General features: G+C 35.2%; 1 protein-coding gene and 1 long non-coding RNA gene across 7 annotated transcripts; one reads left to right on the forward strand and one right to left on the reverse strand.

Annotated features, from left to right (window-relative positions):
- The first annotated feature begins 13,163 nt into the window (after nt 1-13,163).
- On the forward strand, nt 13,164-117,111 carry CDH10 (cadherin 10). Of its 3 annotated transcripts, XM_053945535.1 has the most exons (14): nt 13,164-13,220; nt 51,754-52,132; nt 73,724-74,018; nt 83,794-83,913; nt 84,523-84,690; nt 89,709-89,896; nt 92,739-92,992; nt 94,576-94,712; nt 96,904-97,025; nt 103,393-103,501; nt 105,401-105,652; nt 106,526-106,909; nt 108,351-108,443; nt 116,114-117,111. In XM_053945535.1, exons 2-13 carry the CDS (start codon nt 51,902-51,904, stop codon nt 108,380-108,382), a joined length of 2,292 nt encoding a protein of 763 aa, XP_053801510.1. In that variant the 5' UTR covers nt 13,164-13,220; nt 51,754-51,901; the 3' UTR covers nt 108,383-108,443; nt 116,114-117,111. The 3 variants fall into 3 exon arrangements, with proteins under 3 accessions (XP_053801510.1, XP_053801499.1, XP_053801521.1); XM_053945524.1 differs by lacking the exons at nt 108,351-108,443; nt 116,114-117,111 and having other exon boundaries at nt 106,526-107,603; XM_053945546.1 differs by lacking the exons at nt 13,164-13,220; nt 51,754-52,132; nt 73,724-74,018; ... (7 more) ...; nt 108,351-108,443; nt 116,114-117,111 and adding an exon at nt 99,426-99,448 and having other exon boundaries at nt 106,526-107,603.
- LOC128789494 (uncharacterized) lies at nt 83,825-105,544 on the reverse strand. Of its 4 annotated transcripts, none has more exons than XR_008431425.1 (8): nt 105,463-105,544; nt 95,678-95,770; nt 92,904-93,007; nt 90,652-90,758; nt 89,667-89,786; nt 89,394-89,587; nt 87,628-87,711; nt 83,825-83,895 (listed from the first exon to the last, which is right to left on the reverse strand). It is a non-coding gene; the product is annotated as an uncharacterized LOC128789494 (long non-coding RNA). The 4 variants fall into 4 exon arrangements; XR_008431424.1 differs by lacking the exon at nt 83,825-83,895 and adding an exon at nt 85,244-85,915 and having other exon boundaries at nt 89,713-89,786; XR_008431422.1 differs by lacking the exon at nt 83,825-83,895 and adding an exon at nt 85,244-85,915.
- Nucleotides 117,112-144,179: the final 27,068 nt, after the last annotated feature.

Genomic DNA, 144,179 nt, shown 5'->3' on the forward strand with positions numbered 1-144,179 from the left:
AAATTGAAGGTGAAATATATTCATTCTGTAATTAATATCTCCATTGTAGTGATGAATACAGATAAGTGATTGGCCAAAATTCACAGAAAGAATTTATGACAGATATGGAATAGACATTATTATCTCTAGAACTTGACATGTGTCATTACAGTTAGACTAGACAGCATTTATAGTTTATAAGTTATTTTATAATACTTATAGATGGGATTTTCTACAGTTACCATCTTCTTCCTAGTACCCATTAATAGTGAGTTATGTTCCATGCATCATCTTACAGCTTTCATAGTTTAGTTTTTTATAATAGTTAAATTTTATATTTTTTGATTCATGTAAGTTATGTCAATTTTTCAAAAATTCAGGAATGTTCTTTTCTTCATTATGAAACTTAGAAGGCTGTCATGGTGTTCTCTCTGAGTGCACTGTGCATTGTGTTTTCCATATAATTTAACTGTCCTAAGACCTAAGAGACCAGTTACCTTTTAAAGATTTTTTTTTTATTAACTATTTTTACTTAAAATCAAAAACTAAACAAGGGCAATATTAAGTGAAAAATGTTAAACAATGATAGTCTGATTTTCAGGGTTCTGTTCTTTCGGCTGCATCTCTTAATTACTAATTCTGCATATGGCATTTATGACAAAATAAATATTAAAAATTATTTGCTAGGTCCCAAAAAACTGTGCTAATAGTCTCCCGTAGGCCTTCATTATACCGTATAACTTCAAGTTATACTGCACAGAAGCATAATTAAAAAATGCCAGAAGTCAAAACTCTTGAATACTTGCTTTTTTGGGATCAGAATGTAGCACAATAAATGGCCTAACAAGAGAGCATACCCAGGCTTCTCATCTGATGTTCAGTTTGAAGATGAGCTATAAAAGGGTGTTGGCTACTTTGTGTCCTCTTTTACTTTCTTTTTTTGTTGGTTTGTTTGGTTTGGGTTTGTTTGATTTTTTTTTTTTTTTTTTTTTTGTTGTTTTTGTTATGCTATTGTCCTGAGGCTAAAATATTATAGTCTTTTATAAAGCTGTATGGGAAATTAATTTTGTGCTGTGTTGTGGTATTTTTGAAAAAGAGAAAGTATTAAATGACTGAATGGTGAATCATTGTTTAGAGGTTTATTTTATTATTATGTTACTATGTTATTAAAGGCCATATTTTGCTAAAATGATGAAGAGTCAGAGTTTGAATGTAAATTACTTTCTGGTAACTTTTTTAGGTCACTTCCTGACTCCTGCATAAAAATATCTTGTCACAAAGAAATATTTTTCGAGAATGGTATCTATTTAACTTTATCCAGTATATTCCCATTATGTATCAGTGTATTTTTCAGAAGAGAAGAAACAGTTGGTAAATAATAAGTGTATACATCTTCAGAGCAGTTTTACCTTTACATTTGGAGTCATATAAATGTAACAATTTCTAAATTGCAAGTAGTGAAAAAGATAATATCTGTTGCTATTAAAATATCTAAAAAAAACCACAGAAATAACACTCTTATGCCAGGAAGTGCGCAATATTACAGAAAAAAAGCAGAAAGTTATACACAAGAGTAATATACAAAGTCTTGTATGTGTTGGTTTAACTGTGTTTTGTTATACTATTTGCAAGATTTTTTTTCCTTGCCTTATTTTGACTAAGCCATGAAAACCAACAGCAAAGCAACCAGCTCTATGTATTAGCGTCACTTGATTTTGATTCAATCAAATGTGAGTGATTGATTGATTCATTAATTCATTTTAAAATCATCTGACTTCATAGGCAGTTTTCTTTACTTGTGCTTTCTGTGTTTGTTCATCCAGTTTTATTTTTGGCATCAGATGTTATGCTGTCACCTAAGCAAATCTCTTTTCCATTTTTGTTGAGTCTGCCAACAAGGTTGCTACTCTAATGAGTAATGATGGCGATTTTTATGTGTGCATATTTATGATGTAGGTCCTTATTCCTTGGGCAGTTGTCCAAGCAATAAAGTGATTTTATTTAAACCACTAACTGGACATTAAATAATGACATCTTCTTATATTAACTACAGACTAAATTTTCATATAAGGTATGCGCATAGTCATGTCCTTAGTTATGTATATATTTGCCTACTCTGGAAGCACCCATTTCTAAAAAGAGACTTGCCTGTAGCTATCAGATGATTTTGCATTTTGCAATTTAGTATGTTTCTATTTGGCTAAAATTTTCCTTTTTACAATTAACATGTCTCTTTTTCAGAAATCTTAACGATGATAGCTCTGCACACAAGTGCAAGTGCTGATATCCGTAAAGGACGGACTAACTTGAAAATGAGACATTCTTTCAGTGACACTTCAGCAGGATTCTTTTCTCAATACAGAAAGATCAGATTAATGTTCAAGGAGGAAAAACTGTGTCATGTAAACGTGGATAGGAGCATTTGTTGACTTCATGTAGCTTGACCCTCATGTTAGAGTTGAGTACTCTGCACTCTGAAGTCTTTCCTGTCAGATGAGGACAGTTCTTTTTCTGCAGTCTATGAGTTCTCTGTCTGTTTGGCACCCCACTGAAATATAAAGAGCATGAATTCTAATCAAGGGTGCTACTTAAGACCTAAATCCCTACAAATCTCCTGACTAGTAAGTCTCTGGTATTGTATTTGGAATAGGGAAGCTGATGATTTCACTAAATTTTCCAGAAAAAAAAAAAAAAGTAACACATGAATACAGAGGTTAGAAAACAAACAGTTCTGCTTGCAGATATTAATTATGGTTTTGCAAACTACAAGGAGTTGTTTGACCTTGTATTTTTACTCCTTGTAAATTTTTTACTCCTTGTATTTCTACTCCTTGTATTTTTACCCCTTACTCAGAGAAATATGCTGCTTTTCCTGTAGCAGTCAGGGAAGTTTAAGGCAAGAAAGTTAGGAATACTGGGAGGGGTTAAAAAAAGAAAACTATGCCATGTGCAACATTATGCAACAGCTACATTGTTGAAGCACAGATGCAGATCAGTCAATTATCAGTTTTTTGTTTGTTTGTTTGTTTGTTTGTTTCAAAATGTAATACTTCTATTTTATGGGAGCCTGTTTTGGGCCTTTTCTCCCTTAATTCAATGGAAAACATAAAGATAATAGATTCAACTTTGTGATTGGGAGTTCAGGGTAAACTCTGATGTTAATAAAAGGTGCTAATATTTGTTATTTCAATGTCTTGTTCCTTTGTTACAAGAATAATAAGACTGCTGCGGTGTTCTGCTGTTTCTCCCAGGTCTGGAGCAGCCTCCGCGCCCAGCGGGGCACCGCGGCTCCTTCAGTCCTGGTCCTGCTACTGTTCCTGGGCTACGGGAACGTGGGTCGACCACTTCTACCGCCGTGCTCGAGGGACCTCGATAAAGGGCGTGAAGGAAGGACCAAATTCCCCACAGCATGAGCTGAGAGCATTTTGTTGATGTGCTCCCAATTCCTGCATAGGACAATATGGCCACCTGGCCTCAGCTGCATGGGGGGTTTTATAGGGAGTGGAGCGGGGGGTGTCACATGGTCTGGACAGGGACGCAGTAGGGGACGGCACCGGGGCCCAGGGCAGTCCTGGGGTGTGGCGTGGCCCAGGGGAGCCAATATGGGCACGGCAGGGTTCATGCAGTCCCGGGGCTGCGGGAGTGTGGTGTGGAAGGCAGGAGCCGATGGGGAGGCGGCAGGGGCGGCGCTGGGGGTCTGGGGTGGCTCGGGCCATGGGGGAGGGGTAACAGCAGGGAAGGACCCACAGGAAGAGACGGGGGGATGGGAGCCAGGTCACATGGTAACCGGGTACTGCAGTGGGGGGAAACTGGGGGATACATGGGGGTACACATAATTTGCTAAGACACACTAGAACCCCGACCTAAACCCGAAGTCCGGGATGCAACAGACTGCCTTCTGCTGCTTGGAACACATCTTTTAACATCTACCTGTACAAGTTTAAATTATTTTGTTTTACAAAGGCACCTTAATTTTTCCTCACTGTTTTCCTTTACCTCTAGTAAAAAATATGTCAGTAACACTGAAGCTCTCTCCTAGATCTGGATATCTGATTACGTCTTGGTTAGTTTATGCAAAGTATGTTATATGTATAGATAAGTTGCTAGCTTGTATTTGATGCCCCTAAAAAATCTTGCATGAAACAACTATAACCAGAATCTGGCAGTATTTGATTTGCGTGTTTTTAATCTGATTTGCTTTTCTGTAAAAATCTTCGGTTCTGTCTTATCACTTATTTAGTATTTAAATACATGCATTTTAAGCATATGAAATCCTGATTTTCTATCTGAGTTTTGGTACTAAGAAATTATAGAGCAATTATAATCCAGTCTACCTATTCACAAGGGTAGACTGGATTATTGTTCGGACTATCTGGAATAGAAATAAATATTGTCTGAGCTATTTGGAAGACACCAGGTTGATATTTAATAGGGGACTTATCATTACCATTAGTTTTGGTAGAATGTGAAACATTCAATGCCACATCACTTTTCTGCTGTTAGACAACTTCCATCTCTCTAACCAATTAGTATATCCTTGTCTGTGGATTTCTCTCGGGGTTCCTAAAGTCAGGGTGACCCCAAGAGAGATAGTAAAGAGTCTTTGCTTCCCTTAGCCTGAATGCAGCCAAAGAAGGAGCCTGGAATGCTTCTGATTGTGCTTTCAAGGTTGTTTATTTCTTCTTATCTATATGTTCTTTCTCTGACCTGCCGTGGTCCGCCTAGTACAGAAGCCATAGCAGTCTGGCCTTGAGCCCCGAGTGTCTCCCACATTATATACTCAAAACTACACGTACCATGTTTACAGTTCCCATACCAATACCTAAAATCTATGTTGGACAGTGTGTCGCTACCTTAAACCAATAGAAAAGTGTCACTATCACAGCAAGACATGGAGGACAAGAAGAACAAGAAGAAGGTCAGGACATGTGCAAATCCCTCCATCTTGTCCCCTGAACCCCTTATCTTAAAAACCTCCTAGGGAGGTGTTTCAAAGTAAAGCTGGAGTACAAGCACATGGTTAATTCCTATAGGAGAAACTATAAGTAAAAATTTAGGACTAGGAAAGACTACTAATGGGACTTCCAGACCTGCTAATTGCAGCTTGACTTAAAAATCACCTAAGACCTGCTAAGAAAGAATTGGGGGGGATTTTTTGTTGTTGTTGTAGGTTTTTAAAATGTTTTTTCTTTGTCTGACTTGTGCCCTCTATATGTCATTCTCCATGAGATAGATTCTGTGGAAAACATTTCCTCAGGTATACTGCTTTGTACATTGGCAACTTGACCCATAACAGGCACAGCATAAGAAATAACAAGTCCCTTCTTTATTTCACTTCTTATTTCACTTTTTATATGCTGGACTAACTTGAAGGTGTACCTCTTGACAGGTTGATGATAGCACAAGAACAGCACTTTTCATAATCTGTTAAAGCTGAGAAGAGTCAACGTGGATCTTGCTAATTGCATATGAGCCATTCAATGACTAAGGAGCTTAAAATGTCCCTAAGTCTCTGAATTCAAATGTAATATAGCAACAACATTATACACATGTTAAAATGTAGCATTTTTTTTTTTAATATTTTTGTCTTTTGTACTGAGCAGGGTTATGATTTACTGTCTGCTTTTGTCTATAAATATAATTCCTGGTATTATTTACACTGAAAATGTATGCTGAATTTGATTTTGTTCTCTGAGGGAATATAGTTTCTTTAAATTGTGAGCAATTGATCTAAAGATGGCTAGCAGTTTAGCTGTTCTTAATGTATCACCATCACTCTTGCCAAATGAAAAATTGATACATTTAATCTGTGTTCTTCCAGATATGTTATCAAGGGAGGAAGGATTTCATGTGTATGTGTTAATTTATTTTCAATTGCATTTACATGCACATTCTTATTTAAATGGAATGACACTAAACCTCCTTATAAACCTGCAGAGACAGATTTATGCGTAACAGCATTGGTATACGATATTGAATCAAAACCATGCATCTAAAGCAAACATGTCAATAAGCCTGAAGTATAAAAAATATAATTTTCTAAGGAATGCAGAGAGACATATTAATGCTAAGTGGGAATCAAAGAACAAGTTTTTGTAATTGTTTGTAACATTTCTGGTGCTGTTATCACTGAATGAAAACTAAGAAATGGAAAGATCAAGGAAAAGAGAGATCTGGCAACCTTCACATAACTATTACTGAGAACACTTTGCAGTGCAGCAGGTTTTTTACATCATATATTGTCTTATATCTGCAAATTAACTTTAACAAGACTTGAACCAGTACTAAAAAAAACAACGAACAACTGGCTGACTTGAAAAAGGGAAATCCACAGAGCAATTTTAGTGAAGTCAAGTAAAGATTTTTTTAAAATGTTTATTTTCATACTATTATGCAGAAATAAGTTTTTTCCAAATCAGAGGATTGCTGTTCTATCAAAAGATTTCTGCTTGCTTGTATTAATAAAGCATTATTTTATAAAAGCATTGTCTATTCTAACTGCTAAAGAAATTATGGGCTATTTGAAGACTGCTACCAATAATCCATAATGGTGTGTCCCTCTGGTTGTTATAAATTTTTTTTCATAATTATTAAGTAAACCAAATACAAGTTTTTTACACAATATAGATTTTTTGACATCTTTCTTAGTTATTTATTCTGTGTGTAGACATCTGTATGAATTATGTTTCATTTATAAATGGCACCTAATTCCATGTTTGTAGATGCTTTCCAAGTTTAACCATTTTTAGTTTATTGTATTAAAATTCACTTGTAGCATCAGAATATCTGCACTCTAAGATAGAGGAGTAGGAGTGCAGATGATTTATAAAAGCAGAAGAGTTTTAGCAGATACCAGGATGTGCACATTCTGCAATGAATGAAAGACTGGATGTTGGACTGATTTTTTGGTGCCAGCTACTTGACTTTAGCTTTCAAAAATTGCCAAAAAAAAACCCCCATTGTTTTGGTTAAAATGAGATGCCAGAAACCCAAAGAAGTCAAACAATTTTTTTTTTTTATTCTATAACAATAGATCAAGGGGAATTTATAACAGAAATCTGGGCATTGTAAGACATTGGTGAGACTGCATGGAGAGTTAAAGGAAACTGGTGGTATTGTCAGAGCAGCAGCTGGTACGAACACTACTGGATGGAATGGAGAGGCCATGCTACTTTAAGAAGAGTAATAGGGTACTGCTGTGTTGGATTTTTTTTCTTAATGCTTGTACTGTGAAATATTTTGCTCCTCCTTCCTTTTGTTCCTAGTACTACCAGTATGTTCCTCCACAGTACTTAGACTGTTTGGCATTGGATCCTCTGCTCCTTTATTACTGTCACCTCTCTACTATTTATTGTTATACTTTTATGGTTCTAAGAGACCTCTGGAGGTTGTCTTGTTCAACCCAGCCCTTCTCACAAAAGGCTATCTAGATCTGGTTACACAGGACCATGCCTAGACAGCTTTTGAATAACTCCAAGGATGGAGACTCCACAACCATCTGGACAACCTGTGCCAGTGCTCAGTCACCCTGACAGGACAAAATTATTTCCTGATGTTCAGAGGAACCTCTTGCTTTTTGGTTTGTGCCCATTGCCTCTGGTCCTATCACAGGCCAACTCAAAAAAGAGCCTGGCTCTGTTCTCTTTGCAACCTCCCCTCAGGTGTTCATGTACATTGATAAGAGCCTTCTCTCTTCTGGTGCAGAGTTGCAGCTCTCAGCCCTTCCTCATATATGAGATGCTCTTTGCTAGATTCTGTCCAGCGTGTCCATGTCTCTCTTGTACTGGGATGCCTAGAACTGGACAAAGGACACCAGGCATGGCCTTCCCAGTGTTGAGCACCTTTGACCTGCTGGCAGTATTTTGCCTAATGCAGCCATCACCCTGCTTTGCAGAAAGGGCTGGGTCTTGTTCAGCCCGGTGTCAAGCAGAATCAGGTCCTTTTCTGCCAAGGTGCTTTCCAATTTGTCTGTTTCTGTAATATACTGGTGTGTGGAGTTGTTCTTCCCCAGATGCAGGACTTTGCACTTCATCTTGTTGAACTTCATGAGGCTCCCATCAGCTCCAGCCTGTTGAGGCACCTCTGGATGGCAGCATGGCCCATCAGCCACTCCTCCCAGTTTGGTGTCAGCAGCAAACTGTCTGAGGGTATACATTTGGGATATACCCATCCTTGGGATATACTGCTAACAAGTGGCCTCCAACTAGACTCCATACCTAACTACCTAGCACATTCATGGGCATTTCATGAATAAATAATCAACATTACAGATGTCCATGTAGTCATTGTAGAAGTAAAAAGCTAAGACTCTAGACTCAAACTTACAGTAATTCAGGAAATTATTAAAATTATTTGCTTATCCTGCAGCTATGATGTGGTGCATCATGATCATTATATTTTCCTAGATTATTGTCTTAAAGGCACATATTCTCTTTTTAAAAAATTCTGCTTCATTGTGATTATTCAATGTAGTGTATGACTTTGTTTGGGACACTTTTCAAATCCTGCTTTTTTACATAATTCTTAAGGACTTCTGTAGTTCCTAGCATTAATGTTTTCCAATCATTAGCTTGTCTTCTTACTAAGTGTCTGACTTGGGGCCATGATATTTAACCGTTTACAAAAAAAAGAATTTAAGACATAGAGAGAGACCATTATCGGAAGTACTGGCTGACTTAGTGAAAATACACAGAGAATCAAACTTCACTTTTACAATTTTTGCTGTTACTTCAGCACATGAAACTGAGAGTTCAGTACTTCTTTATATCAGACCTAGCACTTCAATCAGAAGCTTGGAAATAATCAGACATAACAGGAAAGCAACCATTAAAGATATCTAGTTCCAATAACATGTTCAACATTAAGCAGGTGTAAGTGGCAGAGGATTAGATATGGTCTTGTTCAAAGAATGTTTTCATTGTGAAAACTTCTATTTTCCCCTCCATTCAGATCCATTCCCTAAAAATTTTCTGGCCACCATAAAAGACAATTTTTTCTAGATAACTGTTGCCAGACTGTGACTTAGCCATAAACCAGTCCATCTTGTGCAGCAGGGAAGGGTACCTTCTGGATTGTGTGAAGAGAGATGGAAAATAATTAGGATATATGTGTAATAAATTGATTTCTTTTAATATATGCACTACAATATTTTAGTTTAGTTTTCTTTATTTATAACAAACAATTCTGGCTTTTGTTAATTTTGGAGCACTTTTATTGTTATGTTTCTGTACACAATTTTACAGAGATAAAAAATGTATCAAATGTGGAATAAAACCATGGAGAAATAGGATCATTAGGTTCCATACAGGCCACTGCTAGGTTTGGAGTCTTTACAAGCTGATCAATATTTCAAGGGCTCACGAGACTACTAATGCACTGTCATGTTCCATATGGGCCAACACTGAGTGGAGAGAATTCCAGTAGGTAGGACAGATATTTGCCAGTAGCAATGCTTAGGAGAGTGGGGTCTAATTCCAGATATTTCCTTCTCATCTTTCTTATACCTTTTCATCTTCTTAAAAATGCAACTGTTGTCTTATGGTATCTCTGCCACTATTGTAATCAGAAATGAAAATAAAGGAAAGCATCTTCACAGAAGTGTGGTAGTAGATTTATCATTTCAGATGATAAAACTGCTTACCTTGAAGACAGAGATGGTAAAAAGCAACACCATAGTCTCTGGTAAGATCTTTATCTGTCTGGCTTTTCATCTTGCATGGCTTTTCTTTTCTTTTCCCACCTCAGATTTCCTTGTTCAGTTTCTGTGAATTTATTTCTTTGCCCTTATTCTGCCACTACTTCTTCCTTCTTCCTTCTTTATCAGAAATATATTATTGTTTTTCTTTTCCTTTGCTATCCAAGAAGAATGAGTCCTCCAGCCTTCACTCCTGCTTCTACCACCCCTTATTTTCATGATCCTTAACCTAATCTGTCCCCATTGGTAAGCTTCTATGACTCAAAAGCCAGCTGTACCCTGCGGAGTTTCACATTCTGCCTTCAAAACATGAAGGTTGTTTCACTCCTGTGAGAAAATTTCAGCTGTATAATTTTTTTCCAATTCTCTGAAATTTCAGTATCAGTTTGGCTGAAATGTTTTTAAATTATTTCTGCCCAAGGCAGACCATCAGCATAGAAAATTTAATCCTAAATAAATTGTGAAATTTACAAGTAAATAAAAATGGACTGTTCTAATGGGAAGTATTAGGCCGTGTTAAAAATAGGTTATGATGCCACCTTGTTTTAAAGTTACTGTCATGTGTATGAATAAGTATATGGTTGAGTAAATGTTTTTCCTTAGATGACCATATGCTATCAGCATTCATAGACACTGAATTTTAAGCAGCTGACCATACCAACAGAAACAGTAGTTTGTGACAAAGTATGGCTTTTCTAGAGTTAAACCTCAATTCCCAAAGTCAGTCCAGTTTAAGGGTACAAGTATGACTTGCAGTAGCTATGCCTGAATAAATTAATATCTCACTAGGATAAGATAGGTTCACTTCAGCTGAATAAAACCCTAGAAGAAATGTACCAAAATACTTCTCAGAAAAGGGACTAAGCACACAATCAGGGTCTCTGACCTCCTTTTTCCTGAATTATTCAATTTATTTCATTGATTTCAAAATGTGGCGTAGTTCTCTGTGTGTATGTGTGTGTGCATGTGTAGAATAGATTTTTGTGCATTTACACAAATTGTCATTTATTACCAACTTCACGGTTACAAATGAGAAAAATGCTAAAAAGAGATGAGGTTTTTACCTTAATATTCAACACTTAATATTCTGTCCATCATCCAAAAAGCAGTCCAGCTTTAAAAAGCTATTTCGCATCCATATATATACATTTGCACATATTTGTGTCTCCCTTCATCATAATTTAATTTGTTAGTATTACAAAATTGAAAGTGCAACTTTTATTCTAACACAATCCTTAGCATTCTGCTATGGGATCAAAGCCTAAATCTAATATGTTAGGAGACAGAAGCACAATTGGTACAGTCCAAAAAGGTTCCATGAACTTTACCTTCAGATTGATATGAGAGGATTTGCTTAAAATAAAAGAATCTTATGCTTCCAGTTTAGCAGAAATAAACATGTAAACTTGGAAGATAGCACAGGTGCCTCAATATTATTACCAGTTCCACATGGATTAATGGGAACTGTGAATGTATCTTTACACAGTGTAGTGTCAAATGGTGGTGAAGACTAGGAAGCTTGTGTTAATCCTTTGACAGGACAGGAGAAAACAAGGATCTGAGAATGAAAGTCTTTGGAAACCAGGAGCAGAGGGGCATGTGGCAGTTCTGATTTTTATATTGATAAATGCGAAGGGGAGAAGGAAAGATTTTTTTTTTTTTTTCTACAGAGGTTTTATACATGGCACTGTGTATTTATGAGCCCAAGTACAACGAAAGCCAATTAAATTAATTGCTTTCCTTAAAAAATTAAAAATCTGTCAGGGTAGATGAATTTTTCAAAACAAAATAATTTCATATATGGCAGTAAAAAGTGATTCCCTCTGCCCCCACAACTTGGCATTTTGCTGCTTTACTTGTTTCTATCTCCAGATGATATCTTCACATGCTAGTATAGTATGTTACTGAAATGCTGACTTGCTCATCTGCCAAAAGGTTGTGCTTAGGTGATAGGTCATTTCTGTTCCTACTGATGATTACAAATAAGGGGAAGCAACAGCAGGTGGTTACATTAGGAAATGATGGTAAATTGTGGTAAGGATCTTGCCTTTTTTTTTTTTTTTTAATTATCTTTTCTCCTGAAAGCGGCTAAAAACAAGCAGAATGGTGAAAACTGAGTAGCCTAACAAGACCCAGTGAGCTACATATTTCTGTATTAGATTTCCTAATAGTGAAATAGTTTTCATTGTTACTTTTGTCCTCACTCCCAAATACATTTTTCAACTCCCATTTAAGAGAATTTGGCTTTCCTTTTTTTTTTATAAGACTTTTTTTTTGCAACCAGAGAAAGCCTCTTATGACACTTCTTAAATAGAGCAATACTGACATCCATTGGTTTAATCTTATGTGACTATTTGTTAAATCTCTTCTAACTAATGTACACATAACTCTCTACAGTATCACAATGAAAGGATTGAATTTGATATGATCCAAGGAGGATTGTGCTAAGTCCAATTTGCTGTATTAGAAACATGAAACCTACACAGATTACTCGATGCAAAGAAACCCATTGCAAAATGTGAAGTCCAAATACAATGACTAAAATAAAAGCAGGCATCACAAATGCCAACTGGGGAAAGAATATTAATGGGGGATTAGTAGTGATGCTGAATTTTTTTTAGAACCTCTGGAAATGTGAAAATACCTAATTTTATGAACTTGTCTTGTTTTGTATTAATCATTAGGCAAAATAGTGAAGTCTGAGGAAAAATGTTACTAATCTAATAGAAAAAGCAGTTCAGTGAAGAAAATAATTACTCTCTGGTTTCATCTCAGCCCTCAAAGGTTTTCCTTTAACTTGGCAGCATGCTATTTTTTAAAATAGATATATCTTTTATAAACACTGCTGTAAGACCACTGGTGATACAATGAAGTGGTTACATTTAATGAAGAAAAACACACCACAAAAAGTGGAGGTGTTTTCAATATTCATTATTACGACAAGCTAAACAGATGAAGCTTAAGCTTCAAAACCAGAGAACCATTCTGGCAGCGAAGGGAGGGCGACAGGCTTTCACAAAAAAAAAAGCTTTCCGTTTGCTGTACCCTCCCACCGCATTCACTTGCAAATCACTGTGTGCTCGGGAAGCCTGCACTTCCCCGGGCTCCAACCTTCCCAGGGTAAGTGCTGCGGCTCCAGCAGCAGCGCCTCTCTCCCGCTCCTCTCCGAGGAGGGAGAGTAAGAGGTGTGTGTGTCTGTGTGTCTGTGCACGCTGCGCGTGTGTGTCTCTGGTGGTGCGTCTTGGGTTTTCGTGGAGGGATTTTTTTTGTCTTTTGTCTTTTTTTTTTTTTTTTTTTTTTTTTTTTTTTTTTTTTTTTTTTTTTTTCCTCGTAAATCAGAAGCTCTGAATGAAAGCCAGTCGGAGGGAGAGCTCCCCCTTAGCTTTGGTTCCGGACTGTCCAGAGTTAAGTGATGCTGGGAGAAAAAGCCTGAGTTAGATCCAAGTAGGATCAGTCTTAAAAAATAACAGGAGAAAGCTGACCAAGAAAAGGACTCTAATAGCTCGTTTTTCAGTTTGGTTGGGGTGGACACTCAGCAGAATAAAAGGTAGGAACCTTTCTCATTTTCTTTCTGTTGATATTATTACAGTTATTATATTAGAACAGTATGTTGTTTAATGAGATTCGTATATTTGTTCTACTGTATACAACTTTCTGCATTTTATAAATGTGCGTCAGGAGTAATGAGACAAGGGATAGGAAATAACTGCTGTGCATTCTCTCCTCAAAGTAAACCAATATCATCATATACATTCAGGATTGAAACACTAAGCATTTTATATTTTTTCTTCTCCTAGTATGCAGGCTATCTTTTGAGCAACAGTTTCCATCTATAGTCAGTTCTTGAAAATTTAGTATGGGGGAACAAGTCTAACTGAATTGAAAAAAGCACAATGTTTCATAGTGTAACAGTTATGAACATAGCATGAAACATACACATATGTGCCCTCACTTTCTGTATACCTGTGCAAGTCTATTGCAGCTTTCACTGTTAATCTTTCTGCCCTGGATTGAATTTCAGAATAATTACCTACACTCACAGAAAATGCTTCTTATGAAGGAAATCCCTGTGGAGAGGGATAGCAAAGTGGATACAAGCAATATTTCAAATATCTGTATAGAGCTATATGCACACAGACAGGGATAAAATTGCCTGGTTTGACATTTCAGTAAAGGGAGAGTGGAGGGAGAAGGAAAAAACAGGGGGTAGAAGGGAAAAGGTGGAGGAAGGAAAAATTCAGTCTGCACCTGTGTGAGCATTTATTGCCAATGCTGCAATAAAATCCATATTTGATGTGGTGTTAAATTAATTCAGCGCAATACAAATCTAAATCCATGCTCCCAACTACTAACTATTGATGGCATTGTCAGCTGCATAAGAAATTTTCAATAGGCTCATACTGTACATGATACTAGTTGCAGCTGTAAAAATCTAACAGCCCTTCAGCTTAGGAGAATGCATCTACACGTGCATTCAGTGACAAATAGCAACCAGCATTTTGAAATGGACCTATCATCTCTGTTGCTTCCACACAAATGGAGCTGTTGCCTATAATCTTCATCTTTCATCTCAGTAAAAGCCTCTGTGTTATCCCAACAGCACTCCCATTGCTTTGAAGGTATTTTTTAATTATACAACTTGTTGTGCATGTATGTGTGGATGCGTATGTGAGTGTGTATGTGCACAGTGTGAGGAAGCAGGTCTGTAAAAAATAGTATGGGTTTTTTTCTTTTTTTTTTTTTTCTTCTTCTTTTAAACGTAGTAGGCTTTAAATTTACATGGTGATATTACTGGAGGGGGAAGACAGAGAGTGGGTGACTGGAACACACTTCTGAATCTCTAAATCCTTTTCACATATGCCCTTTACTAGAAATATTATGAGTCTGGTACTAGGATTTATTAAGATTTTTACAGCTACACAAACTTTTATACTAATTGCTTACCTTCTGAATGTAAAGCACTTTATGCTCTTTTAGAGGAGGAAATGAAAGAAGGAACTTAGGGAACTAATGAAAACAAGAAGGAAACAGGTTATCTTTCTCAAGAGTTGAAAACCAGCTATTTAGAGTCAATATGGGTTTATGTCAGGAGAAGAATACTCCTTAGATTACCAACTGTTAATTCCAGTTTGGGCCTGAGGGCTCATATTTTTATATACTTTGTTACATGAAAGTTTGAATGAATAGGTAATAATTTCTGCAGCAGTTTCTATTATTTTTAATTTAGATTTCTGTCTGTGGGTTTTTATGTGTGGTGTCAAGACAGTGATGTACATTTAAATAGGAACACTGAAATGTCTGAAGAGTGTTGATTATAATGCATATATTTAAGATGAAAACTGATCCTGATTATTTGATTTTTTTGTTACTTTGAGTAGCATTGGAAAATATGTCTTGGCTATTTGCTTTGCCAACCATTTATAACACATTAAACAGTTTGTGGAAAAGAAAATAGCAAAATACATCTTAAAAAGACTGCATGTAGAATCTTATATATTCCTAAATCGTCTTTTTGGCTTTGCATTAGAATAAATGAGTATAGATACACTAAAACTTCACACTTGCATGTTCTCAATAGACAAAGGATCTGTGAAGAATGATGAAATACTGAAATGTGCTCACAGTAGACACTGTGTCTACTGTTCTTTTCTGTGCTTAGCAGAAGTTAAAAAATGCAGAAAATGTTATATGTGAAGGAAAATGAGCATAGAATTAATTAAATGCAGAGAGAGATTAAAAAAATACACATCTAGACATACAAAGCAGTATACAAATTTCAGCTAAGTGATGTAAGTTTTTTCCCTTGTTAAATAATTAAATGTAAAAGTCAGAAAAGGTTAATTTGAAGATAATACCTGCCTCTGATTCTGAGAGAGTAATTTCCTGATCTCAATGTGATTTCCCAAGGAAAGAAATGAATGAAATATAGCTTGTCTCATCTGGATAATTCTGTGCAAGTGATTATTTTTTTTTAGGTCTGCTAACCATACTTACAGGCTGATTGAAAAGGAGTATAATTTTGTACCACTAGGTTGCAGCACTGGTACAGGGGGTCAGAGTACGATTTAACTATTGTTGAATAGTAGTAATGGGGTGAATATGAGGTTATGACAATATTATTTTTAATTAATTCATTATTATCACCTGAAATCATGTTTGTGAATACCAAGGTGTTTTAACTGGACTTCACAAAATGTCCTTCATAGATTTGAAAAAAACCTGCTCTATGGACAATTCTTTGGCATTATTATTAATTATGTGACTGATAGAAGAAACTCATTGATTATTTGGGCAGAATATAAGGGTGTAAGAAACATTCTGTGAGTGACTAAAATGAACAACATCAATATTTGTTCTGCATTGCCACTGAATTTGCTATGGGCTTTTTACTAACATACTATTGGATACATCGGTTTTTCTAAAGGAGGAAAACAGAAATTATAATAGTAAAAACCATCTTCTCATGAACAATTTAAATATGCCTGAATAAAACATTATGAAGGGTGACTTCACTGCACGTAAGGATGCCACAGCATAGTACACTTTCATTTGCTCTGAATAGTATGTAACTATCAATGAAAGCTCATAGAAACTAAAGGTGCAGTTCACTGAAACATTAGGTGATTAAAAAGCACACATGCTGCACATCCTCAACTTTCAAACCTACTAATGTGAACACTTGCCTTTAAGAAAAACCCATAATTCCTCTATTGTCTAACTTCTGGTAAAACTTAAAAGCAAAAAGAAATAAAAGAAGCAGCAATGGTATTCTGAGCTCTAAATGTTCTCCAAATCTCTCTTTAGGCCACGAGGAACTCCTATATCAAAAGTTGCTTGTGTTTTGTTCCCTGGATTTACATGTCTTCAGCTTTGAATCATTGGCAAGATGGCTTCCCTAACATGCCTATTTCTGTGAGTTAATGACTCTACAAGAGCGCAATAGAAAAAAAATCGTAATCTCTGGGAACTGTGTATATAGTGACCAGACTGCATTACTGCACACAGGAAAAAAACAAAACAAAACAAAACAAAAGGTATCAGCTGAACCTGAACACTTTTTTTCTTTTCATCTGGAGGGAAGCCAGAACACCACGCAACCAAAGGCTATTGAGCTTATATATTCTCTCTATTGGCCTATCAGTCTATTTTTTAATATGTGGGTGATCACATTGGCAAAAATTGCCAATTGAAGTCTCATATACATTTCTTTTTACATGCAGTCTTCCTGATTATTAAATGTCAGAGACAATTACCTCAAATGTGTTTGTGTGTTTACAGTAGAGGTAAAACAGGGGCAACCTTTATCTTAAACAGGGCTTGCATTCTAGAATACTGTAAAGTTTCTTTTTAAATTTAATTCAGCCTTTCATTACTTGACTTTTTCTGCAAGTCCCACTACCGTTTCTTGTCTTTATTAACTTTGATGAAATAGATTATGTTTATCATTTTTTTGTTAAAGGAGTGTGTCCAGCAGAAGGCATAAAGCTCTAGTAGCATCTCAGAGGTGCTCCTAGCTTGTTGCAGGGCATCTGCTCTGGGATACAAACTCAAGTCTGCTATTTGGAAGTGTGTACCATGTACCAACAGGCTGTATCAGGGAAATACAAAGATTTAGGAAGTTAATTGGACATAATGAAAAACAATATGGGAGGTGTCCTTTATAATATTATTCCCACATGTACATCGTTCTTCACATGATGTTTTTATTTGTGACTTATTATGGCATCTCTTAATTGTAACTCAAAGTGAATGTTGAACCATATTTAAAACAGTAGGGAATCATGTAATGAAGAGTTCATGTGTGTGTGTTTATGTAAAGGTAATGATTCAAAAAATTACTTGAAAATAGATGTTTCCAGAATTCTGTTGCTTCAAAGCTACAACTGTATTTTTCTGTTTTCTAAAAAAACAAAAAAAACCCTCTTCAAATATTTTCTCATGAAGAACTGTATATAGTATGATATATACGAATGTATGTACATGTATATTTTACTGTTAATATTTCATCACCTACCACATTACAGATTGCATTTATTGTATCACCCTCGTGCAATGTTTTGCATTACAACATAAAGAACATGATATACCACCACTTATCCAGACCAGAACATGATTCTTAAAGATGACTGCAATCCTCATGAACTCTGCAATGCTATAATATTCAGATTTTCTGAACATGAAGAATGTATGCCAATGTAATTTCCAGCATTTTTAGCAAGACTCAAAATGCAGTGTCCCAGAGGACCATTAATTTTTGTCCCCCAAACTAACATAAAATAAATATATAGAATTGAACTTTTTAGTGCATGCGTCTACCACACTTTCCATCTCTTTAATGCATGCAAAAATTATCTTACTAATTGTCATACTCTCCTAATAGCAAGCACAAATAAAACAGAGATATACCTGTGTCTAGAAAACTTACAAGCTGTGTGTTCTGTCATTAGTTCCTCTAACTATCACAGCCTTAATCAGGAGACTTTCAAACATTTCGTATCTTATACAAAAGACAAAATACATGGAGTAAATCTATGAGATTTTAAATGACAGTGAGAAAAGATACAAAAAACCAAAGTATGTGTAATTATTTGGAGTTAATATTGAGAATAGAGGGAGGGTGATTAGGTTTATTCTGATTCTAAGAATTCCAAGAAAAATTATCATATAAATTCCTTTCTCTTTGAAGTAGTGATTTCCCTGTCATTTCCCTGATGCCTTTTCCATGGTGTATGGAACTGGGAACCATAAATGCACTTCCATTTTATCTCTGTGTCACCAGAAAATTAGTTAAAAGTGGACATTTTAGATCCAAAAGTGGATTAGATATTAGGAAAAAATTCTTTACTTGTAGGGTAGTGGGGCACTGGAACAAGATGCCCAGGGAAACTGTGGAAATCCTATCCACACTAGGTGGCATCGAAGCTCATGGTAGGAGGGGCTTGGAACTACATGATGTTGAAGATCTTTCAGGTCCCTTCCAGCCCCATCCTTCCTATGACTCTATGATAAAATGTCATTAAAATTATAGGTAATACATTTACTAAATGTTTACATGGGCTAATTTGATTGATAATATTTAATTCTTTAGCTAATGTTGGATGTATGGTTGCTTGTTTGTTTTTTAAATGTTGAGATTATCCAGAAGATGATATGGACTTTCAGTTTTTAGAAATAATTGCAAAACAAAACCCAAGAAAAATAGCATAGAAAGAAAAAAAAAAAAAAAACCCAGCTGAATATGTTTAGCACAAAAAATCCCCAAACATGATAAATTGAAGCAAGAGAATGACAATATTTCAGTTCTTACTTCCTTTCCACCTGTAAAAATAAATTTTAATAACAAATTTTAAATGCAAATAATCTTTTACAAAAAGTTTTCATCATACTATAGATCATATTTTCATTAAGAGCACAGATACCTTCTAATTTTTGGTTTCTTTCATTTAGTATGGGACATGGTTTTTACATGTCAGTAAAAACATGTTTACATGTTGCATGCTATATTATTTTTTTCATGCATTGTAAGTTTGATTCTGTGGCATAAGCTATGCTTGCTCTCCTGACTTTCTGCTAAAAAATAAAGGCACTGTTAATCAGAATAATCTTGTATTAAGCAGTAAGTAATAGCGTAGACCTCAATTTATGAATGGGTTAATTAGGGGTACACCTAATTACTTTGCAGCCAAATGAAAAAAACATCCTTGCTTCTGAGTCTGCAGAAGTAAGACATTTCATTATGGTAGGAAATATATTTTAAGATCTACTTAAACATATTACATCCAAGTTCCCTAAATATACTTCTGCTTCCCACTTCCCATCACCAAGTTTTAAATAGTATAGTCTTAAATAAATAGTCTTCTAATTCTGTTTCTCTCAGGGACAGTTTCCACAGTCTTTTGGCAGAAAATTCTAGTGTCAATAAAAGAGTGGGATGTAGAACACTATCGTGAGAACCATTTTAGGGAAATGTGGTTGGACAAAGGTTATTTTCTGACATTAGCATGCTGAGATGTGCTCTTTCCCTTGAGTGAGAGTATGGTCCTCATGGTGAAGATAGCACTGAAACTGGAATTTTGATTAAAATGGGTGAACAGAGCCCCAGGCATGTTAGGTACATTTGGTTCTCTTCATGACTTAGGGGCATTTTATTAAATTTCTGATTAAGAAGTTAAAAGCAATTGTGCTATGTGTTTCTGGAACTACTTTTTTTTCTGGTAGTCACAACTGAATGGAATGTGAACAGATAGAGATAGATGGGTTTTCCTCTCTAATAGTACTCTTATAAAATTGCTTATACTATTACTTCAAATTTCCCTTCTTAAGTGGTTTCAAACCAAATAGTAAGTATCCTGATTCATATAATTAATTCGGGAAAACCTTTCTTAAGGTAGAAATGTATTATTTTGTTGTTTGCTTATTAGTGCATACTATTTAGAGAGTCTTTAATAATTCTGATCACCAGAATAAACTGATCTCTTCTCTAAAATTTAAACACATATGTGGAATATTAGTACAGGATGGAAAATTAAGACAAAATCATACATTTATTCTTTCTATCCTTGATTAACAAAGCATCTGAATCACTCTGAAACATATGTGCTATTTGTGAATATATGCTAACTGTGGTTGGTTTTCTCCAGTTTTTTATTTAAGGCCAGAATAATGAGAATTAGGAAAGGAAAAAGAACTAAGATATAGTGCATTATATTAATAACCCCATTAAAGTTTTGATAAGCATAAATCTAGAGAATTTGAGAATCTGTAATATGACTAAAAAAGGTCACTAGGCTTGAAATAGTCTAAACTGGATGCCTAAAATTTTGTGACAATGAAGTAGAAACCAATTATTTGAGATATGAAATCAGAAGTTTGTTTTTTTTTTTTTTTTTTTTAATGCCAGTATAAATACATTTCATTGCTTTCAGGGATTTAAATGGTACTTACTGTATTGTGCTTGAGAACAGAACTTACAAATGAGCTTTTAAGTTTTTACTTCTAACAACAACCACCTAGCTGGAGTTACAAACCAGTGGTAGAGCTCAAAGTAGTTCAGCCTTCTCAATTACAGAACCAGGCACACTGTGTTAATAGAGCACTGAGTTCTCGTTAAATTTCAGGTTATGTACCTTCAGGATAGAAAATACCTGCCATTTCCTTTCTCCATGGCTACAGCCATCAAGATCCAACCAGAAAGTCCTTGTGCATGTGGGGTCTGAGGTTGTTATGCCACTTGGACAGGCTGTGAAAGTTAGGGCTAATGGGATAAAAGCAGCCAAGGTGAATCAGTCCCAGAGCTGCCCATTACATGGTTCCTGCTGAATCACTGAAAAAGCACCCCGGCACTTTTGCCTTAGAGGTACCCATGACTATTGGGTCATTTTAGTGATTTGACTGGTTCCTTGTTACTCTGGGTATGCTGGTTGGAGTCCATTTCTACTTCTAGTGTATTCAAATCCTTCTTTTCCCAGAAAAAAAAAAAAAAAAAAAGCACCAGAAAAAAATCTTCATGCCCTGACACTAAAAGAATAATTCCTGGACAACTTTAGAAACTACTTAATTATCATTACAGTGTACTAGAATTGGGCTATTAGTTATGAGGAAGATAAAATGAAAAAAATATGATGGCATGATGGCATGATGACAGCAAAAAAAGTATAAAGTATTCAATTCTATCTAAGTAAACAGAATTAATCTCAATGATTCTAATGTATAATCGAGTGCTGACTTCTCAAGGGTAATCCATTAGTGCTTTTTAATATATGAACTAAAATGAAGTGATGTGCAGAAAAAAAATGTTTGAAGGTAGTTTCTTACTTAATATGTTTCTGTACAATCAGAAATGCTGGCGATTAAGTTCAGGACAACGCTGACATAAACACATTTCTTTTATAATCTTAACATTTTTCTTTAAAGGAAAAAGCTATAGTGACTTGAAATTAGCTGTGAAATTTGTAGTTTTATTTTCTGAGATGCTGGCTTTCTTTCGGGTTGGAGGTTATGAACTGCTTTTTATTAGTAATTTTGCTGGAATTTTAATAGACACGTGTTACATGAAATAATTGCCAGTGAAGTGGTTATGGTTTGAATTTTTTTGTCCTAAAACCAAACTATGCAGTTTGAATTTTTTTGTCCTAAAACCAAACTATGCAGTTAGTCCACTCCAAGCTGTTCATCTCAGTTAGTAATGCCCTCCATATGGGATGAGGTTTTGCTGTGGCAATAGAAAAGCATTCATTTCACAATATGGTATCCTACAAGCTAGAAACAATTTCTTCACTTTTCATTATGTACCACACAGCTTTTTAAAGAGCTCAAAAAATTTAAGATGAACTTTTTTTTTTTTTTTAATTGCATTTGGAAGGGAAAATTAAGTGGAGTAAAGGAATAATTAATAATGCATAAACTGTTGAAGTTTCATAAATTTTCTTCAAGGGAAATTATACATTGTTGATAGTTTTGGAGGGATTTTTCGCGTCTGTTCAGTTTTTATTAATATACTAGATATGTTTTTACTTCCCTGTCCTATAGGAGAAATATAGAATTCTAAATGTCCCCAGCTAGTTCTTTGCGATGTGTAGGAAACCTAAACTTTAGTATAATTTTTTTTTTCTCCTTTAACTCTATGGTAAGTCTCTACATTTCAGTAGTTTGGCAAAGTAAGCAGAATGATATTCGTAACTTGCTAACCAAATTGAAAGTCAAATATTGAAGACATTTCTTGTGCAATTCCCTGAAAAGTGTTCCTTTTTCAGATGGGAACCTTAGGAATGTAGATATTTTTAATCTTTTGGTGCCATCTCGTGGCAAGAGGATTATTGTATGAAACAAAGAGGTAGTCTTTTCAGTACGTATTTTCTAAGCTTAGCAAAAATGTACCTTGCTTTGGTGATAGATATGTGTGTATGAATTTTAATAGTGACTGTAAAATAACAAACTAATTCATGCATAGGACAAAACTATCTTTGGTTTTTGATTTTCATCCTTTTTAAGAGTCTATAAGTATCGATTTGAGAAATCTCAGAAAAATTGACTGTCATTAGCACAGAAATAGATTTTTAGTCTGCTGCATTAGATCTCTGTAGCATACTTAACTGGTTCAAGGCAATTGTCAATATATTTTTATTGTAGCAGTGCATTACATCTCTGTAGAATACTTTAATACTTAGCTAGCTCAAGGCAATATTCACTTCAGCATCCTGTAATGTTTAACAGAAAGCCAGGGTCTGTGATAGCATTCTTGTGTTTCATTTTATTTTCTGGTTTTGGCTTGGGAAAATTCATACCAGCCTGCATCCAAAAAAAAAGAGCAAGGACAGCCCAGGAATGCTGTATATTTTTCTGGTATTTTCATTAGGATTCAGAAAAATGAGTAGTTTTGGTTCTGTGCTGCATAAATACTAGCTTAATACTGGGAGGTTTTAAAGATAATGCTTGTAAGTATCTGCAATTAGTACAGATCACATTCTTGCTCAGTTTCTGAAGGAGTTTTTTTATACAATAGTCCATATTTGCTTACTTATCTCTAACTTCCAGTCTGATGAAAATTTCTAGATGTAAATATACTATTCTCTGTAAAGAGCTGGAAAGAGAATCGAGATGTCTGTCCTGCTTTTACTTATGGTGTGGGGTTCTCATTCTTTCAAAAGTAAGGATGTTTTTATTCAAAAAAATTATAGTCTCGTTCAAATATGCTGTAGTTATTGAAAATAGATGTCAGATTATTACTTTGTGAGTTATTATAATATTCTTCCAGCTGAAGAAGGAAATACTATCAATCAAAATTAGTGCCAAATGAGAAAACTGTTTTAAGATCTCACCTGTTCTTTTAATGTCAGACAATTCCATTACTTTCTGTACACATGACCATTACTGTCTGCGTACTATACGCTTTCTATATTTGTACAGAAAATAATATTAGAAGCATAAAAATTTAAGATATATTTTCTAGCAATTATATGATAAATATTAAAATGGTAGTCACTAGAATGTGATTTTTAGTAATCAATCACTAGCTGAGGTACCACTGTAATAAGTTCAGTGTACTATGATAAGTCAGTCAACAGGTGAAGCATTCATTTTCTTTAGTTAGAGATTGTGTGATTTCTCTGATTGGGTTAGCTAAGTATAAAACTCCCCTGCCTATCAGCTAGAATTAAGAGAAGAATCATAACATTAATGTAATAAGATACAGAATTTCAACAGTTTTATACAGGTATGTGATAATGTGATTATTTCCTCCTCATCCCAGTAAAACTCGCTTAACAGTTGAGTACTGAATACTTCTCTCTCTTTCTATATTGCCTCCTGTAATAGACTACAAAATTGGTGGTAAGTGACTTAAGAAAGATTTGCAATTGCTCATTCCAGTGAATTGATGAAATGTGTATCCTCTTACAGGAAAGACACATCTAAATATGTGTCATAGTTTTGATAGAAACACAGACAGAAAAGTGTGAAGCTTAAGGACTCACAAACTAAATTTTAAAAAAAGTTTTCTAGAAAGATATTTACCAATATTTTATCTTCCTAACTTCTTATTCTGGATTAATACACATTTGTTTATTCACGTCAGTGTAAATTCCTTTCTGTTACATTTAATACAAACTACAGAGTACAGAATATTTTAAAGAATATTAAAGAGGAGGAAAGCAGAAATCTTTTATACATTTTGATTTAAGGCATTTTTTAAATGTACTTTCTTCTAAAAGCTTTAGCTAAGGCAGGCAGTCTGCTCCACCTGAAATATGGAATGAGATGGGCAAAAAAGCAAGCACAGGTACAGAAAGATGATGCAGCATGTCATAAGTCACCAAAGAGAAAGTCTCCGATGAGATGAGATTAAGAAAATTTGCAGACAGTGTTATGTGGATAAGAGGGAGGTAAAATCAGTTTAAGGGATAAAAAGAATATGTAGATAGTTAGGAAAATGTATTAGAAAGATGAAATAATTCAATATATAATGTCTTCTTTGAAGTCAGGGAGAGAAGAGGAAACATGGTCAATGTAAGTGATTCTTCCTATTTGTGGAGCTTCTGGAGGTGAAAAGTTAATGATTTTGTGATTATCTTCAGAAAATGGAAATATGTATAGCACAATTTCAGAATACGATATTGAAAAAATTGCTAGAATCTCCTCATTTCTGCTGTAAAATTCCTTGTATTCCCTTTCTTTAAATGGCACCTGTTGAAAAGTAGATTTTGCTCTTTCAATCCCAGTGTGCATAATTTAGTTAGAATTTTAGGTAAGTAAATACATTATTTATGCTGGAAACTGTTGGATCCTGTACATAAAGGGGAGACTGAAAAGTGTCTGTCACTGAACTTGTCTAGATGATCAAAAGGAAAAAAATGCTTTTTAAAACTGTTTCTGGGGTTAGTCTGTCAGATGACGTTGATCGCTGAGCTGTGGAACTTGTGTATTTAGTGTGTTCTCCTGACTGTCAAAATTATTTATATCTAGTGTGACGACCAGTTAGTCTAAGCAACACATACCTAAGCTGTGGCAGTGAAAGAAAAAAAATCATCCTGCTGTACAACTGCAGTAGTAAATAACTGACATGTTTCAGGGCCCACAAGCCTACAGAAATTTTAAACAAGACATAAAGGTCACAAAAGCACAGGTTCCTGACAATCATGGGTACTGTTATTACATGCACAATGTAGCTGTGCCATCTTTTCAGACTCCTGCAGAAACAGTCCAAATGAGTTTGTAGCTATGACTTTGTCCTTTGGAGATTGCAGTTCTTAGGACAAACTAGGAAGGGCTTTTGCAATAGAAAGGAGAACTGCAAAATTAAAAGTAGTGACACTGATATGTAATTTTTGTCATTTGGTTAAACATACCTTTGCCAAAGTAAACTCGGTTGTTTTCTTGTGAAGATAAACAGAGAAGCCTATGTATGTATTATCTGCAAATGATGCACTTTTTCCTTCCCTACCTTTTACTGTGTAGAAATAATTTAAATTAATAATAACAATAATAATAACAATAATAATAATAATTTTGTATGAGGTATGAATATAGAAATAAGATCACAATTAAAATTATCTCTTATTGGACTGATGGGATGAAATCAACATGCTTCAGAAATAAAAATGGGTTTTCCTGCAATGGATTTATATCCATCTGCTCTGATGTAAAGCACTATGACAGACTGTCATGGGGATAGCTGTCACTTTTTAGTAGAGTTAAGGGAATTTAGGAAGCAAAAGGCAAAAGGAATTGTAGTTCCTAAAAAATGGGACAGAAATTTCCAGCCTTAAGAAATTTTAAAACATATTTTTCCCTGATTTAAACATAATTTTTAATAGCCTCACAATGTCTTGTGCAGGATGGAAACTAAACCCTTATGTCCCTAGAAGTGTCTCTCTAATAGCATTCAATTAAGTTTTCCTCAGCCAAAGGAAAAAAGCACATTTATCTCCAGATATTCCACAAGTCTTTATGATAGCTTTTGACCGGGCTACAGCTCTTTTCTAGCTCCTTAGGTGTTTGTGACAGCTGATTTACATGGGAAAGGAATGGTGACAGTGATCAGCTCTCCTGCTTCTCTGTTAGTTCACATTGCTATCCACAAGGACGTCACAGATTTTGCACTTTGAAAAGACCATACTAGTCTGTCTTGCCACTCATTTAAAAAAAAAAAAAATCCTGCAGGAGATTAAGTAAGAATTAATCTGCCTCTTTCTGTGTGTTTTGGTACTTCTCTGAAAGGCATTTTGGGTAACAGCAGCAGTCAGGTGCTCTTGTCAATTAGGCCATGCTTGAAGTACTGGGTGCTTGTTCAGGCGGAAGAGTCATGCGTGTGAAGAACCAGGAGACTCAGGGCTGGACAGCACTGCAGAAGCTCCTCATTGTCAGTGGATTTCTGATATGCTGTTTGTAATAGCAGGGAAGAAGTTTGCCTCCAGAAAGGACTGAAAGCCCTACTTTGTATTTCAAACCTGGAGTTCATATGCAGAAAACCACAGAAGTCTGAGGCCAGTTTATGTTGATGAACTCATGTGCTTCTGTGCAGGGGAGACCCCAGCAGTTCAAAAATTATTTCAGCTTGTGTTTAATTTACAATATTGTTGATCAAATATACCGAGTTGATCAGATTTAATCAGATATAAAAGGTTCAGCGCATTTATTTTTTAAAATTCTGTCCAGATATGTACACACTTGTGCTTTGGGCAACTTCATCCCTAAGCAAAGCTGTGCCTTGTTCTGAGACTAATTTTCTAGCAGAAAATAAGAATAAAGCAACTCTTTATTTTTGGGGTTAACTTTTTCTAACTTCCAGTTAACCATCAACCTTACATATTTGTCTCAGCTAGTGCTTAGTAGTACTATGTTCAGAACTTATAATTTTTCAGACACTTCATTGGTTTCCACCTTAATTTTAATAAAAGGATAATTTTAATTGCTCACATAATTCTTAGAAGGCTGTGACTTTTTCCATAGCCTTTCAATAATGTCCAATCAGTATTTGTCAGGAAGTTGATTTAATTGATTTAAGGACCACAATGAGCAGCCTGCTTTAGTAATGAAATGAAGAGGACAGTTGGAATGATTAAATTTTATAGACAATTCATATGATGAGAGATTGTCCTGGAAGAGAAGTGCAAAATGAGAACTTGCACTGAGCTGAACATTCTTATTGCCTAGGAAGTGCTCAATTGCACTTTTGCTTCAGGGTACATTGGGCAGAAATGTTCACATCCAAAGCAATATACGGAATTATATATTTAACAGAATACTAATAACTTACCTCACCAAAATACTACAGTATTGTAAGTCAAACACTGCCAAGTATTTTAGAATTATTAAATCTTCCACATAAGACTACAATATAAAAATATTACAGAAATCAAATTACAAGCCTTTGTAATGCACATATTTTACTCCTAGAATTTTAATGATTGTTGCATTATCCTTTCTATGTTTCTGTTCATAAAATTTCCAAAATTATAAGCAATGTTTTTGTAATTTTGTAATTTTGTTACTTTTATTCCAATGTGGCTCAGCTTTTATACAGTTCTTGATGACTGGATTTCTTTCTGTGCTGTGTGGGTACTGGTATTTCGAAGTTCCTTTTATGTGCCATGTTCTTTACTTAGGACATACTTCTTATGTTCATTGCTTCTCACTTCACATTTTCTGTCAATCACAGATGTTTATCTTTTATCTGTATGATGTAATATAACAAATTAACAACTGAATGCTTTGAAATTCAATTAACAATTGAGTGCTTTGAAACAATTGGTACTTGTTAACAAAGGGTTTACTGCAACAGGCTAAAAGGAGTCTGAAATCCTGTGTGAGAAACTTTATTATGTAGCTAAAACATAGAACACTTGTTTTTTAGCATCAAAATATGTTAATTTGGGCATACAAAACTGCTGTTGTAGTGGGATGCTAAGTAATGTCATACCCCTTCCAGGTATACCCTTCCTGGGCTGTATCATGAGGATCCACTAAAATTGGTTAAACTTGAACAGACCTAATTGGTGCAGCAATGCCCTGAAACCATGTAAGAGACCATATGGCACAGTAGCAAGGAGAAAAATTAAGAAATTAAGAATTTCTTAATTAATCTTAACTAAAAAATTTAAAAATCAACAATCATGTGATAAGTCCCTTTACATAAGGAAAGACTATCCCTAGGTATCAGCACACACATGCAGATTGTTCTTGGAGACACTATGATACTTTGCATATGCTTAAAAATATGTTTTTCTAGTGTTTCTTCAGCGTTCTTCTAGCTTTTAAACATTGATTTTATGGTGTATTTTAGTGCTTTTAAAATATTCAGTGCTATCAAGGCTGTTCATGATGTACAGCTATAGTTCCTAGATAATTTTCAGTGTATAAAGACTATTATTTATGAAGATTTAATTAATGATAAAGAAAAGTCCGTTTTTATAATGTATCAGTTATTAGCTACTAATAGGTGTGTGAAGTAATGGGGGTTATTGGGCTGCAACAGTGTTTCTGCATAGGCATGGACCTCTTATCTATCTATTTGTGCACTGCTTGGTTGTTTGCAAAACAACAATGGCTTCAGAATTTCTGAAGAGTTTTAGGCTGCTTTTTGTCCATTCAATATATTATAATTAAAAAATACAGCCACCACCACCCCCAGACTATATCCACTCTGCTTAGTCTGTAGTCCCATTACCTCCTAGAAATGTTATATGGATGCTTGGGCAGCACATCAAGATTATTTAATGAAATTTAAATTAAATCATAATTCCATAACTGGTGGGGTTTTTTTATTTTGAACTCAAACAAAACTAACAATTATTTAGTATTATTACAAGTATTTAGCCTAGAGAGGGAGCACTGCAATTACCATTGTATAGCAAATAAAACTTAAAATCAAGTCTTCTTGATCATTTGAGATTATCAAAAATTATGGAATACAATTATGAGTGTACAGGTGTTGGAAACAACATTCTATATCAGTTTCATTTTGGGAATTTTTCCTAATAATTGGGCTGCTTTGCATATAATCTCTGGGGCTCCTTCTTTGTAAACACATCCTGGTGGGATTTGCTCATCCTCTTCAAAAGCCTTCCATTTCCTTGACGTCCTGTGCCATAATGCTTGTGGAAGCATTGAGAAAAAAATATTCATGGGGGAGAGAAGAATCAGGATGTCTCAGCTGTGTATTGGGAGGAGAAACACAACCCAGGGTACATATGATGTACAGTTATCTGAAGATATGCAGCTTTACCCATATTACACTACACAGGAGTGAAAAGCAAACAAAATCTTTCTACAGTGTGTTGATGTTGGGTTTCCAGCATGAAGACAGACCTATGTAAACTGCCAAGTTTAGGTGCTTGGATTTTCTTGTACTTTTAGAAGTCTTTCTACAGAATTCTTTCTTTGGAAATATTGTGGCCTGCTAGTAACTGTCACAAAGATAAGGCATTTGTAAAACTAAGACTGGGGAATAGCTCACAGAGCTAGGAAATAACTTGTTGTAATTCAGGTTCATCCCTGTCCACTGGCCACTGGCTATGTACTGTATTTGTATGCTTAAGTAAAATAACATGGCAATATATAATAAAATAGATCTGGGAACTTTCAAGTCTGATGAAGTAGTTTGCCAATTTAATAAAATGTTGATTTTATTTTTTTTAAAGAAGTTTTCTGTAAACAATATTGATTTGTTTCTCCTGCTTCTTTCCACCACAGTCTCTTTGGAAACATAACATTTTATGTTTGATCCTGAATGTGGTGTCACATTAGAGCTTAGTATGATTTGAAACAGCCGAAATAGCTAAAAGAATCAAATGTTATATTAGAGACAGGTCATTCTTAATAGCAATGTCATTACAGTTTTCATAGGATTTTTCCTCTTTCAGGCAGCATTTCTTCTGCATGCTTAGAATCATTCCATCTTTCTTTCCTTGAAGACACAGTAGGTACATAAGCATTAACCATTTTGTGTTCAGGCCCTTGGGCTGTTTCCTGCTTCCAGTGAGGTTATGAAGTACTTCTGAAATCCAGTAGTCTAAAGGGACAACTGTAAAAAAGCAAACATAAGGTGAGATACAAAATATGAGTAAGCTTTTAGTTTTTCAAATTATCTTTAATCCCTAAACAGCTGTGAAAGCCAGCCTGCAAATATTGCCCATTTTATGTGGAATCTACATTAATGGAATACTTCATTTTTTTGATTTCACAAAATAGGGCCAGCATGATTAAGATTGGCTCAAAAAGCTTGGTTCTCATTTGTTCAGTTATTGTGTGGCTGTGAATCATATTTGAAAGTATACATTATATAATAGCCTTTTACTGCTTTTTTCAGTCTAAATAAAATGAAGTTCAGGGTTGGTCTTCTGGGTATAGCACTAGCACTTACAAGATTAAGGATGGATAGAGGTGGAGAAGGAAATTAATCTCCAAAACAGTCTTAAGAGATTAATTGTACTATGTTAATGTGCACTAGTTCTGTCTGTAGATGTGATTATCATAAAAATTAAAAAAAAAAAAAAAAAAAAAAAAGAATCCACGGAGCTGGGGTTTGTGGTTTGTTTATTTTAGTTCTTCTTCTCAGCTACAAATCATTTTAAACATTACTTCTTGCATATTCAGTAGATAACAGATAACAGATTAACCTCTGTCCAAGTCTTTCATAATTCTAAGTTGTAACTTGTTCTTCCCACTCACAAGCCTTTTTTCCATAGTTTAGCAGCACCAGTTTGTTCCCTGTGCCATGACAGTCATGAGACCTCTCTTAAAATGTGGTGTTCAAAATGAATTTATTATTTTAGCTGAGCCCTTCCCATTGTTGCTTGAGTAGAGAAGATAGACTTTATTTTTCTTATAGGTAATAATCTTCCTTATATATAAGTTTATTTTTTTTTTAATCCAGATGATGCCTGCCGTTAAATCATATTCAGTGATCTTTGCCTCACAAGCATTAAGATGGTTGACATTTAGTAATTTTTCTCTGTCCACCAGGCATGATAATTATTCAATCATAGGAAGAATTAAGAGAGGAACTGGAGTGGAAAATGTATACTTTTAATCAGAGAATGACTAATTATTCTGAAGCTTCTTCAGCCAATTCATGTTCTATACTAGTAGTAAATTCATTAAACCTATGCTTTGAAAACCTGAAAATTGCAGTGAACAGTGTGTGGTCCTTGAAAATGCCTGATTCTCCTGCTGAGCTGGTTTTATTTTATCAACATGTGAATGTGCTGCTGCTGGGTTGCTGGGTTTTCTAAATGTCTTATAACTGAGTCATCCCATAGCTTAGCAGTTGCCTTGCTTACAGCTGGACACCTTGTCCAGTGTTGTTCCATTGCCTTCAGGGGGAATTTACATCACTTCTCACCTAGAAAGTGTTTGTGGGTTTCTTCAGTATATTATGTCTCTTGGTTGTAAAACATATTGTAACTCAGTTAATAGGATTGCAAAAGGTGGCCATTCAGATCTAAATTCTTCAGTTACTCTTTCCTGTTTAATGCAAAGATCATAACATCTTGCTGCCAATATAAATTGTATTAGCTACCTGTCTTACATTTATTTGTAAAAACAATGCTGCTGCACTAAGACAGCATTCTCCAGCTTCCTTCAATTTATCTGTAAAACACTGCTCCTCCAATGAGTTTTGAATCAAAATTTTCAATCTTGCTTCTGTTCCTAATTCCCTTACAGAATTATGTCATCCTAGACGTCTCTGACTTTTCTTTTTTATGCCTTGACTTTGTCTATTTTACCTCCTTCTTCCCTGTTATTCCTTTATATTAATATTTTAAAGCACAATGTATTTTATATTTCTGAGGCGTTTGCTTCACTATGTTTTGAATGAAATTACAGTGTCTTAGCCAAAGTCTATTCTTTACTGCATTTTCTGTTCCACTTTTGCACTACAAAAGCTTTTGTTTGTGCTGTATAGTTTCTTTCAAAAGTTACTCCTCCTTTGGTCTTCTTGTCTTTCCTGCACATAAAATTATCATAATCTTCCAGTCCTTTGGGATATTGCACCAACTCTCTAAGATGCTTATTATATGGTTTTGAACTTTCAAAACAAAAAACGGTGCAATTTTCTAGGTTTGCTCATTGCGCTTTTTGTATTAATGTACAGATGTCAAAGACATCTGATTAGATGCCTAATGCAGTACCTTCTTCACCCTGACTTGCTATCACCTGTTTTTTTTTTTTATCCTTCTTGCCCCTCAACTCTTATTTATTCTGTTCTATATTCTTTTCTCCTATCCATACCTAACTAACATGTTTGTGTTAGTATACCCATGTTTCATCTCTAGAATCATTTTTACTAAGCTAGTACATAATTTTTCCTTCCTTATTCCCTTCTGGGTCCCCTAAGGAAAAAAAAAATTATCTTTATGTAATAACTCAGTGAATAATGTCCCCTAAGTGAGGAAGGCAAAGAAGTTCAGGTGACACAATCAGTCCCAAATTTATTTCCAGAATATTGTTCTCTAGAACTGTAGGTTTTTTCTTATGAGAAGGTTCTCTGTAAGGTAATAAATAAAAAGAGTTTGTTGATGAAAAGAGTAAGGTGTTTTTACAAATGTTGATAATGTGGAAAAAACTTGCAAACCTTGGCATGGATGAACATTTGTAGCAGACCTCAGCAATTTGCATAAATAAAGCTTTTGGAGGGGAAATTAAATTGGAAAAGGTTATGGAACAGGATTTGGAAAAACCCCAAGGCACAGAGACATTGAAGATGCTTCTGTCCAGTTGCAGAGCAGTGGGGACTCACATACAGCATCTGTCAGGACTGAGGATAGAAATGACAGCAGCAGTGCTGCTGCTGATCTGGTTGCTCTGTGACATGACTTCTTGCTGACCTCATTGTCTGTCAATGGTGTTTAACATCTTACCAGTTTCCAGAAAGGCACAAAATTTTCAACAGTGTAAGAGTGACTTTCTATCATATTCAGTGTATGAACATTTTTTAAACACCTTTCTCTCTCAAAAGTGGTGTACTTTTTGTAGGTTTGGTATTTATTTTCTTTGCTGTCATAGAGCTGTCTGTCTTCAAGAGTTCCACTGACTAATGTGAAGGAAGGATTGCAAATTGGAAGGTTTGTTTATAGGCACTGGAAGAAATTACACTTGAGTTCTTCAATCCTCACTCATATAACAGTTATTAGAGACAAGATATCTGTTTTGCTCTAAAATAATGTTTTAAGAAGAGTGAGGAAATCATTGCTTGACATTTTCACTAAGTTTTGCTAATGTGTATGTATATATATTTCATAATATTGTAGTTCTGTGCTTCTCAACACTGAGGGAAAAAAAGCCCCATAGTTTCTTTCAAAATCATAATATACACTTTAATTACATATCACATTTTCCTTTGAGTAGCGTCAGTGAATATCTTTAGCAAGTACACTTCAGTCACTGAAGTAGATGGCTTTTTGTTGCTGAAACTGAGAACAAATCCTTGACATTCTTGTAGTAACATAAGGATAACACTATCACTGGCATTAGATTCTTATGCTAGTCTGCCTTTCTCAAATAGGTGTTTGGAAGAGGAGTAAAAGAAATACCAGAGATAAAAAAGAAGCTGTGGAGAAAAGAAAGGATAGTTGTCAACATGCCAATGAAAATCCATTTTCAAAATATAGACTAGCGCAAGTAACTTGTGAGTGACACTGGATGGAAACTGGAAAAGTGAACACAATGAGTCATAAGAATAAAAACATTCAATGAGATGTATTATCATTTAATTGATGTGACCTTTACAGCCTCCTAAGAATCACTTCTATTTTCTATTTGAAGCCATTGATCCATTGGATCTTAAACTGATGTAAGACCTCAAGTAACCTTCCTCCTATATTTGTCTGAAGTCATAACCTTCTTGTAATTGCTTGCTTTACTGTAAAACAAGATATAAATGAAAATAGGAAATTTAAAATGTTCAGCATTGCTTCTTCCATACTGACAGTAGCATTGGGTCAATGCATTTTTTTCTTGCCATGTGCAACAAATGATGTTTGTAGCAATATGACAGAGATCCAGACTGATATAAACTTCTCAGAAGTGAGAAGCTGGATGCTACCCTGTAAAAACATCAAGGCAGATTGGATAAAATAGTAATTCTTTATCTACTAGTTAAGTCATCATATACATTGGATGGAAATGGATTTGCTTCCCCTGAAGTGATTTTGATAACAGATGGTTAACATTTCCTATATTGACAAATTCTAGAATTTTGTTGTGCAGAAAGTGTCTGAATATATTGTACTCTGTGTACTCTTGTAGCTGTATCTTTATGAATTTATTTCTTAGCCATATTTTAGACATTAGTATTAATAGAACATGGGAAATTCAGATTTTTCTCATGATTTTGTAACCCAAGAATTATAAGGAAAGTCTGTGGCGTTTATTCACTAGAGCCTCAAGCAGCTGGAATGCCTGGCTAGGCGCCGCTTTTGTGAGACGGTAGCTGCCACATGCACGGGTGCTCCAGGGCTATGGCGTTCACCTCCCTGCTAGTGTTGAGCACTCCAGCGTGGGTACACAGCTTTGGTAGCTTCACTCTGAGAGGAAGTGAAGGGACAAGAGAGGCACACTTTGCTTGCAGGCCTGAGAGCTTTTATTTCCACGTGTGGTCCCAGCGATGGTTGGAGCAGACTGCTCCCGGCACGGCAAAGGGCAAAATGGCTAATGGACAAAGAAAGCATTAGGTTAAATAGGGGGTGGGCAGACAGGGGTGGATATCCCCTTCGCCCAAGAGGGACAGACAACAGGGGAGTGACGTGGATCACAGCAACCCATGGGAACATAACAGAGGTGGGTACAGTGTTCCGGGACAAATAGTATTGCAAAGGTGGGGTGATTGATACAGAACTTTCCATGAAGAAGCAGGGAGTGGCTAAGAGCTCCTGTGGCAAACAACTTGGAATGAACCATTGTGAGGGAAAATAGGGGTACAGAGAACCAACCTAACTAACATTTATTAAAATCCCTAACTAAATCAACCCAACCTACAACAAAAGTCTATCACATATAGATGTGTCTATCACATTTTGTGATCTTCTATGATGTTTTCTTCCCTGTAAGTGATTTGAAGAAATCTGCTGATAAAAATACACAGATCATCTGGTTCTTGATATCCAAACAGAGTAATTTTATTGAAGATAACTTTCTGTGAGGGAAGAGAAAAAACAGCATGGCTTAAACCTGGTAGGGAGTAAGCACCACACAGCTGCTCCGTCAGTCCCCCTCCTGTGGGATAAGGGTGAGAAAATGAAGGATAAAAGTGAGAAAACTCATAAAAACAGTTTAATAGGGAAAGCAAAAGCTGCTCACACAAGCAAAGGAAAGGAAGGCAATTAATTCACCATTTCCCATGGACAGCCATTGGCAGGAAAGCAGGGATCCATCACATGTGACAAAGGTGATGCAGGAAGACAAACTATATTGCTCCTGATGTTCCCCACTTCCTTTTTTTCCCCTCTGATTTATTGCTGAGCATGACGTCACATGACATGGGACATCCCTCTGATTAGTCAGAGTGTCCTGGTTGTGTCCCCTCCCATCTTCTTGTGCACCCCCAGTCTACTCACTGCAGGGGTGGGGTAAGGACCAGAAAAAGGCCTCGACACCAGGCTTAACGGTTAAGTGCTGCTTAACAATAAGGAAAACATCTCTGTGGTATCCACACTGTTCCCAAAAAAAAAAAAAAAATCCCAAACACAGCACAATAAAAGATACTGTAAAGAAAATTAACTCTACCATAGGCAAAATCAGTACAATGAGGAAATGAATAGAGGGATTCTAGTATGGTATGCACCTGGTACGATCAAGTGGTGAGATTTCTTTTTGCCGTAGTTGAATAAAATTCTAAAGTATTAATTTTTTACAGAAGTACTTTGTGTTTTTCCAAACTATTACTTTATAGTGACAAGAAACTATATGCAAAATGTCTCAGGTATATGCTGCATATATCTCTATATATTTCACATTTTGAAAGGGTTTGCCTTCACATACACAGGATTATCAAATTTCTGTTTTCCTAAGAAGAACAGCTTTTTTTTCCCAGATAGTTTTCTTAGGCATCTGGGTGGTATATACATCATTATCATTTCAGTTAGGAGGCTGGGATGGAAGTATATTTATAACTGAACAGACACTTTGAGAACATTTTTAATTCTAAGAATTGGAATTGGAGAATTTTTTTTTTTTTTTTTTTTTTTTTTTTTTTTTTTTTGCAATCTTCTTGTGGTTACTCATTTGTGAACTCTACAAGGGAGATTTCACTTGCTGTTCTTGAGACTTGGTAAATTTACAGAAGAATATTATTTAGAGAAAAATGTGTAGATACTGCCTAGGACAGCATCACTCATTCAGAAATAATATAAAAATATTGCATTGAATATACCACAAGGTAGGGATAAGTCTCTGTAACACATTGTAACACTTCATGAAGTCTTTAACCGCAAAGATCAATATATCATTAATCACTTGTAATTTCTTTCCACTTAAAAAAAAGACTGTTGTTTAAAAAACCATAAAATTAAATTATTTGCTGTCCATATTTTAGTGAAACGGTCTCTTGCTCTAAAAAAAAATCTCAAAAATCCAAAACTCAGAGACAAAATGGTAATTATTATTCCTATATAATAAATTCTTGTATTTTTCTTGTACAATTTTTATTCAGTCACATTAAATACAAATAAGTGAGATTTTTTTCACATAGAAATATGTTTTGAATTCTAATTTACTTCCAATTGCAATTAAACTATAAACATTTGTTTTACAATTATAATAGTATTTTATTAATCTTAGATTCAAAATAGAAAAAAAAAAAAAAAAGAGAGAGGTAATTTGAAACTGTTGTAAATAATGCATGCATCAATTACTTATTTAAAACCAGAGAATTCACAGTACATCAGGTATATTGCTGTAAAACACTGAGTTTTACTGGGATAAATGTAATTCCTACAGGAATCTATTAGGAAAAATATTGATTTTCTAGCTAACTATTTGTAGAAATGTATAACTTTAATTAGAATTGTTTGTTGTTTAACAAAGGAAGTAATTGGATAAACCTATAAAGTATGAATCCATCTTCCCTTTGACCATGACAGTTACCTTGCTATTCTACTGCAGTATTCCTAAACTGTCAAACAGCCTCTTGTGAGCTTACTAGCAAAACGTGACAACATATGCACTCTTTGGATTTTGTTTTCTGGATTTTTGTTTTTGTTTTGGGTGCACTTGGAGAATTATTGAACCAAAATATCAAGACTCATTGTCACTTTGGATAGGCCAAGACTCTGCCTAGCAGAGCCTCTTGCAGGTTTATATTTTCAGTTTGGACTAAAAAGAGCTGTTAGGTAAAAAATAATCTTGCTTGATGTTACATGGGACATGGAGGGCTGGTCAGTATTGGTTGAACAGCTAATATTGGTTGCTGTTTTATGAGTGTCCAGTAGCCATGTAAAAGGAATCTGTAGTGATAGAGGAAAAAAAAAAGAAAAGAAGAAAGGAAAAAAACCACAGAAAAAATTATCAGAGGTTATTGGAGGGGACTTATCAGAGAAACAGAAGTAAACAGAAGTTAATTTCCTTGAAACACAATATTGAAAAGAAGGAGCAATAAAATAGAAATTAAAAGCAAAACTAAGTCTTGTTAATTTTTGCTTGTTTTCCCTTCAGAGTATATTTTCTATCTTCATATAATGTTCCTGCTAATATATACTTTGCTGAATAAGCATCCCTATAGCTGCAAAATTTATACATGCACACATACTTACATATACAGAAACAAAACAAATAAGCAACTGTACCCAGATCTAGAAACTTTAAACTTTATCAGCTATCCAACCACCTCTCAGATGGCACTTACAATAAAGCCTTTACTGTCTAAAGAGTTCCAGTATTGCAATCCCAATTCCAATTCCAAAGCCATTCATGGAATTATCTGACAGAATTCAGATAAAGAAAAAAACAGCTAATACTAAAAATCAAAAAGTCTTAATTCTCTCTGTACTCCTGAAACTTTTCTTTAATCTTGATATTTTGTTCCTTCTAGTTCCTGATTATTTTAACAAAGAATTACAGACCATTAATTCCTTGTATGACTATTGACTTCATTTTCATCCAGACTTCAGTTTTATCCAAAAGAATTTCTTCAGAATTTCTCCTGGCTGAAAAGGATGAAAACTCCCCATCAAATGCTCATATTACACCAATAGGCAGTGTAGGTGCTGTATATTACCTGCCAATTGCCAATTCACTCTATTCCAGTGTTCCGGCTTAGAAGACTGGTTGGCCAAAAATTGCTATGTTTCAAAAAAGTAACATGTTGTCAAAGTAAACCTTACGTAAGTTCTCACCTCCAAATCATTGTTTTATGAATACCAAAACCAAAATCAACTGACCAACCAACCAAAAACAAAACCAAATCAAACTAAACCAAAACCAAAACCAAAAAAAACCAAAAAAACCCCAAAAAAACACCAACAAACAAACCAAAATTGCAGAAAGTTACTTTTATTGTTGGTCTGTTTTCTATACTCCTTCAGGCAATCTCTGCACACCACAAGAAAACACCTCAAATGAATGCCAAGGTCTGGGTAGTTTCCTAGGCATTCTCTAGTTTTCTTCCCTTTACAGCTCTTTTAAGAACAAATTCATCTGTGGGATTATTCAAGGCTTTCTTAAGAGAAATCACTGTGTCCATTCATATTCAGTTGTTCTGAAAGATCTGTATTTCCAAATTCAAGCAAATATATATGCACACACACCACTATGGCCTAATAATTCCTTTTAATTTATACTCTGAGTCAGACTTTTTTGCTTGCTACTTAGTCCCTCTCCTTGCAAAAGTCATTATTTTGGAATATCTTTACGCCTTACACCATGTGGGTTGCTACTTCATTACTCACTGCTAAGCAAGATTTGGGTGTAGGAAAGGAGATGCAGCGTGTTGATTCTCTAGTCTTTATTTTACTTCTCACTCTCCACTTTGTCCTGTTTGTAAGTATGAGCTCTGTTAAACTACTGATTCTCTGGATACTGAAACTGTGAAACAAACCTCCAAGTTGCAACCTCTCATGCAGAAGTTAAAAATGTCCTCCTGAGTTTGCCTTATTTCTTGCATGTTTTGAAGAAAAGGGCTGCTTATGCTTACCCACATAACTTCACTTAATACTTCATTGACACACAGGTTTATTTCTTCATTTGGTGAGCAAAGCAGATATTTTCCCTATGGACTAAGGAGATTCTGCCTGTTATTCCATTTTGTAGTTGCTCATTAGTCCACACCCAATTATATCAGTGTTCTGTTGTGGCATTGAAGTCCCTGGGCGAGCAAGGATAGCTTGGATTCAATCTACACAGGGACTCTCAGCCAATATCATCCAGTTCTAAATGCAGATGTATCATTGGCCAGAGAGCTGGATGGGGCTAAGACCTCAACCAATCACATGTGTAATTGGAGCTCCTATAAAAGGAGCTGGAGAAATAAACTCAAGGCTGTTGTCACATGGAGTTTTGGTGTGTGTGTGTGTTGGCCATGTCTCCAACCATTGACCCCACAAAACATATGGATTTTAAACGTAATATTCTATTACTTGAGTTATGCAGCTAAAACAACTTCAGTGTATTTATAGCTCTCCAGAGAATAGCTTTATCCTACAGCTAGGAGCTCACTATTGTTTTCTTGTCTACCACATGTCATCCTTACTGAGAAGGCAAACGATTTCACTTGAATAATAGTAAATCTATTGCTCGTCATATATTAATGACCTCATCAAGCAGGCTTGGAACAGGGTACACGAGTACAGGATACAGAATAAAAGCCTCTCAGAAGAAGTTAAATGAAAGACCACTCAGTATTGTATGCTGAGACTTCAGAAGGTGCAGTTTGCCTTCTTGCCTGTCACATACTTTCTCTGCAATCTCAAGTGATCTAGAATAAAAGAATAATATTTTGTTATTGTGTTCTGTAGAGTCAATAGAAAAGAGGATATTCCTTTTCTGTATCATAGATGAAGTAGTTATGAACACCGTAAAGACTGCTAGTGTTGCTGCAACTAATGATCCAAGATGTTACAGATGAGGTATAACTCCTTTAATAATGTCAAAATATTTTACTAGCCTATATGGATGTATTTGGAAAAAAAGAAAACCATAATCCAAAATACTCTTTCAGGCATAGAAACCCTTTCTATCTGAAATAGAAAAAGTGGAGTTTATACGGAAGTTGAATAAATTTCTCTAATTTTAATTAGATAGCTCTCAATTGCATTAATTCTGTAAAGAAAAAAATGTATATACATATATATTTGCCACCAATGAACTAGACTGCTATGAAAATAGCATTGTAGAGAATAACAAGAGCTATTTAGCTCTCAAAGGAAAGAGAAATTTAGTAAGTTTATAACCTGCAGACATACAGAGGCTAAAAGGGAAGGGGAGAGAATATGATACACAGTAAAAAGATGAACTCACTTGAGTTCATTGTTTTTGTCTCCTGGATGAGTTTTGAAGTTCTGTTCCAGGTGTATCTTTGAAAGGTGTTTTGTTGGTTACCCTTGAAGTCGGAGAGAAAGATCAGAGATGAACTAACTATTTAGAATAAAATCTCTCTAGTGGCAGCTAGATGCAGCCCTTACCAATTACCCATGCAAGGTCATTTCCAGTGCAAGTGATTGCTGATTTCCACTCATGTATTTCTCAGAAAGGCACACAGCAAAGAGTGTGAAATGTGTTACATTATGGGGAGGGGAAAAAAAAAGTAGAATTCAGTGATTTAGTTCTCCAGAGAAGTGTTCTTGTTGGGAAGAGTTTCTCCTCACATTATTGATGTGGGTTCTTAGAAGTGTTTTTCAGCACATTGATTTTTTTCCTGAAATAATTTTCAAGTATTTGTTTTTTCAGGAGGTATTCTATGTAGTGATACCTGGACAGGAAAAAGTAGGTATGTCCTTATTTGACTTTTATCACAAATTTAGTGGCTCTCTTCAGGCTATCTCTGCAATAGTCCAATATTACTGTTTCCTCAGATGCAATGGTCAACATCAAAAAATGACAGCACGTAGAAGGCCAGCAAACTAACATATATATCTCTGTATAACATTCAAAAATGAAAGAGATATCAAAAGAAGCTGTACAATACAAATATATTCTTCAATGTTAACATATTTGTCCAGTGAATATTTCTGAAATCCACAGGTTTAACTGACTTTTCCAGCTCAGCTTAGTAGTCCAACAGAATCTATTGCATTGGCCTGACCTCTTGTACCTTGAAGGCTGAGACACAAACAGAGATTGCATAAAGCATAGAACTGTATCAATACTACAGAAGGCATTCAGAACACACTTGATCCAAGCATGGAACCCAGGGTCAGACTATGCATAATTTAATTTATCTTATCAATGTCTACCTTTCTTTTCTTATACACCAATTTTAGTATATGCACAAATTATGTTTTCTGAGCATGAAAAGCACTCTTGAATGCCATTGTAACTATAGTAGAGTTTTACAGTACACAGAAACATTCTTAAGTGAAAATTTCCTTGCCTCTAAAGTTTCTAATTGACCTGTTTCCATCATCAGTTTATCATGCCCATGCTCATGTGCTACTTAAGAGCAGATATCCTTTCACAATACCAGTCAAGACACATCCTTTTCATTACTGAGATATGCAAAAAAATGTAAATTTTATTATATTATTTGCAGGTTTTTGCAGTTAATCCCTCTGGAAAACTAATTTTGAAAAATGCTGGATGCAGCCTGCTGTGTACTGATTTAAAGCAAGAACCATTTGGGAAGAAAGAGCTCTTCTTGCATACCTCATACAACAGATAGTTTCACATTGCATAGGCAACAGCGAATATTATATTGCCTAAATTGAAAACACTTCATCATGCTGCAAGGTACTGCAGATTGTCTAATGTAAGGCACAAAAGGCTACTGACTGTTATACAGTATACATGTATCTGGTATAGTCTTAAGAGATTTCTAGTCATGATTTGACATTTGTAACAGCTTATGAACAAGCTTATAAAAGATGATCTATAATTCTGACTCACTGAAATTGAAGAAATTTTGATCATTTCATCCAACCACAGCAAACTAGTGTATTAACACTCCCTACATTTTTTTCTATAATATCAGGTCATCATGGTCCAATAAACTGCAGTTACCCCATAAGGAGACTTTTGCTTTGCCAGATAAACTGAGAACAAAACAAAAAGCCATAGCGGTATTTTAGCATGCTAAAATAATTATTAAGTGATTAAGCACAAGATGAAACTTCAAGCACCTTAAGAAACATTTATAGGAAAAAAATTCAAATGCATTGCAAATGTATGTTCTTGTCATTCAAGATTGTTTTTTCCTCCAAATATGAGTTTTATGAAATTCGTCAATAACTGAATGAATTTTGCAATACTTACACTTTTATTCAAATAACCTTGGAAAATAAAATCATAACTTTTACAAAGTTTCTTAAAATTTGATCCTTTTGTTAATTTCAACTGCGATTTTTCATGAGAAATGATTGCTTCTATTTCTTCCTGACTGCTAAGAAAGAATGTAATCCTTCTGCTATCATCTAATTAGCAGGAATGTGACTATCCATGCTGCAGGCACAGGCACTAACACAAGTTTGAGGAGCCACTGTGTAGACATCAATGAACACTTTATTAAATTACACAGTTTTCTAAGCAGGCAAAGTCTCTCAATGCCCCAATTCTTTACGCTTTAGTGAACTGCCTCTGCTCTCTAAAGCTGTAAGGTTTCAGCCTGAGCTGAAGATATAAACTCCTGATGAGATTAGACTGAGTTTTTAGATATTTGGCACGCTTCTGTGCTTATTCTATTTCCCTAATAAGGCTTAGAGTTTGCTGGCAGGTGAAAGCATTGGATAGCAAAGGTTAGGAGATTTAAAATTCCTCCTGCCCTGAAGGAAAAGAATGCCTTTCTCTTAACTGTTCAGCATTATTCATTATAATTCACCCTGCTCAGGCAAACGCTTCAGTACAGGGAGAAGGAATAGTCACCAGGTCTAGATATTCAATGATCTCTCATGTTTCATTCTTGACAAAATTAATATGGATTTTTCTGATATTTTTATTTCCAGAAAACCTATGGTCTGTCAAAGATGAAATGTAAGGAATAAGAAAAAAGGAAAATAGGGGAAGGGAGGGAGGAAGGGAGGAAGGGAGGAAGGGAGGAAGGGAGGAAGGGAGGAAGGGAGGAAGGGAGGAAGGGAGGAAGGGAGGAAGGGAGGAAGGGAGGAAGGGAGGAAGGGAGGAAGGAAGGAAGGAAGGAAGGAAGAAGGAAGGAAGGAAGGAAGGAAGGAAGGAAGGAAGGAAGGAAGGAAGGAAGGAAGGAAGGAAGGAAGGAAGGAAGGAAGGAAGGAAGGAAGGAAGGAAGGAAGGAAGAAGGAAGGAAGGAAGGAAGGAAGGAAGGAAGGAAGGAAGGAAGGAAGGAAGGAAGGAAGGAAGAAGGAAGGAAGGAAGGAAGGAAGGAAGGAAGGAAGGAAGGAAGGAAGGAAGGAAGGAAGGAAGGAAGGAAGGAAGGAAGGAAGGAAGGAAGGAAGGAAGGAAGGAAGGAAGGAAGGAAGGAAGGAAGGAAGGAAGGAAGGAAGGAAGGAAGGAAGGAAGGAAGGAAGGAAGGAAGAAATATTAAAAAGCTATAACTGCTTTAGCATTTCAGTTAGGTTTTATAATACATGAAACAGAGGACTACCCTCTTTGTAAAAAAAAATCTCTAGTAATAGTAAATATGGACCTTTTAGAAGACAGCATGGCTATAGGCTAGACAAAAAGAGGATAATCATTTTGGAAGATATACGTGGGATGAATTCACATTGGAGGAAGAAAGAGCTAAATTCACTATCGGGGAGAGTATAGCAGACAATTTATGGGATAAATACAACTTCAAAATCTTATGGAAGGAAATTCAGAGGACTGGCAAGACCTTCTCTAAACCATGTGTCTAGGACTGTATCATTTGATGTGGAAAAGCATGTTATGCTGGCTGGCAAGCAAGAGAATTTCAGTTGCTTTCAACCCACAAAAGCAAATCTAAAGCCACTTTTGAGATTAAAACAGGTAAATAGAAAAGGATGTAGTTAATCTGGAATGAACAATCCATACTCATACAGGAGAATAGGGTGACCAGTGGTTGCAGTGGTCACTGGTAGCAGTGGCACCAGACATAGAGCGATATAATGAAAAGAAATAATGGCATGGAAGAAGAAGTGATAGAGTTCAATGGGATAGAGTTGAAAACATCTTGAGAAATACTCTGGTCATACCATAGTATGCCTATCATACATTGGCAGGCAGCCAATTTCAGAAAGCAGTTTGCTCAGACTGTTCTTCAAATCCTTCAGTCACATCTTATTTCAGCTGCCAACTATCCCTGCAAATATATAGGAAGTTTTAGTTAACACTTAACCTAAATCACTGTGACTGTGAGTGAAGTAAATTGCTTAGACTATCTGTGGTGTGCATTGAAAATACTTTCTTAATTTCAAGAAGTGGTTCTAAAAACTACAACTGTAGCCCTTTTTTCCTTTTGTTTTCTTTCTGTAGACTGGGTAACTAGGTGTAGTTGTTCTTTCCTCAAAAATATTTTTTTTCCTTAAATGTTTTGTTGTCTGCCTGATGCCTAATAATTTACATGTTGTAAATCATTAGATGTGTGCTCAAACCTGAATGCTGAATTTACAATGAGGCTGAGTGGAGAGGAAGGACTGTTTCATACTTCTTAAAAATAATATTCCTGTCCACATATCTTCTTTCCTGTTTTCTTTTTCTTTTTCTTTTTTTTTTTTAAGATAAATGATAAAAAATCCGCCATATTGAGATTGTTCAGGACTATTATGCTTCTTCTGCATTATTTTCTCCAGAACTGTGCCTAGATAGTTGTTGGGAGGACAGGGTTAAAAGCAGAATAATGGCTGGGGAGGATGGTAGAATCTCTCAGGTGACCTTGCATCTGGGAGTGCCAAGGTCTGGAGAATAACAATATGGGAAACTTTGCATATTACACCGTTCTGCTGATGATGACAATGTTTTGAGCTATTTGGAGGCAGTCTCACAGATGTGCTTGAGCTCCCTGCTTTAGGAGAGAGATCAGAGCAAAGATCATAAAAACCACAGAGGAGATCAGAGCATGGTGGTAAACTACATGTACACAGGACCTTGACAAAAGTGTGCAAACAGCAGGGCTGCTGTCCATCAGGGTGGACTGAGCCTGATGGTGCCTGCATTCCCTCTCTTGGCTGTCTCTGCCCAGTGTTGCTTCAGGAACCTCTGGTTAGTGAGTAACGAAATGATTTTACTCTTTTCGTTTCAGACATAGGTGTGTGGTTGTTCTGGCTGCCTGCCTGTGTCAACTCAACACAGTAGTTGTTATGCTGTGCAACCTATTATGGTCTTTCCACTTTTTTTGCTACATCCTGCAAATTTCAGATAGTGTCTTTATTTTTTTTTTAATATACTTTGATTTTTTTTCTTTAATTCAGCAGAGAGGGCTTATGCACTCTATAAATTTAATAAATTAACTCTATACTTGTTCATCCTTATCATGCAGAAAAGTACTGGGTAGCTACCCTGTAGCTACTTTAACTCAGTATATACAGTCAGATAGGAAAGAGTAATCTAGAAGGGAAAGCAGGGTGCCACATGTAATGAAATGCTCTGGTACCTCACAATTTACAGAAATTATAAAGTTTCAAACAACTTTTGCATGTTTACAAGCCACCCAGCATTTTGTCACTGCTGCATGTATAACTTCTCCCACAAAACATTAGCGACAGCAGTAAATTTGACTATCTATGTAGAAAACTGCTATAATAGCGTGGTACTCTCCATGTCTTACTGTCAGAAAAGGTGTATTCACTGTATGTAGAGAGCTAAGAATTATTGTTAACTATCCAGGTAATCTAATCAACACATTAATAAACACACTCATTAATAACAGTCAAAATTTTTATGCAAGATAACTTACTAATATCTTCTGCCTTTTCTCTGGTCTTCTGCTCACCCTTTGAATGTCCCACTCTGTTTTAAGCCTAAGGGTTTCACTCTTCCTTAAGAAGACAAGGGAGAAGTTTTGGTGAGGCATCCAGAGACTTTTAGAGGGTGGAGGATGATATTCTTCACAGCAGGGGAACTGGGAGGAGTGGATTTTGATACCCTTTTCCTCTTCAGTTTAACATCAGCTTGGAGTTATATTTTCCATGTTTTGGATTTCTGTTTGCTTAACTACAGTTGTGGATATTCAATTACTGAACTACCAGTGGAACACAGATTGCATCCTTAACTTTCCACTTTGAATTTAGTATAATACATGTTTATTTGTTATTTTTTTAAAACTAGTTAGAATTTTTAGTACATAAATATACTTTAAAAAAAGACATAAGGTATGCTTATATATAATCTCCCGTAGCCCAAAAATCAACTTCTTTATCAAAAGTTGTAAAGTTCAGTATTTCCTTTTCCTTTGATTTCTCTGCTTGTTTTTCAGTATCTTTCTCCCTAAAACGTTTCTTTGAATGAAGTAATTTTGATTATTAGGAAATATTATTAATATTAAAAATTATAATACCTAATCCCTGAAATGTTAGTTGATGGGTTTTTTTAATTATGCATTGAACTGTGTATATTCAACTCAAATTCTTAAGCAGATTAATGGTTGCAGGACTTCATAAAGAAGACTGAATTATAAGGTTCAAAGGTGTAACTGACTACTTTGCAAATTCCTGTTATAATTTAATAACTTGAAGTGTGGTCACTGGGGTGTGCAAGGGTTCTGCTACAAGCTATGAAATAAGCAGCTTATTGATAATTTACCAATTATCTTCTTAGTTCAGAATCAAGAAATTAAATTATGGATCACTTCAGTTGATTTCATTGGGATATAATACATAAGGTAATGAACATAAATCTATAATACAAGGAATGATGAGATTAGAATCCATTACAAATTGATCATTTGACAGACCTAATTTGTCTGTTTCAAATACTCTTAAAATTCTTTATAAAAATGTATTGTCTTATTTTCCCTTAAGGGATATCTTATACCAATGGGTTACACATACAAAAAGAAAGATTTGCTATGTTTTGAGTTACAGGCTCTTGCAAAGCTGTCTTTTTAAAGTACTTGCTTCATTACACTATGCTCTAAAGCATTTGAATTTTTGATTTTGATAGAGATGGCAAATAAATTAACACAACTAAATTATCTGAGCTGAAGGCTCTTCTGAGGCTCAGTGAAAATACAGCTTTTTCTGCACTTAGCTGTCCTGCTACTTCTACTTTTACTAGCTTGTTATATACATCCTATTATTTCAAATCCTAGCCAGAGGTTTGAATTTCATTTCTGACACCATAAGCCAGGAACCAGAGTTGTAATGAAATAGAGGCACCTTAGCAAGTTCCTAATTCAAGGAAGAACCAAAAACGTAGGAATTATGGTTCATGGCTGATGGCCATAGGAACTCTAGCAGTAGGCTGAAGGCTGGAGGAACTATGATAGAAGGTCTGCAGACTATGGTGGTAACTCTCTACCAGTGGCTGCAGAGGGTCCAAAAATTTGGACAAGTCAGACAGAACGTAAGAAAAGTTTCTCACTGTGGCTGTATATAAGAATAGCACTATTGGCATCAACTCTGCAGAGCAAGAGCAAAACAAGAACAAAATATGCTCTGCTTGCTTCCACTATAATAAAATTAAATATTATTCTCCTCATGAGATTCCAACACAATTTAATCTAATTTTTCAGAAAGCATCTTCAGTTCCAAAAAATTCTTTCTTTTGTACAAACATAGCAAAAAGGATTGAAAGACAAGATTAGAGCTGTCAATGGCTCCCAACTGAAAGAGAAATGGAGAAAACAGGACCAGCATTGCAGAAATATCTTTCCTTAAACAAGCTTTTTGAAATGTCACACAATTAAAATTCAGTTCAAGTTTGACCAAGGTCAAATACAGAACAAAATTCTTAAATGGTAGCTATCCCAAGTAAATCTTTTGCTGTTCAAATTTGTTCCTCACAAGAGACATTTACTAAATTTTTTTTTTATCAGAAAAAATTAAACAGACACAGTCTTTTGATCTTTACTGAATTTTCTATTTTAAATTTGGTTCTGCTGAATTCCAAAAGCAACTATATATGAATGCCAAAAAACAGACAAAAAGAGGACATAATTTAATGTAGAAATAAAATCCCTAGTGTAAAAGTTCTATATCCTGAACCAGTAAGTGGAACTTTGACACATGCATCAGTTAGAAGCATTCACAGCCCATCTTATACAGGTATTAAATCTTAGGAGTTTCAAATGGCATGAAGTATGTTTTAGTATTGGAGGGAGGGGTTACATGAATGAGAAACAATATATAGAATTTTTCAAATTTTGCTAGAAGTTGAAGATCACATGAATACAATTTGAGTGGCATTAAAATGTTTTCTTCTGAGAGGTATAGAAGTGATCAACCTGTGGAAAGTACTGTCTAGTGGTTTAAAAACTGCTCTCTGAAAGCTAATGGTGATGTAACAGCTTCAGTGATGATTGATTCATCTCTTTCATACTAAAAATTGTTCCAAGAAAACTCATTAAAAATAATACAAATCCACAAATCTTTATAAACAAGAGCGCAGTTAGGCACAATGTTCTAGTAATTTTAATGTAATTTAGAAGGATATTACACAGAAATATGAGCATTACACAGGCGGATATTACACAGAAATTGGACATATCTGATAGATTTTAAAAAGCTTTAATTTTTTCCTATTTGTTTCTATTGTGACAAAAATTCAAAAAGTGATCTTCTGGAAAAAGAGATAGAGATTTGATGAGAATGATTGGTGAAATAATATAATTTAAAATTATTTAAAGCTATTTAAACTCTTCTGAGTTCTCAAACCCTCCTCTAAGATAATTTTTTTGCCAAAAGTTTGACAGTTTTACAGCTAGCTTTATAGGGAATTAAAAAGAAACAAAAAAAAAAAAAACAACAAAACAACGACCAAACAACAAACAAAACCACCAAAAAATCCTAAACACCAAAAAAGCAAACAGATGAAAAATGTTTCTTCCTCCATTCACTCTTCCAGCACAGAATCCAGATATGCAATCTAATACAGAACTCAGATTTCTGTTTACTTTCTGTAGTTATGAATTAAAAGGTTTCCTTCGTCTAATTATGTTCAAACTTAACCTTTATACAATGCTTTTTTATTAGTTTAGTCTGTGTTTTATTTTTTGCTAGCTCATTTTTAAAGGTAAATGTTATTACTTTAGAGTAGACTACTATCAAACTCATCACATTTAAAGCAGGAAACTGAACTCCAACAGGACTCTCAAAGGAGAGAAAAGTCCTTGCTGGTATGTACATCCATTAAGCAGCTGTGCTTGCCAAGTACATTAGCTACTTTTGTGAATTTAACAAATTTCATCTGAGCTTTCATTCTGCTGACCTAATTTAACAAGAAGGAAATTCAATAACAACCCCTAATATTGAAGCATTATTTCCCAAGAGGCATTTAACAACACTTCTACATCAAATAATAATGTGTGGATAATGGAATATATATACTGAGGGCAACAAGAAAGTGAAAAAAGGGAAAAAAAGAAAGCAAACACTCCCCCTCATACACACACACACACACACACACACACACAAAAGAGAGAGCAAGAGAAGAAAATTCTATATACCCTTTTGAAAAAAAAAAAAAACCAATAGTTTTCAAATATTTAGGGAAATTGAGAGAGAGAATTTCAACTTTGAATTTCTTATGGTCTTTGAGAAGACATATTTCTAATTATTTTAGAATAAATTTTTGCCCTCTTCTCTCACTCGGTATACCTTTGTCTTAAAAGAACACAAGTATGAGTTGTGATAAATAATCTCCAAGGTGGAGGACCATATCTCCAGTTTGCACATGCTGATATAATTCAGCATATGTAGTATATTTATCATTAGTAGCTTATATTAGAACAGATTGTTCTGTGTATTAATCAAAGTTCACAAATGAGGTAAATGTCAAAATTTTAGGAGAAAGGGAAAAGGGGTAAATGAAATGATACATAACTTGGTGTTTGTTTAGACCAATGGAAATGGGTGAGTTACTGAGAACAGGGCTGGAGCCAAAATTCTTAATAGCAGTGGCTTTCAGAAGTTGTTTTGACTTCCAAATACTGGGAGAGAGGGGAAAATGTTCTCCTGAGTGAATATAACTTGAAGACAATAACTGGTTCCTGAAAAGTATCTGTGCAGTTATTGACATGCCTGCCCACAGACACACAGTTTTTAAACTATGTCACTATATTTCATAGTGTAACCACTTTAAAAATCTTGACATTTTATTATAAGCTCTTTTAATCAACACAGGCTTACTGGAAATAGCTTGAATAACACCTCAATATCAAATTGAAATACAGGAAAATTTTCTGAAATTTTTTCGTAGCTCTTCTTTGAAAAATAAAAATATTTAAGATGATAGTGAAATATAGTGTAAAGTTATTGAAAGAAGAGCCAATTACTTACCTATTAAAATCAGCAAGGAGGAGAAAGAACAACCCAAGCTTATTACTACTTGAGTTTTTTTGCCACATGTGGACGAATATTCAAGGAAATGCAACAATCATCATTGGTTTTTATGGGTATGCTAGGAAGAATAGCAAAATCACCCTGATTAAAGTTTGCAGAAACTACACCCTATTAAGATGACAAATCAAAGGGTTTTATTATTTACTGGAGGAAACAATTACCAAATGGTTTCACTAACAAAAATTGCTATTCTTTAAATGCTGGTATAGAAGTAAAGTGAAGAGAATTTACTGAATTTCTCTTGCTGAAATAACATCTCATGGTGCTGTTAGATGGAGGAAGAAATAAAATTAAGCAAAGCGAAAAAACAGAAGTAGAGACAAAAAAAAGAGTGAGTTGGGAGAGGCTTGTCCTCTCCCTGCAATATCATTTCCCATAATGAGATTAAATTCAGTAATTAAGGATGCTTGGAAAACAGGCTGTCATATTTTTAAAAATGTTTCCCACATTTTAAGGCTAAGCTCGCATTACTCCATATTGCAAGACCATCTCAAGAACTTTTTCTGTTTAAAAGTTTGCTTCATATCTTGTTGTAGTTCTTCTGATGCATATGATATTCCCTTTTACCATTTAAAATACCCTGGAGAACTGGTGTTTTACCATTTGTAATTTCTAAAACTACTTTGTGTAAGAGTTTCATGTCTCTTGATACTAAGACTAATAAAACACTGAAATTCTTGTAAATGAAATTGGGTGGAAAACATTTGAAGCAAAGGCAGCAGTATTTAATGTGTAAGTTTCAGCAATATTTACCCACCAGTCTAAATAAAGAACACTCTCAGAAGTTTCTAAACTGAAATTTTTTAATGGCACTCTTACTTTTTGTAAGGAAGTATTCTTACAGCAGCTACCTGATATATTCAATGTCCCCCTATATGGACAACCTTTATATTTCTTACCAGATTGCTTTCTGTGTTGTCATGTTTGTATATGAAGGGTACAATAGCAGTGATGTTGGACAGTAAGGAGTGAATGCATTTCACCTTACATTGTCTCTTCTCTGTTTACTTTCAGGGTTTGGTTACTCTAAACAGTTCAGAGATGAGCTGCTGGAAACTGCTTGGCTGCATCAGAAACTAGATACATAAAAAAACAAGCCAAGAAAAACAAAACTTCACGCTCCACTGCCGACTGGCTTGAAGAGCATCAGCAGTGGAGAACTATGACAATACAGCAAGTCCTATTACTTCTGCTGCTGTGGATGTGGCTGCCACATCCCTGCCATACAGAAATGCTCTTCAGAAGGACTCCTGATCTCAGACCCAAAAGCTTTGGAGGACGTGCTTTAGGGAATGATGGGAAAGCAATTCACCGCCAGAAGCGAGGCTGGATGTGGAATCAGTTTTTTCTTTTAGAGGAATATACAGGATCTGATTATCAGTATGTAGGCAAGGTAGGCTTCTCAAAAGGTTTTCTGTATAATTTTCAAGTGTTCTTATCTTTCCACAGTCTTACTTTCTATGTTTTATTCTAATGTGTAAGAAGCAGATTTCCCAGAAACAGATATACTGTTTCTCCTACTAGAATCACTAACTTAATGTTGCTAGTTAGAGCTACTGCGAAATACTTGAAGACAATATTTTTGACAGATTTGTTTGTTTCAGCACATCATGCCTACTAGCAGCCCACTCAGTATATCTTCGTTATCAAAGAATAATATTATTTGAATAATTATGAAATAATTTTACTACTGTCTCAATATTTCATGCTTCATACAAGATATTGCATTCTTTTTCTATGCTCATGTTTGAGGAATGCAACATATTTTGAAGAAAAAATGTTCTTCCTCTTTACCTCTCCCTGAAAACAAATTAACTGCAGGGAGTAAGTTCATTTGAAGACCATGTGATAGAAATCACATGGTTAGGAAGTGAACTGCAATAGAAGACAGCAGACTGGTACATGTGACTGTGTAGCTTACTAGAGGTGTACATAAATGACACTGGAAGTGTCCTTAAAATCATTTTCTGTTGATGTTTAGGTTTTCCCAAATAATTTATTGAAAAATATATAATGTATAATCCCACAATAACATTCAAACAGGCACAAGATGTTAATTCAAAGTGGTAATGTTCTTGAAAATGAAATTTAGTGTCAGCAGTAATGGGTACAACTTAGCACCAATGGTTGGTTCTAAACAAAGAAATTCAGTTTTCTATAAAGCAGATTTTCAGTATTTACCTGGTTTTGAATTTGAAAAATACCACAGTGAAATACTGACTTTCTGGAAATCATTCAATCACAGAGCAGCTAAGATTGTAGGGCATTTTTTGAAATCAACTAGTCCAAAACCCATGCTCAAAGCAGGGTAAGCTTAATTTTCCTCATGACTATGTCCTGTCAGATTTTAAATAGGTTCAAAGGTAGAGACTCCACAATCTCATTGGACAAACTATTCAAGTGTTTGACCACCCACTCAGTAAAAGATTTGTTCCTGTATTTGAAGGGAATTTCTTGTATATCACATTGTGCCTACTGTCTCTTGTCATGTCACTGAGCACCACTGTAAAGAAACTGCTTCTATCTCCCTCACTTCTTCCCAACAAGTATTTATATACATTAATAAGGTCTGTGCTGAGCCTTCTCTTCTCTGGACTGAGCAATGTCAGTTCTCTCAGCATCTCCTGATATGAAAAATGCCCTAATTCCCTACTCAGCTTTCTGGCTATTTCCTGAACTCCCCTCCAGTAATTCTGTACCTCTCTTCATGAGGAGAGCCCAGACCTTGACACAGAAGTACAAATGTATCTCACTGAGGCAGAAGAGAGAGCAACAATCATCTCTCTTGATCTCCAGGTGATTTCTTCCAAATGGAGCCCAGAGTGCTGATGACCTTTGCTGCAAGGGCACTTTTTTGGCTCCTGGTCAGTTTGCTGCTCAAAAGGACCCCAAGTTCACTCTGCAAAACTACTATTCAGCCAGCTGGGTTCCAGCACATATTGGTGTATGAGAGCATTATATTATAAAACATTTATTGGAAGAATTAAGGACACTGGAGGATTTGTGAAAAGAAATGCTTATAAAAACTTATGAAATTTAAACACCAAGTAAAAATTTAAGAGTGCAGGCTTATGAATGAGTAAGTCATTTTTTATTTGTTGCCTTGAGTCTGTAATATTAGCACCAGCATTTAAATAATGAAGCCATTTCCAAAGCATGTTGAGAGCCTTGTAAATAGTCCCTATATTTATTTCATCCAGTTCTCAAGGGCAAAGTCATGACTCCCAAGTGTTCTGAAGCAAGTAGGCCAGTTCCTCAGGCTGGGTCAGGTTCATAGCTTATGAAAATTGACCTTGCTGACAAAATAAGAAGGGTTACTGTATCAAAACACTTTACTACTGTATTGAAAATATATTGCTTACAACAGTCCTAGGAAATAAATAGATTTCCAGGGCACCCAGAACTTCATATTATTTAAGAACCTTCAAAAGCATGCTGATTACTTTTTTCCTATTGTATTATTTTTGAATATTTATGATTTTAAATAATGAAGAGGGAGTGGTGTTATTTAAAATTTTTCTTCCAGTCATAAATAAGCGAAGAAAAACTCTTTAGAGAGGAAAGGGTAAACATTTTTTAGACTAACTCACCTGCATTAGAAAAGCTGTTGATAAACATTGAACTACTTTGGCTGAGAGAAAATAAGTGTTTGCAAAAGTGAAGTGATAAGTAAAGATAAGTAAGATGATGGATTAAGAGTACAGCACTGAGAAGAAACTTGATGAGCAGTTAAGACAGTTCGTCTAGTTTGTTCTGCTTACAAGAGTTGTTAATTTGCGAAAGCAAATTTAAAATTAAACAGTATATAAAATTGCCCAGTAGTAATTTTTTGACAAGTTTGGGAAAAGGGTAGAAAACACATATAAAATTAAGAGTATCATAGCATGGTATTTGTTCAGGAAGAGTTTTATACAAAGGAAGCTAATGGAAAGAGATATAATTATATGTGGAATAAAAAATTGATTGTTAAATTGATAATGCTTTATTCTGACAGTCCAAAATCTCAAATGATTAGGTAAATAAAGAATTACTGATGAAAATTTTTCTGTATAAATTTTATAGTATCTATCTCCTTTCTCTTGTTTTTGCACTTACCTTTCCAACTGCCATCTCAGTTCTATACTCAAAATATTTCTGCATGTTTCCTTTTACCTCATTTTATCCAGAGACAAAATTATTTTGATAGGTGGGTGACAGAAAATTTCCTGTTAATTTCTCTGCAGCATGTTTGGAGATGGTGTTTGAAATTTTGGGCTATAAGAGAACTCAATGATTCATGGTCAAGGAGTAAGAGAGAATTTTTGTGCAATGCCAGTGGAAGAATCAGCAGAACTTCCAAAGATGATTTATCTGGGTTTATGGTTTACGTCTTTTGGTTTCTGATCTCATGGCTGATACAATTTTTCTTGTTTCTTAACCTGCATCTAAATATCTGTCAGGGAAGCTTAATAACCGATGAATATTAAACAAGTGTCTACAATGCACAATGCAATTTATGCACTCATTTATTCACTGTTTGGGTCATCCTGAGAATGTTCAACTACAATAATATTATGGAAATGGTGTTCACTGAATTAATGGAATACATAATCCCATAACAACTGAAGCATTCCTTCTTTAATCTGTGTGAAATGGTGACAGAGTACGTATTGACTGATTATGGCCATTCCCAGGTTTCTTTAGATCAGTATTTATCATTATCACAAGAAAGAGGATGGTCATCCTTTTCTTCATGTAATACACATCATCGTTAGACCAGAAATCAAAATTATGTAAATGATTTTTGTATATACAGAACCTCAAATAATGATTCTAGCTGTATTTCTACTAAAGGTTGAAGTCATAAAGAAGATGGAAAACCAAATCTCTCTCTATATATTTATATATATATTATACAATTTGTCTTTGAGGTATCTTTGCAAAAGATAGAAGAAAATCTGAAGAAATTTAGAATTTCTTACTAGAAGAAAATCTGAGTAAAAGTGGTCCTCCCAGTTTCATCTAAATAATGCAGGAATGTTCTAAAAGAAGTGTAAACCTCATGTTGGAAAACCAACTTTATTAATATTAAGGAAAGTGATTAATAATTTTTATTTCTTTTCTTAGTATACAGTTTCAAGGCCCATTTATTATTTTTCAAATTAAGTGCTGAAATTATAAAATATTATGCATTTTCAAACCTGTTCTGAAAAACTTCAATTTACTTTGAGTATACCCATAAAAAAATTCTTTAAATCTAAACTTTATTTTCTAGTAGTTGTCACCTAAGGGAAGCATTACTATGTACCAACAATATCTTAGTACAGGGTCATTCAAACATAAATTTACAAATAAGTTCTTTATTCATATTAAAGTTCATTTCCCCTCTTATTTTCTCAACAGATCTTGTCAGTTCTTTAGTTTTGCAGATATTTTCCCAGCTTAGCTTTCTGAGATAGATATTGACTTTTTCTAGCAATTTCCATTACAGTAGTTTTATTGCATAAACAATCAACTGACACAAATATTTCTGCACTTTGAGAGACTGAAGTTCTTAATAACACTGCAGTGCCTTTTAGTATCTCTAGGGATAATTTATCATATATTTGCAAATAAATGTATATAACACTTGTGTGTCTCCTATTAGAACTGTTACCAGAAAGGATTATCATGGCAGTATTCACTATCACGTGATTGTAAGTGTAGTCATTTTCTTTGGTGGTGTAAAGAGCAGAACAGGTCAACCTTACTTCCTTTCACTTTGAGAATCCCAACCCAGACATGATTCTGAGGGAAAGTCTTAGCAAGCTGTGTATGCATGACACATTTTCAAGAACAGCAGTTACAGTTTCAGTAACGGTCTACTGACACTGTGGATGATGTACCACATCACAGTAAGAAAGACGCAAGGCAGTGAAGCCTCAGATGTTGCTTGTATTTTTCTTTCTGACGAAGCAGCTACCAAAAGTACTGGTTTGAAGAGGGTAGCACAAAATATCATGTTTTGATTTCAAAGGATTGATCATTAGGTGTGACACTTACAATAAAAGGTCCCAATGAAGTGATGTTATTGTTGTGGTAAGGTGAAGACTTACCAAACCCTTTTAAAAATCTCTGCATTTTGATTTCTGAAGATGGTTTCTACCATAGTTCTTTCTTTTGTGAAGACCTTTGCTGCTATGAGAGACTGAAGAGTAGGGTTTTGAATTGCAAGTGCTAATGTGCAGGCTTAATATTTGGTGTGAAGATCTGACTGAGAGATATAAAAAGCCTTTTCTTTCAGGTGACAGTAATCAGCTCTGTGGCACTGAACTTCTGTAAAGTTTGAATTTTCATCTAGAGCAGATTCTCATGACAGAGATTAATAAAAAGAATGGAAAGGGATGGAAGATATTCTGCAAACTGAATAAATGAATAATGACCTGTCAAGGTGAAAGAGGGCAGCTAGTCGTTTAACAGTTTCCATGTGAGGTGGTTTTGGTATAATTCCACTGGAAACAAAGCCCAAGTTATTCACAGATGTGTACCTTCAAAAACCTTACCTTATTGAAGATAGTGCAGTGTGATGGAATTGCCATTTGAGACAAAAGAACATTTAGAAATTTATTTCTTTCTCAACAAGACTTAAAATATAGAATTTGAAGAGGGTTATTTAAGGCACCAATTCATTTCAAGCATATGAAAGATTGCTTTTGGGTGTGGTCTTCTCAAAATTTAAGAACAGGTCAACAGTGTCACAGTGTAATATTGTTTTTCCATAACATCAGAGACATCAAAAGCTTCCCGTAGGATTGTCCTGAAGGCTGATTGATTTTCAGTGAGCCTGGGAAAGATTCATTCTCAATGTCTATTGAGTCTCAGCTTAGTGGAAGTTTCTGACTATAACTGCTTAGATTCATCACTTACTCTATATTGTTAAGTGTGCAAAGGGTTGATATTTTCTGTTTGCAAAAGGATTATTCCTTTGGAAACCTCGGTGTATGCTGGAGGCTCTGATTTCTTGCTTCAGGAAACAGCAGCAGAAGGTGCTGGTGGCAAAGAGATAACCAGGCTGAATACTAAGGCTTTATTCTCATAAATAATGAATTGTTTGTTAGCTACTGTTCTGGATGTACCCGTACAAGACACTGGGTTTTGCTGGATGACACAGAATGTAATTGGCAACTGTTGAAGAATGCAAAGGTTTTGTAGTGTTCACAAGACTTGTCTACATGTCTTTTAGCCATGACTAAAAGGGCCACAGTTGTTGTGAATTTGAAGCCAGATATATTTGTTCAAAGACTGTGGCTTCACAACCCTGGACAGATGTCTGTGTGTGTAAGTTTCTTTAAAGCGTTGTCTGCTCAGAAGGAAAGAGAGGTTAAGTCACTTGAGTAGGGCAGACTGAGGGCATACTTAACCCAGTTGCTTAAGGGGACGATTCCCAGTGTCCAAATTATCTGATGATATTTTTGCTCACATGTGCCCCACACTTCAAGTGAAAGACCTAAGTGAACACTCCCAGTTGCCTCTTAAGACTTTCCTTTTTTTTGAGCCATTGAGTTTTTAAGTTGGTGGGGTCATGATGTCCCCCTGCCAGAATGACCTTTTACCCAATCAGAGCTGATTCAGCAGAGTTGCTGCTTTGGCTTTCCTCGTAGTCCATACATTCTGTATTCTTTGTGTCCAATATCAGTGATGTGTTCTTCTCCTTCAGTTTTTTTTTAACCTCCCCCTGCATCTGAAGTAACACTGGGAAAATAGTATGACCTTTATCTTATCCCAAGTTCCTGCTGTGGGGCCTTCTCTTACAGTCCAAGTTGTGGGTATCCATGGAAGGATGTTTGGGTGGGCCTTGGTGCTCATAGGTGGTCACAGATGCCATCTGTCCCATAACTTGGTGCTGTCTTTGTTTGACCAATGATATGTGTACAAGCAGTTGCTTCCTTACACAGTTTGCCATAGGAAGAATTTTTGCCTGGATGCATTAACCAGAATGAGCTAACCAGACCTCACCTCTGTGAGGCCTGCGGTTCACGCCATCCTGTTGCTCCATTCTGTTCCTATCTCATGGCAAAGCCTTCTGTGGGCTGAATAGTTCAAGACAGGCACCTCTGCTCTTCAACTCCTTGCAATTCCAAAAAGAGAAGCAAGGCAAAATACATAGAAAAAGAACAGTAAGGCACTAATTGCTTAAGTAGACATATCTATATCTCAGGTAGACACATGTAAATGTGCTTATATTCAATAGCTTGAAATTAAACACTAAGCATAGTAGAGGACCTTTTTCACTTCCATGGGTAGTTTTAGGCACACTTTGCATAGTTTTAAAGGTCATGATAACTGAAGGAGTTACAGTCAAAGAAGTGGGATATCATCTCTAAAATTATATTTGCTCAGCTTTCAAGCAAATACTAATTTAAAATCTGTTCTTATATCTCCTTGGCCTCTATAGGACCTTAAGTATTTTATTTACCAAGTTTAACTCTTTTAATGGTCTCTAATTGGAATCTGCAATTAATCTTAACAAAAATTAGGTGGTTCTATTCCTCCCCCCTAAGGAAAACAAACTAAAATTGAACTTAGAAGGTGCAAAGAAGAGGAAGATATTAATGGAATTTTTAAGTTCTGCTGAACAAAGTTATGAATCAATTGAAAATTAAATGAACTTAATTGTTCTTCCTGAACAAAATTACTCTTTGGAGGCATTTTAAAGCTTTCTGTTTCAAGCACAGCCTTTGCATACTAAAACTGGTATGTTGAACATACTGAACTGGTATGTTTCTTGTTTGCTGTCATATGTCAGGAGGAGTGTTTTGCCGCTCCCTGAGGGGCTCAGCTGTGCCCTGCGCTGGGGCCGATGGCACCGCCTGGGGCCAGGCAGGGCAGCCCCGGCACAGCCCCGGCTCAGCACAGGGAACGCCTGGCAGAGCCTCCAGTGCTGCCGCTGCCACTACCCAGGCATCTGCTCTATATGTGATAACATGCTTAGCTCACGTATATTAAAACAGCTTTTTATTATTTCCTTGTCAATGTGTAATAGTTCTCAGTATTGCAGAATTACATGCTCTGTTCATACTTAATCTGCTATGAGTACTTCACAAATACCACTTTCAAAACAGTATGGGTGTTTCACTTCATGTATTTCCAAGTCCATCCATCTAATTGTTTTCAAGTGCTTTACCCTTATGCAAATACTTTACAAGTCTACTCATAAACTAATGCAAATATGAGTAGGGACAAGTAGCTGAATATTTTTTCGTCCTCTTCTGTCAAGTGAATGGAAGCTACACCTCTAATGGTATTGAGTGCTTCGAGGTAGCATGGTAAATGCAAAACACTGGGAATGTATGAATCATAGAATCACAGAATCTCCTGGGCTGGAAAGGACCCACAAGGATTGAGTTCAACTGGCCCTGCACAGAACCCCAAGAATCACACCATGTGCCTGAGAGTATTGTCCAATGCTTCGTGCATTCTGGCATGCTAGCTTTACCTAAATAATTTAATGAAAGCTATCTAGTTTTGATACAAGAGTGAACAATATAATTTGACTTCTACATTTTTCTTTTGCACATTGATACTTGAGTCCAAGCCATTTATCAATCTGATGAGAGCTGGTAAATGAGACTGAGGAGTCAATACGGTTCTGCTAGTCATGGAAGTAGGTTTCCTGAAACTGCTTTTCACAGTATCTGAGAAAACTATTTTTAAATGGTAGATTTTAATTTTTATTCTAGTAATCCCAGTAGCAGTAGTCTGCCATTTTGAAAATAATTTATAAAATAGATAATTCTCATCTGTGCAAGCACAAAGTGAAATAACAGCTATCAGTTGTCAGGAATATTTAGAAGGAAGATAGTCTAAATTATGGGCATACTTCCAGCAGGTGTAAAATCACCAATAGGATACAGTTTTGCTGCCTTTATGAAGAACACCTATAGCTCTCTTGGGTAGTTTTCATTTAGAGTTTGTATCTGATTATGCATTGTACTTAAAACAACATCATTCTTCAAAATAGTATAAGAAACTGGGAAATAGTTTAATCTGAACTCTCCAGTTCCTTTCAGTTCAATTTATCTTTTGGTTTTAGAATTTTATCTGCTTGTCGCAAAAAGAAAGACCAAAAGGGAAAGAACTGCTAAAACTGAAATGATTTATATTCAAAGCCACAACTCAAGAAAAGTAGAGTCCACTTCATCACAGTACATTCATTCACTCAAGGAATTAAAAAGCATAATATAAAAGAGAGCATTACAAATGTTTGACCTATACCTTATTTGAAATTATAAATGTGTGAATAGCCAATAGTTACAGCAGCAATTCAAAGGCTGATTCTCCTTAGGGGCTTTTTTTTTTCTTCTCTTGATTTTTTTTTTTTTTTTTTTTTTTTTTTTTTTTTTTTTTTTTTTTGTTAAATGAGATGCAGATGACCTTTTAAATATCCTGTATACACAGATAGCAAGGAAGATCTGGGAGTAATACTGTGGAAAAATTGGTGACTTGCAACAAAATACCCATGAGGGAAAGAGTTCTAAGAAGTTAAAAGTTGATGTTTACCCTTTTAAAATGTCTTCCTGATAGAAGGTTTTCCTTATATTTTTGAGTGGTTTTGTCTTTGAAGATAATTAAAATAAGCTGAAGCAAAAAGACCGTAATGGTAAGTTCTTCCAAAGTTTCTAATACCTTTTGTTTTGAGGCAGTAAGTACCTGAAGTCCCTGAAGACAGAGTAGGATTTGATTGCAGGAGTAAACAAACATCATTGTCCAACTCATCAATGTTACTTTCTCAAACAGTTATTTCTGATTCCTGAGTTTCTTCAATAGCCATTTACTTCAGAGCATTAAAGGAGGACAGGACCACTAAGGGAAAAAATTACCCTTTAATTTTACAATATTTTGGTCTGTAGTAATTTGAAATATATAACCCTAGATGAGTTCCTAATCTCTTCAAGCCTGAGAACAGAAGCTGTCTTGTTTTTGTTTCAAAGATTGAATTCACAAACTACCCAAAATCTGAAAGGCAGGTACAAAAGTACCTTACTCATTTGAACACATTTCAGAGCTTAGAAAATTATTAATGAATAGTTAGGAGGCTTGGTAACCTAAAAAGGCATGCATAAACAGATTTATGCAAAGAGTTAGGTGGAAAATATGCGCTGAACAAAGAAAGATAAAGTTCTGGGATATTCATGGTATTGTAGTTTTTAAAATTAAGAAGTTGCAAAGATTGCTGCCTGCACTCAGATGACTGGGCATGCAAAATTTGAGTGGGAAAAGACTGCATATTGGCAAGAACATGTAACAGCTGAAGAAAACCTTGGTGCTCAACAGCAATTCTGATCATCTGTTCTCCTTATCAAGCTTGTAGAAAAGCTTCTTCTTCATATTGGCTGTGCCTTTCATCTGTTTCCTAGATCTGTGGTCTAAAGTCCAGTCATGCTATCTGGATTTATTGTCATACACACAATGCAAACCTACACCAAATTAACTTTTCTGGTGACATTTTTATTTAGGCAGAAGTGTATATGCTCTTCCTGCCTCTGAAATTGTTTTCCTTCACTCCTGCTTTTGCTTTCAACTTGCCTAAGTATGTATCTCAAAGCAGCTGAGGGGGAAGACATAAGCAAATTAAGCTTACTCTTGCTGTAAAGTTAGGAGTAATCATACTGTCCTTCACTACCAATGTTTTGGTATTCTGAGGTTTTTTTGAGGTTCTGGGTGGTTTTTTTGGTAGGTTTTTTTTGGTGGGTTTTTTTTTTTTGGTTGGGTTTTTTTGAGAATGTTTGTACTTTCTTAATAATTCTCAAGCAAATGACATTTATTAACACAACAGGAAACAGAGGTTGGAATGATAATTTGGAATATATATGGGTAAAACTGGTGGCAAAAACAAGCATGAAGACAAACAAACAGAAACCCACAAAAAAACCTACTTTGTAGAAAAGTTTGGAAGACTGCATGATGCATTAGAGATGATAATATGGGATACTTTGTCTCTTCCACACTCAAGAACAGCTGAGAAAAGATACAACTACTCTTTCCGACCATTTGGTTTACAAACTGGTTTATGTTACAAAAGTGCTTTTCTTGGTTTTATTCCTAAAATGTTTTAATAGTTTTCTCAGTAATTATATGTAATTTAGAGGTACATATGTTACAATATAGGAATTAATAGAATAAATTACACTTGATATGCAGACTACATGAAGTAGTAACACAGATTTCTTCTTTCTATATTAAGAACTCCATCTTCTAATGACATTTGCATATCCATTTTGATATATGACATTTGTTGTGAAGTATGAATAAATTCAAATTTCTGAGTATCCATGCTGATGATTATAAATTCCATTTTAAATGGTATCTTTACGAATTAGAAATATTTAAGAAATATTATTTTAGAGTGAATATAATAATTAACAACTATTACTACCTAGACAAGCTGGGATAGAAATTATCTATCTTAATACTAAATTATTAAAATGGCATTGATATTTTAAGTTTTGGCAGTGAGAAGATTGATTAATGCAACTCTGTAAGAGGTGAAGTAAATGGGGGAAGAAAAAGAGAGTTCTATTTTTTAAATTTTGTTTTAACGAGTAGGAATTTAAAGAAATGTCATGAAAATCCATTTTTAGAAGGGAAACAGGGAAGATAGATAGAGTAAGGCAGTGTTCCAAGCCATGTTACTAAAATTTAAGAAAAGTTTTAATAAAGTGAAGGTACTTGTAAAAAGTGAAATTAATGAGGCAAGTAGAATATATGAGCTTCAGGAGAGGCCACTTGGGTAGACCTATACAGCAAATAAATACATCTATGAGGAGACAGGAAAAAACATAACTTTTGTTAATTTATATATTTTTTTAAAATTGAAATCTTTTACAGAACACTCCATTCCTCTTATATATTTAAAATACCTGTCACTTGTAAGAACTACTATGCAGAAATACAGCTACATTTTTGCTACTGAAGATGCCATAGAGGACTTAGAAATACCTGTAGCAATCAGCAGCATGTCTTAGGTAATTCAAAAAGGATAATGAGACTGCTATATAAATAATACAATTGGAATATAAGGAAACTGCTTAATTACCTATTTAGTTAGGTCAGGTTATGTGACAGACCATTCTCTATGTGTCAGGAGTGGCATGTTGTCTACGAAAAGCCGAGTAAAATAAATGGAATAGCTAGAGGACTGCTGATGGCTGTGACACTGGAAAGAGCTGCATAGGATTAATCAAGGCTTGTCATTTAAGAAAAATGGAAGAGATTTCAGTAATACTGATGTATTTCCTAGGAAAGGATAATGACATGCTGTAGAAAACAAAGTCATTAAAAGAATACAGAATACTATTTCAAGTGCCATGTAAAAGTCTGTGTATCATAAAGGAGAATTAAAAAGTTTACTAGGGATAATTTAGAATTCTTTTTACTATCAAAAGAAGAAAGTAGGAGCACATAATACACAAGGCAAGAGCTAAAGCTTCATGGAAATGAAGTAATTCTAGGGAAAAAAAGGAGAATGTAAAGGATTTCTTTTGTTTTATAGACAAAACATAAAACCCCACATGAAGAAAATTAAACACCAGCAGCATAACTAATGTAGTGTACTTTATTTGTAATTAGGAAAACAGAGATTAAGTAAAGTGTGTCTTTGATGTCTTACAAATGTCAGCAAATGTCACAGAAGCTTTATGGAAATACTGGCTAGGCCTATCAGCTGATTACCAGAGTTCACATAAGTTAGAAATAATTTTTTTATCAGTGAGGTAGTACACAAAACACTTTTTTTGAAACCAGCAATTAACATTGCAAGGGAGAATAATTACTATGGAATACAGTTCTTAATTTGTATCACTAAAGATCATGATGGTCTTTTTGTCCCCAGTAAAAGTATTTGAGGAATAGAGTTCACTGGTGCTGATGATGCTGTCTTTTTGTATACACCATAAATGCAATTCTCTGTATGATTTGTGCCAAGATTTACACCCAAATCTGGTTATTTTGCTATGTTGCACTCTGAGAGTGGAATAAAATATGCTACTTTGGTATAAAAAGTTTTAATTGTAATTATAGCTACGTACACAGCTAGTACAGCTAGCTGCGTAAATTTCATTAATTTCATCATTAAATTTCATTATGTGATTGTAATTCCCTACATAATTGAGGTGCCTACAAGGTGTCTACAAGGAACCATTGTGGATAAATCCCCAGATGGTCTCCAGGAACCCAGCATTTTAGGATTTCACTCTTAAATGCCTGTATAGTAAAGCATGAGGTACAGGTAATAAACACAATGAGTTAAAGACTTGCATATAGCTGCAGTACTCTGATTTTGTTGTGAATATGGATATTTGGTGGAATGACTTGCTTGACTGAAGCATTGAAATGGAGGGGTACAGGCGCTTTAGGAAGGATGGGAAGGGAAGACAAAGAGAGGGAGTTGCCCTTTATGTGACAGAGCAGCTAGAGCACATGAAGCTCTGCTTGGGGGTGGGAGAGAAGCCAATGGGGAGTTTATGGATTAGGATTAAAGGGAGGACAAGCAAAGGTGATATTATAATGGGTGCTTGCTATATGCCATTTGACCAAGAACAAGTGGATGAAAATCTCTAGAAACAGATAGATCTCTAGAAATCTCTAGAAACAGATAGAAGTGGACTCACATTCACAGCAGGCCAAGAGAGGAGATCTTTCCTCTCTGCTCAACAATGGGAAGGCCATGCCTGGAGTGCCGTATCCAGTTCTAGGCATCCCAGCACAAGAGATGGTCACATTGGAGAGAGTACAGCAAAGAATGCTTATGGCACTGGAGCATCTCACATATGAGGAAAGGCTGAGAGAGAAGCAGCTCTTTGCACCAGAGAGAAGGCTCGAGGAGATCTTTTCAATGTACACAAACACCTGAGGAGAGGGTACAAAGAGAGCAGAGCCAGGCTCTTTTCTAAGATGCCCAGTGACAAGACCAGAGTCAATGGGCACAAACCAAAAAGCAAGAGGTTCCTCTGAACATCAGGAAATACTTTTGTCCTGTGAGGGTAATAGCACTGGCACAATCCTTCTGCAATGTAATTTTCTGTTAATGATTTAAATTACGACTTCTTTATTTAGTAACTGCTATGTACATAGGATTTTTCTTGATAATAGTGTTCCCTAGAATAACAGATTTCATAATTTACTAAAAGAAGAGACAAACTTGATGGAAAAATAAAAATATGAGTTGCATTTAAGAGTTTATGCATATTCCACCTCTCTTCTACCACTGCTCCTCGTTTTAATGCCTTACCTACCTGTTTAGGGTTATAAGATTTCTTTCCTGGATATATAGTCCTACTGATTTCACTGTGATATAAATGAGGTCAGGATTGATACAGGACATCTTTATCCCTCATTGTTTTAATTGCTATGATTAAATACAATATCAATTCAGACTCATCAGAAGTCTCCTGAAACATATGAAAAAATATATCAGCTCTGCCTTTCTCTCTCTTCCCTTCCTTGGGATTGAATTTAACAATAACACTCTATTATTGTGGACATCACTGTTTTGGAGATTATTAAAATCGTTTTTATTCCTTAATTCTGATATACAGTCTCCACTTAATTTGACATTTTCCACTTCCTGGGTTGACAGACATTATTACTCATTTCTTTGTGATAAATACAGAGTATACATGAAGAGAAAAAACATGTATCACAAAGGTCGAAAACCTTCAAAGATCTTACCAATTGACATGTGACAATGATTTCAGACGGAAACAAAGACAATCTTGTGTAACATGTTTTTAAATGGCCTCCAGCAGTAGGCAAAATAAACCAAGCATCAATATTTTAGATGTGTTCTGCTTTTGTTTTAAAAATGTAGTTTATATGTATAGTGCAAATTATACATTAGGATATATAAAAACTAACTGTTTCAATGGTTATTTTTTTAATAACTAGGCTACTTTAGGAAAACATATATGAGCATATGTATAATAAAATAATTTTTGTTTACAAATAACCCCAAACCTACAATTAGTTTTACAATCACTCTTTTGTGATTAATGTAGAGAGCATAGGAATAAGTGGTGACTTTTCCTTTAAAAAAACCTCAAACTAAACAGACAAACCCCTAAGTTTTAAAATACATGAAGCTATTGTGAATTCAGTGAAAGAAAAGTATGTGCTTTTTTAGCATATTTACCTTCCTAGGCTGTTGGCTGATTCTTGGTGGAATAGAGAGATTGTTCTGGAAACTACTTATTACTTTATACAATATTTAGCAGTGATTTTTATTTTAGTCAAAAACCAGGCAAAAAACACAGCACATAAAAACCATGGATATTAAAAAATCTCCAACCAAGTCTGAGGAAAATCTTACCAGATATTTTTTCATTCTGAGACCACAGGATAGTGTACAGAGACTACTCGTAGAAGTAGGAATGTAGGCTTGTGCCATATCGATTTCAGTAGGAGGAGAGCCAAACAATGTTTCTTTGTTCAGTCCTGCATTTTAATGAATGGGGTCCTGAACAACTGCCATGGTCAGGACTTTTTTCTTCTCTTTAACACAAGAATTCCCTTCTGCTTACTCATACCCAGACATGCATTGGAGGTGCCAGGAAGTAAGGGCACTTCAAGTCTACTGGCACTTCTCTGCTTTCTGTCTTCACCTGATGTACAGATTTTATTTATTACATGAAAATTGGAAGACAATATACATATTGGCTTATGCAAGAACTTTTTGGTGTATGAAATTCAGTTAGTCTCTCATCTTAGCTCAGTGATTGTGTGTCTTTTGGAGTGGAAGCTACAACAACCTAATGAAGCTGAAACTTTCTTGTTCTAACTCTCTGAACAAGCTAAATACCTTGGCTTGAGGAGGGAGATTGGGTAGTGGCATATTGACTTAGTGCATCTATGAAAGACTTTTTGCTGCTGCTCATATGATGTGTTAAAAAAAAAAATCTAGCCTTTCTCACCTAAAGTCCTAAAATATTTTGTCAGTGAAAGGACTATTTACCTTCTTCAGACCTGACTCTTCCCTTAAAAATAATATACAGTAAGAGAAAAAAAATACAAATCTAGTGATGAAAAAACATGATTGTTGTATGGTTATTTTCTAGAAATTGAGAATCTTCATGATTATATCAGTAATGAAAATTGTAGGGAACTATGAAAATTATAATCCTATCTATGTAATAGATAGTATTTCACTCAGGGATGTGGAAAGAAATGCTAAAAAAAGTATATTAATTTTAATTTATGTCTTACATTTAAAAATATTATTAAGAACAAACAAAAATTTTGGACATGAAGGAACTACTGTGAAATTTATCAATAAAAATGGTGGAAAATATTTTTATCTTTCCTTTTGATAATGAATCAAGTTAAGCAAACACAGTCTGAAAACAGTCTGCATTGCAGACTGGAGTTTTTCATTTCCATTTCCTGCAAAAGAATTTCAGAGTACTCCTCATCTTTACATTACTTGTTGTGCTTCCACTTTAGTTTGCTCATCCCTTATCTTTCCTACTCTCACAAAGCATTCTTTTTGAAATCTATTTTTTTCCTTTCTCCCCATCTCCTCTTAAATAATACACAATATCACAGTCCTGGCGAACTGACAATATAACTGAGTCTGAAAATTTAATGTGCGACATGTCTGAATAAAACCTAGTGCAAATTACAGAATCACTGAAAAGAGTTGCCTAAAATGTTACCTTTTGGATAAATTTAAATAAATGAACTTCTTTGGTGAGTTAAATGTGCCTTAAAGCCATGACTGTTACATCTGTCAACTCTGAGAACACCATACAGGACATGAGCTGGTCTAAAAATCTTTAACAGTAAGTGCAGCTAATGTTAAACAACTGCATCATTTAATAGTTCAGTTCATGATATTTAAAATAAATAACTCCATTGTGGGAATTCTGTATCAATTATTTTCTGCTGACTTCATGTCAAATCTGCCCACTGTTGTGATTATGTTTAGAGACACAATCATTATTGTTCAACTAAGTATCCAGACAAGTTGCTAATATTAAATGTGCACTAGAACACTGAATGAAATGGCAAATGCTTCTATGGTGTATTTTGGCTTTACATTGCTAATATAATTACTTAGAAAAAAGCTAATAGGTTACAATTTGCCCTGAAATTTATCCTCAGATTTAGGAGACACTCTGGATTATTTGTATAAAATCTAAAAGATAGAGTAATCCAAGTGTGTACTGGAGTCTTATTGTTCCTATGATACTAAGATTAAATTGAAATATTGACACACTGCCGAAGAAAGTAGCAAAAAAATTGCTGCATTATAAAATTAAAAATGACTACTATAAAGTAAGAGAGTAAGAGTCCATTTAGTAAGTTAATATTAAAATAGTCTGTCATTTTGCAAAGACTACAGAAACTTTAAACTGTATTGGAAAAAGTCCTATACATTATAGTATATTAAATTAAGACTAAAAATAGCTTGAACTGCATTAATGCCTACAGTAAGTTTTCTAACTAGAGAGAAGTTTCTTAATACACCCATATCTGGTGTCTAGTTATTTGAATACCAATCACTGAAAAATCATAGACAGACTTCTGAATCAGAAATTCAAATAGAAATATGTGTGACAAATCTTAAAGTCTTTATCTCTCATTGTCATAAATCATTTCGAATTCCAGAAGTAGCTTGCATGATAAAATAGATCTGACTAGTCCAATCTTCTCTCTGGTTTGCACAGTAGCATCTTGCTACTTTTTGGTGAAAATAAGATTAACACTTTGTATTCTATTAGAAAAAACAAGTCCACCTACTTTATACTCATTTTGGGAGATTTCAGAATTACGTGTATTTCATGGGGGAGTATGGAGAGAAATCTGAAAATCCTGAGTGGACAGGTTTGATTTGAATCATTGGATGCTAATTAACACTGATTTCTTGTGCTGGAACTTTTGAAGTAGATTTATTATGTTGTTCAACTCAAGTCTTCTGAAAGTATTTTTACAATGGTCTTTTACAGATCTAAAAAGTTATTGAGCTGAATTTGATTGGGGCATCTTTTCATGAGCTCATTTTATTTATGGTTGCATTTACTCTAAAGAAGGATATAACATGTGCATTAATTCTGTGTTTTTTCCCACAATTGAAGAAAAAGTAAATCTGTCTCTTAAAACCTGATTTTGTCTCCATCTTGGATTGGTAATTCAGTTTCACTTTTAAATATTCACATAACAATCCATTTTGTGGCCCTCTGTAAATATTATCTTCTGTTTAACAAGATCTTCCTTTTTTATTTATATGAAATCCCTCTGGATTAAAAAAATTGTTCAACCAATTTAGATAGAAGATATGCAAAAATGTCTTTCACGGTAATTGCAATTAGTGTATGATGAAACAGGGCTATATAAAATAATTCCAACTGACATTTTTTTTCCTATAAAGTGAGGAAAAATGTGCATAAAATATGTCTACCAATGCAGCTGAAAAGGGAAGTGTTTCTGTGAAAGAACAGCAAGAAATTCACTGAAACAGGAATTTGCAAAATATCAGTGACAGATATGAAAACAAAACCACATCTTCACAGCTGATCATTTTGTGCGATTAAATTGCTAAATGAAACAGATGCCTTTCCATTTCTCAGCTTGGCTGACATGAATCACAGATGCCCATTAGCTAAAATAACTATAGGAAACACTTTCTGCTAAAAGTAGCAGAAAAATATTTTGCAGAACTTTTTTTAGTACTTGAGTAAAATGAAAAAAACTCTGCAGCACTGATCGACAAACTGCTCACGCATTACAGAGTTGGGTAATGATTCGCCATACAGGGCTGTGAAGCACTTTGGGCAGTCTTTAGTCACCTTGATTTCTCTAGTAACATCTAGATTGAATTAAGAACTGAAAAATAAAATGGGAGGTATTCTCTTTTGTTATTTAACTATACTACACATTTTCAGCCCTTGAATTATGTCTGGAAGACTTGCTCATTTTATCTATAGTTTTGTGTTTCCTGATCACTCAAAAAGACCTGAAAGGTTATTCTGAATTTGAACTTATTCTACCATAACTCTGGACTCTTATGTATATACATATAATTTAAATTGGATTACCAAACCAAAGGCATTATTAATTTTTTTTTTTTTAGAGAACATAGTGTTATAGCTTAAAGTGTTCTTTTAACTATGTAGGTTTGTATTCCTTTTATGTTACTGTGAAGTGCAACTCTCAGCTCCCTAGAAGTCTTTATGTGGATGTCTCAAAGTCCTATATTCAATTCCCTTTCCAGACTTTTGGCCAATATATGTGTGGGGGGAAACAAACAAACAAACAAACAAAAAATCCCCAAACCACACAAACAAAAAGAACCACACAAGTAGGAAGTCTGAATTTGGCAGAGGTAATATATTAATAATTTTGTGGGCATAAAAACCATTTTCCAATTACCTTACTAAGATTCACACATAGCTACAGGAGAGGCAATGGAAAATCATCAACAATAATAGTACCTTACGTATTAGACAAATAACTATGTTAAAAGATCTTTACATGCTAAATTGGATCTAAATATACTTGTCCAAAAGTTTCATATTTTTTAGTGCGGGGCCTTTCTTAGTTTTCTGATTTAGTTTTCTTCACCACACTGTTCAGGCTTCAAGTGCCAGGCAATATTTTAAGGCACCAGAATATAATTTTTTGGACTGCTAAATTAATTTACAAGTTCCTGGCATAGTTTTGCTAAATATCACTTTCAAAAACAATTTCCATGCATCATTTGTATGTTAAATTTGGCCAGACACTCTTGCTGGGAAATGATTGCATGGAGTTACTCTATTCTGGAGATAATGTATTAGAATGGATTTTTGCCAAGATGCTTACTGGTTTCTGAGTCAAAGAACAGGCATTGCAGCATCAATACACTATTCTAAACTTTTGCAAGAATTAACAATACCCCTGGGTTTGGAAGGCATCTGGGAAAACTGCAATGTGCCCATTTAAAGACCCCTCTCAAACAGGACTTTATTTTATATTTCTTTCACAGGTCTGATGAAGAGCAGCCTCTTACCATGCTCTTCATCATTCTGCTATGAAAATATTTCATAGAGTGGTCATGGACCAGCAGTGAGTTCCTAGGGCTAACATTTTTTTGAAGTGAAATTATATTCTAGGAAGACATGGAGAAGAAAACACTCAAGGACTACTTACACTTGATGACATTTTAAAATGGAACACAGCTTGGAAGATACTGTTGAGTCCCTTAAAAAGAAGGGTTAAAGGGTTAATTGGAGGTGTGAAAGGTCCCAGTTTTTGTGGGCCATTGGGGAGAAGCACGAGGGATTAAAGTTCAGTTTAAAAATTCATTCCTCAAAAGAGTTGTGAGAATTGCTTGCATCCTTCAGTTCTTCATCAAGAGAAACAGAAGGAAAAGAAAGAAAAATATTTATTTGCAAAGGATTTTTCATAACATCTACGTTCCTGCTCTTTATGTTTGGTGGAGTTTCCTGGTTTTTATATCTGCTGTAGAATGAAAAGAAACAGTAAGAAAATACTCACTTTGTATTACATGCACGTGTGTAGTGTAAGCAAAGTTTAATAGGTTTAAATACTTTCATGTAGAAAATCAAAGTTCTGAACATGATAGTATTCAAATTTCTACGATGAAGGCTTTGATCCAAGATGCCTGGTGAGTTTTGTCTGTTCCCCATATATCAAGTCTGGGGGAAATATTCAGTGTTTGAAAATTTTTCACAACATAGAAATTTACTGTTTGACTTTGGCTTATCCCACCAGTCCACTCTGTATGTTTGGTTTCACCACAAAAGATAAGGAAAGACACATTCAAAACCATAATAATTAAATATTTTTACTCCTAATACTTAAAACAGATGCTATGGAAGACAATACAAGGGCATCATAGATGAAAAAAAGAAATATTTTCATGGCTGCATAGCAAGGGGGATATTTATACTGTGCTACATATATAACATTTTTCATTATCTGAAATGTAGACTTAAATTAACAAAAGCTCTTCACATGACTGAATCTTACTGCAGATCTAATCAATGTTGTTATTATGTGTGTAAATAACTATTTTTAGAAAGAAAAAAATGCACCAGTTCTTAAAGTGGAATATTCTGATATTTCTTGGGTGTGGTTTAAAAAAATACATTTGCACTTCATTTTTGTAATAAGAGCTTCTACTTTATTTGATTTTTCTGCTGAACTCAAAAGTAAGTTTACTAAAAAATATATATTTCATGGTGAAAATAAATCTGAGTGCCAGATTATTTCAGTTAATTATGGAATCAATGAGATTGGAAGTACCTTTCCACCAAGGTGTTTAGAGAAATTATGCTAAATGAATCCAAAAAATCAAATGAGCCATCATCCACACTGCTTTACTGAACAACAAAGCATAATTGAATAATTTTTCATATAAAGACAGTGAGGGCTGCAAGTTATATATGTGAATTTAAGCTTTATACAACTTAAATAATGGGTGTTAAATCAATACTTAATAAATTTTTGTGGTTTTCCTTTAGTCTATTTACAATAGTTGACGGAGTACAAGTGATAATGACTTAAAATGAAATGTTCCCCAATTTGGGAGAAATATAAATAATATTAAATTAAATTTAAAAAAAAATTATGAAACCAGTGGTTCTGCTTTCCTTAATTTTCTTGTATTTAGCCATGTTCTTTATCTGTTTAATGAATTTACAACTAGCACAGCAGTTGTGAATTTTTAATAGGATCTCTTCAAGGAAAGAAAAGGTCAGTATTAACATAAAAATCTTCTTTAAGAATGTAGTGCAGAGGTTTCTTAGCAGAGAACAGGTGTTGCTGCAAAAGCAAAATCTTCCAGAACAGCCAAGTTGAAAGATTCTTGGAGCTAAGTTAGGAAACTGGCTGTGAATACAATTACTTTCTTAATTTCTTATCAACCACATATGTTTCATATAGAATAAGTTAAAATATAATAATGATGTTTAAAAACAACCATTCTTTTCATTGCTTCTAAACAAAATACTGTCTTCTTCCATTTCAGCTTCATTCTGACCAGGATAAGGGAGATGGATCCCTCAAATACATTTTGTCAGGAGATGGGGCTGGTACTCTTTTTATAATTGATGAGAAAACAGGAGATATTCATGCAACTCGGAGAATTGACAGGGAAGAAAAAGCCTTTTACACCCTGCGTGCACAAGCTATCAATAGAAGAACATTGAGACCAGTGGAACCTGAATCTGAGTTTGTCATCAAAATCCATGACATCAATGACAATGAACCAACATTTCCAGAAGAAGTTTACACTGCTAGTGTTCCTGAAATGTCAGTAGTAGGTGAGTTCTCTGTACTAAGGCACAAATGCCTTTTCTTCATTACTTGACAAATTATTTTCCCATCTTTTCAAAAGTCAGTCATGTGCAGAATTATACCTGATGAATTAAGTATTTTTCATTTTGACATATTTGTTCAAATACTGAAATGGCATTCAGAACCAGATTTTTATGATCTAAGATCTGTTTCTACTTGGAATATCCAAATTATTGGCTTTACAGCTCTTTGGAATATAAATATTACAGACAGTAGGCAATGATGAATCATTCTCCTCCTTAGGAACTGTTAGAATAAGATGACTAAATTACCCTATTGAATGATCAAATTTTTTTTCTTTCATTTTCAATGGAAGTTCCCAGTGGTGATAAGTGGTGAATGGAGAGCTGTCTCCACTCCCTCTGTGGGTGAGGAGAATTATATGTTGACTCATGTACTGTTGATGCACTGTCTGAAGGTAGATACCCTCTTTATTTTCTTTTCTGCAACTTTTTTACTGTACAGACAAATCCTCTTGTGCTTTCACTTCTTCCCTTAACTACATCCACAAATGACACCTTCATGAATATTAAACAGCTGTTTAAGTTACTCTTTCTTCTCTGCAATGTATTTTCAGTTCCTATCTTAACTACAAAGTTGTGGCCTGGATCATGCCAGCTGGTGAATTTTATAACCAATAACATTTTATATGAGCTATTAATGATATTAGTGCATAAATGTCCTTAGGAATAATTTTGAAAAACTTAAAGATAGAAAAAGTTTCTTTTAAAAATTATATTAATTTATTCATTGTATAACTGTAGCTACCATAATATTAAATTCTAAAAATTCAGAAAACAAGCAATACTTTCAATATAATTTTAGGCTATTATTACCATTTTAATCACTTCCACAACCTGAATAGGTCAAACAGGTGTTTTAGATGACTAAATTAGCCTGTTGAGATAATAAGTTTTTTGTTTTATATATACAGGTATTGATGATTTAGTATTTACTTTCCTGGACCTTGGAAAATGCTAAAAGAGGAAAAAAAAAAAAAAGAAAAAGCATAATTATTGAAAGAGAATGGCCTCAGCAAATCTGTGCAGCAATGTATGGAAACATAATACTAATAGTTTTCTATTCTTAATATTTCAATCCACTTTCAGTTTGTGATTGAATCAGTTTTTAAAATTCCAGCATTCAGCAAGTGGTTTTTATTGTAAAGGAATATAAATCTTAAAGAAAGATAAAGAAATCTGACAGATGATTGTGTAGGCCTGTACTGAAATTTCATCAAATCAGCCCACATAAAGAAGAGAAATGAAAAATCTTCCACCTTTACTGTTCCAAAATCTATCAAAATGTAATACAAATTAACTAATGTACTGGTCAGTTTTTTTTTTTAAGATATACAGCTTTAGGCAGAGCATCTTGGAAGTGCATCCTGAAAGAACATTTCTAGAGCATTTTCTTGAAAAGCACATGGCAAGGTTACAGTAGGGTTGAAAAAGTGTATCTCAGAGTTTCCACTTTATTTCTTGTGTTCTTTCTATAAATTCCAAAATGCATTGTTTAAAACATGATTGGAAAGATATAAGAAAATTACTTAGTGTTTTCATTAAATACTATGCTATTATATAATACTAAGTTATAAGTTATTTGTTTCTTCATTTCATTAGTTTCAATCCCATAAATAACATTTTTTTTTCTTTAAGTTTTCTCAAACATTCACAGTATTATTTCAATGCTTCTAAAGTATTCAGATTGCAAGTTTTCAGTGTATCTGTACAGTTGTACATAGATCATAAAATTTTGAAACTGCAAAATGTCAGCATTAAAACAAAAAAAAAGGAGAGATAAGATGATAAGAAAAATATTTAGAAAGCAATAATTTATAGAAAAACAAAGAACAACAAAAAAAACAGATTCGGTGAACTTAGTGTGTTAACCTTGTATTAAATAGCTGTGCTGTAACAAATGGACTTCATTTTGGAATAAAATTATGATAATTAAGAGAATTATAACTCAGTTCAAATCTGTCATGTTCCTGGATTTTATAAATGCAATCATTCAGCTGCTAGAGTGACTGACTGATTACCTGATAGGTAGCATTTTCTTTTAGCTTCATTACTTTTAGCTTTAGATCTGCTCCCTATAGGTATATATTCATCTGTGGTCCATGAATGATGTGATTTTATAAAGTATTCATCAACATTGATTCATTTCTTCATAACGCTAATTTAATTCTCCAACTTAAAAAAATCTACTCAGTAATCTGAAAACTAAAAGCTAAACAAGGAAAGGGAAAAATCTTCTAAAAGCATAAACTGCATAAAACTTTTGAGAAAAATATAATTAATAGAAATTGTGAAGACATTATGCTAAAAATCTTTATCTTTTGGTACCACAACAATATATTATCACATCATTATTACAAAATATTTTTAAATTAGTATTTTTTCTGGCATCATGCAATTCAAGCATTTTTAGTACAGCAACTTCCATGAGAAATTTATGAAAAAAGGAACAATTGCATTTTTTATAACAATTACACTTCCCCATTCAAAGGGAAATACAAAGAAATTCCTACATTTCTCTATTTTTCTCTCTCTGGATTTTTTTTTTTTTTTTTTTAATTTATAGTATTGTGAACAGCCCATTACCTGCCCAATACTGTTGGCCATGGGCTAAGAAATTGTCAGGCTTGATGTAAGGAATGAAGATAGAAATTGCAGTCTTGGATGTAATCGCACATTCCGTTGAATGTCCCCTGTAGCAGTCACTTATGTGAGAATGTAGAAACAGCTAATCTTTCTATAAATGTCTGCAAACATTAAGAGGAGTTTTGATATAAATATTTTCACAGTGGAAGGTACCAGAAAGAGAAACTATGAAGCCAAATTACTATGGCCCTTACCTGAGTACAAATGAATTATATGGTTCTATAAAAAGTGTGGTACTATCAGGACTGTAATATTTTCATTATCTAACACAGGATAGTCAACATGGTGTGGCACTATGTTGTATATTGGGAGTCTGAGAAAGAGAGATACTGCTACTGAAAGGGAGATACTGAGAAAGAGGGAACCACACCCTGCCTTTCTGGGTTAGACCTGCCAAGCAGACAGAACACCATGTGAAGGATTCCCTGTCCTCACTCTGTTCCACTTCACTGAATGCAGTGACTTCAGCGATAGGGGAGAACAGTGACAAGTTCCTACCAAGCCCTGCAGGTGCATCTGCTCCATGACTACCTTGCTGTCACAGGCGCCCTTGAAGGAGAGGTGCTGATCTCCCCTCTCTGCTGATTTGCAAGAGGAAATTGAATGGAACTGTGTCAAGGGAAGCTCCAATCAGAAATTAGGAAAAGGTTCTTCATCAAGAGATTGTCACTGGGACAGGCTCCCCAGGAAAGTGTTGGTGTATCTTGAATGCTTCTCTTAGTCATATGGTTTAGTTTTAGGTAGTCCTGTGAGAAGCAGGAAGTTGGACTTCATGATCCTTATGGGTCCTTTCCAACCCATTACATGATATGATTTCATGATAGCATTATCCACCAAAAATACATCAATATTTTTATACAACGGCTTTCACTCCTGCCACTATTGGTACACCCAAGTTCAATAGTTTACTACCAATTAGGTGTGAAGGCTGGAGCACTAGACAGATACATAAACATGCCCATAAACATACCCAAACATACAAAGAGTATTTTTTAAGATATCAGTTTATTCAAATCAACTGCACAGAGAAAGATCCTTAAATATAAAAGTAGGATTGGTGACTGGCAATAGTAAAATGGGGTGAAAAGCAAAATAAAATACATGCCTCTTTCACAATCAAAGGTGAAGAGGACCTTGTGCACATAGATGGTGCAGATAGAGATCAGATATCATGCCTCTTATTGGAGGACACAACACTGGAACAATTCTCTTCATTCATTGTTTCCAGTTCCTATGGAGGTTGTAATCTTTTATATGTATTTTTACCACACAAGTGATGTTTTATAGATAATAAATATTTGCTCTTTTTTTTCTTTGTTATACTTTAAATCCATATCAGTCTTTAATATGACTACTAACTTACAATTTGTACCTGTGCCTTGTATTTATGTTGTACTGCGATTGTGTTCTCAAAACCTTGGCTGTAACCTGGTGACTGCCTTCTCTGTCCTGGTACTGAATATCAATGTTTCAAATGGGCTTAATCTTATCTCTACTTTAAGAAAACCCCCAGAAGTCAACTACTCTGCAGTTTTGCCACTATGTTGTCTATTTCTACACATCTGCACTGCAGCTACAGTGGTGAGTTGTTAAGTTATTGAAATATCTGCACCCTTGGAGTACCGGGTTTTCTCCATCCTGAAGTTCCCTGTACTAGAAGGAACGACAAGATGATCAGGAATTCAGAAAAACACTATTTAGTCTTCTTCTACTCCATATGTCTCCATCCATAAACCTTAGCAAATCATGATGTAGCCACACACCAGCCTCTTTCAGACCACAACAGCAGTTTTGATTTCTTCCTCCAGCTGTGGTACTAACCAGACACCTGAGAATATGGCTATTTCTATTATCAAACAGAGTGTCTTGACAAAGACCTATAAATTCTTTGTTGTCTTGTTCATCTTTCTTTTGTTGCTCATTAAACATAGAAAAGGCAGACATAAATGGGCCAACTTCAGGATCTCTCAGCTGGGTCGATATCCAAGAAGACAACTTATTTTCCTGAAGTCTTTGTACTGATTACTGGATTTTCATCTTCTTTCACTTTTTCCTTTCCTTACTTTCAGAGTGAGTGACCCAGAATATTCTTACAGTTTTGACGACAGTCTTCTGCTCTGTCCGTATTTTTTACTGATCTCTTTCTGCTCATTTGGAGATTTCTTTTCAGAACTGCAGATAGTCTATTTTCCTCTAGATGGATTTTCCTGTGGATTTTGCCTATTAGTGTATTTTAGAAAAGTTTTCAGAACTTTCTATTTAGACCTCTTTTTATATATTTATATATCTTCACAGCCTATATATTCTATAATCATTCCTTATCCTTATTGCATCTTGTAACTTTTCTGCTTCTAAATTAGGGATATCAATATATGATTCAGAAGATGTAACCTCCTTCTGGGTTTTCATGTGATGCACAGGGTGCCCTGTTGGCCTGTCATCTCTACCTCTTGTTATATGTTTTTCTTTCTCTTTGGACAGCAGTTAGAGCTGCTTAACTTTTTACCTTGGCTTCTTCTATACACCCTCATTAGTGCTATTCACCAATTCCCAATGCTTTGTCCTCTCTGCCATGGAATTCATCTTTCAACACTTCCTTCTGGTTTCCTACTTACAGAGATATTTTAAAATCTTTTTTTCATATAAAGTTCTCTCAACAAATCTTTTTGCAACTTCTGACTTAGGACATTTCAAAAACCCAAATTAGGATTTTTTTGATTTTTTTACAAAGTTTCATTTCACTTTGCACACAAGTCCTGCCATAAGAAGATGAAACAAAAAAGTTTAAAAAAAAGACCCAAAAACAAAGCAAAACCCCACCAAGTTAAAACATTATTTATCCTTACAAAGGACATCTTAAAAGAATTGAAATTATCCACTCCTGTGCTTGTTTGCAACTTATTATTTTCTAAGTTACAGGACTACCTTGTACTCAAAGTTCTTTCTGACATTGAATTCTCTGAATATGCAGCCCTTTTCAGTTCTTTTCTGCATTCTGTAGCTTGAAATAGATATTTCACAGGAAAACATGTGTCATTATTTCCAGAGAAAATAGATGTCATTATTTCCTGTCTTTTACACTAGAAATAGCAGAAAATTTCTATTAATCTGGCTTGTTATTTGTATGGATAATTTACTATGGAGTGTACTTGCTCTAGTTAAATATCACATAACTCAGCTGGGAGTAAAGAAAACAAAACTTAAGTTTAGAATCCAGCTCTGCAGTGGATATTTTGTGTATTCCTTTTCCTAGATAATTATTTCCAGTGATTTTTATCTAATATGTATGCATCATAAATGAATTGTGAGGTCAAAGTCATTAATACTTGTATTGTGTCTGAAGATGCTTGCAGACAACAGCAGCAAGGGCCAAATAATTACTGTTATAGTCCCAGACTCTAGGGAGAGTCAAACACTATAATTAAAGTTATGTTAAAATGTGCCTTCTGAGAACTACAATAATCTGACAAAAGACTGTTTGTTTCTGGGCCAAGTTTACCACTGTTGAATTCTAGTTCATGGTATGTAAAATAGGCAATTATGCAAGCAGAAAATAACATGGATGATGCCTTATTTATAGATTCATAGAATGGTTTGAGTTGGAATGGACCTTAAAGATCTTCTAATTCCAGCCCCCCTGCCATGGCAGGGATATCACCTAACTGACCTCATTGCTCAGAACCCCATCCAACCAGTCTTGAGTGCTGCCAAGGATGGGACAGCTAAAGCTTGGGAAACCTGTTCCAGTACCTCACCACCCTCACAGTAAAGAATTTGTTCTTTATATCTAATCTAAACCTCGTCTCTTTCAGTTTGAAGCTGTTGCCCCTTGTCCTATCACTATATGCCCTTGTAAAATGTCTGTCTCCATCTCTCCTGTATGTAATCACTGTCTCCTTTATGCAATGCTATAGAGTTCAGATTAGGTTTTAAATTCTGAAGGTCAAAGACCAGCTTTATCAGAAGCAACCTAAGACTATGTAAAAGACAGAGCAAGACCTAGACCAAGTGATGATCACTAAGTGATCCCTATACTGTAATTTTAAGCCCTGCCACAACTGATCATCTTCAATGTCTTTTGATTTCTGGTCCAGGTTTCAAACCAGAACAAACAATAGATTTGTTTTATTGAGCACCAGTGGTCTTCAGTGTACTGAAGCAAAGGAAAACCAGCTGGTACTTTGACAGCTGATATGCAGAATGTAATAGATACACTGATAGGACTACTCCTGTTCACTCCTTGACATGGCTTCTGTCAGGTTTTTAAAGGAATTGCTGATCCCCCTGTGGAAGCCTAGAGAGCATATCTCTTTTCCTCTCATAGCAAGGACTGAGATCAAAGGGGAGTTCTGCATCCTGAATGGCACTTGGAAGTGTAGTAGTGCCCTTGCACTTCTCCTGCCAGGTGCCTGACCCATAAAAGCCAAAGAGGTGAGGTAACATTAAAAAGTAAAGTTCATCTTTACTGCATTTGGGTAATGGAGTGCACATTGTCCTGATCATAACCCACAACTGCACTGTGTGATAATGATGAAATTAAGGAGCACAAGGGTCTTTCCACAGACTTTAAAGGCAATAGGTGCAAATCTACAGTTTTCAGAAGTTTCTGACATTTTTTTGGGCCATGTTCATTCCAGCAGGAGAAAAGCAGAGATTATATAATTTGCTCTGTTTCATGTGCACTGAAAGAGTATTAATTAATATATTCATTATGACATCCAAATAAGACAGTAGTAACTGTTAAACACATATTATTACATTTAAAATGGAATTGTTTTAAATATATTTTAAATTTATTAAGCATGTTCTTCAGTTTCCTTCCAAATTATTCTTCAAATAATTGATTTTCCTTATATTTTTAAACTAACATGAAATAAAAGTCTCATACAATTGACCTATTAATAGATATGTCTAGTTTCACAAATGAAGGGAATGTGAAAACTAGAAAAAAATAAATTATTCAGTTACATGTGATACAAAGTATTTATTTTCATGGATTTACAATGTAGAAGTTTCTGATTAACACATCATGCTGTTGTGACAGATGTCTTGATTATGACTGTTCTCTGTTGTTATGGATATGAAATGGAGGAGTTGTAAATTTTACTTGCACAATTCCATGTTGTTCAGTTACTGAGTGGCTTGGGTTTTTTTTGCCTTTTTTTTAACTTGCACACTTCAGTTACTGAACATGATTTGTCTTATCCTTCTTTTACACAACTGCTATTTCAGAGAAGGTGTTCTTTAGGAACAAGTATAAATTCTAGCACTGCAGTTTCTCTGTAGTAGTAGGATGGTCCAAAAGCACATTTCTGAATCAAGACAACACTCTTCAAAACTTAAATATATTAAACAGAAAGGCCTATTCATCTTTTAACAGAATAGTTATATAGCTATATCTCTATACATGGAGTTCAGTTTGGCTGAAAACATGAGACATTAGTGAATCATAGAAAAAAAGCTTTTAGAACAGACCTATCATCGCCACATTCTGATTTTTTAAAAAATGTTCAGATTTTTGGATTCAGCCATATTCTAGATGGTTACCAAAACAATCTTGAATACAATAGAAAGTTATTTTCTCTTCATTTCTTTATACTTGTGTAGCAATTTTTATCTTTTAAAATTTTATTTTGTGTTTGGGTCTTTCCTTTGCTAAATTCATTATTCACTCCATTTTAATAGGAATAATATAACCAGCAATATGCCCATTTTGCATTCTTTATGAGAAGCCAGTACTTTTAGGGACTCATGGAAACAAGTATTTAGATTCTGTAGCAGTTGAAAACTGAACATTTCAGAAAACTCATCTCTGTTTCAACAGTTAGGCAGATGCTTATTCCCTTGATATTGGTGCTATGATTCTGTCAGGTTTTTAAAGGAATTGCTGACCCCAATTTACTTGTAAAAAGTGGATTTGTCATCATGTCATAAAATCACAAATAAATGGAGAAATAGCATTTACTTTTATTTGTTTTTTGTGTATGTTAGAAAACTATGTAGGGTAGACAGTGCAGACAATGTGAGGGAATAAATAGGTGTGCCAAGGGTCTTGGATTTACAGGTGTTTTTTTTTATATTTGGCAGTATTTGGTGGGGAAAAGAATTTTGAAAGAATTGGGATAAAAGGAGAAACAAGTTTTAAAGTCTTCTGATCCTCAGATTTGCCCATGGCTAGCTAGTCATGTGCATATGATGATTGTTTTCCCTTTTTTTTTTTTTTCCCCCAATCATTCCCTATATACTTAAAATAGTATCTGCACTTTATGGATGCACAATAGGGGGATCCTTGTTATTTATACTTTATTTCTGTGATGGAAGAGTTTAACAGGATGTGGAAAATATTTTGATTGTGGAAAAACTGTCAGTGGTAATGGCAAACATTTCATGTTTTAAAGGATTGGTATGTTCTACTAAACTTTAGAGAAGGTCTTTAAGGTTAGGACATTTTCTGTAATCTAAATAATCAGCAGATTTCAAAGTTCTTATGGCAGTGTTTCTTCTGGTAATGTCTATCTATAGTAACAATTAGAAAGCAGGGAGAACTGATGGCTTGTTTTTCACAAGATTCAATGACCTGTTTAATCATCTTTTTCTGTCGTGTTCCTGCATAGTTTCATAGTGTAGTTTCATAACATCCTGATATAACTGAACAAAAGAAAAGAAAAGAAAAGAAAAAGAAAACAAACCATAAAACACCCCAAACCCATTCTAGGCAATGGAATGAAAGTACTTATTGCAATAAAAAAAAGTCTTCTGCAAAGAGGATGTGAATATATAAATTATTGTAGCTAGATAAGCATAAGAATTCAGCTCAGACATAGCTATTGTTTATATTTTCTAAATAAATCTTAATCACACTTGTGGGATTAGGGAAGTTTATTTTCAATTTATGTAGAAGGAGACCCGGAACAAGGAAGAATGTACCTAATGTTGACTAGAAGATCACAAATATATTTGGAAAATACAATCAGTATTAGCTGAAATTTTCTTTGGTGTCTGTTGGAATGGAAATTGATGCTCTGACACCTCCAAATAGTGTCATATGCAACTAAGTCTGCTTTGGATGTTTCAGGTACTTCTGTGGTCCAAGTTACAGCTACTGATGCCGATGATCCTTCATATGGAAACAGTGCCAGAATAATTTACAGCATACTTCAAGGGCAGCCATATTTCTCTGTGGAACCAGAAACAGGTAATGAAAATTTTCATTATTTTCATTTACCATAAACTTTAAACCTTTTCTTTAATTTAAAAGACCTTAGATCACATAAAAAATGTAATTAAAAACTAACTGAAATGAAACAGCATTTCTTGATTTTTCTCATGATTTATAACTTTTATAATACATATAAAAACTCAAGACATCTGAAATTATGAAGTAAAGTAATTTTACAGTGGTACTATTTATTGCTTAAGATTTAAATAACATTTCTGATAAAGGCAAGAATAAAGGGTTTTTTCTTAGAAAATATTGTTCTTTTTTTCCCTAATGATTCTACTTAGATTAATAAAAGGTGTTCTTTCTCTTAAACCTTGAACACAAATATCTTGAAGCATTTTTAGCATGAAATTGGAAAAGGACCTGTGATGTAGAACAAGTATTCAACAAAGACATATCCTCTACTGAAGACTACTATAAGACTACAATAAAACTTATGGACAGAAATTTGTACTTTGAAACATTAAATGAATATTTTAGAGATTTATTTCAGACTAGTATAAAAAAAAGATGCAGCAGATTGCTGCACATAAGCAACAAATATATTATTAGCGATTTTGTTTTCCAATTTATTTCTTTTAGGCATCATCAGGACCGCGTTGCCGAACATGAACAGAGAAAACAGGGAGCAATACCAAGTAGTTATCCAGGCAAAGGACATGGGAGGCCAGATGGGTGGATTATCAGGGACCACCACTGTGAACATCACACTGACTGATGTCAATGACAATCCACCTCGCTTCCCCCAGAGTAAGCTGCATTTAATAGTTGACTTGTGCTGTAAGAGTTAAGCAATCACCATCTGGTTTAATTTAGAGTAAATCTAGATTATGGGGCACACATAAACAAAAGGCTTATGTGCTGATTATTATTATTAAAGCAGTATATTAAATGTTAAAGCATTTTTTTTTGGCTAAGAAACAGCTACATGATCAAATATAACTGCAATAAACCTGGAATTCCTCCCAGAAATATGGGGAGCAATAGTAGGTGGACTCGTAAGAGCATTAGAGCAATGCTTTTGCTTTCCTTACCTATTGCTTAATTCCTGCATGCTCTCCCACTGGAGAATAAAACATGTTGTAATTCTGGATATGCAGAAATGTTTGAATTGAGGTATCTGCTTAAATATTTAATCATGAAGAATGTGGAAAAGGAATTACTCAAAGGGAATCAGACAGATTTGTACTTTTTCAGCTATAGAGCTACAAACCAACATAGAAAATTTCCCAAATTAAAGCAAATTACATTTAACTTTTTTAGGGTTTTTTTACAGCTTTAGTGAAGGTTTTTATAATGCTTTTTGCCTTTTACCACTGTCAAGACTTTGTATCCTCAAACCAAAATGTAAAAATAATCTTGGTCTCTATCTGATATGGAAATATTAAACTATGTAGCATCAAACTTGTAACAGTTAAGCATTTTAAATACATTTGAAGACTTTTGCATAAATTGAAGTTACAATATTTGCATGATGATTTAGATTTACTTAATACGTAAAGGATTTAGAGTATCCTCACCACACAATTTATACACTCTGTATAATTCCACTCAATACAGTAGTTACTGATGCACTCTTCTTGATCAAAATAACAGAATCAGCTTCAAATTATGCTCTTTATGGCAGAACTGGAGTACATAATTATGTTCAATTTAATATTGAAGTTAATATATATGTGTTCAGCTAAGATGTTTATCAGCATGTAATTTCATATACACACTTGAAATAAAAAAAGTCATGCACCATTGAGTAAGTAGAATTTGTGCATTTCTACAAAGGTTGTATTCTGAACAGAATTTATTGTTAATTTATATATTTTTTTTCATTTTCCGCATTTTTTATTTATTATTTTTATTATTTCCATTTGTATATAGAAGATTATGGTATTTCCATTGTTGTGTAGGACAGGAATGCAGTATTACTCTTCTCTGGACACACTGAAGAAGATATTCAAAGAGGTATCATGTTCAAAGCCTTACAGAACAAAAAAAAAATAACAGTTAAACTTAAGACAGCGTAGAAGCTTCAAAAGTGCATATTTTTACTTTTCTTTTTCCAAATTTTCTTATTTCCTCAACAGTGTGTTAAATTAGAAGTTAGAATGATGGAGTCAACTTTCTATATCATTTTAACATGACTTATCTGGGATTCCAACATAATATTTGAGAGAGAGATGTAGCATGTATTTGAGATGTATTTGAGAGAGGATTTGATGTAGCATCTCTGCATTTTTCTTTAATGTCTGTTTAAATCAGATGTGTCATTTGCTTTAAAGAAACCTAATTTTGCTCTCATGGGCTTTTGTTGTTTGATTTTTCTCTCTACTTTCTCTCTGCCAATTTCTTTGTTAGATATAAATGCATGTTCCATTGGAGATGAAAACTAAAACATTTATAAAGATGACATGTTTTACTAGATATATGAAAGTAAAAATAGTTATTGACTTTTAAAAAAATATATATTTAACCTCAACATGGAAATAGACATTATAATGATTCATGATTTTAACAGAGTTCAATGAGACTGCTGGAATTGAAACTGATTAAGTTAAATTATTCTTATTCTATTCCAATAATAAAAAAACCCAGATATATTAGGTTAATGAAACAATAATATTCATATCAGATTTATAAATTATCAGGCTAAGTATTAGAATGCCCATTATGTTTCCACAGGACTCAGCATATTACAGCTATATGTTTCAATAAAATGTTTAATATCAGCTTAAATGTCTCCCACAAGAAACTCATATTAAAATTGTAGAAAATTTGACATAATGTATTATACCATACTTTCTTAAAAAAAAAAAAATAGAAGAACCCCTAATTCCTCTGTTGTTTACATTATGAAGCAAGAATTCTTCAGAATATCTTTCTCTTCTAAAAAATATACTAAAACCCACATAGATAACAGTGATGATGAGATTGAAAACTTTTTCAAGGTGCTACAGAAAGGTCTTCAAAGACCTCAGACATTGGATCTTCGCTTCAACTGTAATATTTCCAAGTGTCCTCAGAAGTAAGGAGATAGTGTTGACCAGTGATAAACGGAAAATGTGATTTATGGACTTAGAAGCCTGAGTCTGAACGAAACTCAGTGCACCTGAATTATGGCAGCCCATGTATCCTGTGAGATTATAGCCTGTAGTACTTTATAATATTTACCCTCACATTATATGCCTATTCAAGAGTGGATGGGAAGAAGAGTAAATGGAAAAATGAGATTGGTTTTTCATTCCTTATGACTGACTGAAGTATTTGCAATCCCTAGTGTGTAGACTTTAATCCTCAAGCTGATTTCTGCTCTCCTTAGTATATGGAAAAGTATTCTTTTCCTTGATCCTCCCATTTCTTTTCCTGACATCTCACTGGAGTAAATGCAAAGAGTAAACTACTTTCCTTGAGAAGAGAGAAATAAGATTGACAGCAGAGTTTTGCAAGGATGATTCTACTTTGGTGTACTTTGTATTCTGATACAGTGTCCAAACCTGCACTTCATCCTATATTAGTCAATGCATTAAATGTCTTCAGTGACAAAAGGAATAAAATGAAGCATCTCATACTATGGTGGAGATTTCTAGAAATGGATAGGCTAGATTAAAAATTATCTTTTAGATTATAAGTTTCTGGTTATTTTCCCTCTCTGTTTCTACTACCTTATTAGCAATTTGTGATATGAGCTCTTACCACTTTGTAGGCTAAATAATGATTTGAGTATTGCACTGGGAGTCAAAGCAGTGTCCACAAGGCATAGGGATATAGTTTTAAGTGCTGAAAATAAAAAAAAATGAGTAGTTGACACTTCATAAAAATAATTATAACATATAAATATTAATTGGGGATAAAAAAAAGCAGCCTTTCAACATCATCGCCCATAGTGCTGCTTAAGTGCTAAACTGGAGATAATTTTTCTTTTGCCTTTTTTTTTACCATTAGTTGATTATGGAGAGATTCTCTACTAGTGAAGTATTACAGGTTTAGATATTAGAGAAAGGTAATGAAAATATTAGAGAAAATGCAGGATAAAATATTCAGTTGAACATCAAAATGTGACTGAGCAAAAATAAACACATATAAATAGAATGTGGGGTGTACATGGCCATAAAGAATTCATTATGCTGCTATATGTCTGTTTCATATTAAAATATGCTTAAGTAAAATTATACAAAGAAATTAAATTTAAATATTTAAATATTTTTCATTCAATGTTTAATTGCAAACTAAATATGAATGCATGTATTTTTCAATTTTTGCATTTTTGCTTTTTTAGGTTTGTCAAATGGGAACATAATAACATAATAGAACAGAAAAAAATAAGTCTGTAGAAGCAGAAACAATCTCTAATGACCCAATAAATAATAGGGTTTTCTGGTAGTAAGTGTCACTCTGTAGCTGGCTTGTAATACACCAATAATCCTCAAATGACTCATGCTTTCCTGAGTTATGATAAAGTCGCGTTGCCAGTGACTTTCCCACAAAGCCATGCCAATCTCTCCCCATGATTCTTCTTGATTGCACAAAACTAATATGCCCTTAATGGACTTTTCTGTACTACTTATTTGGGCAATGTATTTATGTGTTGCTTTTTGTGTAGCCTGTTCAGCTTTTTACTGTTGTGGTTGCTGTGCTTTATCATTTCCATTTTTGTGTTATTTCAAGCATACCTCTAACTCCTTTAACTTAGGTAGTCTCTAAGTAGAACAGAATATCTTGGAAAACTTAACAAAGGCCATAGAAGAAAATGTTTTCCAAGAGAGATTTGATGAATTCACTTTCATCTTTGGAATGACAACTGTAGATGCATTAATTTTAAAATATTTTTTCTGAGAATTCTTCATAGCACATTATGTGCCCCACGTGTTTTTCTAGCATATGTTCCAACAGATGGGATCAAATCTCAACGCTTATTTACAGTTTTCACACTAAGCCTAGGACATAGAATGCTAAAATATATGGTAAGATACTTATTTTAATTTTCTGCAGCATGTCTGAATGATGACAGTTTTATTCCTATATATTTTATCAGCTGTATGACACTACCATAAAGGGATATAATTGAGATAAGAAAAGTAGCACAAACCAAGAATTGCAATATTCATAAGCCTATTTAAGTATGAATTAACTGCTTTAACAAGTATAGGCACAATTTCTGCTTGTAGATTTTTAAAACACCTCCCCCTGCATTAATGTGTTATTCAAATTTATTTAATATGATATCTTGCTATCTACTTTTGAAAGCTGAAATGTCAGCCTCTTGCATAGAATTGGCCAGCAAAATCAAGGAGTCCTATTCATGTTATTGCCTCCATGATAAAATACATGTAAAATCTATCTTGAAGATTGGCCTTACACATTGAGGGGTAAAAAAGAAGAGTGAAGCCTAACAAGAACACAAAACAGTCTTTCCAGATGATATTTCAGGAAGGAAAGAAAAATGAGGACAAGAAACTTACAAGGAAATGAAAGGCATGAAGATTGCAGATATAGTTGATTCTTCTCTGAGACAGAATAAAAGTCTTTCTCAACCCTACTTTCCTATGGATGTTTTTTCTACAGTTCTGTTTTCAGTCTTCTTTATAAAACTTGCCTCTGGATAGTTCTCTGCCTCATATTTTGTCCATTGTCTTAGCGTTAAATGTCAAGTTCTCTAGAATAAAAAAATACACAAAATTATGTTATCAGCTATTGTGTCACATCAGCTATTGTGTTACTTCATGCATGTGTACCGGCTTGTGGGGGTCCTGAATCGCTCTTTGTCTCTTTGACAGGTACCATCCATCTCCGCATTCCTGAGTCCTCCCCAGTTGGGACAGCCATTGGCAGCGTTAAAGCCACAGATGCGGACACTGGAAAAAATGCAGAAGTAGAGTACAGGATTATAGATGGTGATGGGACCGATATGTTTGATATTGTGACACAGAAGGACACACAGGAAGGCATCATCACTGTGCGAAAGGTGTCTATTAACAGCATTCACTAAATTATTTCAATATCAATGTTATGTCACAAGAGTTCATTGCTTTTAGCATGTGATAGCACATGCTAATTGCTTAATATTTGCAAGCATCTCCCATCAGTAGCTGAAAGGTACTATTTCCTTTTAAGATGAACTGGAAATAGAAGGTGGTGACCATATCTAAGATGCAGCATAGGTTTAAAACCTTCTAAGCAAAGAATGAAAAAGTGGACAAGCCCCAATGTGTTAGCACTAATTATCTCTGTGATTTCAAATGCTTCTTAGGTATTTCTATAACCTGTTTTCTTCAGCAAGCAATCAGCAGCTCACTCACTAATGAGACACACAGATTTTCCTTCTCTGTGAGATTCTTATCTACTTGGGTGAGATGAGATCTGTATGCCAGAACACCGACATAAGTTGCAAACTTGTGAGAGGGCTGCCACATGAGCAATGTGTATGTAATGAAGGTGTTCCTGGTCCAGAGCTATCTTTAGTTCTGCCCTCTATCTTGCATTGTCAGAGCACTTTCAAATGCTTGTCTTCTAAGTCTACGATGTCACAAGTAGAAATGCCACTCTCCTACTCCCCAAAAATTTCCCTTCCAGAAGTCCCTTGGTCCTTGTCTTTAGGACATCTCAAATGAAACTTTGAGATGAACTTCAAAGAGTTCAGGCACAATTTTTAAGATAAAGCACTGTTTATATTAGCTCTTAAGCACAGAATAATGAAATAAACAGTGATATAAAAAATACCTTCGCATCTCTTGATAACGGCAACCAATAAAGAGAGAAGTTCTACAAAGAGTGCTCCTTTTTAATTTCTGTGTTCTATTATGTTCATAGTCAGTGTAGTTCTTTATCTAAAAAAAATTTAAAAAAACAAAGTTTGAGGTCTTATATTTTTTATTTTCCTAGTTTAAGAAGGCTTCTCTTGAGATGCTCTTTTCTTGCTTGCATCAGATTTTCACACAATTATATTAAATCTATAGCATCTTGAAAAAAAAGTCTAGTAGCTGAATCAAGCACAAGAAATTTCCTAAATTAAAATACAGCAATTCCAAAAATGTCAATAAATACTAATGAACAAGATCTTCTGATTTTGTCATTAACAGTCTGACAGAATTTGCATTTTTCAGGATGCTGTCTCAGTCATGAATAAGTAGTTCATTCAATACCACAGACAACAGCACTAACAAGCAAGGAAGGAGATGAGAATGCTGAGTTCATTGATTCATTAAAATAGTCTCTTTTTTGTTGTTGTTGTTATTTATCCACTTTGATTGTAATTTCTGTTTTCAGTGGTGAATAACTACAAATAGCTTGTGTTCCTTTACAAAGCCTGCAAGTTATTAAGTCTGAATTTATTATGTGCTGTAAAAGAACTTTTTCTATACAAATTTTTCCTTACAATTTCTCACAGACAAAATAATTGATTTTCCACAATTTCATATATTTGGGCAAGACTTTTGTTCATTACTGTGGATGTGCTGGAATGCCTGTATAATCCAACGGTTTCATATCCATGTTCTGCACTGTAGGTGGACAAGATGTCCAAACTGGATGTGAATGTTGTGGTAGCAAGTTTACATATTCATGGTGCACATTCTGCCAGATTAAACCAATTAGAATAAATCAGGACTAGCATGTCTTCTTTGCTTTTAGGATTGAAGCCAGTGTCCCTTAACAGCTGAATGATACACTTTACAGACACACAATAGCCTCAGATCTAGGTTAAATAGTTGCTTTTCTCATTTGTATTCATAGATACTCTCCAATCTGCTCTGACTATTTTTTTAAAACAGGTCTGGGGCAGTGGAGAAACTCATTCTTTCACTGGACTGCATCTTTCTGCTTTTGAATAGTGTGTTTAAATATCTAACCTGTCACTTTGGCATCTTTAGTGAACATTAATTAGTATTTAAAAGCAGCTAGGCAGAAAAAAATAAGTCATCAACCACCCATTTTAATGAATGAAAACCACCAGTTCTATATCTCTCTGAGAATCTGTGGGAGTTAATAAAGTCTTCTTTGTGTCAGAAAGGTAGATTTTCAGCTTGCTCATTTCCTTAGAATCATTAATTAGCTAACACTTTTCATCTATGACAGCTAGAAAAATGTGAAGAATTAGAATTATTTTCTATCCAAAATGATTTCTAATTATAACCGTGAACTGCTCCTCCTCCCATTTAAAAAGGAACTGCTGACAAAAATGTCAAATATATTAAAAAAAAAAAAAAAACCCTTTGATGTCGGATTCATTAAATTAAATGAAAAAGAATAAGATTAAACCCCACTGTTTCTCTAAATATAGAGAGCTTTGACACACACACACCTTCATCAAAAGACACCTAAAACATTCCTGATATTTAAGACACATTATATAGGTTTGACAATAAGAATACTCTGGTCATTTTTATCCAGGCATTTACAGAATTTCCTATGAAATATCAGTGTTATTGTTCTGGTATGTTTGTATTTCCAGTCAGTATCTCAAGCATTTTAAGTGGTTATATGATTGTTTCAAATCCATATTCTTGTGAAACAGCTGCAAAATTCCCTGAATAATTGGTTCATTTGCACTGAAAATCTTTTTGTCATTCATGCTGAGATAATTTAACTAATATACAGGAAAAAGATACTTCTTCTAGAAACAATATAATTTCTTATTAGACAAAGTGAATCCCATGGGGGGAAAATATTAACTGTGTTGGTGTTCCCACAATGCAGGGGCAGGATCTGATAAGGCTTGAGCCCTCTTCAGTTTGCATTATGTACATAGGTCAACATCTGCCAATATTTAAATCTAATTTAATAAAATTTATCGCAATTTTCATTTTTAGCCACTGGACTATGAGACAAGACGACTTTATACTTTGAAAGTAGAAGCTGAAAATACCCATGTGGATCCCCGTTTCTATTACCTTGGGCCTTTCAAAGACACAATTATTGTGAAAATCTCTGTAGAAGATGTAGATGAACCTCCTGTTTTTAGCAGGTCTTCTTACCTTTTTGAGGTGCATGAAGATATTGAGTTGGGGACAATAATAGGAACAGTAATGGCACGAGATCCTGATTCTGCTTCAAGTCCAATAAGGTAATACTTCAGTGTCTGTAAACACATTATTTGCTAAAGAAATTAATATAAATAGTTATATAACATTAATTTTACATAGAGGTTTTAGGTTTATTCTATTATTTATTAGTGTCCCAGAGATAGACAGAATTGAGAATGGTGCAATCTGTAAACCTACAAATATGTCAGGCAACAGCAATTTACTTGCACACAAGAGACACATAAAATATTTTCCAGTGCCACAATTCATAAAAAACTTGATTTCAAGTAGGCCCATCAGGATTGCTATTTACTTTGCACTGTGAACAGCTTTTAGAATGCTGATGAAAGAAGTTCTAGTCTTCAATAAAACTAACATAATGTATGAAGTAAAAAGAAATACTTATCATATTAAGCCAAATAGTCTTAAATATAATTTCTCTAGAAAATAGCAGGGTTTTGTTTTATTCTAGTTAGAAGTTATTAAAGTAAGCTAGTAGTAAAAAACCAAAAACATTTGAGTAAGTCTTTATTGCACTATCAGAAATTTTCATTGGCTGTTCTAATTTCCTTTTTTTGTTGTTGCTGTTGTTTTTATATTCATTTTGGCATTGACTTGTTTATTGGGGTTTTATTTGTTTGTCTTTCATATTTACTGCAATTGCATGTAGTGGAGTGAGCAAACAACAGCCACCAAGACTGTAGAGATGCTATTTTCATATAACAGCATTTTTTTCATTTGGCTCAGTTTAGTTAAGTACTGTAAATGAAACCAGATGCACTTGATGAACAGTTTAGATCACTCATACATTTTCACAGAAACGTAAACATTTGTTTCTATTGTACTATACAAGTGTACTATATAACTTCTTTAAAAATTTGGCCCAATTCTGACACATATTCTAAAAATCATTCTATATTTGGCAAAATCCTACATTTAATTCCAAATCAAAGGTTCAATTCTAATTTGAAGGCAATGTTAAATATTAAAAAAAAAAAAAAAAGAGAAAAGAGAAATTTTCTGATACTAGTTTGACACCACCATATCATGTTGGTGGACATCATGCCTGCCAGAAGTATAGCAACTACAGAAATATAGAAGGTCCTCTAACATCTGTGCATGAAAGTTCTGCATGTCAACTTATTTTTATACATGTTTTTTTTATCTTGATCTCTAGTGAATTAATACATCCTAAATAATAGAAGCTGAGCTTATAGCAATACTTCTGAACAGCTTGTAAATTAGCTGTCAGTCTCAGTCTGAAGAAACAGTATATCAAAGACCATTTTCCTTTCAGGATTAAATTAATTCTTTAATTATACATTGAAATTCTGATTTTTTAAAATAATTTTCTTATAATCTTGTAAAAGCTCCAATTATAAAATATTACGCGATTGTAATATTCTTAAAATCCAAATTTTAATTCCTTGTTCTATGGAGCTAACCTTCAGAATTTTCAGAAGTATTTATAGAAACTAAATATATGTCTTTAAATATATGTAAATGCTTCTTTTTCAAAAACTTTGTAATATAGAACATAAAACCTGTACTTACTTGTGAAATACATGTTTTCATTGACTTTCTATAATTTTGACAATACTTTTTATTTCATAATCATATTTAGATTTTCTCTGGATCGTCACACTGACCTTGACAGGATATTTAACATTCATTCTGGAAACGGGTCCATCTATACTTCTAAGCCACTTGACCGTGAGATATCCCAATGGCACAATCTTAGTGTTATAGCAGCTGAGATTAGTAAGCTAATTTGATTTTCTTTTTCCTTTCAATCTTCCTTAGCCTGTAAAGTTACAGCTGCAACTTTGTGATGAAAACACCCCTCCTTTATTTTCCCCTTGCCCTTTCACACTAGATGTTCTGGAAAAGTGAACTGTGGGGTAACAGCAGCTGTCTCCTCATTGCTCTTTTCCTCACCTCCATCACTGACCTTTAATGCCCAAGTTACTTCTGAGATGTTAGCTAATTGAATTATAAGACTGGAGTAATTCTTTTTATTCATTTTCTTGGGGGGCAATAACATGATTTTGCTGTTAAAATAACTGAGTTTAGCATAATAATCTATGTTTTTGTCTCTATTATTTTCTTCACTTCCTTAGAAATATTTTCATTATCTCTTCGTATGGTATCTACACCTACAGCTCTTAGAATCAATATAACTTACAAGTCCCATTCAGTTTCATCCTGAAGCTGTAGCATTTCTTGGACTACTTAAAACATCTCTCTGTAGATAATTTCATGTTAAGAGTATGAAGAGAAGAGCAGATATCCTCCTAAACCTACTACATTATTGACAATACCTTGAATCAATGCACAGAAAATTTTCTGAGGGACAAAGGTCTGATCTTTGAAATCAGAAACTAAGAATCACTTCCTCTCAAAGTCACTAATTTTTTTAGGGCTAATTCTGTATCAGTTAAAAAAAAATGGAAAAAATACTGGTCAGCAGTGAAACATGGCTGGCAAGAGTTACAATGCAGAGAACTAAGTGGAACATTGCGTCCTGCCAATTAATCATTCTGCATAAGAAAAAAAAAAAAAAAAAACAACAAAAACAGAAAACATTCAGAGTGCTGTCCAATGCTGTACAAATTATTTTCAGATTTATATAATGATGAAATTTAGCATCCCTGTATGCCTAGATCTTAGTGCTAAACTTATCTCATTGACAGAAAACTTAGAGAAAAATTATATTGTGGACATACCTGGCATAGGTAGCATTCTCCACAGAGATATGTTAATTTTGGGGAAAGAAGTGAAGAGGAAGGTTTAGATCTTTAAATATTTTAAAATGCTACCTGTGAAGCATGACAGAATGAAAGCAGTGTTAGAACTCAACTGGAAAGTTAGTACAAACATACAGAAGGCTATTAAAAACTGCATCCTAAACTTGGAAATTGAAATAATTCAGGATGTCAAAAAAGATCCTCATCATTCTCTTAAGCAAAGGTGTTGCTGATAACAAGCCAGTGTAATTCCAGTTGCTCCTAAATGTCTTTTGTTTCATTGAAAGCAGAAGAAAAGGAGGGGGGAAATCAGTAATTTGGAACAATCTGTTATTGTTGTTACTTATCCAGTTCCATTAATGTAAAAAAATTATATCATTCTTAAATACCACGCAGCAGAATTCCAAGAAACAGCTGCACTTTTTAGACCCAGGCATTATTTATCATTTTTGGTATGGCAACAAGATCAGCAAGTGAAAGCAGGGACACTCGTATTCCTGAATTAACCTATACTAACAAAAGAGCACTCTAAATAATAGTATGATTTGGCATTTGGCAAGGGGGAGGTTATTCTTGTTTCTGAACCTAAAGTCTGAAAATCTACATTTATCTTTTTAAAGGCAATTTAAACATGAAAGAATCTTATTCTAATAAATTCTATACCAAATTTTTGGAGGAGTACTTTCATTTGTTTTGTTGGAATTTCTTTGAGTGGCAAGAGAGGAAAGTCAGACTTGAAAATTTTTCAAGATATGCATGTGATCAACTAAATTAACTCTATCCCACCCAAAACCAACACAATGCACAAATGATGTCTTTTATGTCTTTTCACTGTAACCCAAACTAGATCACAAAGAATTTCAAAACCTTACGAAACCTTGAGCCCACCAAGTAATCAAAATTGTTATGTTAGTAGTGGGCATACTTTTCATACACAATATTTGAATACATTATTAACATTTGCAGCCACATATCTTCATGAAAAACTTAATTGCTCACTAAATCACAATACTTCATTTTTTTTTACTCTACACAAATAATTTCCTTATTTTTCAGAAGGCCTGATTCTGACTTGTTACTGGTTTGTACACTAAATATTAACCAGATTCAAACTTCATCTCGCATGTGTATTGCTCATGAAATTTGAAAGAAAAAAACTCTTAATAAGAAAATAATTTCATGTTTCTTCTCTCTTCTGCTGTCAGACAACCCCAAAGATACTACTCGTGTTCCTGTCTATGTAAGAATATTGGATGTTAATGACAATGCCCCACAGTTTGCTGTATTCTATGACACTTTTGTCTGTGAAAATGCAAGAGCTGGACAGGTATGCCTTTGATAAACCCTTCCCACTATCCAGTTTTGCTACAGCACTCAATTGTAGATCATTCTTGCCTATTGCTTAGGAAAAAATCATATCCAAATTAGCTTTTGGAATGTTAAAAATGAAAGCAAATAAGCTCTGTAAGTGAGGCTTAGAGTGAAATGTCAATATGTTACAAGCGCATCAGTGTTTCAGTCACCACTTTTCCTTACCTAACCTTGTACTGCTGTTAAATCCTGGTGAGATATGTCCATGACATGGTCATGATTCACTTTGCCCTTAATTTCACAACATAGATCATTATATGTAACCAAAAAGTTCGATCTATATTTTCAATAATTCTCCAGTAGCAAAATTCAGATAGATTTCAATTCATGCTAATGGTGATTACAAACAAAAAAATCTATTGCACATTTTTTTCCCAAATGTCATCTTTCATCATCACAGCAAAAATTTCTGAAAAGAAAACTTACATTTTTAAGTGGTAACATATTACTTTATTTTGCTTCTTAGAGGCTACACAATGTGTACTTCAATTGAAGTGAAATGACTGTACTGCTTAATATCTAACGTCCAATAGGCAGTTGCTTATTAGAACTGCTTAATTTTTTTTTCCTATTACATGTCCCAGAGCATAATCAGCCAATAATAAAGCCTTTAAAATGGTAGCAGTAGTACCTCAGTGCAACCTTTTCAGTACATTTGACTAGAATGTGGTACTAGTGCCAGCTTGTCATAACTGTTGGAGTCCCACAGGTATAACATTCAGGTTGTATTGCAAATTTCACATTCAGGTTGCCATGCTTCATTCCAAAGTGACATCGGTTTAAACTTATAACACAGAATTTGAGGCCCAAATTTATAATGCATAAAAAATCTAAAGGCACTGAGCAAGTGCATTTGTTTGCTGTGACAGTCACAAGAGAATCCAAGGTGTTAGATAAAGAGAAATCACTAGCTAAAAATGTAGAATTTTGGACAGTTGAAGCATCTACTAAAAATGCTAAAATAATATTTTAATAATTTTCAATATGACATATGGATTAAGACTTGTAAAAGAAGAACATTGAATTTTCCTCTTCCAGCTTCACAATAAAAAAAAACATCCTGTGTTTAAAAAAACATAAATGCATGAATCCATAAATTTTACTCCTCTCAGGTTTCAGAATTTTTTCTGTGCAGGTTACTAGTTCTAGAGTGCACAGGAAATGTTAAAGAGACCAGTTAAATTTCCATGTAAATGTATTTTAAGGAGCAGTGTTTTCTGCGCTATCTAGATTATTAAAGTCAGTATAATTTAAAATAAAATATAAAAGTATTTCTACATTGCATTGTTTTACGGCTTACAATCACAATAGGCTGTCAGTTAAAAAGTTGAATAAAATAGCACTAATCACTTATAACTAATAAATGAGATGCTAAATAAGTTTACACATCCACAAATTCTTATTTAAGTTGTTATAGGGCTCAATAGTGTCTTTATCACAAAAAACCTGCCAAGGTTATTGAGAGGACCATAAATCAAAACATTTTTTTAAGAAATCTGAGTTGCAAATGATTGCTTAAAGAAAACAATTTGCAGGAAGAGAAGAAATGTAATGCAGGATAACATGAATAATCAATTTGAATATAATTATATTCTTCTTGTTTACTGGCAGCTCATAAATAAGACTTTTTATTTTTCAAATTCAATCTGTCCTAAGAGAATGTAATCAATCCAAGCTGAACATGGTTCTCTGAGCTTGATTCCTCCCACATTTCTGCTATTTTTCTTCCCTTTCTGGTTTTCATAATTACATTTGATCCATGAAATTTATATCTGTTAGGTCACTGAAACTAGCGATGCTGCATCAGTCACAGATTCTGCAGTATTCATTTCTGTATTTCCCATCTACTAAAGACAGGCATTATAACGAATATTATACTTTTCCATGTACTTAATTTATACAGAAGCCTAAATTTTTTACATACATATAAATAGACACACACATACTATATATGATACCTGGGCAGGTGCACATAAATCCATGTATACAAACATACACATATATGCAAATATATAGCAAGAGAGAAATGCGACTTTTGTAATCTAAATGACTCAAACGGCCTGTGATTGTTTTCCTGCTTGCTATTACTGCTGATGTCAGCTTGTACCATGAACTTACAAACTATGCAAATATCCTATCTCAAAAAGCTCAAGCTATACACAAGCAGCACTTCTGGCAGAATGCTATTTTAATAGTTGCTGTTCTTTTGACCCCCCCCAAAAATGAGGACAGTCTTGGTGTGATGGCATAAAGAGGACACAGGCATTCATGTGACCTACACAAGGCTGACTCAATAGGAGTTCAGGGAAATAAAGCAGCAAAATGCTCAGACTGCTGCAGCCCTGCAACCAAAGAAGTTCAGCTGTCCTCTGCCCCCAGGTGAGAAGAGCCAGGAGCTGGGCATCTGGACAGATGGAATCCCACTGTTTTTGTCAGCTCCCAGCTGTCACATGTCTGGCAGCTCAGCTGCCAGCCTCCAAAGATCCTCTAATGTAAAAGATAATCAGTTTAGGAAGCAGAAGTCAGTCCTGCTTTAGAGAGATCTTGCATGGAAGCTGAGTATAACTTTTCGATATATTCATTTTCCCTATAGTAGATGTCAGAAGAGAGGCTCTTCTTCTCTATTTGTAAATGATCTGCCAAAAGAAAAGAAGGCAGGAGTTGACCTTGGTCAGCAGCCAAGTGCCCAACGAGCTACTTCCTTCCCCCTCAACAGTATAAGGGGAGAAAAGAGGAAAAATAAATGGCTTGAGAGAAGGACAAACTTACAAATTACCATCACTGGCAAAACAGACTCAATTTGGGGAAAAGTAACTTAATATGCTGTCCATTAAACATGGGGTAGGATTGTGAGAAACAAAGAACTAAAACAACTTCCCTTAATATCCCCCTTCTTCCCAGGTTCACCTTCACCCCTTCACTACTTTGTTTTCTCTGACACACCTTCCTCCTCACACTTTTCCCTGCCCCAATGTGAACATTCCCCATGGACTGCTGTCCTTCAGAATAAATCTGCTGCAGCACGGGATCGCCTTCAGGTCCGCAGGGAAATCCCTGTCCCGCCGGGCTCTCTCCCAGGCCGCAGGGCCATCCCTGCCGGCTCTCTCCTGCCCCCGTCCCTGCTCCCGCTGTCCCCTCGAGGCTCGCAGGGCTGTTTCTCGCTCGCTTCCCCTCGCTCAGCCCTGGCTGCCGGGCAGGTTTTTGCCCTCCCTTGCCCAGGCTTTCCCCGGGGCTCTCGCCCGCCCGCCCGTGGCTGAGGGGCTCAGCCGTGCCCTGCGCTGGGGCCGCTGCAGCCGCTGGCACCGCCTGGGGCCGGCCCGGCAGCCCCGGCACAGCCCCGGCGCCAGCACTGGCACGCCCTCACTTGATTCAAATCTAGTGCGATGTTTAAATGGCTTGTTATTATCTTGCTGTTGCTAGCAACATTTTGCCAAATCTGTACATCGCTTGTCATATGGACAAATGTTATGTGAATAGGTCTAGCTCATAATGGATTCTCTTTCAAAGACCTTTTAAAATATGAATCATGGAGTCTATTTTCCTTTTTCTGATAACTTAATTCAGGATAGATTATATAAACACACTAGGTTTCTTGAACCAATTATTTTTATGCTGCACTTCATGTTATCAGCTCATTTGACCCATATAACAATGGGGATGACAAAAGCATCAGGGATGCTTTTCTCACCATAATCTTGCTTAAACATGGCTTTTGGGATCTTCATATTTCCAGAAATTTCCTTTTTATATTCACCAAGTGTCTTTCTAAAAATAGCTAAAATTCATATCTATTGAAAAACTAAAATCCCTGAAGTTTTTTTCTAGAATTCAATTTTCCCTTCTTATTTTTCAGATATTTCTATAAAAAATTCTTAAATCCTTTAATCCTGAAGTGTTATTTTATCTTTGCTTGTTGCATCTCTTTCATGTCTTTTGACAAATGACAATTTGTGATCAATTTACTTGGAATTGTGTTCTCTTTCTTTCCCAGTTCCCCTGGTTCATTCTTACTTTAGTTTCTTCACTATATAGCCATAAATCTTATAACTTCCAGTGGTTTTATGAGTATCAGAATTTTGTCATTGCCTTACCTTTTTCAAAAACTCTCAAAGGTTTTTTATTTGGGCAAGAAAAAGTTCCTGAACTGCAAATTAATGTAGGGTTTCTAAAGAGTTCTGCTTTCTTTTTCTCAATAGCATATTATATTTTCTTTGTCCTAAATTTAAAAGCAAATGTATAGTATATTTTAGAAGAAGACATTTACCTAAACAGTTGATGGAACTGATGCTTGCAGAGGTCCTACCAAGCAGAAAGATTAATTTTGTTGGAATAAGCAGACCATAGAGCAAACTTTTTTTCCAGTGGTTTATCAGTTTTTTAACGACCCTCATAACTGCTACTGGGCCCTTAATTTCCTGCCTGTTATCATATAGAGTAACATCCTTGGCTTCCCTGCAGTTACTGCTTTGTGGCATTTCTAGAAAGAAGTGACTTAGAGTGTTATATCCCTATTTACAAGGTAATTGGGGTTTCCCATGGCTGGCCAGGTCTAAGAGAAAAAAAACCTGTTTAAAACCACATGTAAAACAGGATTTATCATGTTAAAATAGTAATCAATATTATCAGGAAACAGTTTTCAAACTGCAATATAATGCTTGCAATTCTACACACTCTTTTTAAATTATGATTATGAACACTCAGCAAATCAGCTGATTTTCAGCAGCCTAATACCTACAACTAACCATATTCATGGTCTTTAGTTGTTAAGTAAAATGAACTAGTGTTTTTTAATTTCATTTTGTAAATACCTATGAAATTCATATGCTAATTGCTCACTAAATAATTAAAATATTAATTCTTCAAAAACAAATAATATTCTATGCTTGCATTATCAGTTTTATTCATTTAGAAAGTTATTGGAGGATTATGCAAGAAAACAGATTTAGAGAAAGACAAAACTCCTGTTGAAAAAGCAAGGAAGCTGCTATATTAAAAGAAGTCTCATCCTTGCCTCATCAAGATATTTACTGCTATTTTCTGGATGGACAAGAGAGAAGTTGGGAGTTAGTCGTGCGTTTTTAAGGCAAACAGGAGTGTTCTGCAGTTGTTGATGTTAAAGATGATCAGAACTGACAAAAGCTGTGATATGAAGAGAAATGGCTGTATTTGGGAGAACTGGAAGAGGAAAAACAAACAGGGTTTAACAAGTACACCACAGGGAAGGAATAGTGTTAAAAATTAGATCTAATTCCATGGCTGAAAAAGCAGTGCAATTTAAAATGATGGATAAGAAATGAAGAATAAAAATGATCTAGACTAAAGATAATCTATATTTGGCAGTTAAACTTGAGAACATAACTGAACCTTCAAGCATGCATGCACAAAAATCAAGACTTAAATTCATTTTATATGCCATGGTATAAAAAAAGCCCCAGGCTGAAATTAGGCAATAAAGTCAAAAATAAAAGTCAAAAAAAAAATTTTGCTTGGGAAACAATATTTAGCCACTCTTAAGTATAGAAATTTCAGTGAAAAAGCCACATATTCACTTACCTGACAGTTAAATAAGTACTGATAAAGGGCTTGCCATTACTTTCCCCCAAAAATACCCAAAATTTGTTTTAGGCATTGCAGAAAGCTCCGAGTCTGAGTATGGAACTGACCTGGCACAGTTTACTCTGAGAATTATGACACCTGATTCTTATCCCACTGCAAACTTGTGCATCTCTAGGGTGTGCTACAATGTTTTACAAGAGTAGAAATATGTATAAAATATAACTGGCATTTTTAATCTCAGGAATCATGATGGTGTGTTCTCCTATACTAATAAATAGAAAAATCATGTTTAAGAAAAAATGCTTTGATGTTGAAATGTAATTTGAAGCTTTAACTTCCCTTTCAAAAAATATCTGTTTGATAAAATGCCATTTTTATCACAAAAATAGAAAACTTTGTGTGAATTGCTATCTTAGGTTTTGATTTGAATTTAAAATGATGAATCAAAGATGAAGTATAAACACTACCAGCTACAGCTAAAACTATTTTTTGCAAGTTTTGTCCACTATGTAGCTACAAAGATATAGGTGCACATGTACTATCACATGAAAAATACAGATGTTCTTTTTCAAAAAAACTTATATAAGACACTTGTTGAACATTTGTTTAGTTTTCATATTTTACAGAATAAATATTAAATCAATATGTGCGAATGCTAAGTTATTCCAATGCTTTTCATCTTCTTTGATCAGACAGCTCTATCAAAAACCTAGATGTATTTGTTCTTTTTGTTGTTGTTGTTTGTTTGCTTGCTTTTTTTCCTGCAGCTTATTCAAACCATAAGTGCAATAGACAAAGATGACCCTCTTGGTGGACAAAAATTTTTCTTCAGTTTAGCTGCCGTTAACCCTAACTTCACTGTTCAGGATAATGAAGGTAAAATTCATGCCTGTTACAAGGAAGGAGTTTAATCTTTTCTGTCTGGCTACATTCCTGAAAGATATGCTTTTGATGTCTATCAATATGTAGAGAAGCTGTGAAGGTTGCTACTATCAAGAATACTTTACCTGAATGAGGTTTAGGACTTCTACACTTCTATCTGTGTAGGTGAAGCAAAAATGTGATAAAAAAAAGTTGTAAAGAAAATCAGAAATGTGTTGGATTTGGGTAAGAAATAGATTAAATACTTGACTACAAAAGAAAAAAAAAGCTTTCAAAAATTACTTCAGCTGACAAGTTGAGATTTTTTACTTTAGCCTTTTGTCACATAGTTCTGATTCCCCAGGCCTTCTGTTTTGCTTCTTTCTGACCATTAATGAAAATAATGGTTCTGAGAGCCACTTTGGCTTTTCTTTTGATCCTTTCTCAAGCTGTCTTTATCAGAAAAAATTTTCAGAAGCTTCTGTTGGGAAAGTGAGACTATGAATTTTGGCTTTCATTATTAGTATGACTAATTGAGAGGACTCTAAATTACAGAAGAAATAAATAAGAGGGGACGTGGTATCAACCTTCAAATGTGTCAAAGTCATAAAGGCAAAGGGAATAATCCTCTGTTCCTGATGACTATTTCAGGATGTAGTAGACTACAAACAACAGCAGAAAAAAACTTCTAATGGTAGGGAAAGTGAAATAATTAAATCAAATAGTTTGCATACCTTATAAATTCCCTTGCCGAAGAGGTATTTAAAGATCCATAAGACACATAATTTTTGATGTTGAGTGAAAACAAATAATGTTAAAATACATAAAACCAGTGAAGGGAAGCAAGAAAGAAAAACTTTGTGTTTCACATCTTGAAGTCTATGAAAAAATACATGATTTAATATTTTAAACAAAGGTTATATCTTGGTCACTAGGTCCTGAGTACAGAGAGGTATAGATCTTGATATTTCCTTACTAACTGTAATTATTTTCTTTCTTTTTGCACGTGGGTTATTTTAGTCGTGCCTGAGGTTGTCAAGATAGCTAACCACATAGCTCAGGCAACCCACAAATATGATGAAAATTAAATTTTCATTGTAGTGCACGCTAAACCTGTATTTTCTCTCTTTTGGACTAAGCAGTTTTCAACTCTGTTATTGACTGCCACTCTAGCATTGTGGCTCTAACAGTAGAAGAAATAGTCTCTTGGTGTTATTCATTCCTTCTCTTCCTTTCCTTCCCTCTGGCCACTCAGTGGACAGCTTTTGATGCTCAAGTATCCTGCACACAACTAAGATTTGTCTGCTTCAGATACAGCTTAGTAAGTTCATTTATCAAAAATGTGCAGGAATACCTACCATCTTTCACATTTCCTGAATTCCTAAGACAATTTCTATCCAAAAAAAGCCCTACTTCATGTGCTAAGGTACATAATTCATTGTTCTACAGTGTGTTGAAAGCGGTGTAGCAAATCTCATACTGAGTTGACAGCATTCCTGTGGGTGTTGTCACAGATGATCCGTAGAAAGAATCTTCAAGAACAGAGTACTTGTTGAACTGCACAAAGTTGAAGGTTATTTTTCCTCGGTTGGTCGCTGCGTTTCAGGGTTTCAGCCCTGAACTGTAACTGTGTCACACACTGCATGCATTAATCTATAAAACATTTTAAGCTTTGAGAAATCCTCTTTTCAAACCACACGCCAAAGTGGTGCAGAGGCACAGAGAAGCAGGCCAGATGTACCTAAAAACCTATAAATAGCTTTCTGATCAAATGGGAATGTTGTTAGAAAAACAGAGATATCACTATGATATCAGGATCTATTTTGAAGTCATATAAAATACGATAATTTGCATCTACTAAGTGATATGGTTTCTGTTTGTATAGCCTACAACAGTATCTTTTAATCTATCTAGATAACACTGCCAGGATTTTGACGAGAAGGAATGGCTTTAGTCGACATGAAATAAGTACTTACCTTCTCCCAGTGGTGATCTCAGACAACGACTACCCGATCCAGAGCAGCACGGGCACGCTGACCATCCGGGTGTGTGCCTGTGACAGCCGGGGGAACATGCAGTCCTGCAGTGCTGAGGCCTTGCTGCTCCCTGCCGGCCTCAGCACAGGGGCACTGGTGGCCATTCTCCTCTGCATCATTATCCTGCTAGGTAAGAAAAGAAACGTGTCTTCCTCTACCCAGGAACAAATATTTAAGGCCTCACTCGTTTCACAAAAGTATGCAGGTTGATATTAATGATCCTGGATTTTGCAAGAAGAATATAACTGCAGCTTGAAATGAAAAGGAAAAAAACAAAGGCAAACCCTCGTTATCAGCCAATTTAACACTAAATAAGAATTCAAGCTTGGGACTGTTAAAACTATCACTGTGCAACCAGAAGCTCATTTATGTTCTTGTGTTAAGTTGTCCTAAAAAAAGAAAGTTCAGAGACGATGAAAAGTATAATCAAAAATTGCTTTCATGTTTTTAATTTTAAAAATTTTTGGAGGAAAAGGCTCTTTTTTATTTAAATAACTATTAAAAATCAGTATGCAGTATAAATTTCAGATATAATATAACAGTAAGCAGAAATTTTACTATGTCAAAGCCCTGTCTGTCCAGTGATTTCAGTGCAGTAATAAATAAAAAGGAAAATTTTGTAAAACCTCCATTTTGTGGTTTGCAGAATAACACTTAATGACCTATAATTCAACTCAAACCCACTTTTTAACAATATCCTTTGAGCTTGAAAAAGGAAAAATATCTTCAGAACAGACCTGGCTATTTTAAAGCACATTACAGCTAGAGAAGGAGCATGCAGACAAGTTCATGGTCCTGTAAAGCAGAGCACACAATGTGTGCAAAATAGGTTTTTGATATAGACTTTACTGTGCTACCATTATACAGTAGAGGTGTTTATCCAGTTATCAAAAAAAATGAGTTGGTGAAATGTAGCTGAAATATAGTTCTTGTACCTGGTGGATTTGCTGCTAAGAAATTGTTAAATAAAGATCTTTACCCATTCTTTGTTTCCCTCTTTAAGTTATAGTGGTGCTATTTGCTGCTCTGAAGAGGCAACGAAAGAAGGAGCCTTTGATCCTTTCTAAAGAGGACATCAGAGACAACATTGTGAGTTACAATGACGAAGGTGGTGGAGAGGAAGACACCCAAGCCTTTGATATTGGCACACTGAGGAATCCTGCAGCTATCGAAGATAAGAAGCTTCGGCGAGACATTATCCCTGAAACGTTATTTGTGCCACGGAGGACTCCTTCGGCGCCAGACAACACGGATGTCCGAGATTTCATTAACCAAAGGCTAAAAGAGCACGACACTGATCCCTCTGCGCCGCCGTATGACTCGCTTGCAACTTATGCCTATGAAGGAAACGATTCCATAGCTGAATCCTTGAGCTCCTTGGAGTCAGGTACTACAGAAGGAGACCAAAACTATGATTACCTCCGAGAGTGGGGCCCTCGGTTTAATAAGCTAGCTGAGATGTACGGTGGAGGAGAAAGTGACAAAGACACTTCTTAACCTACAGTAGGCTACTTTTTTCTTTTTTTTTGAGCGGAAGTAATTTTACAGACACCTTCTGCACTCAACAGTATTTAACATTCAGGAAAATTTTCCTGCCACTCAGCACAATGGTTTCCTTTTAAAATTTGTTTTAAACTTGTCCATTAATGTCATTCATTCTTTCTAGTAGGATGCCACTTGGAATATATACAACATTTTATTTAATCAAACTTCCAAGAGCCAAAGCTATGGAAATTCAGTGTTGTACATTTTAGTAAGTAAAATAAAAAAATATCTTACCTTCAGAAATTTGAACAGGGTGATAACCCCTTAAGCAACCTCATGTACAAGCCGCTTCTGTTAGGTACATGTCCTATTCCTGCAAGTGCAGCTTTTAAGATGGCGACAAAGAAAAAATTCCAATATGTCCTGTTCTGTACATTAAAATAAAACAAAATGTACACGTGGTGTTAATAAGTGTAATATGCAGCTGGTTTAAAAAAAAGTTTGTGCAACTTCATTTCATCAAATTCTATCTGCCAATGTTTTATATTTATATTTTTGTATTTATTTTTAAAAAAATAAACCAGTTTTTACAACTATGTTAATGCTTGCTTGCCTGTTCTGGCCATGAATTTCAAGCTTGAAGAGAACATGGAATTTCTCCAGTGACATCATAACCAACTGCTAATACTTCTGTGCTGAAGTATTCTTCATACATACAACACAGTCTGAAGTGCTTGTGCTCACTGAGGCAGGAACAAGTTATACACTTGTTTGCTCACAAGTGCTACTTTCTACACTTCAGTGTTTATGAGCATTTTTTGGTTTAATTTTTTAACTAAACTAATCATATTCTAGTCTAGAAAGATGAATTACTATCTTGTGTCAACTTGAATAGCCTTATTCTAAAAACATGCTGGCACAATTTATCTATCCAAACACATAACATCAGTTTTAAAATCTCAGTTTATTTGTTCTATAGTTCTCCATTTTGAATCATGCTTACATTATCAGAAGTGATCTGTAAATGCAGATAAAGCGTAACAGATAAAATCTAAAAAGATGCTCAATTATTTTTTAAACTCTATTTTTCCAAAGACAAATAATTTGCTGACAAACACTATGTGTTGTTTTTCAACCACCTTTAAAGTTGTCAGTCAGAAGACTGAGAAAGTGTCGTAAAAACAAGCATCCCCTCCCCTCAATATACTGAGCCTCCTCAACTCTGGTAAAAAGCAACCTGAGCAACTAGCCAACTGTAACCAAAAGTATACTTTAACTATCACAAAATAGAGTAGGTATCCAAAACTATTTTGAAATGCCTCTTCTTTTCCCTTAATCTTTAGGTTACAGAAGTTTTGTACTAGACAAGCACTGAAGACAATTTTGAAATGCTGCTGAGATTAAATAATTTCAGAGCCAAAGCAGTATGTTAAAAGGTCAGTATTAGCTACTGTGGGAGAAAAGCACCTGAAGAATTATTCCTCCTTGCTTTCACTTAGCTAATTATTGGCATAACACCAAGAGATATTGGAAATATAGAAGTCCTTTGAAAAGTGGAATGCTGCATTCTCTTTCAGTTGGATATTTCTTCTCCTTAATGGGCTGATAAAACCCAGTGAAGTTGAAAACTGAATACACTACCATTAAGCAATCTATTTTGGTGCAATGGAGACCAAATTTTTATTGACTTGATATCAAGTTAAACTATTTGATCTATTAAGAAACTATGAATATTATGGATTTTTCTTCAATCAATAGTACTTTTATTAACTAGCGATTGTTTATATTCCTTAGTAGAATATGAATCTAAGAATATTAAGAAATGTCTTACATAATCATCATTACAAAGCTTTTTAAAAGTCTTACAGGTGATACAAACAGTTGATCTTTATGATCACTTAGTGAAAAGGACCTAATTTTTTTCTTCCAAATCCCCATTAGTCCTTCAACAGCATGCAATAAGAAGAAATAAACAAATAATATTCAGCCATTAAATATATAGACAAAAGACACTCCTCCAAAATTAATTTTGTCTACAGCAACATTGACATCAGTGACATGCTATGTATTTAACTGAGTACATACTAGGACAAAAGATGATATAGGCTGTAAAACATCTGGGGGTTTTTACCTCTTTGCTAAAAAAAAAAAGGATCGGTTAAACAGGTCTAGACACTTCTACATATAACTCAGTAAAAATCTCTGGTTTGTATCCAGAAGGAAAAAACAAATACACACATCTCTCTCACTATTCATCTATATCATCAAACATTAAATAAGATTCTATGACTTTGATTTACATTACAGTACTAATTTCCAAGTAATAACTATAAGGAAATATTTTTCTATCACTGTATTAAAGGAAGTTATTTTATACCTGTTCAGTAGAATCTGAATCTGATGTTTAAAATTTAATTCTGTATGTGTTATTAAATAAAATATTAGTATACATTGTGAAAGTATATAACTATATATAAACATACTACTAACATTATTACATAAATAGTATAAATGAAGATTTTTTTTTATTATTTTTTGCCATATCATTGGACATTTATTTCTCAATACATTTTAGAAAATTTTAGGAACCAAGGGCACTATTACAATGTCTTCTTGCACCCTTAAAATAGTGAGGAATTGGAAAGTGAAACTCCTAGACAACTCAAAGTAGAAAAAATGTGAAACCTTCTACCCAAGTAGTACCTCCTTAGCTTAGCCACATGAAATCAGATAAAAATTAAGAAAACATATCAACATGTAGTAAACAAAATCATTGTATTGTTTAGTCTGAATAAATTTTCTATATGTTCTTAAGACAAAATTGCCACAGGATCACAGAAACAAAGAAAATACATTAATATTGCATTTCAGTTGGAACTTACAAGTTATTTACAACAAGACGCCTTATGAATGTTTAAAAAGTCAGAAGCATATAAAAACTATTGTAGCCACTGGACATGCAATTGACAGGGAGTTCTTAGAATCTGTTGCAAAAAGAAAAAAGTATATTTAAAGGGATTTTATGGAAGCAGATGTGCACAAGATCTTATGTTAGTGACAACAATGTAAAGAGTAACATTTCATAGGGCCTTCAGGAAAGTGATTGATAGGAGGAACAGTCAAAGGAGAGTAAAAAACCCCAGAATACAAAACAAGCACTTAAACCAATAAAATCCTCATGTTGCAAAGATCAGGTAATATCTGCGAGCTTCCATCTCTGTATATGCAGATGTTTTTCTCTCATTCATTCTTACAGCATATCATATTTCCATAATTTCAGTCATATGTAATACTATTCCCAGGCCAAACTATTTATCAATTGCATTAGTGTCTGTCAAAAGTTTACCCTTCATTCCTCTCACTCATTCCCCAGTGTGACTCTGTTGCCTTTGAATCACAGGTTCCTATGACTTCTTAAATTCTTCCTGTGCTGCCTGTCACACAAAGTTGGAAGAAAGAGGACCAATTTTGCTACGTTATTTCCCTTTCCACCTGTTAGTATAATTTTCTCCTACTGGGTTAACTACGTAAATATTTGTTAATGGCTACAGAGCTGCTCATTATACGAGTAATAGAATATTCTGAGATGGAAGGGATCCACAAGAATCCTCATGAATGATGGAGAAAATTAAATGCAATAATTTCTCCAGGTTGCTTCAGACTGGTTTGCCCTTATTCTATCAGAATAAAAATTTTTGACAGTGTTCCTCTAAGTTTATCCAATATTGAATAAAAAGCAAATACTCTCTTTTGGCCAATCACTAAAAACTCAAAAGAAAAAAAAAATAAAAAACAAAACCAATGAACCTGTCAGGAAGCTAGTTAGTAACATACATCTTATATAAGTATATAAAGAGTTTAGTTTTCCTCACTTTGCATCAAATAACTTGAACTGGAGAAATAAAGAAATAGATTTCCTGGAGACCAGGAAATAAAAGTTACCAGAAGCCTTCACACACAGTGTTATCATTATCAGGCTCGCTTGAACAGCACAGAAATCACTCAGCTGTAATCTGTTCATTGCAAGATGCACAAATAGATGTTCAATCTAAAACAATTTCACTTTTTCATAACAGTGTCATCTATTGTGTTAAAAGCCATCCTATAAACAGTAAACATAAGGAGATAATTGGAAATATAAGGAGACGTGAATGAATACAACTTTCATTTTTCCAACAAAGTATTCTGGGCTTCCCAATTGTTTCTCCAGTTTTTCAGAGGCTTATTAAACTCTATTCTAATATGGGTAAGCTGGATGAAAAGTCACTTTCTACATGACAGAAGATAGAACTAATAACATGGGAATTCACAAACACAGTAATAAGCCAGACATAATTTTTAAAAAAATTATTTTGCTTTCTCTTCTTTATAGCTATTTTTGTTTCCATTTTAAAAGAATATAGCCAGCCATGAAATCAAAATGACAGTTTTTAAACAAATATTTTTTTTGGAATGTCAGTTTCTCTTGGGTTTTTCCCCCAAAAATAATCAAAACAAGCATTTAATTTTTGAGAAAATTAATTGTCTTTAAATTGACCCTAGTCTTTAAATTTAAACCCTAGTCAACAAAGAAAAAGTAAAAATATATTTGAAAAGAAAGATGAAATATTCCTTTATTTTGACTGCAAGCCAGAAATCATATACATTTTCAACTCATATTTGGCAAAATAATTTTGTAACTTTCCATTAATGTTTGTCAAATGGCATTTTGTTTATTAATTAAGTTTTGGAAAGTAAGCATTTTATAAGTATTTCTGCACCCATGTCTAGGTACTGTGTGTGGAAACTTCTAGCAAAACTTTTTGAGGGAAACAGAAGACATTCTAATTTATTATATTCATGAAAAGGTCAGAGGAAAGTCAGTAGCTGAATCTAGAACGTATCTTTTATGTTCCAAACAGGTAGCACAACTTGCAACTTTGCAGTTACAGAAAATACAAAATATACAAATAAATTAATCAGTAACACATTAAAAGATTTGGAAGTCATAACACTACTGAAAAACTTTAATTTAAGGAGGAACTTTGGTGTATTTAATATAGGTGCATACATAATAGGTCCATCATATTGCATGTGTCTCATCCTACTAATTTCAGAATTGTAAAAAAATTACAGAATCAATGAACTTCCTTATTTTCAGCTGGTTTCTGGATAATGTGTCCTTGTTCATGAGGACAGAAATTAAAACTTGGCCACACACAGGAATTTCATTTGCATGCTATGATTCAAGGCAGTCATACTTTTTCCTTATAGAGGAGGGAGCTTCAGATTTCATAGTCTGCTTAGCTTTCCAGAAGGTACTTGACAAGGTCTATCATCAACATTTCTAAAGAAATTAGGCTAGAAAATCTTCCCTTCAACAAAATACAGACAAAATAATTAAAGTAAATATTCAATAAACCTAACAGAGGATGGACAAAAGTGGAATTCTTCTAGATCTGATCTTTTGATCTGGCAAAGGAAATGAATAATGGGTATAAGAGCTTATTTGAGATTGTTATTAAGACAGTAAATAAAAAGGCCATTCAAAAGAATGTGAGCTGATGAAGTAGTACAACATGGTTATTCACAAATGAGATCTTGTAGTTATAATAGCTAATTGTGGGAAAAGTCTTAGCTTGGTGTTAAGTAAATAAAGGAAATAATATGCTAAGAATTATTAGGAAAACAAGAAAAAATGTTATACTACTTACTGTCATGTCCTTACAGTGAAGGTTTTATTGCTGTCATTAGCATGTCTTCCTTCAGACAAGGTATTCTCCATCTAGCAAAGATAATGAAGAGGACAAGTGATGATCAAAGTCAGAAAATGGTTTCTCTATAAAGAAGAACAAGGCAGGCTGGGATTTTCCAGCTGATAGGAAATAGATGTCTATGAAATGCAGGATCTAATATTCACTTTGTTTTTCAATAACAGAATCAGGAATCTTATAATAAAACAAAAAAAAATACCAGGTTCAAAAAGAAAAAGAGGTTATTTTTCAGATACAAAATACACTTTAGATCGTGAATTTCCTTGCTGCAAGATTTTGTAGATGCCAACTGCTTAAATGGATTACAAAATTGTTTAAGGAAATGTTTCAAAAGGCCCTCCATGTAAGTTATAATCAATCAGGAAGGCCCAAAATTTTATACTTCCAGTGATCATAGAAGAAAATGCTATATGTAATTATCACTACATGCTAACTTTATGCTTTCACTCTTCCTAACCACCCACAAAGACAGGTTTTCAAAGGCCACCTCCAAGACAGCTTTTGATGATCTAGACATTTGGATTTCTGTTACAATGACTAATGTATTCTCATTTTTATGGCCTTCCCTCTGTCCCAGAAACAAATACCACCATATAATTCTCAGTGGATCAAATGGATCAAACATCCTTGACATTCTTTCACTGTATCTCTAACTGCTGCTAATTGTCATGCCAGAAAGTATTTTAACAGTATCCAGAAGAGAAGTATACCAGGAAAATGTTAGATGGTTTTGACAGTAAAGCTCTATTTTACCTTTACTCAGCTAAGCTTACCTTCCCTTCACTATAGTTGCACTTTAATATAAGTGGGGCCAAAATACAAATTTATTAGAAGAAAATTTAGTGGGTACTTCTCTAAAGCATGGCTGGCATAACAGCTAGCAAACACCAGGTTTAATGAGATGATATATAAATTGCAATTTAAAATATTTATCTCTACATGAAAGTCCATCAGACATAGTCAAGGATATTATAGTTAATTTAGGTACCATAAACATCACCTTATTTAGTAATGGAAGTTGGTAAACCTTGTTTATAACTCAGAGGATGCTGAAAAATATTATTGGAAGCACACTGTTGCCCAACTTCTTTCTCTCTTCCAAATTATCCATGTTTGAAAAGTAGTTTTGCTTACTACTCTTTATGCTACATTCAAAGTAAAATATAACCCAAAGAAAATACTATTTCTAAGATCAATATTATATATATATATATATATATATATATATATATATATATACATAAGTATGTATTCATGTTCTAGATAAACATATCACACTATAGATAAACATCTACACAATATTAATGCATGAAAAGGGAAACAACTATGTTTCATTCCTATTAATAAGACACAATTTTGGAAATGTCACAGTAACCTTTCTGGATGACACTCCTAGCAGAGAAACTTTAGGAAACTGCTATATACAATTATACCAAAGATATATAAACCTTCCTTCATCACCAACTCAAAACGGTGACCTGAGCAGCCTTGGTACAAATGAGGCTGGAAGACAGAAAAAAGAAAATCATGAAGGTTGTCTTCTGACTTTTAATTATATAATCTGAAAAACAGCTCTTGTAAAAAAGTGTTCCTTTGTAGCTAAGGCCTCAGTATGGCCTTTTTCCATACTAGTGCACTAGAGAGAGAGAGAGAGAGAAAAATCTTCTTCCTTATTGCAAATTTCCATGTACTCCAAGTATTATGGTAATTCTAATGCTCCCCTATTTTAGTTCTGCTTGCTCTATTTTCCTCAGTTCCACACTGGGTAAACTTGTTTTGGGAATAGTTAGAGACTACTGTAAAATTACTATTTTATGTAGAGATTTGCCTCATTTCATACAGAGTTTGTCATTTGTAGTAAAAATATTCCAACAAAACACCACTTCCCTAGGAAGCAGTTTTCTATTTCTACTTCTACTGTAAAGTCTTAAAACAAAATAAATATTGAGAACCATAACCTATATAGTTTTGAATTTCTGAGCTCCAAGCTTGTGGCAAAACTATCAGTCCTTCAAACCAAGAATTCACGTCTACGTATCTCAGCTGGGATGAATTTTCTTACTTTAGTAATTATTCCTCAGGTCTTATTTTTAAAAGACATATAAATAAGCCTTTTAGACCATGAGGATTGTTGTTGCTCAATTAATTGTCAAACACTGGTCTTCTAGAGTGGCAAGCAAAATTGGACTGCCAAAACAAACAAACAAACAAACAAATTTAAAAAACACTCATAAAACAAAACAAAAAACAAACCATATAACAACCAAAACAAAGCAAAATACTTGATAGCCCCTTCTAAGGAAAATAAGGCAAATTAAATATTTGGCTACTCACTGGACAAAGTCAATAGATACTTATGAAGCGCAGGCCAGCTTTCCTTCAGCAGAGAAAAAAAAAAAACCTGAAAAATCCACCACGTGATTAAAACTCACCTATAACACACATATAAAATAAAGAGATAAGCACAGCCTCAATAGCAGCATTTTCTGGGTTGCCTTTAAGCCTTGTTAACTAATAATAAATTTGAGCATTATTCCCATTAGCATGTGATAAAGTTAAGCAGATTTTTCCTTACAAATTCAGTTATACCTGTACTGTAATGTGTAAGGAACCATTTAATATATAAAATTTGAAAATGTGACTGTGGTCTAAGATTCCCTTGTTGCTTTAGCTTATTTAAAATGTAAGGTAAATTTGGTATTTTGTTTGTTTACTGTAAATAAGGGGCTACCAGATTATTGTTTTCTGAAAAAGTTAAAATGTTTTATTAATATTAATACTAGTAAAACTTTGGAGTTCTTATCTGTTATATAGGAAAATAGAAAAAACATACCCCAAACCCTCAACTATAAAACATTTAAAAAAGAGCCTTTTTGTCAGCAGAGACATAAAAGCAAATTCTATTTCCCTAAAATTCCAGTTCGTAGGGTAAAACATGATCGAATAATAAATTGTAAATATTTTTACAAGTAGATTTAGCAATCTTTTCAGTATTTATTCCTTTCTGGTAACACATTAAGAAACCCTCAAATAAGAATATAGATTATTGCTGTCATATTTATTCTCAGGCATGTTCTGACTTATACTGTAGGCCTTACCCCTACTCTTAAGAACTGACAATAAAATCAAATATCTAATGTGAAACTGCTCTTATAAAGTGCTCTAGGCTTCTACCTTTGGTTCAGTACACATTTTTGCAGATGTAGAACATGCTTGCAAACTGGAACTGGTTTTTGACTGAGACAGCATGCAAACAGTCCTGTGTATCTGCTTTCTAAATTCAAATCTTTGTAGTTCCAGAGTAACAAACTTGCCTGATTATGCTCGTTACAGAAGGATGTTATTTCTTTCAGCGTCAAGTACATCCTGTTACAAACCACACAAAAAATGCCTTAACACTGTTAAAATGAATGCCAGTAGGCTTCATTGAAGATGCCTAAAACCAGAATTGAGAGTAAGTTTGAAGACCTGAAGAACTGAAAAATGGAAGAAATCTTTCTCAAATTTTTGATGTAAGGAAAAACAAATCAACCTACAGAGCTTACAAGAATCTGCTCAGTTAAGATTCAGCTTTGTAGCTATTTGTCAAGTCTGTCCATTTCAACGAAAACAAAATATTTCTGTGATTGAATCCCTTACTTTAATTAACATAAGTAAAAGCAATAGCAATCAACATTCATATGTGCAGCTAAAATCTCTTTAAGCCCACTGAAAATAACTACTCGTGGCCACTGTCAGCTATTTATATATATCTAAGCCATTTAATGCACAATTATCTTACATAAGATATTAAAGGAAAAACATTTTATGTTTAAAAGTAAAATGTCAGGAGAGGGGAGCAGTCTAGTTTTTTTCTAGCACCCAAATGCTGTGAAATGAATTAACAGCAATTCATTCTGCCACTGGAAGTTGAATAGAAATTAATTTTTATTTATAAAGTAGTGAAAGCTGAATAATGTTTCGGGCTTGGTAGTTTTTTTGCAGTGTTATTGCAGGAAAAATTATTAAGATAATGTAGCAATAAAATATTGTTGTATTACTTGAAAAAATGGCCAATGTTTCCTTCTATCATTAGTTCAGATTTATTTCTTCCAGTGGATGTACCTCAAACAGGTTCAGTTCAGTTCAGATAAGCACAAATGAGCCATTCACAGACTAACTGAATATTTTTAGGCCCTTGTCCCTGTTGGCACCTTGATATTCCTCTGCTGTTGTTAAAGAAAGTAGAACCCTAAAGTGATAAGAACTTTAATGTAATTTCAGCAGCAGTTTGAGTTAGTCAGGACCATTCACTTTATGAATTTGGAGTGTTTAATCTCTTTCATAATTATAGTGGGATTTGTCATGCACAATCAAGGAAGTAGAACTTGCAAAGATAAAAACATATGAATAAATAAAACCTTCTATTAAAATAAATTTGTTTTGAGAAACCAGTATGTATAGTAAAATCAGCTTGTTTATTCATTCGGAAAGTCTACTTTTCCCTCATTAGTCCTTCAGTAAAGAAGAACAGTCACAGAGATTTAAAAAGAAAAACAATGGGCTATGGATTTTTTTAACTCTCTTCTTCATTAGACATTGGCATAAACTAAGATGTGTACTGAGCATGAGGGGGATTATATTTGAAAAGAAGCTGTAGTAGATTCTACTACTATATCCTGGTGCAATTCTGGAAAGAAGCACCATTCATTTCCTTTAAAGGCTGATGCCTTTAAAAGGCAGATGCATAAGGAGTAAAATCAGACTAGGGAAAAGACAATTTCAAGTCCAAAGTCTGTGACTTGGACCTTCCCTGATTCATAAAAACAACTAAGAAGTAATATGAAGTTTTTTTTTTTAATTATAACTTTCAGAAAACTAAGACCTAAAATTATCTATATTTCTGGCTGGCATTACTATGACTGAAGATGACCCATATCTCTTCCTGTTATTATTATATTTAAGGGAAATTCCATTGTTAATATTTCACAATTACTTTGAAAATCAGATATATATGTTAATAGCAGAATGTATGTTAATAGCAGAACAAAGCTATTACTTGATTCTAACATATTTGGTTACAGGTTCTTCTTAACCAGAAAACTTACGAAGAATGGCAAGAATTATACCAACCTGCTCCATTTTTTGATCTTTGCTGGTGCTCTTGCTGAAATGTATACATTTCAAAAATATCACCTAAGCCATTCAGGAGGGATTCAAGACACAGCTGTCTAAAACACATTCTACATGACCAAATGTTTTTGACTTTCAGTGAGAAGCTCTATATTTCTAATGTCTCTGCAAGTTATCATCTGTTTTCTTGATGATATGCAAATATCAGCATATTTCAGTTATATCATCTTGAGTATACTTAAATAGAAAGCCAAATATTCAGCAAGCAACAATGATATTTTTATAGCATGAAAAAAAGTAAAGCTACTTAAAATTAGGTCTTGTGATAACACCAAGAGCTTGTAAAAAACTGAATTCTTGACTCCTGTGTTAACTGCACATTGTGTTTTAGGAAGACACATTTTAAAAGTGTACAGGAATACAAGAAATTATTTTTCACAAGTATTAGTATATTTCATAACATTTTCACAATAAAGGCATATCATCCCTCTCTGATAAGAGAGCTCTGATTATGTCTCTCTATTGAAACATATCTGACACATTTCAGCACATCATTAGAAGTATGAATTTCACAAAGATGGAATAGCTCAAGAAGTGTGTCATGTAGATTTCTGACTACACAGGACATGCATATTATTATCTCACTAAGAGATATATAGGAAATAGCTCACGAACTACAAATTAGTGCATTTGAAATTTCTTCTCTAGACAAGCTCATTTTACAAACAAAAAATTAACCATTATTTGAATTAATGACAATCCTCATGTCCAAGTGAACAACTTCCCATATATAATATTTTAGTTTAACACTGTTTTGTGTGAGAAAAAAGTAAGTTACATTGAGCATTAAAATATGTTTATGTTAGCATATTCAAAACTGTTACTGTATATTTTATTAATTTAGTGAGATTTTGCTTTAGGATAATGCATCAATACATGGTGTTTCTAGTCCTTTTCAGTATAACTGATGTGCCAATTGAAAAGAAGTAAAATCACAACCAAATCTGATGCTCTATATTTGGAAATGGAAAGCTTTTTTTTTTTTTTTTTTTTTTTAATGGGCTTCAAATCCTCCTATTCTGATATATGTGTTTTTCATCTGCCTTCCCCCATTTCCCCCTCCTTCAAACATTATCTTTTTTCAACTGGCCTGATGCTTCAAGCAGAGGCATATTATGCAAAAATGCTGCCAAACTGCTTTCACCTTAATGTTTTGGACTCAATCACATAATCATGGCATTAACAGACTCTTCATGGAAGCTTATATTGCTGTAATAGTTGTTTTTTCAACTCTATTATTTAAAGACTTTTATTTAAAGTATACCCAAGACTAGATGTCCTGTAGTAATGTTATCAATGCAAAACGTAAAACACCAGGAAGAATTAGAAAAAGATGACTCCAGGTGTTCGTTTAGTGGTTTTACATACTAAAGAAATATCTGTTAGGAGGCTCTTCATTTTTTCTTTTTGTTGTTGTTCATATTATGTAATACTATCTTCATAGAAAAGAAATCTCATTTCCCGACCCCATCCTACAACTTTGAGTGATATTCTATTAGGAACTTCTCAATATATTTTTACCTAAATTGTAAATATGGCAAAAAATATTGTGACCCTATAGCATCTCTTCTGGGTTGAAGTCTCAGAACAGTTTTAGCTCTTTTTCAGCTAGCCATGTTAACCTGCTCAAGACTTGGCTGCTCACTCTTGGTCAGCCAAATCCAATGTCCGATGCCAGAGGCTAAAACTATTCATTATTTTTATGGAAAACCTTTGGGAAGGTTCACTTAATGTGTAAAGGACCTGTACTGTTTTTTTAAATGACAAAGTATGAAGATGCAATGGTATTCAAAGCTTTTTTGAAGTCTTATTCCTTTCTCATTAAATGTGAGGCATTCTTTTACTATGGCACTTGCAGTATTAAAAGTAGGATATATTATTTCTCTAAGGAAGCTACCTCAGCTGTTGTGGGCTATGGAACACATATTTATCAGGCTGAGAAAATATATAATTTTGTATAGAATCTCATCTTTTCTAAAACATGGCAATAAAACACCTGATTTAGCCAATTCAGCTTCTGCCTTCATAACACTTACAGCAGTAAAACTGATCTAATTTGCTTCCATGCAAATTTTGAAGGAAAGCAAGCACATTTCAAGTAATTTCTCTGGGTTTTTAACTGGAAACAATAAAATTTTGGCATACTTTTTTCAGATAAACATTGAGTGGTTTTTTTTTTCTTCAAATATCCTTTGCTGGTAAAATTCAGTGTGGGGGGAAATAGCCAGCAATTTTCTTTGAAAACCACTGATTGTTATTTCATTTAACCCTTCTAAAAAGTGTTTCACACCTCATTTCTGCAGATGATATACCTTCTGAACTGCTCCTTACTTTCATGCTAATTAGTTATTTCACACATTTTTCACAGGTCTTTATTTGTCAGGGACTTTGAGAGGGTTTGCATTATAAAGTGAATGGCATCATTGTGAGGTAGGACTTCTTCTCTATGAAAGTCAAAACCTGAATTCTGACTCTGAAACACCCACTTCTGTCTATGCTGCCATGCAGGGCTTGACTGTCTGCATGCTGTTTTCTTTTCTCTAGGTAATTTCAGAGATTTTGGTTAAGGATTAGACAGTTGTGATCAACTGCATGTGGAATCTACCAACATACAGTGCTAGCATAGAGAAAAATATAAAATGCTGATATGAAATTTTCCTTCAAACTTGTTTTTACCAGGACACAATACTCCTGTGAGAGGTTTTCTTTAACTTGTGATTAAACACAATGTCTCCTTAATGTATGAACAAGGAATATTGGTGACCAGAGGTCTCATATTGTGGGATTCATGTTAAGTTTTTTGCTCTTTGGCCAGGGTGAGGGTGGAAAAACCTTTCCAGACAGGAATGTGAAACTTGGTTCATTATTATTTATGCATAAAATATGTTCTAAGACACTAAGCTGTAGACAGGTTTGGTTTGTTTTTTTGGTTTTTTTGGGGTTTTTTTTTGTTTTGTTTTTTTGGTTTTTTTTTGGTTTTTTTTTTTGTTTTGTTTTTTTTTTTTGCTTTGTTTTGTTTTTTGTTTTTTGTTTTTTTTTTTGCTTTGTTTTGTTTTTTGTTTTTTGTTTTTAATGCAAACCAAAACAACAAAACAAATATATGTTGCAACATATTGTTTGCAGCTGACAAGTTTGGAATAGATATTTGGAAGATTTTAAGGAAACAAACTTCATGATCTAGGTAGTGGATAAAGGAAAAGTTGTAGATTTAGTCTACCTGGTGAATGGAGTTAGATGCAGCTGGCTACCAGTCAAAAGTGACGTTCCCCGGGGCTCAGGATTGGGGCCTGTCAGTGATCTGTCTGATGGGATCGAGCACATCCATGCAGTATGGCACTAAATTGGTGGGAGTGTTAATCTGCTGTAAGGTAGGAGGACTCTGCAGAGGGATATGGACACGCTGGATTAATGGGCCAAGGCCAACAGTATGAAATTCAATAAGGAATCAATCTACACTTGATTCACAATGACCCCATGCAACACTACAGGTTGAAGGCAGAGTGTGTGGAAAGCAGCTCAGCAGAAGAGAATCTGGGGGTGCTGGTCAGCAGCTGAATGAACATGATCTAGGAAATGCCCAGGTGGCCAGAAGGCCAATAGCATCCTGGCCTGTGTCAGCAGTAGTGTGGCCAGCAGCACCAGGGCAGTGATTGTCTCCATGTACTCCGTGCTGCTGAAGCTGCATCTCAAGTCCTGCATGTCAGTTCTGGGTCCCTCACCAAAAGAAAGACGTTGAGGTGCTGAAGCATGTCCAGAGAAGGGCAATGGAGCTGATGAATAGTCTGGAGAGGAAGTCTTGTGAGGATCAGCTGAGGGAGGTGAGATTGTTCAGCCTGGAGTAAAAGAGGCTATGGGGAGACCCTACCACTCTCTGCAACTACCTGAAAGGAGGCTGTAGCCAGGTGGGAGTTGCCATTTTTCAGTTGCAGCTAGCAAGAGTAAATGGTCCAGGGGTCCAGATGTGCCATGGGGAGGTTCAGATTGGACATCAGGAATAATTTCTTCACTGAAAGGGTGGTTAAACATTGGAACAAGCTTCCTGGGGAAGTGGTAGAGCCACCATCACTGGAGGTGTTCAAGACTTTCACTGTAGTTCAGTTGACATTGCGGTACTCAGTCCAAGGTTGAACTCAGTGATCATGGGGGTCTTTTCTAAACTTAAGGGTTCTATGATTCTATGATTTGGTTTTATTTATAAGAAAAAATGCTCCATCTTGATTTCTTCTGGGTTTTGTTACTGAATAAAAGGTCATTGCTCACTCTTGATACAAAGATATGTTCTACAAGTATGAAACATAGGTAACTCAGTAATTAAACTGACCAGGCCTGTCACGTTCTGCTTGGAGGAGCGGGGTGTCGTGATGATTCATTAACTGATCCCCAAAGTGCAAAAGGAAAACAGCAGGGGACCATCAGTTAATCACAACAAATGAGACTTTTTTGAGTGCCCACAGCAAATGTGATAGAGGGATCAGAAAGGAGATAAAGGATAAAGAGAAAAAGAGGAAGGGGGGGAATATAACTACCAAATGGAGAGATGAAATCCTCGATGGTCCAGCCACATAGATTTGCCATCGTCCATGGGGGTTCACCAAAGTCTTGGTTAACTTAGGGGTCTTTTATAGTCATCTGCCAAGAGGGGGGAACAGGTACAGACAGTCCATGTTCTGAAGCAGAGCAAGTCAATTTCATCATTGGGCGGGACCCATTGTTTTCTTGGTCCAGCAAATACACCTGCAGGCAACACTTGGCAAACATCCTGCTTCAGTCAGGCCAGCCCTCCCCCCTGTATTAGGGGTCTCAGTCTCAGTCCTTGGGAGGGGGCTTCAATCTCCATCCATCATGGTGGTCATGAGGCAGATGAGGGGTTTTCCATAGGAGATCACCAGAGTTACCCCAGAAAGTTTATTTAGCCAAGAGGTGGCAAAATTTGTGGGTTGAGCAGGTATCGTGAAGTAGGTGTGAGCACGTAGAATGAGCCACTCCTTGCCAGGCCCTGCTCGGAGCAGTAGTCTGTGGTGGTAAGCGGCTGTGCGTTACTTTTCCCAGCCCAGGTCGGCTCCTGAGCACCCGGCTTGGGCGCCTCGGCTTCTTGTCGGGGTCGGTGTTTGCCGCTATTTCCAGACTCTTCTGTGGCTGCACCCTGGGGTGGGCTGGCCGCGCGTTGCTGTCGGCGCAAGGGAAGAAATGAAGAGGCAGGGAATTCATCCAAATCTGTCCGCGTGGCGGCTGGATGCTTTGTTGGTCACAGGAGCCGCAATGGAGAAGCTGCAAACTGCTTCCAACCTCGCTTGGATGAATCTGGCCCCAAGGCCAGGGAGCTGCGGAAGGATATAGGGGTGGGACAGGGGAGGACGGGAGATCTCCACCCAATGAACACAGACGCCGTGGCAGTGACATGTGCCACAACGATCAATGGGAACACGACGGGGGCGGACACAGGGCTTGGGGGCCAGTGGAATCATGGGAATGAGGTGACGAGCACGGAATTCTCAAGAGTTGGCAGGGAGTGGTTACAAGAGTGACAGGGGGAAACTCCAATGGCAGGCAGCCTGGAGTTAGTTACTGCAGTGGGGGGGAAACCCGGGGGATGCACGAGGGTACACAGAACCGGCAAATTTAACAAAGATCAGAACCCCTAATCTGAATCCAAACCCAGGATGCAACAGTGGTACAGCAAACACACCTGCAAAAATAATCATCCACCTCTCCAAGCTGGAACTCCAATCGGAGTCTCCAGGATTTCAGTCTCTGCCATTGCGGCAAACGTGAGGCAAAAATGAGGGGAACTTGGGACCGTCTCTTACAAGGTCCAGCCTGGTTTTCTTCAAACTGATCGGGTTCCAGCTGTGAATCCTGTCTCTCCAGACCTTCTTTTCACATCATTCTGCTTTTCCAACTTTGAGCCGCCTTTCAACAGAGAGGGGTAGAATTGTACGTACCTATTTAAGGCTAGAAGTAATGGAAACCTGCCATATGGTGATGGCATTTCCATTAGATATAGCAAGTTAATGTGCATGTACCACTTCACACATGCATTTTCCATAGATTGAAAAAGAAATTATGGTGATAACTTGCAAACCTCTGAAGTATCTCTTCAGCAATTAAAAGAATTGTCTTAGCTCATTTTCAGCTGACAACATCTTACTCAAGGGTCCTAGAGACAATCCTGACATTCCCTATGAATTTTCTAAGATTATTACACATTGCTTCTATTGTCAATTTTATCAGCTTTCGTGTTTACCCTTGGAAAGTACCTACCCTCTTAATGAGAGGCATACAAGAAGTGTCCTCAAAATTGTCCAAATGCCAATTTAACATCCTTAAAAATGTGAAATAAAGCATTAATAGATGTCTTAAACTTGTAAATAATGTGTCAATGCAAAGCCTTGTAGATGGATGATGAGCATTATTACCTTGACTACTGGGACTGCCTAAAATTTTATTGCCTGCTTTTCCACTTTCCCTTTATATACAGGCACCTTCTGTATAAATATATATATATATATATATATATAAAATTTTTTCACTAGACAACTATATCAGGCAGCTTTACCTGATGAGTGATGAACACTTTTTTTTTTTTTTTTTTTGGTACATTCTTTGTTGTATCTCTTTGACAAATAACTGGAATAACTGGACTGTCATAGTTTGGAATGGGAGGAAATTCAGAGAAGTGATGCAAAGCTTTTTGTGTAACTGACAGTCTGTTGAACCACTGAGAAACTGGATATGCCTCTGTGAAATGCATGTGTTAAAGATGAAAAAACCCACAAATTCTCTTTTTCCCCTCTGGTCAGGAGCAAGGTAACACGACTGGGCTGGGTTGCCTTTCCCCAGTCCGCCTGCCGGCTCCCCCATCCCTTCCCCCATCTGCTCCCAGGCAGGGAGAAGGGGTGCCGCAGGCCGAATGGAGCCAGCCTTGCTAACATCTAGCTGCTTGCTACAACTCCCCAGCCTGGGGCCCAGCCACACCTACTCCACCCTGAGACCAGCCCCATGTCGGTGCCAGGATTTTACCTCCATGGAAGTTGCCCACAACCATCGGGCAGGGAGAAACAGAAGGCCACCCACCCCCCCAGTCCCAGTGTGCTGCTTCTGAGTCCTGACCTGGCTGATTAGATCCGAGCCACCTCCCCAGCTGCCATCTAGAGCACCCAGCTTGACCGGGGGTCAGGTGACCATTTGAAGAGCCCAGGCGTGATGTCAACCCTTTCAGTGCTTCAGTCCTCCCACGAGTGAGAGAAAGGAACAAGGTGCAAGCATGTAAAGGAACTGCATGAAAACATCAAGGTCAGTGAGAAAGAAGTTAAGTCCAATATGGGAGGGGTGAGGTGATGCCTTTCTTTTTTTGGAGCTGAAATCCTCTCATAAGCTATGGAGAAAAGACTCTTTTTTCCTTATAATGCATGAAACTATGGGAAGATGAAACTGTTCAAATTGATATTGATCATGATATCAAATTGATACTGCCTCCATGCTAAGATAAGCAGATGTTGAAATAGCTGTGATCCTATGAGAAGTTTGAAGAGAGAAAGAGAGAAGAGTACTCCTGTGCTTCCCGGAGAAGAAGATCTCTGTTTCCAGGGGTGAAGATGATTTTAGAAATAGATAATGAGAACTTTTGCCTTTGAACAGCTCATCTTTAAAGCAATACCCCGTAAGTTGACATGGCCTATCGACAAGCTGTGGGAAGGCTTGTGGCAATGAGAAGGATTTCACGATGACAGGGTTCCCTGGGCGGCTGCTAGTCATGATGAAATTGAGAGCCATGATGTTGCATGCCAGGTTGGTTCAGATAGGGGTTTTAATAAATGTTAGTTAGTCGGTTCCATGTACCCCCATTTTCCCCCACGATGGTTCTCTCGAGTCACTTACCATTGGAGCTTTCCCATGTCAGACTTATAGTCACCCCCTGTTCATTCCTGAAAGTTCTGTGACAGTCACCCCATCCTTGTATTCCTATTTGTCCCGGGACCCTGTACCCACCTCTATTATGTATACTGCCACGCATCACTTTTCCCACCCCGACCTGCTCCCGAGTGCGCGGCTTGGTGCCTCAGCTTCTCGTCAGGCCCCGAGGCTGGGGTGCCGCGGAGGGATATAGGGGTGGGACAGGGGAGGATGGGAGCTCTCTGCCCAATGAACACAGACGCCATGGCGGTGATGTTGCCGCAACAGCCAATGGGACACGATGGGGGCGGACACGGGGGTTCAGGGCCAGTGGGATTGCAAGAATGAGGTGACGAGCATGGAACTGTGGGGGATTGGACGGGGGAGTGGTCACAGGAGTGGCAGGGGAGAAAACCCAATGGCCAGCAGCCTGGGGCTAACTTCTGTGGGGGGGATAACATGGGGGATGCACGAGGATACATGGAACCAGTAAGCTAACAAAGACCAGAACCCCAAATCTGAACCCAAAACCCAGGATGCAACACCTGTAGGCTGCTGTGGTCCACGTCACTCCCCTGTTGCCTGTCCCCATTGGGCGAGGGGGCTTCTGCCCCTATCTGCCCGCCCCCTATTTAACCCCATGCCTCCTTTGTCCTGGCGCCATTTTGACCACGAACATGCTGGGAGATGGCTGCCCCAGCCATCGCGGCGGCCACGCGGGAAATAAACATTCTTCAGCCACACTGGACAAGGTGTGCCTCCCTTGTCCCTTTGTCTCCTTCCAGCGTTCAGCTACTAAACCGGCAAACCCATGCAGAGGCTCAGCCTTAGAGCTTTGCACACGTGGCAGCCCCAGTCTCACCAAAGGGCAGCACTAGCTGGGCTTCCGAGCCCCCCGAGACTGGGGCAAGAAAAACCGAAGCCACACCATGAAAAACTGTTCATTCCTCTTGTGAAAAAGACTCCATAACCTTAACAAGAGGGACTTCTCTCCCTCAGTGAATGGAAGAAAGACTATTTTAAAGGTGGTAAACTGACTGGAAATCTTAGGTTTGGTTTCTTTACATTGTCAGTTGGAAGAAAAGGTTGTGGAGGTGGGGAGGAGAAGTGTTCTGAAGGATTTGTTTTAATTTTTACTACCTTTTTTTCCTTCTAGTTACTTTTGTACCCTTTTAAAGTTTTGAGCCTGCTTTGCCTTTCTCCTAAACCTATCTCACAGCAGGAAGTGAGCATATTGGTGATGGGCCAGCACTGAACCCATCACATTCTTTGGTGTGTTGGCCGGGAAAATTTCATAATTGGGGAAATCTTAAGTTGGTGAACTAAAACCACTACAGTCCTTCAGGTGGTGAATTAAAGCACACAGCTTCAGCTACCATAATCAGAATATTCTCTTAAATATTTTGTCACAGCTTTTATTTAAACAGCGCTTTTACTCATGATCTGGAACCCTGTGAGCATATTCTTGTTTGGATTTTGGACAGGAATAGCTTCTACTCCTCTTTCTCCTTCACCACTGCCTATTCCCTTAACATATCTACTTTTAGTCTTACTCTGGATAAGATGGCCAGACACAAATGGAAATCAGAACTCTAAAAAACAATGGAAATTAGTTTTGGTTTTTTTGTTGTTTTTTTTTTTTTTTTTTTAACACAGACCTCATAATTTGAGGATATTATGATTTAATTTCATTGCACAGATGGAAGTGAAAAATACTTTTTTTTGTGTTGAGTCCAAATGAGTTTGTGAAGACATTAACCTTTCAGGAGAATGACAGTAATAATGAACCTAGGAAAAATGTCAGTATAAATACCTTCATTGTGTTATCAAGACAGGCAAGGTACTGAATTGTTTGGTGTGTGGTTTTCTTCTGTCTGATGAAATCAGAAATGTATTTATAAGAGCATTTTAAACTCACAGGTAGAACAAACAAGAAGTCTGAACCACAGCACAAATGTCTATTTATGTAAGACTATTGAAATCATTGCCTAGCAAACTGGGAAATGGATCATGGCTAAAAAATGCAGGTGAGTCCATTTAGTAGCTTCCTGACACCAAAACCAGAGGTTTTATTCTTCACAAGGTTCTCTTGTGCATTTCCTGAAATTCTGCAACATTCTGAAACTTCCTGCATGACAACTCTGACACTTTGACTGTTGAGGAATGGAACAAACAGGGAGTAAATTAATCGCAGCAGCCCCACATAATCTTTTTTTTCTCTATTTGGGTCAGAAAAAAATCATAGGATCAGTAGAACAATTGGAAAGGTAGCAAGCAGAAGCAATCGTGCTTTGCTTTTGTTGGAAGGCAATTTTAATGGCCACAAGCTTATATCTGAGAACAGTTATATGAAGATTAAGATGAACTCAGGACCTGATCTGGTAGCTCAAGACGTAATGCAATGCAAAAATACCCAGTTAATGTTTGAGGTATGTGTAATAGAAAGAGACTTACTTGGAGGAGAGCCTGGCTTTTCAAGAAGAATCTCAAAATGAGTCTTGAGCTTGATGTATGTTTTTGAGTATTTCATTTTTCTCTCCAAGTGTTGATAAAGCAAAACTTTGCAGAAATATTTAAGCATGAAGAAACTAGGTGAATTGAAATTACAACAGAAGAGGTGGCAGACAGGATTAGGATGTTCTGACTTAGACTAAGGTCCATCACAAGAATTAAGAGAAATTTTTGGATGATTAATCTATCTGCATCAACCATTAGAAAATAAGTCATTACCCATTTTAAGTCTCCAGGGAAAACTTTCATTTTGCTATGTAGAAAAGTGGCATGTGTTAGCTCTTTGGATGCAATTTATTTTAAGCATCTCTTAATGAACAGTTATATTCTATTTTAAATTCTGTTTTTATATGTGTGCACTCACAATATTTTGGGTTTTGTATGTTTGTACAAAATGTACAAGAGAAATTCAAATACTCTGCTGTATATAAAATTTATACTTTTTGTGTTGATGGCACAATTCATTTAGAGGCTACTACTTCTGGTCCAATGCACTTTCTTTTCCACTCCACTGACTTCAGGTCTTTACTAAATCATACCACTCCTTCCTATGCAGTGAAGATCCAAGAATAGCAATGAGATTGTTGTATGGCAAAGAACCTTCAGTTTTTTACTTAAATCTAGTAGTTTAAAATTAGAAGCATATAAATATTTCCTAGAAGCATTAATCTGAATAGGAACAGCATATGTAATTAGAACAGTCAAAAGAGTTATGAATTTTCATGTGATTGATACCACATTATTTGAATAGGAAGGAATTCTAGTTTCCCTATTAAATAGATGTAATTTTTAAAATAATTTGATACTTTTTTTCCAAATTTTTACCTGCTTGAAGCTAAGAGTGCCAGAGTATACATTTATCAGGCTATTCCTTGAAATGACCTCTTAGGATGTGATTTTTGCTTACACTTAAATTACTACATATCAGGATTAATTCTGCTAAAGCTTAAAAAAAAATCAAAAGAGTAGTATAAACCTTTTTCAAGGGAAATTGTTTTCTTGTTTCTTTCAGTTTTTTCTATGTGTTTCATTCTTGTGAACTAAGTCCTGAATTTTCTTCTTCACCAAGATTTTTCTATCATTGTACAAAGCATTTTCTAGAGCTACAAGTCTGAAGATTTCTATTGACTTATAATTTTTTACAATAAGTGCATATTATTATGACCAACAAACATATAAATAAGAGGAGGAGGGTTACAGAACAAAGTAAGGTGTAAGCATTTGTCAAGTCCCATTTAAAGGAAAAAAGAATGTTAAAATCAGACTTTAGATTAATCCATCTTCAGTTTTCTGATGTTATTGAGAATTGAAAAAGTTGGCAAATTTATTAAGTTCTGTGTCTATAAACAAACACATTTAGATACAAGAAATTGTACTAGAAGAACAGAATAAATATACAACCTTCACAAGGGGTCAGAACGCTGTTCTAACCCATGAAGATCAAATCAAATCAAATAATATTTTGCCAGGCTCTAAAGAGAATAATATTGATCTACAATTGATATGAACAAGGCCACAGCTTTTCGTCTGGCAAAAGCCTGGGAAATACCACATACTTACATTTTTTATTGTGAATAATAATTAAATGGAGCAAACAGTCAGACAAGCCAAATATCAAAACACCACTAACATTTGAGTTTTCATGTGCCTTATTTCAAGCTACATTTTTCATTTTGGCACACTGTAGTTAAGAAATGGTTTCTATGTACTTTGACCCATTCAATATATATGGAGGAAGAGACTAAAAAAAATGCATTAAAATATTAAATGGATTATCCAGGTAGTGAAAACCTTTTGCTGTCAACCTTACTCAGTAAATATAACCCCTCTCACTTGATTGTTCTTCACAAAAAAACATCAAGTGGAAAATGAAAAAGAACAATTATTTATAGGAACTGCTCAATGATCAATTGAAAAGAAAAGAAAAGAAAGAAAAGAAAAGAAAAGAAAAGAAAAGAAAAGAAAAGAAAGAAAAGAAAAGAAAGAAAGAAAGAAAGAAAGAAAGAAAGAAAGAAAGAAAGAAAGAAAGAAAGAAAGAAAGAAAGAAAGAAACAGAAAGAAAGGTCTCTAGCTTTTCATTTATGACATCAGGTAGAAATATGACAGTTCCTGCACAAATGAGAGTTCTCCATGTTTTTCCACCCTTCTAGAGACATTTCCTTTAAGTCATAATTTTCCCTCTCTTTCTGCCTCCATTCTGCACTCCCTGCACCAGTGAGGAGAGAAAGGAGCAAACTCACAGAATTGATTAGTCTGCCACATGTTCATGGGGTAGCTCCAGGTGACATTACACACACTGTAGGAATACAGATATCTTAAGGCAGTTCTGCACCAGTTCTGTCACAATAAGATAAATGTAACAGTAGTGCCCCTAGGGCTTGTACGTATTTCATGGTACCTGAATGATTAATATCAGTTGATTGGCTAGCACAAAAATTTCTAAGTAAAATGTGAGAGAAAAAGTAGGCTAAGCTTGTACCTTACTTAGGATCATCTCAGCATCTCTTTAAAATTAGATTCATTTATTATCTTCCAAGGAAGCTTCTGCAACTATCCATTCATAAGATCTCCATTATCCTTTGTCTGACAAAAATATATTTCACACAGTTTGCCAGTGTCAGAATATTAGTATATATGAGTGGGAAGATTACAGTTTCCTTAGTATTATTACAAAAATTCATATTTTAGATTAAAAATCAAATATTCACTGACTTAATCTCCCCAGTACTGTCAGGTAGTTCTCAATTACCTGCAAGCACTTTTCAATACTTCTTTATATTCTATCAACCTGTAGAAGTATGAAATGTGAAGTCAGGACAAAATATTCTTCCTCTGTGTGGGATATACATTTCCACTTAACACATATTCAGTGCATGTTCAAAGACATTACATCAAGGGAATCTTTGAATTGACAGTCCATGTGCAAAACTGCCTGTACAGGAGGTGTTGGATGTGTAACAGCTACTAAAGTTATGCTAATTACATGATACCTGAACAGGTGCCAAAGTTCCTAGCAGCCATCTTCTAGGGGAAGGACAGTCTGTGGCCAAAGGTGCTGCTTCAGGAAGGTTACCTATTACATTGGCTTCTGGATAAGCATCACTGGAGGGCTATCTAAACTAGTAAAATATGGCACGTTATCCATAAAAATTGCCACCAATCAACAAAATTTGGTTAGTTAGAATGCTTCTCTCTGCTGGGTATTTTGGTCTTGCCTAACTTGGAGAAAAGGAGGCTGAAGGCTGACATCAACGCTCTAAATTTTCCTGAGGAAGGGAAGTAGAGAGGAAGGAAGGAACTGATTTCTTCTCCCTGATCCAGTGATAGGGTGTGCAGGAAAAAAAAAAAAAAAAAGATACACTAGGGGATATTTAGATTGGATATTATAAAGCATTTCTTTACCATGAGGCTGGTCAAACACTTGAATACTTTCTAGAGATGTGGTTGATGCACCAAGCCTGTCAATGTTTAAGAGGCACGTGGACACTGTCCTCAGTAAAATTCTCTACCTTATAGTCAGCCCTGAAGTGGTCAGGCACTTTGACTAGATGATCATTGTCGGTTCCTTCCAATTGGGATAATCCATTCTATTCCAGTATTCCAGTTTTCACATTCGATATTTCCTTTCATGTTTTCTTTTATTGTTAAAATCTAGAAAGATTCTAAAAATAGGTCTTTACGCTATATAAAGTCTATATATTACAAGTTCCTTAATGTCTGTGAAATATTTTTGGGTACTGGATGTCCAAGTTATGAGAATCACCTTCCTCAAAGGGTAGAGGGACATGCTGCTTGTAAGGGCTCTTAGCCTGCTGCTCTGAGTCATGCTGGAGCACACTTGGTGTCTTACATAGATAGGTGAGGGGCTCATGGAATAATAGGAACCAACAGGGACATACTGACTAAATACCTCAAAGAAATTAAGGTGCATTCCTCTATGAAGGTGACAGCTGAAGTGCCTCCAGAGTTACGCAAGCAGCATCGTCAGCAAACAGGAGTTGGAAGCCACTGTGCTCCTGGAAAGCTACAACCTAGTTACCATAAGTGAAACTTGGTGATATGAATACAAAGCTGAGAGTCTAGCTATCAGTGGCTGCAGGCAGTTCAGAAGGGACAGGAGAGGAAGGAAAGGTGGAGGGGTTGTCCTCTACACCAAGAAATGAACAGAAATACAAAAAACTGTCTCTGAAGAACAGCCATGAGCAGGTTGAAAACTTATGAGGAAGAACTAGAGACTGAGGCAAAGGAACATTGTTGTTTTGTCTACTAAAGGCTGCCTGGTCAAGAAAAGCCTATTAACAAGGCCTTCTTGCTCCAGCTATGGGAAGTATCACATTTGCAGCCTCTTGACCTGGTGAGGAACTTCAACCATCACTTCAATGACATCTGCTGGGAAAATAGCAGAATAAGCTGTAGGCAATCCAAGAGATTCCTGAAGAGAATTGAAGATATCTTCTTACACCAGGTAGTAGACAACCCTACAAGAGTGGACGCAATACTGGACCTGCTTACCACCAATGCGTGTTGAACAATGACGTCAAGATTTGAGGAAACTTGAGCTTCACTGATCATGCACTGGTGGAGTTCACAGACCTGTGAGTTATAGGATGGGCAAAAGGTAAAGTCATGACTCTGAATTTTAGGAAAGCAAACTTCCAAAGTTTTCCAAAGTTCCAAACTGTTCAAAGAGTTAGTCAATAGGACTCCCAGGGAAACTGCCCTGAGAGACTAGGGAGAAGAACAGGAGAAGGCAGATATTTAAGGATCCTTTTCATAGTGCAAGAGCCCTTGTGGCAGTTACCTGCTACAACCTCAAGCAGTCAAGAAGTGCCGGCTAGCACTGCCTTTGTGAGGCCGGGTCCACCATGTGAGCGGGCACACCAGAGTTATGGCATCTGCCTCCCTGATAGTGCTGAGCGCTGTGGCATGGGTAATGCAGCTTTGGTAGCTTCATGCTGTGAGGAAGCGAAGGGATGAGAGAAGGACACTTGTTTGCTGGTCCAAAGAACCTTTATTCCCCCATGCGTGGTGGGATGCTCTCTGGACTGAATGCAGTGACAAATGCTGGAGAACAAAGAACTTCCAGCAGATTAAGTAGGGGGTGGGCAGACAGGGGTGGAAACCTGGCTCGCCCTATAGGGACAAACAAGAGAGGAGTGACATAGATTATAACAACCAATGGTAACATAACAGAGGTGGGTACAGCATTCTGGGACAAATAGAAGGGCTAAGGTGGGGTGATTGATGCAGAACTTTCATGAAGAAGCAGGGAGTGGTTACAAGATTGACACTCGTCAGGGAGTGAGCAAACCTTGACTGACAGAACCCAATAAGGAGAAAACTGGGAGTGGTGAGAAGATTGACAGGTCTGAGTAAACAACTCGTAGCAAACCAGGTAAACAACTTGGAGCAAACCACTGTGAGGGAAAAAATAGGGGAGTACAAGGAACAAACTTCACTAACATTAATAAAATCCTTAACTAAATCAACCCAACCTACAACAAGCCCTTGATGCCCAGGTGCAGGAAATCATAAAAGGAAGGCAAGACACTGGCATGGCTGAGTAAAGCCAGGAAGTCCAAGGCACAGCTATAGCTCAGGGAAGGACACAAATAATGATAATAATAAAGGATTCTACGGGTATGTCAGCCAGAAAATGAAGGCAATGGACAAGGAGAAGGCTGAGGTACTCAACAACATTTTTGCCTCAGCCTTCATTGCCAACCTCTCTTCCCACATACAATGAGTGGATGGACCTCAAGGCAGGGACTGGAGAAGCTAAGGCATTTAAAAGATATATAGATGTGACACCCAGGGACATGCTTTAGTGGTGGACATGTCAGTGCTGGCTTAACTGTTTAACATGATGATCTTAAAGTATTTTCCAACCTAAGCAAATATATTAATTAGGAAATTTTCTCACTCATGAAGAAATCTAGATGTGAAGAATATGTGCCTAAATATAGCATGGACCTTTATACATGGAGCTTTTAAATTTTGTTGGATAGTAGGAATTCTTTCAAACTGTTCTTCACTTTACATAAAAATGTGTCTACTGTATTTATGGAACAAAATTTTATTTTTCATTTGAACATTGTAGTAATTATACTATATGTATATAATATATATACATATTATATGTATGTAAGGACTAGATGCTAGGACTGTATATTACAATGGCATCTTTGGCACTTTTCTCAATATTAAAATATTTTAATTATTATGGACATATTAATTATATATCTATAATATAAATAATATTTCAAATTATTATCACAATATTAATAACATATGTACAACATTTCTGTAATGGTTACTGCATTTAAATTATATCTATTTATCTATCTATCTATCTATCTATCTATCTATCTATCTATCTATCTATCTATCAATATATGTCCTAGAGTGACCAAGACAATATAGAAGATGTTTAAATGATGGAAAGGTAGTATGAACTTTTCTGACTACATAATAGGCTGTTACAATGAACATTGTATAACACAGCATAGAGATGTTAGTGATTATGTATAATAAATGAGAGCCATACAGCATCCTTATAGTTGTTGAATATTTGTACTACAAGATAGCTTAGGTTATTAATTTTTAAATAATTTTCTTCATGCATGTTTTATTCATAATATCAAGAAAATAATTTAACGTTTTCTCCAGTCTCAAATACAGTTCTAACTTCTTTTCTATAAAAAAGTAATATAATAGAATATGTCTTTAATAAAAAAAAAAAGCAAAGGAAAAAAAGCAGGCTTTTAATAATAATACAAAAACAGCAAGAAATAAAGCAGGCTTTCAAAAACAAGACTCATGGAGAGCAATGAATGAGAAGAAAATAAAAGCAACAAAAATTGCAATTGTACAAAATCTTGTTATTAAGCGTGAGCAATCCAAAAATAAAATGTTGAGAAACATTTCACAGTTATATAAAGACTACTAGTTTATTACAGATTAGAAGTATTTAGATTCCAGATTTCTAAGAATTAAGCCTATCTCTTGCAATATTTCTTTGTAGAAAATGGTAATATAGTGTCATAGTGCAAGAGTCTTCCTGGCAACCTTATCCTTCCTGAATGGATGTGTAGGAACCCGTTTCCTGTGCCTCTAGAGGCAAAATGGTTGATTGAATAATGGCTACACAATTACAAGGCTTGTTATCAAACACAGATTTCCACATCACACATCCTACATGTGTTTCTTTCTAAGGTTCCCCTTTATAAAGGTGGGAACAGAGGGGTTCCCCTAAGAATAGCACATATCTTTCACTTAGTTTGGCCAAAATACTTGATCTGTATTCAGGGCATAAGGTTCCATAAAAAGCTATCTTCCAAAAGAATCCTTTTCTCCAGTAATTGTTTCCAAAAACAGATTTTTGATGGAAATACATTTATTTCCTAAACACGCATTTAATAAATATACAACAATGACATATTGAAATTAAATTACTTGAAAATTAAAGCACAATCACCAAACTAAGAATAAAATAGAACATCCTGAAAAGATGTAAATTCAGAACATCCTGAAGTATCTTATGCGTATACCTTCTTCAGCAATATATATGGAACAGTTAGGCTTCATCATAATTATGATCAAAGTCTATATAACTAATAAAAACACAATCAGTCTGAGCATCTCAATGATTTGTCAAATTTTTATTTCCCTTTATACCTGTTTATACAGTATTTTGCTTCTCTCTGTATTAACCTGTAAGTACGCAGAAATAAAATATACATATATAATATATGAAATGTTATACAAAATAATACACAAAACTCAGTCTATAGAATTATTGAAGTTCTGTGAGAATTTTTTCTGACACTCCAAGAAGACAAGTGGTGAGACTAGACAGAAATAGCATGTTTTAGCAACCTGCCTCACTATTTATTGCTCCAGACACAAAAGCATGGCACAAGGTGACATGCACTTTAGACTTCCAGTACTTGTGTAATGACATTTCCAGTGTTTGTACTTGTCATGGTTCAGGAATGGCACTTTACATCTTAGTGCCCCCTGCAACTGAGGCTCTCCCAAACCAGATGCTGCTTGCATGTTCCCCATCCATTCTTCCCTGCCTTCCCACTCCAGGAATGGAGCTGAGGACTGGAGGCTCTAAAATGTGAAAATTAGGGGTTGAGACAGGAACAATTTACTGTAAACAGCAATGAGATAAGATAAAAAAAAAACAGTAACAGCAACAGTATTAATAACAAAAGGTATAAGAGTAAGAAACTATTTATACAGAAAAACCATGACAAAATACTGATTGGCCCTTCCCCACCACTTCCTGCTTTCTCCCACTTGGAGTGAGTCCCTTACTCCGGCCCCTTGCATCTCATCCCATGATATGGTATTAAATAATGTTTGGGTCTGACCATGCCTCCTTCCTAGCTACTGAAAAAATGGACTCTGTTCTGGCTGAAACTAGGACAGTACTGTACTTCCTTCAATAATGTATTACTTTTGATAAGGCTTTGTATTTTTTTTTCTTCATGAGATTTATGAAAATTATGACGCAGCTTTATAGACTGGTAGACAATTAAGTGACTAGGTATGATGACTATAGTAATGTTTTCAGTGTTTCTTATTTTTTTGCATATTGAAATCCCAGGTAACTTATTTTATCTTCCCATTTATATGACAAACAGCATTTCAAGTTTATATCTTCTAGCTTTCACTTTTAAGTCCTTACACTGGCAATCTGAGCACTACTTAATTATTTATTATAGAAATTAAAAATAAATAATCAGGAAGAAAACACAGGGAGAAACACAGGAAGAAAACTGTTAAGTGTAGCTGTAGGTAATGTAATGTACAACCGTATCTCCAGGGAATATTTCACCAATTAAAGAATCCTAATTACTAAACAAGATAGTTGTAGAATGAACATAAAAGCACAACATGGTTCATCTGACAGCAACCAGCCTTTTTAATTTTCTCATGACAATGGCTGAAAGGAAGAAACATTCTACCTATAATCTCTCATTAAAAAAAAAAAAAAAAAAAGATTATACATTTCATCCAGTGGCTTCCTGCTACAACCTCAAGCAGTCAAGAAGCGCCGGCTAGCACTGCCTTTGCGAGGCCGGGTCCGCCACGTGTGTGCGGGCACTCCAGGGTTATGGTGTCTGCCTCCCTGATAGTGCTGAGCACTGTGGTGTGGGTAACGCAGCTTTGGTAGCTTCACGCGGAGAGGAGATGAAGGGATGAGAGAATGACACTTTGCATGCGAGCCCTAAAACTTTTATTCCCTCCATGCATGGAAATTGGAGCAAATTGCTCTCAGTGTAATGCAAAGCAAAATCCGCCGGACAAAGGGTTGCAGCAGATTAAGTAAGGGGTGGGCAGACAGGGGTGGAAACCTGGCTTGTCCAATGGGACAAACAATAGAGGAGTGACATAGATTATAACAATCAATGGTAACATAACAGAGGTGGGTACAGCATTGTGGGACAAATAGAAGGGCTAAGGTGGGGTGATTGATGCAGAACTTTCATGAAGAAGCAGGGAGTGGTTACAAGATTGACACTCGTCAGGGAGTGAGCAAACCTTGACTGACAGAACCCAATAAGGAGAAAACTGGGAGTGGTGAGAAGATTGACAGGTCTGAGTGGCAGGAGCTCTCCAGGTAAACAACTTGGAGCAAACCACTGTGAGGGGAAAAATAGGGGAATACAAGGAACAAACGTAGCAAACATTAATAAAACCCCTGACTAAGTCAACCCAACCTACAACAATTTCAAAGGCTGTGTTTGTTAATTGCTGACCATTAGGTTCTTTGCATCTCATATTAGCTATTAACAGAATAAAGACCATAACATGAATAATCACTGCCAAAAATCATAGTTGGATGCCCAGGGTCATAAAATGATTCTTATGAAATGGAAGGTGCCTATCTCATTTAATCTTTCTTGTAACTGACTTCACTTTTCAGAGCAGCTCCAGCACATTTTTTCCCTAACAATAATGAAGCTGTTGGAAGGGTATATGAAATAATTAAACCTAATTTCCTGAAGATGAAAAAATTACTCATATACGTCTTCTTCATTTTTGCAGGGACCGTCTCCCTCCCACTTATATTTCCCATATTTCTTCCAATACCTCTTCCACTCATTTCTATCAAAGTATCCACATTTTCTTTCCTGATCAACAGACACCAAGTAACAGGCCAGGCATTGTTCTGGAGGTCACAGAAGCTCTCTCCTTTTTTGTTTGTCTTCCAACTGTCTAACTTACATGAAGTTAACTCTATGACTTCTATATCTTTGAGAAATTTGGTTCTAAGTATTCATGGGTTCAAAAGCTGTAATGGGAACTGAAAGATAGAAAGGTGACACTGATCTCTTAATTCTTGCTGCTTTAGAAAATCATCAAAAATTTCTGATAATAGCAGTCTCCCACCAAAATTTCATTTGACAACATTATAAACACAACTTAGAACAAATACTTATAAACAAATATAAGTTTAATTTTCTCTAAGTTTTAAATATCCATTTTCTGGATTCAAGTTTCTCTGTTTATCTTTTAGAGAATACTTCTCAAAGTCCATGCTTCTCTACCTTATTGTATTTCAAAATAATAATTGTGCTTTCCTAAGTAAAATATGAAAAAAAAACCCAAAAATTATCTTTATTAGGAGAGCTGTTGACCTTGTGGCTTGTTTGGTGGGTTTACTCAATTTGAATTACATGTGACTTTCAGAATTCCCTTCCGCATCAAGAGTGCAACAAGAAATATCCCAAGTTTCTAGAGAACTTTGGTATTGTTAATCTTACTACAGTATATCAAGCAGTAAGACTCACAGAACTAAATCAGTCCATGGACTTCCATCCATTTTGACATTTCCATCTGTTTCTCACCTTCAGTGTTATTCCTGAAAAAAATTAAGTTCAATAGAAAGAAGATCTTAATGAAATTGTTTCCACTGTACATTTCCCAATAGGAAAAGTTGTGACAATCTGACTGTAACTCATTTGGAGCATCCTTTTTACCAAACTTTTCAGAGGAAAACTTATAAAAACCCCATACCAAATTGAAATAGGAAGTACTCATGTTCCAGTACCTACTAAATGTGGAAATAGACTTATGCCTCTAAAAATAGTAATTTTTTTTCCCATTTATAGATCTAAATCTGGAAAATTCATTTTTGTGAATCTTATTACTGTCATCAGTACTGATCTATAACCTCAGTTTTGTGTTTCCTAACTAGCCCTATATAATTTATGTCCTATATTGGGCTAAATACATTACTGAACCCTCAAAACTCTTCCAAATATTTTAGAAAAAGTGATGGAAACCATTCCGTTGTTCACACTGTTATGACAAATATCTGGCTACTTGTAATGATTTCCCAAATGCTTTCATTTCCATCACAGGGACAATAAAACAAACTGAAATAAAGACTTTGGCATTCATCTCTAGAAAAAAAAATACATTACTGAAATTAAAAACAGTGTTGCTGAAAGGATACATATATAAATTGTTTCAAGTAATGAGCACCATTACAGCAAAGAATTTAATGTCACTGCAGAAATATGAAGTAATCTGAATGTAATGGACCTGGTCTAAAATAGAAAACAAATTCAAACCTATGATATTCAAATGCAGGCATAAATGCTTTGCAGAGTAAGAAGCAAATTTATCTGCAAGAACTGGGTTCAAATTTAACTGCAAGACCAGTTCCCTAAATACTAAATGGTATTATAGTAAGACTATTTTAAAAGGTAAAGGACTGTGAAGAAAAAAAAAAAAACAGTAAAATGAATGACATACCAAAATCAAGTCTGGAATATACTCTAAAGCTTTAGTGTATATCAGCTGTGAAATATAAGTTTAAAAGACAAAAGTAACCTTATTTCATCCATCTTCCATAGATACACATTTTTTCCTTTGTTTTTTTCCTTTGCAGCATAGTTTTATTTTTACTGTGTCATACACAGAATCAAATAATTAAAGACAATCACAGATTATAGCAAGAACTATAAAATGATGGGGCAAAAGAAAAACGACTTTTAAAAAAGCAAGCAATGCTTCTCACTCCTGCAATGATTCCTGACATCGGCTATATTGAAGAAATGAATCATGAACTAACATTAGTATCCTAAAAACATTAAATTAACACTTGAGATTATAAAATTGCTCTGATTTCTATATGAAAATTACTCCAAATAATTTTAAAAGAAGATGCTAGGAATTTAGCAAAAAACCATGAGCCAAAAAGTCGAATATTAAATAACTATTTGTAACTCTTTCATGCCAGTCATTATCTTTATAAACTTGCTGACATTGTAGCTTATATCAGCATTAGTACATCTTTTCAGACATTAAGATGTGTGATAAGTTTTCTTGATTCAACTGCCCTACATTTTGGGGTGAGGAAAATGGAAATTGTCACTTGTTTGCAAAAATATTAAGTAGTATATTAACATTTTTAAGTTTCCTCTTTTTTTATTTTCTGAAAAAAATATACTTTCAACATGGCAGAGAGGATGCAGATTAATCCATTGTGTTTATTTTGGAAATAACCTGAGGACTGACCTGCTCCACAAGTGCATCCCAAGCTCGGTATTTATATGAGCTTTTCAGTCTTTCTGAGGAAGCAGCATAGATATTGCCACAGAGTTGGGCAACATTTAGATACCATCATTGAAATACATCGTTTGAAGCCTCCAAACAAAATTTAGTTGATTCTTGAGCTTCAAACAGTGATTTATTTTAATTACCTTTCCTGTTATAAAGAAATAGCAATAATATATCTTAGAACTTATAGCAAGTCCTCAACACTGAGTGAATTTTCTCAGAATACATGAGGTATTCAAAATGCAAAAGTACAAAAAAATACATTAATTGCACTGTTTGTCTAGGAAATTAGACCAGACTTGATCTGGTTTTGAACCAGTCAGAGATGAAATCCCTTCTTCTCCTTGCCTAGTGAAACTTGATCATGGTACAGAGAGAAATGCAAGATTTATGTGATTTATGTGATTTAAAATAAAGGATTTTAGTTTGTAACTAACTGATCACCTTGATGGGAAGACCTATATTTAGACCCTGATCCCAGTGGTTTTTTTGCAGTTTTCAAATAAAAATTACATGCATTTCCTAACTTCTGTGCAGATACCAAGGAACTGAATCTATGATTCTAAGTTTTCAGCAGTAGGAGTCCTCCTCCTAGTATGGGCAGTGACCAGCTTCCAGCCTTCATGTTCAAACAGACCCTTGACTAACTACATGACAGGATTCTCAGTCCTCCTCTGTCTCCACATCAGTGGCAGTTTGAGACTCCCGAGTCTGTAGTATTTCCCAGGATAGCCTACCTCTCTCTCATTCATTCTCAAGGATGCTTTGCAGTCTGCTCACTTCCTTCTGTAGCTTCTTCACCTGACAACACAGCTCAGCAACAGCAGCACCTTCTACAAAAAGGAATGATTGTTAGCCCAGAGAGACATCAGGCATGCATGGGCAACCTGAGATCAGAAGATCTGGTTGGAGGCCTCTGACACGGCAGGTGCAGTGGACAGGAGAATGAACCCTTCAGCCTGCCAAAACCAGAGCAGAGAAAGTATACAGGAATGAGACTGGTGATGAAAAGACCTCTTTGTACCCTTTGCCACAAAATTCTGGATCTGGTCGCTGCCTCTGTTAGATGTTCCCAGATGGTGAGAGATGAGCCCTCCCTTGGGTTGCACAAACTTGAGCAAGCTGCTCCACCATGCCGTTTGCCTGCTTCGTTCACCACATTCCTGGTCATTCACATTCCCTATGGCCCCGTATGATAGAGAGGGAGCAGCCACTGTCAGTGCTCACTCACATTGACACCACCCTAGGGCAAGCTGCTGTCTCCATGGGGGTCTTAGTGCTCTCCTGCAGTTCCCCTGGCTCCAGAAGGTTACTGTGCTTTCTGTGAAGCTCACCTCTGCTCTGCTGCAGGATGTGCCTGCAATGGAGCTGTTAATCTCAGCAAGTAACAGTTCATGGCCATGTTTAAATGTTAACAGAAGTTTGAAAGTAAATAAAATCACAATGTTTTACTTAGTCCACATTTACAAGAGAGTCTATAGCCGCTGTGTATGCCGTTGATAACATTGGTTGAGCATCCTTTCACCAGAATACAGAGGTGACAGAAGCACCTTTGAAAGAGCTCTCTGTGTCATGCTTTACTCTTTTAACACATTGGTGTCCGCAGTTGTTTCTCTCACATATTCTCATTCCCCTTCTCTCTGGCTCCAGCTGTTCTGATGCAATAACTTTTTTCCCTTCTTAAAGGTATTATCACAAAGGCAGGTCTGCCTTGGAGCCCTCTAGCTTTGCCTCTACTGGATACAGGGGAAACTTCTGGCAGCTTCTCAGAGAAGCCACTCCTGTAGTCCCTCCACTACCAAAATCTGGCCACACAAACCCGATGTACACACATAAAGTACTTGCTGGCTTCTTAAAAAGACTAAAAATACCTTAGCCCTGTCATTTGAAGATGTCAAATGAGTGGCAGTAGAGAAATAAAATGTGCCAACTACAGTTTTTGGAACAGGAAAAAAAAAGAAAGGAATAAACTGTGAAATCTTTCAGAGTCACTTTTCATTAATTAGAAGCACACACAAATAACCTCCAATTTTGGGTTTTTTTTCTGGCTTATTTGTGTTTGTTTGTGGGTTTTTGTTCTTGTTGTTCTGTTTTTGTTTTTGTTGGTTAGGCTTTTGTTGTTTGGATTTTTATCTTCTCAGACATAACTAGCATATTATTTTTAGATATATTACTGGACAGAAGTTTGCAAATTGTTGTATGCCTGCTGCACTTTCTACCTTCTTCAATGAATGAATGTTTTTATTGCATGGCATTCTGCACCATTTAACAGAAATTAAGTACATTATATGATATACATAAATCTAATAAACCAGGGCTTCACTCCTCCATGCAGTTTATTTTCAATATCCTTTGCAATTTTATTATTACTATTCTAATTATTGTTATTATTATTGTTATTGTTATTATTTCAAGTTAAATATTATTTCTGATTGGAGCTGGAAACATAAGAAGTCATGGTTTCCTAATTTCAGAAAAGTTTGCAGAATGCAGACCTCTTACTTGTTTCTTGATAATATATGTCATTTAGATTTAGAACCAAAATGTAGAACCATAATGCTGCATTAATCTTCCATCTCAAGAGCTATCCCTGTTGTGTATCTTGTTACACATACATATTATTATTCAGTGTGATAAAATACTCAATTAAAAGGATACATTTATGAAAAAGATCTGTCACAAAGTATAAAGTGCCTGATTTTTTACCTCTAATTTTCTTGCAAGCTGGACTGCAAACCACTATTGATTTTTGATTTGCAAAATAAATAATTTTAGTGACATTTTAAATCCATTAGCATCATGGTGAAAACCAATATATATTGGCACTTCAGAATAAGTACCATTATTTTCTACCTTTCTAATTAGAATTATTTTAGAACGGATTAATATTTGTTCAGAAATAGTACATCAGCTATTGATGATAAAAAGATTTTTAGCAACAAAAGTACATAAGGGGAAATAAAACTAGAGAAAATTGGACTAAAATTAACCAATTTTTAACTTTTTAAAAAGATTTTAACAAATTGAAATAAAATTTGTAAATAAGTGCAGGGCATTTTTTAAAAATATATATTAGTCCTATATATGTGCATTATTTAAGGATGTTGCTGTGAAGTTTTAGGGACTATGTTACCATTGTGATTATTTTTTCTGGCTTTCTGAATATTTTTCTGAATGAAGCAATTCTTTTTTTTTTTATATCATTAAATGGGAAGCATATCAAATTTACATTAAAGTACAGTCTAATTGACAAAAATT

This window comes from Vidua chalybeata, chromosome 1, assembly GCF_026979565.1.
Source record: "Vidua chalybeata isolate OUT-0048 chromosome 1, bVidCha1 merged haplotype, whole genome shotgun sequence".
In the NCBI taxonomy this organism is placed as follows: Eukaryota; Metazoa; Chordata; class Aves; order Passeriformes; family Viduidae; genus Vidua; species Vidua chalybeata.

What these genes read in the sequence shown, in the direction of transcription:
- CDH10 (XM_053945524.1), top strand. Translation starts at nt 51,902, where the DNA reads ATGACAATACAGCAAGTCCTATTACTTCTGCTGCTGTGGATGTGGCTG. An exon ending in ATTATCAGTATGTAGGCAAG is followed by an intron (nt 52,133 to 73,723) that starts GTAGGCTTCTCA and finishes CTTCCATTTCAG; the next exon opens with CTTCATTCTGACCAGGATAA. An exon ending in CTCTGTGGAACCAGAAACAG is followed by an intron (nt 83,914 to 84,522) that starts GTAATGAAAATT and finishes TATTTCTTTTAG; the next exon opens with GCATCATCAGGACCGCGTTG.